This window comes from Pseudorca crassidens, chromosome 17 (assembly GCF_039906515.1).
Source record: "Pseudorca crassidens isolate mPseCra1 chromosome 17, mPseCra1.hap1, whole genome shotgun sequence".
NCBI classification, from domain to species: Eukaryota; Metazoa; Chordata; class Mammalia; order Artiodactyla; family Delphinidae; genus Pseudorca; species Pseudorca crassidens.
This window is the reverse complement of record NC_090312.1, coordinates 67,548,035-67,669,930: the sequence shown is the minus strand read 5'-3', so window position 1 is coordinate 67,669,930 and position 121,896 is coordinate 67,548,035. Positions and strand designations below refer to the sequence as shown.

The 121,896-nt window shown below is 40.7% G+C and overlaps 3 protein-coding genes across 11 annotated transcripts; 2 read left to right on the top strand and 1 right to left on the bottom strand.

Moving 5' to 3' along the window:
* Nucleotides 1-2,416: 2,416 nt before the first annotated feature.
* Nucleotides 2,417-19,794, bottom strand: ELOC (elongin C). Of its 5 annotated transcripts, XM_067712039.1 has the most exons (5): nucleotides 19,727-19,741; nucleotides 19,386-19,448; nucleotides 9,778-9,831; nucleotides 7,715-7,858; nucleotides 2,417-2,840 (listed from the first exon to the last, which is right to left on the bottom strand). In XM_067712039.1, the coding sequence occupies exons 3-5, from the start codon at nucleotides 9,779-9,781 to the stop codon at nucleotides 2,650-2,652; spliced, it is 339 nt and encodes a 112-aa protein (XP_067568140.1). In that variant the 5' UTR covers nucleotides 9,782-9,831; nucleotides 19,386-19,448; nucleotides 19,727-19,741; the 3' UTR covers nucleotides 2,417-2,649. The 5 variants fall into 5 exon arrangements, with proteins under 5 accessions (XP_067568140.1, XP_067568138.1, XP_067568141.1 ...); XM_067712037.1 differs by lacking the exon at nucleotides 19,386-19,448 and having other exon boundaries at nucleotides 19,727-19,794; XM_067712040.1 differs by lacking the exons at nucleotides 19,386-19,448; nucleotides 19,727-19,741 and adding an exon at nucleotides 19,037-19,124.
* Nucleotides 19,795-24,308: 4,514 nt separating this feature from the next.
* Nucleotides 24,309-30,695, top strand: TMEM70 (transmembrane protein 70). Of its 2 annotated transcripts, none has more exons than XM_067712032.1 (3): nucleotides 24,309-24,569; nucleotides 25,834-25,939; nucleotides 30,047-30,695. In XM_067712032.1, the coding sequence occupies exons 1-3, from the start codon at nucleotides 24,372-24,374 to the stop codon at nucleotides 30,502-30,504; spliced, it is 762 nt and encodes a 253-aa protein (XP_067568133.1). In that variant the 5' UTR covers nucleotides 24,309-24,371; the 3' UTR covers nucleotides 30,505-30,695. The 2 variants fall into 2 exon arrangements, with proteins under 2 accessions (XP_067568133.1, XP_067568132.1); XM_067712031.1 differs by having other exon boundaries at nucleotides 24,309-24,581.
* Nucleotides 30,696-33,517: 2,822 nt separating this feature from the next.
* LY96 (lymphocyte antigen 96) lies at nucleotides 33,518-109,329 on the top strand. Of its 4 annotated transcripts, XR_010936458.1 has the most exons (6): nucleotides 33,525-36,830; nucleotides 50,997-51,086; nucleotides 55,941-56,069; nucleotides 91,660-91,809; nucleotides 105,365-105,430; nucleotides 106,675-109,329. XR_010936458.1 is itself a non-coding variant. In XM_067712034.1 (5 exons), exons 1-5 carry the CDS (start codon nucleotides 36,719-36,721, stop codon nucleotides 67,693-67,695), a joined length of 483 nt encoding a protein of 160 aa, XP_067568135.1. In that variant the 5' UTR covers nucleotides 33,527-36,718; the 3' UTR covers nucleotides 67,696-67,727. The 4 variants fall into 4 exon arrangements, 2 of the variants coding, with proteins under 2 accessions (XP_067568134.1, XP_067568135.1); XR_010936459.1 differs by lacking the exon at nucleotides 105,365-105,430; XM_067712034.1 differs by lacking the exons at nucleotides 91,660-91,809; nucleotides 105,365-105,430; nucleotides 106,675-109,329 and adding exons at nucleotides 66,935-66,987; nucleotides 67,597-67,727 and having other exon boundaries at nucleotides 33,527-36,830.
* The last annotated feature ends 12,567 nt before the right edge of the window (nucleotides 109,330-121,896 follow it).

Genomic DNA, 121,896 nt, shown 5'->3' with positions numbered 1-121,896 from the left:
GAAGTGAAATGAAGAACCAGTCACCTGTTCAAGATAACTTGGCTTATTAGCACAAGATTTTATACTTTTTAACTCTTAGTTTGGTGCTGTGATATACCAAAATACTTCTAGACTAATAAATATTTGTTTAAACCAACAAACCATTAGGTGTGATATATAATATTTAAGAGTTTCTTATTATAGCCTAACAGGAATATAAAGACTTAGCACAAATATGACTAGCCTGGAATTAAATGAGATTTATATATTGCAAATAAAACACTATATATAAAATCAACTGCATCTATTGATTTCCAGATCTTATGTGTTTTACCAAACTTAGATATAACTAAGCAGAAGCTCAACTTAGCACTGCTAAGTCTAAATACAACCAAGCTTTGTTAATTTGTATGAATTTTCCTCTACACAGATAGGAATTACTAGCTTTAAACACTCTTCAATCTTTAACAGCAACTTTATATAATTTCTCAGAATACCTGTACCATTTTGAAAGAATAATTGATAAGTTTAGCAAAACGACCCACAGCTAAGATGACAGCTCCATATATAGCAAGATGTCTCTAAATGTATTTCTCTTTTAACATGAGCTGAATTTACTTATAGTAGATTGTATTCCTCAATATTAACAGCTCTTCAAAAGGAGACTTATCTGCCAATAATAATTGCATGAAAGATAAGCAGTCTAAAAAGCATAAAATAATCTAGACAATACAAAAATGAAATAGTAACTGAATAAAACAAAGGATTTTGTGGTACTATTTTCTGTGCAGAAAAAGTATTGGGTAGATTTGCACATAATTCAAAAAGTAAACTAATCACCAAGTGTCAGAAAACTATTTAAGGTCTCAATACTATATAAAATCATCTCTTAAACTGAACCAAATAAAAATTCCTGCTATTCAATCATATGGCAAGATGTCCTGAAGCCAATAGTTTCATACATCCTCAGAAAAAGAGAAAATTAAGGCTAAAAAGATCAAACACCAAGTGTTCATCAAACCTTTCAGTCAATAGTCTTTATTAACATGCAAGTATCATTTGCCGCAAGCTATACAGTTTTTCCTAATCTTTCAGTTCTATTTCAATATTTTGAACTTAAGGTAACTTCTGGACCTAACATATAAAGTAACCTACTAAAATGGGTCAAAGTTAAACTGTATTCTAGCTATCACCTTGACCTTTAAGATCACAACTTAGGTTTATAATTGGCATTATTTGTCACCAAGTAGCAGAATATAATTCTAGTACTTGGTAATTCTATACTAAAATATGTAACAGTATGTCTTAAGATGTTACTGAAATATATGCAACTAACATTTATATTTAATTGCTTTCAATAACAATGTTAGGTCTTCTAAGAGGAAAAATTACTTTTATTGATCTTGTTTATGGTCTTTGCAGGTTCCAGAAAAACTGGTCCATATTGAACCAGTCTTAAAGAAGTAAGCTGAAGACTTAAATTTATAGACCCTATAATAACAGCTTTGTTTTACTACTAAGATAGAGACAATAATAAACCCAACTCTAGTGCTTCTTTTTCCACGACTAAGCAGAGACGCTCTATTATAGTTCTTCAAACTTTTTTTGTCTTAGTGTAAAAGTTGAATGACCTCTTCTATAAGTTTGAGTTCAGTAGAAGACCCAGATTATGGATATCATATCTAGTGGGACATACTTTAATTAACAGAAGATAATTAATATACTATATCAAAGTGCATTATTAGATTTGCACTGCATCTCTCCACGTTTTTCTTATAATATTTCAGTTGAATGGAGGAAGACTGGAATTGTCAGAGAAGCCTTGTTCTTAGGATCTAGATGAAAAAGTTCATAGTGAGTCTTTTAAAACATATTTAAATAATGAGAAGTGTAATCACAACAAGGGACTATGTAAGAATGAATACTGCAAAGGAAACTTTATACAATGGATTGGCCAAAATGCACAATGCACATGAAACTGAAGTCATGTAGTTTACTTGTTGACCATGTGGCTAAAGTTCAAAAAGTCTCTGCTCCAAAAGCTGTACCTAGTAATCTTCCAAAATTGATTTTAAATAAAGTTCTTAAATTGTAGCAATAAACAAAAAGACAAGATACACTTAAACAATACTGCAGTTTATCAAAAGACACATAAGAAATTTCAACTCTCATGTCTTTGACAGTTATAAAAATCAATATTTTGGCTAAGTTATAAACATGTTTATAATGCAATTATATGCAATTGCATAACCCTAGTAATGCTAATGACAGCTATAAGATCAGAATAGGTTTTTAAAAAAACACTAAAAACATAAAAATATGTAGCCCCATTATTTACCTGTAGAACGTGTTGAATTTATGCCTAAATTTCAGCATTTACTATATCATCACTGCTCTAATTTTAAAAATCACATCCAAAGGATAAGGCAAAACCACCTACGAATTGGCATATTTGTTTATTTCTCAATTTGTGAAAATGTCCTTAATTTGTTGATGTAGCAAACAAATTTCAACTCTGATTGCTATGCAAAAGAACAAGATAATCTGCTTTGCAATGAACTTTAAAGTTCAATTGCACACAGGCAACATGCTATATGTGAAAAAATTACTAACTGAACTACAGGTATTAAATACTGAAAAAAGTTAACAGTTTATTATAATTTATTTTATTTAACAATCTAGGAAGTTTGCAGCCATCAGCAGTTCCAGTGCAATTTCAGGTGCAATTGGAAATTCAGGAATCTCCGTGGAGCTGTTAGTGTAGCGAACCTTGTAGGTAAAATACATGCATACTTTTGATAGCACATGTGAAGGGATCTCTCTAAAATTGACTTCATTAGTTTCGTTCTCAGCAAATTGACCTGGAAAAGAAAAGGAATTTGTTCGTGATACATGGGCTGACCTGTGTTCCTCCAAAATTCATATGTTTAAGTCCTAACCCCCAATACTTGAATGTGACTTTGTTTGGAGATAGGTAATTAAGGCCCTAATCCAATATGACTGGCATCCCTATCAGAATAGGAGATGAGGCTGCAGACACACAGAGGTAAGACAACAGTGGGAAGACACAGGAAGAAGACAGTCATCTACAAGGCAAGGAGAGAGACCTCAGAAGAAACCAACTCTGTCAACACCTTGATCTCTAATTTCCACCCTCCAAAACTGTGAGAAAATAAATTTCTGTTTAAACCATCCAGTCAATGGTACTTTGTTATGGCAGCCCTAGCAAAACTAATATAATGCAAAAAGGATAAACCCAACTAGCATCAAATGAAATATGTAGATTTCTGAGTAGAAACATAAAAAAAATCTTTATTAAAACGACTCAGTCTAGGGAATTAAGTACTTATAGACCAGCAAGAGCTCTGTGCTATGTTGTCATGTAAATATAAATGATAAGTGAAAACACTATCCTTAAAGAATCTTTTCAAGAGAGTAAATGCATTGTTTTCCCCTTTAGTTTTTAAAAATACGGTCATGTTAATGAGCTCTCATAAGCTACTTCCTCCCTTTGTTTAATAACAGTTCATACACTGTTTTTAGTGATCTCTCAATTTCTTTAGCTCTATGATTTCTTTACTATTGGGATAAAATATTTTCTTGGCAGTCTAGCACTAGCACTGTGCACTGAATATAAAAGGCAGAAAAATGTACTTTCTGAGAATGTAGTATTTTAAAAGTTTTCTAGTAATTGTCTATTGGTTGGGGGTAGGATGGGATGCGCAGAAAGGAAAGAAGGATTCAGCAGATAATTCATAGCAATGAGGTAAATTTTTGTTTGCCAATAACGAAAACTCTCTTTCTTAAATGTATGTATGAAATATTACCAATAGGCACTTATTAAGCCTTTGACACTAGACAAACATTAGTGTTTTCTTTAGGTGAAATTCGCATAACAGGTGGGAATATAAATTGGTATAGCCACTATGGAGAACAGTATGGAGGTTCCTTAAAAAACTAAAAATAGAGTTAGCATATGATCTAGCAGTCCCACTCCTGGGCGTATATCCAGAAAAGACGAAAACTCTAATTCGAAAACATACATGCACCCTTATGTTCACAGCAGCACTACTTACAATAGCCAAGACATGGAAGCAACCTAAACGTCCACTGACAGATGAATGGATAAAGAAGATGTGGTACATATATATATATTGGACTACTACTCAGCCAAAAGAAAAGAAAATAATGCCATTTGCAGCAACATGGATGGACTGAGACACTGTCATACTGAGTGACATCAGACACATAAAGACAAATATCAGATGATACCGCTTACAAGTGGAATCTAAAAAAAAAGGGTACAAGTGAACTTATTTACAAAACAAGTAGAGTCACGGATGTAGAAAACAAACTTATGGTTACTGGGTGGGAAAGAGGGGGTGGAATGAATTGAGAGATTGGGACTGACATATATACACTGCTATGTATAAAATAGGTAACTAATGAGAACCTACTGTAGAGCACAGGGAACTCTACTCAATGCTCTGTGGTGACCTAAATGGGAAGGAAACTAAAAAAGAGTGGATATATGTATACGTATGACTGACTCACTTTGCTGTACAGCAAGAAACTAACACAACATGGTAAAGCAACTGTGCTCCAATAAAAATTAATAATAATAGAAAAAAGAAATTCATATAAAAGTCACCAACTTAAGATGTGCAATTCAGTGTACATTCACAATGCCGAGCAACCATCCTCTCCATCTGGTTCCAAAACATCTTCGCCACCCCAAATAAAACCCACACCGCAGCCCCTGGAAAACACCAACCTGCTTTCTTTCTCTATGTTTTTGGGGTTTTTTTTGCCACATTGCGCGGCTTGCATGATCTCAGTTCCCTGACCAGGAACTGAACCCAGGTCACAGTGGTGAAAGCACCGAATCCTTAATCACTAGACCACCAGGGAACTCCCCTCTACTTTCTGTCTCTATGGATTTATCTATTCTGGATATTTCATACAAATGGAAGTATACAACAATGTGTGTCTGGCTTCTTTCACTCAGCATAATGTTTTAAGGTGCATCCACCTTGTAGCATGCATCAGTAATTCATTCCTTTTCATGCAAACATTAGTTTGGTGCCGAAAGTTTGAAGCTTCAAAGATAAAACTCTTGTTTTTAAATTAAAGGAGATCAGACTTTGTAAAAGTCCTTTAATCTCAATTTTTAGTTAAAATTTTGTTGGCATCGGGATTTTTCCCCTAAAGTACATCCTAGTTCTGTCCAGTAGAAAAGTCTAAAAGCACTTCAACCCAGGAGCAATGAGTATTGCTAGCACCCACAGTGGGGTATCTAAGTACCATTTTCCATTAAAAAATCAAACCGAACCCCCCCCCCCAAACCCCAGGGCTCTTTAATGAATGGCTGTTTTTAGGATTGAGGAATAATGTACAAAATGAACCTGAGAAATTTTTTTATTACAGAAAGTAGTATAGCTATTCAAGGCTAATAAAACTGTGTCGAAAGGACACAGGAGCCAACCTGATCTGCTCCTTCTGGCATAAAAACGGAGCCGTTTGAGCATCAGTAAGAATGACTGCACCTAACTGAAAAATATCCAATAAAAAGTATATATGCAAAAAAACAAACAAAACAAACACTCTTTACTGTTGGAGGATGCTGGAGAACCAATTCTTTACTCTGAAAAATTGCACGTAAAGGGGAAAAAAAAAATCAAGCATTTATCTTTTCTTTCCCGTACAGACTATATTTCAGCGTAACCAAATAGTTCTTCTTTATAGGAGAGTTCTAACTAATAAATGCAGAAGAAATTACAGAATTAGAAAATCTCTGTTTTATAATTCCAAATGAAGTAAATCTCAGCAATAATCACAGTGAATGCTAAAACTAAATATTATATGAAAGTCTGACTGGGGAATTGCTCATGGACAAATCAGCTTGATAACTCTGGAACCCACTGATCAGTCTTGACATTGCTAAAAGACGTGATACAATAGGACTACAAGAGTTCCACCTATAAAGTATTCTTGCTAGAAAGATAAACTGGATTCTGTTCAAGGCTCTAGAGTTCTAATTATGAATTTACAAGATGAAACATGATTAAGTATAACCTGGATGTGGACATTATACAAATAACTTTGTTTCTAGTAAAATTGATAGTCTGGAAAAAAAAGCAGGGGGGAGGTTGCAGGGGGACTATCATAGATTTTGCAAGTGAAATAACCTAATGTCAGGAATTTGCTTGAAATACTCTTTTAAAAAAAGTTAGGATAATAGACAAAACAAAACTGGCAAAATGTTGACAACTATTGAAGCTAGTTGATGGGTACAGGAAGGTGTGTTATGCTATTCTCTCCAAGTCTGTGTATGTTCTAAAATCTCCATAGTAAAAAATATAGAAAAGGGATTGCAAAGGATCCGAAATAGCCAAAACAATTTTGAAAAAGAAAAACAAAGTTGGGGGCCTCACACTTCCCAATTTCAAAACTTACTACAAAGCTACAGAAATCAAAACAGCGTGATACTGGTATAACCACAGATACATAGATCAATGGAAAATCGAGAGCCCAAAAATAAACCTACATACCTACGGTCAACTGATTATCAACAGGGATGCCAAGACCATTCAGTATGGTCTCTCTGACAAATAGTAATGGGATGTCCACATGCAAAAGAATGAAGCTGATTCACACTATATGCAAAAATTAACTTAAAATCAAGAACCTAAATGTAAGTGCTTAAAACACAACTCCTGTAAGAAAACATAAGGTAAATCTTCATGACATTGAATTTGGCAATGCATTTTTAGACAGGACTCCAAAAATCGGAAACAACAAAAGGGAAAATAAATTGGACTTCATCAAAATAAAAAACTTCTGTGCATCAAAAGATACTATCAAGAAAAAACAGCCTACAGAATGAAGAAAGTATTTGCAAATCATTTATCTCATAAGGTATATAGAATTTATAAAGAACTCTTAATAAAGTTCAGAATTTATAAAGAACTTATAAAGTGTCCAGAATTTATAAAGAACTCTTAAACTCAACAACAAAAAGACAAGTCAATTAAAAAATGGGCAACAAAATTGAATAGATATGCGTCAAAAGAAAATATACAAATGACCAGCAAGCACAAGCAGATATATTTAACTTCATCAGTCATTAGGGAATTGCTAAGCAAAATTACAATGAGATACCACTTCACACCCACTAAGATGGTTACAATCAGAAAAATGGAAAATAACAAATGTCAGGGAGGATGTGGAGAAACTGGAAGCCTCGTACACGGCTGGCAGGAACGTAAAATGGTTCAGCCACTGTGCAGACAGTTCAGCGTTTCCTCCAAGAGTTAAACACAGAATTACCCTATGCTCCGGAAATTCCAACCCTCAAGAAAAATTTTCTTGAGGTAAAATGGGAACAGTAGATATGTGGGAAGCAATAACTTCTATAGGTAAACTTTACATGTAACCAGGAGCAAAAATCACCAGAGTCCTTCTGTGGTGAACTGACCATGGAAACATAGGAAAATGATGCTTCCTATTACAAAAGAATCAATTAGGTTTTATTGAAACTATGGTAAATAACTGAAAACAGGAAATAGCAGAAGCCACTTTTTTCCCAATGCAACATAACCATGCAGTAATTAATGTTAGAACAGTTACTATCTTTCTTTTAATGTTATGAGTCATTTAATTCAACTTGAAAACACATTCATCAAACATTAAAAAAGTGAGGATATATTAAGAGGAAATAAAGAAATGTACCTACCTGGGCCACTCAACATGGCTTTTATTGTTCCTGATGTTAGTGCGTGTTCTCTTTTTACAATAAATTCATGACCATCCGAAGATATCAATTTGACATACATGGCGTCAGGGCCCTCACAGCCACCATAGGTTTTCTCTTCTCCATCTAAAGTATGTAGTAAGATAATTTTTGAATCACAAAATTTATTAAAAATAAACAGGTTTACCAAGGTTAGTATATGAATAACTCAGAGCAGAAACATTTCTGGAGAGTAATAGCCACCAAGATTTTAAACTTTTTAACTCCTTATTTTATTATTCTCTAAATATTTTCCAATATCAGAATAAACTTTACATTCAAGGATGTTTACTTTATTTATTTTTATTTTTAATTTTTGGCCACATGGCTTCTGGGATGTTAATTCCCCAACCAGGGATTGAAAATGGGCCACAGCAGAGAAAGCGCCAATTCCTAACCACTGGACCACCAGGGAACTCCCAAGGATGTTTACTTTAGATGAAAATTTACCAGTATTTTTCATGGAAGTATTAACAATTTGTGAACACAGCAGCACATTTAAATTTGAAGACTAAAAGAAAATATTCAAATAGTAAAACTTTAATTCTATGACCTGAAATACTCATTTTTAAAGTAAGATGCATAGTGTGTTTATGAATAAATGTTCATATGCCATGTGAGCGCAACTTCTGACAAGCCCCGTATTCTAAAATTTAGGGCCTTCGTTACTCAGCATTTTACTCTTGATCCATAAAAAAACGATCAAAAAATTTTACTGCCCAGTTTAAATTATTGCATGAATATTGAAACAATGACTACAGACAAATAATCAATCTTTAAAAATTCAAAGTAGAGGTGAGGTAGCTACCAGCTATCCTCAATGCCACCATGCCGGCTTCAGCCACAGGAACTGGCTCAACGTAACTTTCTGAGGGAGTATGTATTTTTATACAACCCTTTAAGATCTTTTCTCACACGTATAACTTTACAATTTTGTACCGACAGAATTTTAATTTTTATGGTACCAATATCTGAAAGAAAATATCTTAAGGCTTATTCTAAAAACTTAGTAAGACTTAGCAAGAAGTACAGAGGATGAAGCTGAAGTACTGTTCAGTTACAAACATCCATTTACTCATTCATTTGTTATTAATTTAGAAATCCCTAAAACTGAGATTAACAAATATCAAAGTCACTTACGTACTACCACTGCCAAAAACGTTTAACCTGAATCTAATGAGGAGGAAATACTCAGACAAATCTAAATTTAAATGAGTCATGAAAGACCTCACTCCTCACCCAATCCCAAAAGTAGGGAACTGTTTAAAGAACACAAAAGAGATAAATTAATGCAATAAGTAAATCCTTGATTGGACCCTGGATTTAAAAATAATAAACCCACTGTAAAGAACACTATTGAAAAAACTGAAATTCTGAATATGGACTGAATTACGAGATGCATGCTTAAGCATTTAGGTGTGGAGTATTACATGTACAATTAATAAATAGAACAGAAAAAAAAGCTTATGTGTGTTTTTGTGTGTATATGTGGGTACATAAACACATACAAACGTATACACGCAGGAAAAGCAAATATGACAAAACGTTAACTAGTGAAGGCTATAGTGTATTATTCTTGCAATTTTTCATAATAAAAAGCTGGGGGACTCATAAAGATGCATGTAACTTCTAATTATAGACTATTCAAGAGTACAGATTTTTAGCAGTTTTTGCCAACCTCTGAGAACAAAAATAAAAATTATCAATTATTTAAATTTATACTTCCAGTATTTTTTTTTTTTTTTGGCAAGAGAAACCACTTTCTATGTATGTTGGGAGAGTTTCTAATTTCCTAAGGTACAATAACTAGCAATCACAAATTAAATTTGGCATAATAATGTTACTGATCTGCTTTTCAGAAATATATAATAAACATAAGCTGCTGATTTAAACAACTAATTTCAGTCTACTCTACTTTCTTACTTGCATTCACTGACTTCAAAGGCCTATCTTTGAGAAGAAAGCTTCAACTAATTGAACTACAAAATGACTTTTATATAACTTACCCATTATGTTCTTATGAAATTCTACTTTGAGTCCACAGGAACTTTAGTAGTTTCCTGAAATATAACAATACTATATTGAGATTAATGCCAGAATAACATGTTTTCCCATTATTTTTTAATACGTCCTTGGTGTTACAAGTGCAAGGACTCTCTCTGCTATGTAAGTTTCCCAGCCACCACAATATGGAACAGTATCAAGTTTCTGAACATCTGAGAGAAGATGATCACCTCCAGGACAGTAAAGTCTAAATACAGATTTTCCCCCCGCCTTTTTAAGGTAACTATTCTGACAACAGTTTAAACACACATATGTTGTTCCTTAGGAGCTGAACTGAACTTGAAGGAGACACCCTTGGCCTTAATCATCTTTGTATACTATAGCTACTAGATACTGGTAAACATTAAAGCGAGTATCTGCTAAATGAATGACAACATGATAAATCCAAGGATGTGAAGTAGCTTTCCTGTGAATAAAAAAGGTAAGGCTTGCCCTCTTCTTATGTAAGTGTGCACATCTATAATACATTTTACTGTTCCATCCCTTCTGCACAGAGGCTACCAAAGTTCTGAGATGTAACAACGAAGTGTTAAAAAAAAATTTAATTTTTGAGAAATCTTAAATTTCACGAAAGAAATGACTACCAAAGGAAAAGAGCTCATGTTTTCAGTAATTTGTATTTTAACAGCATTTCTTCGAAGGAGGATTTTTTCATCCGAATATTATTTTTTATGTCATTATCAGAAAAACAGTGTATCCTAATTATCTTGTTCTCTAAGAAATTCCTGACCAATAAACCTATGTAATCCCTCACCTTAAAAAACATCATTGATGTATAGAGAAGCTGAATGCTCCAGGTGTTGACAGAGTCAGGGGAAAAATTAAATGTTAGTCTAGAACACTCCCCAAGCATGTAGGGAGGTATTTAAAGTACCATGTCTAATGTGAGAGAAAGGCAGCAGGGGCAATGTAACGTTTTTACCAACCATTTGAGGGCCTAATGAGTGTAAACGTTGCATTAAATGCCTTGCATACATTGTCTTATTTTAAAACAACACTTCCACAGGGGAATTATCATTCCCATTTTAGAGATGAGAAAACATGAGGAGGCTGCTACCTGCTCAAGGCTTCTACAGCTTAAGTGGCAACATGAGAATTTAAACCTGGGTAGGTTTGCTTTAGAGCCCACGCTCCCTTCCATTATTCCATACCACCATGGTAACAAATTCTGGCTCCTGTTAAAACTTCTTTTCCACTACTGCTGAGAGGTGCTGATATAAATCCTTAGATAGTTATCTAATATTTAAAAACAGTACTCTGTCATTTTTTGGTCAAAGTAGTAAGCAATTAAAAAATTTATCAGTCATTATTATTTTCTTCTGTTCATACTGCTTTGTACTCCTTCTAAAACACAAAAAAAGGAAAACATGCTAGAAAAGCTAGAAGAAGAAGAATTTCAAGTGCCAACTTTTCTCTGGAAAATCTCCAGAGCAAAACACCCAGGTTGTTTACTTAACCAGCAGTAGCTAAGCAACCATGAAAAGTCACACCTGAGAAGCCCTTTGGGTAGCAACAGTTTTTCTACAGACTTCTTAACATAGTAAATCAATTCCATCATTTACAAAAGGGTCAAGGTTGCGGGAGGAGGGAGCTCCCCATCACTAACAAAGAAAGAGTAAATCAACACTAACAATTAGGAGTAAACACTGATTCCTATGTGGAAGTTAAAAGTATCTGAAATATGATTAAATTAGGACTTAACCCACAAATAACCTATACAAATCTAAGTTTGGGGCTACAAAATCTCAGTGTGAACATCTGAACATCTACTCCACAACCGAATTAGGTATATATGAATTAGGTAGGTAAGAGGAAGTGGTTGAACAGTGGGTTGAGAATAGTTCCAGGCAGAAGACATGAACAAAGGCTTGATGTCATTGTGCTTTTAGAGTGTTATACAGAAACATTACTTTTTTATAGTTTTCTATTTTTTAGATTTTTATTATCTAACAAATACTTAGAAATTCTAGCCTAGGGCCTACACTGAAATCAGTTTTTATCCTAGTATCTTTGAACACCAAAAAGATCTTTAAACAGCCCATCCCTTTTCTGATTTGAAATGTTACCCTTATCATATACTATATTACTACATGGATTTCTAGACTGTATTCTGTTCCATCAATCTGTTTATACCTGACCAATATCCCCACTGTTTTAATTACAATAGTGTGATAAACATGTTTTTGCTAAGGAGTTGGGCAAGTCCACATTTTGTTATTACACATTTCTCATTAGGTCTACTTTTAGGTACTTTATAGTTCCCATTATGAATGGGATCTGTTTTCTCGATTATACTTTCTGAAAGGTTATTGCTGGTGTTTTAAAGAAAACCTTTTAAATTCGGTAAGTTGAGCTTGTATTCCATGATCTTCACAAACTCTTATTAGTTCTAATAGTTTTTCAGCTGACTTGCTTGGATTAGCTAAGTAGATGAGAGCAACAGCTGCAAATCTATTCTTTGTATCTTTTTGCTTTTTTACATTGGTTATTTACCTGGAAAAAATAAGGTTAGATGTCTAACCGACATCACTCACAAAAACACACTACAGTTTAAAGAACCAAATGTAAAAAAACCCCACTGAACTCTAGAAAAATAGCAGAAGAAAAAATACAAATAGCTCATAGACCTGTATAAAAATGTTTGACCCCAATGGTAATAAGAAAACTAAAACATTAAAACTTGCTAAGAACCAAGTTTTGGAGGGAAGGGGAAATAGGTGATACTAAACAAAAATAGTATATTTATACTTTTGAAATATTATGGGGCAGTGAAAAGGAAAAGTTAAACCTATATATATAATAACATGGAAATACCAAGATAAACTGTTAATTTTTTAAAAAGCAGATTAGAATGATAGGTACAGGTTGATGTCATTTAAGTAAAATGAGGGATTTCTCACCTATTAACCTCATGTTTTCTGCTGGAAAAAAAAAAATATAAAAATAACCCTGAATAGCCAAAACAATTTTGAGAAAGAAGAACAGAGCTGAAGGTACCATGCTCCCTGATTTCAAATCACTACTACAAGCTACAGTAATCAAGACAGTATGTAAAAAACAGTCACATAGATCAATAGAACAGAACAGAGAGCCCAGAAATAAGCCCACACTTATATGATCAATTAATCTATGACAAAAGAGCCAAGAATATTCAGTGGGAAAAAAGACAGCCTCTTCAATAAACGGTGTTGGGAAAACTGGACAGCTACTGCAAAAGAATCAAACTGAACTACTGTCTCATACTATATATAAAAATAAACTCAAATACTTAAATGTAAGACCTGAAATCATAAAACTCCTAGAAGAAAACATAGTGCGTTCTCTGACATTGGTCTTAGCAGTATTTTTTGGGATATGCCTCCTCAGGCAAGGGAAACAAAAGCAAAGATGAACAAATGGGACTACATCAAACTAAGTAAAAAACTTCTGCACAGCAAACAAAACCATCAACATAATTAAAATGCCACCTACTGAATGGGAGAAGATGTTTGCAAACAATCTGTCTGATAAGGGGTTAATACCCAAAATATATAAAGAACTCATGCAACTCAATATCAAAAAAACCCCAAACAACCCCAATTAAAAAATGAGCAGATGGGCTTCCCTGGTGGCACAGTGGTTGAGAGTCCGCCTGCCGATGCAGGGGACACGGGTTCGTGCCCCGGTCCGGGAAGATCCCACATGCCGCGGAGCGGCTGGGTCCGTGAGCCATGGCCGCTGAGCCTGCGCATCCGGTGCCTGTGCTCCGCAATGGGAGAGGCCACAGCAGTGAGAGGCCCGCGTATCGCAAAAAAAAAAAAGTGCAGAGGACCTAAATAGACATTTTTCCAAAGAAGACACACAACACACAGACAGCCAACAAATACATGAAAAGATACTCAACATCATTAATCACCAGGGAAATGCAAATTGAAACCACAACGAGATGCCACCTCAGACCTGTCAGAATGGCTATCATCATTTTTGGCAAGGATATGGAGAAAAGGGAACCCTCACGCAGTGCTGGTGGGACTGTAAATAGGTGCAGTCACTATGGAAAACAGCATGGAAGCACTACCATGGATCCAGCATTCCACTTCTGTGTATTTTTTCTAAAGACAACAAGAACACTAATTCAAAAAGATACACACACCCCTACATTCACTGTAGCATTATTTACAATAGTCAAGATATGGAAGCAACCTAAGTGCCCATCGATAGATGAATGGATAAAGATATGATACATACACACATACATGCTACAAGATTACTCATATAATGGAATATTACTCAGCCATAAAAAAGAATGAAATCTTGCCATTTGTGACAACATGGGTATTATACTAAGTGAAACAAGTCAGACAGTGAAAGACAAAAACTGCATGATTTCACTTATATGTGGAATCTAAAAACCAAAATGAATGAACAGACACAACAAAACAGAACCACAGACTCACAGATACAGGAGAACAAACCAGTGACTGCCACGGGGGAGGGGGTGGGGGAATGAGTGAAGTAGGCAAGGGAGATTAAGAGGTACAAACTGCCAGTTAGGAGTCCTGAGTCATGGGGATGAAATCTACAGCGTGGGGAATATAGTCAATAACATTGTAATATCTCTGTATAGTGACAGATGGCACCAGACTTATTGTGGTGATCATTTTGTAATGTATAGAAATATAGAATCACTATGCTGTGCACCTGGAACTAATGTAGTGCTGTGCGTCAATTATACTTCAATTTTCAAAAAAAAATCATAAAAATACGTGTTTGAAAGTACAAATAACTAGGAAACTATGATTTAAAACTGATTTTTAAAAAGAAACAAGTATGCGGAACTAAGCCACTCATGAAGGAAACAATCGTCAGTCAGCCTGATGACTTATTCTTAACAATATGTAAGAATATGATTAATTTGGAAAACAAAGTAAATTACATTAACCAAAAATTATCTAATGTTTAGGTCTATTTGAAGAGGCAAGAAGAGCGGCTTTGGCCATTAATACAAATTGACAGAAGTTACACAATTCCAGTTTGTAACAAGACATCAGAATATCTTGCCTAGAATGTGCTTATAGTGTCGCTGAATTTATTTATCTCAGGATGAGATAAAATTCTCATTCTGGCTTATTCAACTTATAACAATGCTCCTATAGTACTTAACTCTTGTGCAGGCAGTTTTAATACTTTTGGCAAAGTAACTCAGTGTCGTTAGAAGTCCATATTTGAATTTCTACTCTGCACATTTCTATCTTGAGACCCAGATAGGTTAAATGATAAGACTTCTGTTTCTTCATCTCCCAAATGAGGAAATTGGACTCAACTGTGCCTAAAGTCCCTTCCAGCTCTACCATTTCATGACTGAACCCATGTGAAATTCACCCTCCCTCTACAACAAACTGCCCATAACTCCCAATTTCCCACTTTATTAAGCAAGAGTCACTCCCACACAGCACACAACTCAAGAGCTCTAGAGTGCTGTGTGTTCCCACTGAGGCTGTCTTGTCTGCCTTACCCTGTAACCTACCTAATCTCCCTCTTAGACAATGATCTCTGAACTCCTTTGTTTTGGTCTAAAAAGTATGAACAAGTACTTCACTATATAGTGTGTACCTAATTATAGATTCTACACACAATAAAATAATTAAAAAGAACCTTTAAATGATGGGCTGAAAGTAAACAAATATAAACCCAACCCTGACCTTGCTTCATCCCACTGTGAAGAGTTCACGAAGACTGGCACCATGCGTGCCTCGCAGCCCTTACACCCTTAACTCCCTGCCCTCTCCTCTGACGTAGCTACCCACCCAAATCCCAACCCTGGCCAAACCCGATTCTCCACCGAGCTCAGGCCTCAACCAAAGACTGAATTGGCTGAAGAAAAGTCACAACCATTGTGACTGGTCTCAATTTTAAATTTATGCCCACACACTTTAAACAGATACTTGGTGTCGGACTGATCCTCCTACCTAGTCAACTGGCTTTCCTACTCTGAGAAAATTCACGGCATCCCCTAAACCTCCAACATACCTCTCCTCCCTACCCTGACAACTTCACTTATTTCACCAGCAAAACAGAAACAAGTCACTTCAACTGCCTTATCTTTCCACCTTCATCCTACCTGCATCTATATACCATATACTTCCTGTTTCAAAAGTTGAGTAAAAATGATCCTTCCTATGCAAGGCCAACCTTTCCAGCTAAGCACAGTGATCCAAGGACTTTGTCCTGCCACAATTCAACATATCAAAATGCTGTAACATCATCACTACCATACACTTCTCTATAACCCATACTGATCAGACTTTTTAGACCTCTAGTCCATTCAAAGTGCTCTTGTCAAATTTCAACTACTTGGTCACTGGGTCAATTTTTTAAATTATTTTATTTATTCATTTAAAAATATTTATTTATTTATTTGGCTGCACGGGGGTCTTAGTTGCGGCATGCATGTGGGATCTAGCTCTGGACCAGGGATCGAACCCGGGCCCCCTGCATTGGAAGCGCGGAGTCTTGACCACTGGACTGCCAGGGAAGTCCCCTCTGGGTCAATTTTTCATCATCATCTTACTCTTAGGGTTTTACAGTTGACTCCGCCCTCTTTTCTGAAACATTTTCTTCCCTTAGCATTACAGATTCCACACCCTCCTGGCCTTTCTGCTTCTGTCACTGTTTGCTCTTCCTCTGACCCGAGTGCTCCCAGACATCTGCCCTCTTCTCCATTAATACTCTTTACTTGATGTCCTCTGGTCCATAGTTTTAAATATCAAAAGTAAAATATGACTCCAAGATTACCTCCCTAGCCTGACTTCTCCCCTGAGCAACAGCAGTGGATATCCTACTTGCCTACTGCACATATTCTGAGCGGTATAAAGTCATCCACCTGAGTACACTCTATACAGAACTCCTGCTTTATTGCTCAGAAACCAGTTCACCTGCCCCAGTCTTCCTCATTCCAGTAAACGGTGCTACTGTTCACCCAGATGCTCGGGCAAAACAGGTGACTCCTCCAAATTGTTTTTCGTCCTGGGGCGAAGGTAAGAACCATTTGGCTCCACCTTCAAATTACATTCCAAATCAGACCACTTCTCACTAACTTCCAACTCTACATCTCTAGTTCAAGCTACCACATGGCAACTGAGCTACCAGCCTCCTTAGGAGCTGGTTTTTCCACTTTCCTCCAACTCTCAGTTTGCCACTCAGCAATCAGTCATCAAAAGCATAAGCCAGGTATCACTCCCCTGCACAAAATCCTCTAATGGCTTCTCATTACAGACAGAACAAGGACTGTAAAGTTCCATCTTATTTACTCCTTGCTAACCACTCTGATCTCATCTCCCATCACTCTTCCTTCATTAACGTCCAGCCATACTGGCCTTCTAAGTATTTTAATAGGTCAAGTTCATTCCTCCCTTAAGGTCTATGCATTTACAGTTACTGCTGTCTGAAAAACTCTTCCTTCAGATCTTTATTATTTTAGTCTCCAGGCAAAGCATTAACGCCTCAGAGAGGTAGGTCTTCCTTGATCACTTCCTTTCAAAAGCAGACACCACACCCTAGTCCTCTAACTTAATCTAACTCTAATCTAGATACAGTCTCTTCACGTTTATCACCACCTGAAACTGTATTTGCTTACATAATATATAGCCTCTTTCCTCAAGCTCGGTGAGGGCAGGCCTCATTTAGTACCTAGCATACAAAAGATGCTCAATAAAGAGTTGAGTGAATGGCACTACTGTTTTCTTAATCACCAAGGCTTGAAATTTTGAGCATCACTGGGTGAGCTTTTTCTGATCTTATTTAATAATGGAACAGTAAACATTTAGGACAGGTTAGCTGAAATGCATTAACACATACCAGTGTAAATACAAAGATTTTCCAGATTATTTTCTAGTACTGAAAAAAATCTACCCAAAAAACCCAAACAAGCAATTTATAAGATATAAATATTACTTTGGAACTTGATATATAGAACTGACTATAACTTCTGACTACAAACTACTGACTATATTACAGAATTACCATAATGTAATGAAACTAGTATCTTCCATTTGAAATAAATTTATATCCATATATATTTTTTGGAATGGTAGATAGTTATTAGGTAAATCTCACACTTAAGGAAAAAAAGGACAGTCATTTAAAAATTAAGTATGAAGCCAAAATCATCACTGGCAATAAGCACTTAATACCCACGATGACAGGGACCATAGTTGTCTCCTTGCCACTGTATCTCCAAAATGAATGAATCCACGTGTGAACAGTGATATTTCAACATCATGAATTATACCACAATTATAATGTCAACGAGATCCGAGACGTATCATTTTAGTCCACTAAGCAAAAAAGGAAACTAGTTGGGGATCAGAAAGCAAATCTGGCAGTTTGAAAATGAGGTTTTAAAACTCTAAAGGATTGCGGTTGTTTTCCACACTGAAGGCGATGCAGAGTAGAAATGCTCGCACTAATAATTCAAACTCCATAGCTGTATTAAAGAGGTTCCATAAGAGAAACTTAATGGCCACTGTACTTGACACTAGATACCTCCTTTCAGATGAGACTGGGAGGCAGATGCACGGCAGCCCCAAAACACCAAGTCGGGCAGAGATCACCCAACAAGTTGGTAAACTTCTCGGGGTCCCGCAACTGGGAAGAGCGAAGGCCCTCTTCTATAACTAGGGGCTGACCCCAAGGAAAGAACGAATCTGAGTGCACCCGGGGAAAGCAAAAAGGGAAAGAGACAGGGCTGCCATGCTCCTAACTCCACCCTGCCCGCGTTTAACCCCGAGGAGGCCCAGTCTCGCCGGCCGCCGCCCCTCCTTCCACCCTTTTCCAAGCCCACCGAGCGGCGCCAGGAAAGGTCCCGCCGCCCTCCTCTCCCCTCCCCCAAACCAAGAGCCGAAGAGGCCAGGGAAGGTTAAGAGCTTCCGTTCCTTCCCCGCCCAAATGGGAAGGGGTGGGAAGTGGGATGGCGAGCGCGCCCACTAGGAGCCTCCCCCGTCCCCCACGCAGGCCCGGAGCTCCGTTCCCACCCCAGACCGAGACTCACTCGTCAGCCACGCAGCAACCACAGCCACCGCACCGGGTCCACGCGCACCGCCACAGCCCCTACACCAGGGCCGCCCCCCCACCCCCAGCTGCTTGCCGCCGTGGGTTCCGGGGCAGTTGGAGGAATCACTTCCGCTGGGTCACGGACGCTTTCTACGCGCGGGAGATTAGTACCTAGTGAGGCGGGGACTCCCTGAGTCCGTCGCCCGCCAGCGTCTACAGGAAGTGCGCAGCGTCCCCTCCCTTCTCCCACAGGCCAAGCCTAAAAGGACGGTAGTCCCTGGAAAGTCTCAACCAATCCTATTCTGGGTCTTTTGACTCCCAGCATGCAGCGCCAATCCTGATCTGATTTCCGCGGGGACTGCATCCTCAAAGAGGTGCTGGGGGTCGGGGGGCTGGGGGGTGGGGGCCGAGGCAGCATTGCATCCTGGGATTTGTAGTTTATCTGGCGGGTAGTGTCGTGTTTGGTTGAGGCAGCACTGCAACCTGGGACTTGTAGTTTCTCACGCTGAATGTTAAGAACCTTGTAATTTTGGAGGTTGTTCCTGCCGCTCGTTTGGGGGTACGCGTAGAGGTCGGAGACTATCTGCAGAGGAAAGATTGGATAGTGGGAGTGCGGTTGCTATGCTAACAAGATCGTGCTCTTTATGAAGCAGCTTGTCTTTTGTGAAAAGTTGCAGAGCTTGTTGAAGAGCATCCCAACAGCTCGCGAAATCGCTGGCCTCATTTCCTCTCTTCCCGGTACCTTTCAGTGTTTACTGAAAACTAACCACGCCCCCCACCCCCACTCTGAGGCCTTTCCCCCACCTCCTGCCCCCTCCCAGACACAGGGTTGCTCAGCTTCTGGATTCTGAAATCACTCACCGAAAGTCCTGCCACCAGTAGTCAGTTCTGACACCATCTTTGTCACTCCACGCCCCCTTTGCCCCTCCTTCCTCTCCTCTCTCTCCCGGTCTCTCCCCGGCGCGCTTCCCCCCAACCCCCATCCACCTATCATTTTTACAAATCTTACCTCCACTTAAGATGGGGTTATGTCCTGATAAGCCCAGTGGAATTTGAAAATGTCGTAAGTCGAAAATGCATTTAATAGACCTAACATAATTTAGCCTAGCTTATCTTAGAATGTGCTGAGAATGCTTACATTAGCCTGCAGTTGGGCAGAAATCGTCCAATGGAAAGCTTATTTTATAATAAAGTGTTGATTATCTTAGGTAATTTATTGATTACTTGTACTGAAAGTGAAAGACACAATGGTTGTATAAGTGTATTGGTTGTTTACCCTCCTGTTTGGGTGGCTGATTAGGAGCTTCAACACCGGGGAGAGAGTTTCATACTGCATATTGGTAGCCCAGGAAAAGATTAAAATTTCAAATTGTGTATGGTTTCTACTGAATGCATATAGCTTTGACACCATCGTATAGTCAAGAAATTGTAAGTCGAGCTATTGTAAATCAGAGCCGTCTTTGCTCTCTTTCCCTTGGTGAAATTTAGGCACCCTTCCAGGAAGGGTGAAACAGCTAAATAAAGTTCACCCTCTGTTTACCGGACTGTGGCATGAAAGGAATGTAGGGCCAAGACTCTCACCATTGCAAGTTGCTCAACTCCTACTGTTGTGTAATGATGTCCGCAAAGGGAAAACAGATACAGGCGATCCAAAGTTTGTTGACCTAATTAGTGACTTTTGCCTGCAAGACTTTTTTAGTTCATCTGGCAGATAAAAGGTGTTGCAAAAGCAATACCGGACAGACCGTCCTGGGTAAATTTTTCAAAGCCTTTGCAAAAATTATTAAACAAAGTTTTTTGGTTATAATAGCTCAGAGTAGAATTTGGTGGGGAGGAGAGGCAATGGGGTGAGAAGAGAAGGATGTGGGCCCATTTTCAATTATACTTTTCCTCCTCTACTTCAGAAGTGTTATTTTCTCCAAAACTTTCCCTTTTCCTCATTGCATTATCACATTCTATAAGGGTCACTCTGTTAGTTGCCTAGAGAATGATAGAATTTTCCAGGTGAGGAAACTGAGGCCAGCTAAAGCCAGATTTAGGGCTAATCTAGTCTAGGACTGTTTTTTAAAAAACACAAAATTTTACTTAAAAATTTTATTTATTATGTAATCAATATAATATATGCTTATAAAATGCAGAAATAATCAATATAATATATGCTTATAAAAATGCAGAAATTGCAGATAAATTTGGTTTTTTAATACACTTTTACATAGATTATACAGTGTATATATATGGTTATTTATACTATTTATTTTCCAACTTAACAAACCTCAATAACCCACACTTCTGTAACCAAAATCTCAACAAGCATCATTTTTATTGTCAGTATATACTAACATTGTCTAAATGTACCATGACTCACTTATTTCCTTAAATGTTGGACATTGACCATATTTCCATTTTTAAATCACTTCATGTAATACTGTGTTCAGTATCTGCAGAAATCTTTGACCATGTTTCTATTTCTTTAGAATATGAACATTTTAAAAGATCTTGATAATCTGTTGACAAATTCTTTTCCCCGAAGATTCTCGTAATTTATTTTCGAAACTAGTAATGCATAAAGAAGCATTTAGGGTCCTTATCAAAATACTAGCTTTACCACAATTTTTCTTTTCTTTTTTCCATCACACCATTCTGCCCTTTAGCTCATGTTAAAGGAGGGGAAGGGGGCTGGTGGATGGGGAGGAAAGACAGCCAAAAAACAAACAAAAAATACATACAATAATGGTGGTCATACATTCTACAAGTGATAGCCATTTTCAATTTTTCCATCACCCTCCATCTTTAAAGGGACCCTCTCAGATGATATGAATGGGGAATCAAGGCTTATTTTGTAAACAGCCTTAGTATCATTCTAAAATCCCACTCAAATAGTATATATTCAAAAATTGTCTCTATACTACTAGAATCGGGAAATCTTTCTTTTTTTTTTTTTTAAAGATGTTGGGGGTAGAAGTTTATTAATTTATTTTTGCTGTGTTGGGTCTTCGTTTCTGTGCGAGGGCTTTCTCTAGTTGTGGCAAGCGGGGGCCACTTTTCATCGCGGTGCGGGCCTCTCACTATTGCGTCCTCTCTTGTTGCGGAGCACAGGCTCCAGACGCGCAGGCTCTGTAGTTGTGGCTCACGGAGCTAGTTGCTCCGCGGCATGTGGGATCCTCCCAGACCAGGGCTCGAACCCGTGTCCCCTGCATTAGCAGGCAGATTCTCAACCACTGCGCCACCAGGGAAGCCGAAGAATTGGGAAATCTTTTTAACCATGAATGACACTTTCATATAATTCTATAGCACAGAATTTTCAGAATATCATCTCATTTTAGCTACTTAGAAACCTTGAGTAGACCAAATATTATTATTTCCATTTGCTTACAGTTTCTGTAGGAAGAAACTAAGCTTAACAGAAGATAAAAATTCAGGTTCTCTCAATATATATATATATATATTTTTTAAATTAATTTTTGACTGCATTGAGTCTTTGTTGCTGTGCAGGTTTTCTCTAGTTACTGAGATCGGGGGCTACTGTTCATTGCGGTGCGTGGGCTTCTCACTGCGGTGGCTTCTCTTGTTGTGGAGCAGGGGCTGTAGACGTGCGGGCTCAGTAGCTGTAGCTCGCGGGCTCTACAGCACAGGCTCAGTAGTTGTGCTGCACGGGCTCAGTTACTCCACGGCATGTGGGATCCTCCCGGACCTGGGCTCGAAACCCGTGTCCCCTGCATTGGCAGGCCGATTCTTAACCACTGCGCCACCAGGGAAGTCCCTCAATGTATTGTTGAAGTAATCATACAAAGAGGCCATTAGACTGAGATGGCTCTGCTGCCTTGGTAGTTTAGTGAGCAACCCAAAAGCTAAGCCAGATTCAATTCTTATAAATACCTCAAGGTATTTACAACCAATCACAAACAACCAATCACAAACAGCCAACTAGATTTTCTCAAATAATGCAACAGCATAAGCTATAAGCAGGGACTTCCCTGGCGGTCTAGTGGTTAATACTCCACGCTTCCACTGCAGGGGGCATGGGTTAGATCCCTGGTTGCGGAACTAAGATCCTACATGCCTCACAGTGTGGCATAAGCTATAACCAATCAAATAATTTCCTTGCTTTGCATGTGCATCTTCTCCATAAAAACCTTGCCCCTAGCTCCTGTCAGTGGAATGCTCCTGACCATTTCCAGATTTGGTGCTATCCGATTTGAATAAATTTTTGCTCAAATAAACTCAAAAATTTTAGCATGCCTCAGTTTATCTTTTTAAAGCTATTAAAGAAAAACACTGTATGAACAGAAAAATTTACATACATATCAGTACAATAATGGTTAATTGATATTGTTTGTAATATGAATTACACTAAAACAAGAGTTTTTGAAAGGTAAGTGGAATATAACTTTAAAAAGGGAAGTTACAAAGCAAAGACATGGAAACAATCTAAATGTCCATCGACAGATGAATGGATAAAGATGTGGTATATATATATATGTGTATATATATGTGTGTGTGTGTATATATATGTGTATATATATGTATATATACAGTGAAATATTACTCAGCCATAAAAAAGAATGAAATAATGTCATTTGCAGCAACATGGATGCAACTAGAGATTGTCATACTAAGCGAATGAGTCAGAAAAAGACATATGATATCACTTATATGTGCAATCTAAAATATGGCACAAATGAACCTATCTACAAAACAGAAACAGACTCACAGAGAACAGGTGAGAAGCATTTTGCAGCATTTTGTAAATTGGTATATGTCAATTATATTTAAGCATTATATTTTAGCTTATTTTTAGGTGTTTCCCTCACTATGTAAGCATTGTGGATTTCCAGTTTTCTTCAGTATCTTTGTATCTTCTGCTTCCAACTTAGTCCTGGTAGTTGGCGAGGCGCTCAAGATCTCTTTAACAAATAATGAACGATTGTGTAAACGGATGAGAGTGATTTCCGAAGACAAATTTGACAAGTATCAACATTATATGAACGAGTTCCACTCATTTTCTACCAACCTATTGGTTGGATTAAATTACTATTCATTTTTGTTCAAACGTGCACTGTATTATTTCTCTGTGCCAACAGGTTAGAAACATTTTCCGCAGAGAAAATGGTGTTTTGGGCACAGAAAATGATGCCCACGAGAATGAAAGATTTAACCCTGCTTCCAGGCTTTGTCCTTCGCGCGTGTCTCTCCCCTCTGTCCTTCCACACGGTGGTAAAGAGCGCCAGACTCGGACGAGGGGAAGCAGCGCGCAGGATGGCCGTTTGCTGGTCCTGGCAGCGAGGGTCAGGTCGGATTCAGATCTCAGCCCACAAGGAACGCGTGTGCCTGGGCAGGTTGCCGGCGGGCCGTCCATTCTGCGCACGCGCAGGCGGCCTGTGCGGCCCGCGGACCTGGCGGCGGCGCCGAGTGCGCGGCTCGTTTCTGCCGCGGTCTGGTGAGGAGCTGCGCCTCGGCGTGCTCGGCTGCCGCCGCAGTGCAGTCGCCGTTTCTGGTCACGCGCGGGATGCTGCTTCTGGCGTTGGGCGGCCCGTGGGCGGCCGGACTGCGGCTTGGTGGGAAGAGGACGGCACCGTGGGCAGCCACTGCGCTCCGAGGCCCTAGGGCGGCCGTCTGGCGGGCGGCCTCCTGCAGAGGCTCCTCGGGGCGGGGCGGCGGCGGGAGCGCGGGGCTGTCGGCAGCCGCGACGCTTCTGCCGTGTCGGTTGCGAGCGCAGGTCGGCGGTCAGAGGGCTCGCGGACCCGAGTAAGGGTGGGGGTGGGAGTAGCACCGGGCCTGGGGAGCCCGGCTCTCCCATAGCTTCTCCCCGGCCTGCACGGCGGCTCTGGTGCTGAAGGAGCCCCGTGCTATGGGGCTGGTAGGAGTGGCCGGCCTCGGCCTGGGCAACAGGCCGGTGCTCCCGGGGTTCGCAGCCCCCGCGAGTCCAGCAGTGTCCCTTGGAAAGTGCCTATTTTCTGGGCGGTTCCAGTCACTTTACAGAGATGGTTGCAAATCCATTGGGCTTGTGAGGACTCTTTTTTTTTTTTTTTCTGTCCTTGAGCGCAAGCTCGGAAGGGTTAATTTGCAGCGAAATTTAGATGCTCCACGTGGAGACTGAACTGAAAGAACTCGGGAAACCTGATTTTGAGTTTGTTCTGCTTTTTATTAGGTGGCTCTATTTTTAGGAATTCCTTTGCTCCCTGGAAAAATGGGATGGAGACGTTAATCCTTCTCATTTTAATCTGAATAAATTGTCTCCTAATCCTGCCCTGTAAAATATTAGGATTAGCAAACATGGTTGAAACTTGGGAGGAAAGGCCAACGCGGGAATTGGAATCTCATTAAATTTCAGCATAAAGGGATTAGGCATGCCTTTTACATCTTGAAGAGTGTGTGTTGTGAAAGTCATTTTCAGAGGTTCGGGCAACTCTTTTGTTCCTGTGAAATTTGATGTAGGAGTTCAAGTAAAATATTTTCCTTGCGAGGAGCAAGGGATGGATACGAGACCCTTGGGGAAAGAGTTATTATTATTATTTTTTTAAATACTAGCTATAGTGTAAATATTTAAGAAGTATTAAAAGCAGTCTGGACTTTAAACTTTCTGAATTTGCAGTATTTTACTTACATAATTAAACTTAATTTTTTAAAAAAGCTAATGCATTTAAATCTTTGACAGTTGGCCAAAAGTGATGTGGAGTAGGAGAAACTATTCCACTAACTTTTTACTTGTTTAAGGTCACACTTTAAAATGCTTCTAGCTGGGATGCAAACTTAGGTCTTCAAACTCCCAATTCAGTGTCTACTTGTGAGTGGAATTAAGGAAAGCCATTGTGTTACTCAGTTTGCTTTCTTTAGCTTTGTAGATGATTTGGAAGAATTCCTTACATCACCCCATGTGATAAGTTTTCTTTTTATTATATTTTACAAAATAAACTTAAAAAATTTAAAAGTTTATCATGTACTCACATTATAATGGTCTCTTTCAATAGATACCTGTTTCTTGGGAAAGATGTGTTCGATGTTTACACACACAGCTTGAAAAATCAGAAGATGGAAGGCTGATTTATACTGGGAATCTGGCCCGAACAGTATTTGGTGGGTAATCAGAAGTGAGGATATTTCCTTTTTTCCCCGCCTTTTACTTATAAAAAAAGGTTCTTAGCATATGATAACTTATTATTTTAGCACTTCGTAATTGCAAGACAGAAGGAAAAATTATAATTTTTTTCTTGTGGTGTGTTGATAAAAGATTTAGAGGTTAAGACCTTTGCATTTTTAGGAGATTTTTAAAAGGTTTTTGTAGACTCTTATGATTTTGTGATCTTATGGCTGGGCACTAAAGATTCCATCCTTTGGTCACCTCTTGGGATGTTTAGCAACAAAATAAAACAGAACAAAAAGTGTATGTAATGTTTGAATATGCAAAGGAAAAAAATATGGGCGAATACCTCTTAGGAGTAGTTATTTTGGGTAAGTAGACATTTACAGTATATGTTTCTAGATTTTGCAGTTAAAATGAGCAGTAATACTTTTATAATTCAAAGATATATTAATTTTACATTTTTTAGGTCATCTTAGAATTTTCAGCAAACATATTTACTTAGTGGTTTTCTAGGTAGTAGGGAGTTATCGTGGAGAAGGAAAGGGCAGTGTATTAGATAGCTACAAGTTTAAAGCTCTTTCCTTAGGTCATAATTCAGTATTTAGTATGGAATATTTTAGTAGGGAAAGTTAGAAGAACTTAGGTTTGTGATTTGTTCAAGTTCCTGAGGTTGTATTTCATTTTATTAATCTTAAAAAAAAAAAGTATAACCTGAAATACCTGGAGGATTATTTTATAGCCAAGTTGGCCACAAGATTTCTGTGTGTTTTTGATCATGCTGGTGTTAACCAGTTGTCTGAAATTTAATCTGGAAGTCTGTAAGTTCTCAAGAGTGTGACATTAAAATAAAGTATGTTTAAAATACAATTTTAGCTATTTAAAACTTTCTGGGAATAAGGAGTGATTATAATCACTATTGAGTGGAGTTCTGAAGTTACTGGAATAATCAGTTTTGGATGGTAGAAATTTCTTCAGAAGTCACAACATGAGTGGGCCACTGAGCCTGTGTCTCATCTCTGGATTGAGCCTGGGATCCCTAGACTGATGCCCTTGAGATGTGTTCACCGTGACCCCCGTGGTACCCTTCTTTCTGAATACAGACACCGTTCCTTCAAATGAAGGGAAGCCTTAATCCATTTTTTTCATGTTGCCACTTGACTCAATTCTGAAGAGAAGAGAATATAAATAGGAATTAATTTTAGTGTGGGTACAATATAATATTTGTGGAAGAGCAGAGCTACGCATGATATTCAAAGTTCTAGAACTGTAACCTGTAGAAGAATTTATTGTTTGAGTTCCTTCAATATTATAGTAATAGAAAGTCACTATACTTATCAGGGATTAATATTTTTTCTGTGTAAAACTGAGTGAGAGACATTAACGTAGCGGTACCATTTAAACTACCAAATTGGGTCCTAATTTAAAGATATTTGAAGGGACTTTTAGTTGATGGTTCTTGTTAATTCAGCAACAGAAAATTACGGATGTCATAGTATTCTCTTTTTAAGATGAGTAGAATTTGAACATGAAGATGTTGTGAAAGAAGGGCATCCCAGGCACGGAAGTAGTATGAGCAAAGGCATGAGAATATGTTTAGAAAATAGCAATTGCTTCAATCCAGGCATAATAAAGTATATGTATGTATTAGTTTCCTAGGGCTCTTACAATACATTTCCACAGGCTTGGTGGATTAAAACAACAAAAATTTATTCTCACAGTTCTGAAGGCTAGAAGTCTGAAATCAAGGTGTTGGCATTCCGTGCTGTCTGAAGGCTCTAGGAAAGAGCTTGTCCTTGTCTCTTCCAGCTTCTGGTGGCTCCCAGCAATCCTTCATGTTTCCTTGGCTTGTAGCTGCATAACTCCAGTCTCTGCCTCCTACTTCGCACGGCGCTCTCTGTGTCTCTGCTTGTCTTGTTCTGTCCTTTTAAGGATACTCTCATTGGATGTAGGGACCACCGTAATCCAGTATGATCTCATCTCAACTTTTAATTGTCTGCAAAGACCCTATTTTCAAATAAGGTCATGTTCTGAAGTTCTAAGTGGATGTGAAGTTTGAGGGGACACTGTTCAACCTACTATAGTGTGAAAGAGTAATGGGGAAAACAGGTAGTTGGAAGGGCTGAGGAGGCTTTTATATAGAAGGCAACTTGGTCCCCATTGAGTCCCATGTGTACCAGTGTCATGGCATCTACCTGTGGGGGGAAGGAATTATTTTAAAATTACTAATGCAAGATAATTAAGGCTTCAAGCAAGAGTGATGTATGAGAGTGTCTGCTTTGTTATAGCCTCACCAACAGAGTATGATGTCATATTTTCAGTTTTTGCCAGTTTGGGGGAAAAACGGTATCTCACTGTGTTTTTATTTTTTTATTTTTTTTAACATCTTTATTGGAGTATAATTGCTTTACAATGGTGTGTTAGTTTCTGCTTTATAACAAAGTGAATCAGTTATACATATACATATGTTCCCATATCTCTTCCCTCTTGCGTCTCCCTCCCTCCCAGCCTTCACTGTGGTTTTAATTGAATGTTTCTTATGATTGAGGCTTAGCATCATTTCATCTGTTGAAAGGCCGTGTGCATTTTTGTTTCATTGAACTGTCTGCTTATATTTCTGGCATGTTTGTTTATTGGGTTGTTGATCTTTTCTTCTCATATACTAGAAACCTTTTGTGTATTGGGGATATTAACCCTTTGTCATATAAGCTGCAAATATTTTTCTCATTTGTCTCTTTGTTTACGGTATTTATGTCCATGTACATTTTAAAAAGATGATCAGATTTATCAACTTTCCCCTTGATTGCCTCTGTATTTTCAGTCATAATTAGAAAAGTTTACCTATTCTCAGATTATAAAGGACTTCACGGGTATTTTCTTCTTATACCTCTCTTATTTTATACACTTAAATCTCTGGATTATATGGAGTTTTCCTGGTATATGGTATGAGGGATCGATTGAATTTTCTCTGAATCTGGTTGTCCTAGCACCATTTATTTTAGATTGTATCTTTGTTCTATACTAAATTTCTCTATGCAGTTAGGTTTGTGTCTAGATTTCCCATTTTTTTCCATTGATCTGTTTATGTACTGAGCCACTACCACACTGTTTTAATTATACAATCTTATGTTTTAGTATCTAACCCTCCCCCCTTTTTTTCTTCCTTTGTTTTTCCAAAATAACTTTATAATCAACCCTTCTAGGATCTCAACTTGCCTGTTTTCCAAACAGATGGTATTTGATCATGTTAAAATTGTACATTCAAGCTAAGAAAATTTACATTTTAAGTTATTTATTTATTTACTGTGGTAAAATAGACATAAAGTAAAAGTTACCATTTTGACCATTTTTAAGTATACAGTTCAGAAGTCACTGATTTTTTAATCTTTCTAACGTGATAAGTAAAAATACCTCCCTATTTTAACTTGAATGTTTTTCCGTGGTAAAGAAGTTGATTACCTTTCCCATATGTTTCTTAACCACTGGTGGTGTTTTTTGTTTGCTTGTTTTTCGATTTGCTGTTTTAATGCTGGGCACTTAGCCTGAAAAAGCCCCATATTGGAACGTTTTATGTTAGATCTGTGGAAGTGCTTGTTAATAGAGAGCTTTATTTGATTATCTGCTGACTGAATTAACTTTTATAGTATTCATAAAGATTTTTGAGTAATAGTAAACCTTTTATTGGGAGCTGAGATAGAAGCCAGTTAACCCTAAAGCGGACTTCCCAGCTGGAGAGGCAGCGCACTGTAATGGCCAACAGCCTGGACCCTAGAGTCAGATTGCCTGGGTTTAAATCCCAACACAGCTACTTGGTAGCTATGTGACATTGAGCAAGTACCTCGTATTTTCTCATCTTTTAAATGGGAGTGATGATGATGATAATTATACATCAGTCTCATAGGGTTTTTTTCTAGATTTCATGAATGAAATTTGTAAAGTGCTTAAAATAGAGCCTGGAATATAATAAGCACTATATAGGTGTTTTGGTTTTGTTGTTTTGATGATGATATTGTAGGGAGAAAGGTGGAAGAATTAATTGGATAGGTTGATTCTTTTATAAAAGTTAAAAATGTTAATCTTCTCCCATTTTTTTTCTTATTTAGGTGTGAAATGTTTTTCTTACTCTACAAGTCTGATCAGCCTTGCATTTCTACCGTACATTTTTGCACAAAATAATATTATATTTGGAAGTCTGCCTTTGCAAATCTTATTTTATGGCATCATAGGAAGCTTTACAGTGATCACTCCAACACTGCTTCACTTTCTTACAAAAGGCTATGTCGTTCGGTTGTACCATGAGGCCACAACAGACACTTATAAAGCCATTACTTATAATGTTGTGCTTTTGGAAACGAGTACAGTGTTCCACCAGAATGATGTGATGATTCCAAATAGCACACATGTGTTTACCACATTTTATGCTAAAACAAAATCACTGTTAGTTAATCCAGCACTCTTTCCAAACCCTGAAGACTATAACCATCTAATGGGTTATGACAAACCATTCACTTTTGATGTGGAAGAAGCCAGTGAAAAGAAACAGCTTAAAGAAGAGAAATGAGTCTGTCGTTTTTATGTTTGCTTAAATGTGATTTATGTTCCAGTGTATAATAATTGCCTTTACTTATGATTTTTGTTAGTGACTGATTGTTAAAAAACTAATTTGAAATTGTATCACAGAACTTTTACTTTCCAGAGAATTATGTTCCTTTGTAATAAAAAAAAGTTACATTTGAAAAACAAAACATACAATACTCTATCATTTGTGTTAAAAGGGTGTGAAAATACATGTATATGCTGATATATGCATGGTTACTTTTATATAATAAGTGTGATTGCCTCTCAGCTGGGGATTGGATGTCAGAAGCAAATGGGAAAGTTATTTTTCCTTTGTGTTTGGATTTTTCTAAGGATAAAGATACTACCTTTTCCCACATTGAAAACTCTTTAAAAATTCACAGATTATGGGAGACTGTTAATCTGCTTCCTTTGGCTCAGAGCACAGGTTTTTGCCTATCATCTCTGGCATGGCTGCCCACGTTAAAGATATCCATGTCCAGTAGGGTGTGGTTAGCTCTTGGGGAAGTGGTGACCTAAGTAGTATCGTCTTCAGTGGTTCCATTTGTCCCTCCATGTACACTCTCCTTTGTTACACCCTGACACAGTGGGAAAATTGTATGTACTACACAGATGGATAGTACCTTTTATAAAATAAAAGTCTCCATGCTAATGTTAAGTTGGTTCTTGTGAAGGATTTTCAGCCAGGAACAAAGGGCCTCAAATCATGCTATTTAGACTAGAAGATACTGATTAAGTGCCTAGAGGGTGTCAGGTACTGGGCTAGTTGCCAGCGTCACAGTTGAGAACAAAACACCCAGTCTGTAGAGAGCTGCCTAACATCTATCACCTGCCACGATGATAAATCTAATCTTTCTGGCTTGCCTGTGGTATGAGGGAGGTGGATGGAGAAGCAGCAGGGACATCACTAGTTCTTAGGGGAAAGATCAAGTCCGAAGCTGCTAGAAGGTTATAGGAGACAGCTTAAGGTAGAACAGTGCTCATCTTTCTGAGACTTAGAGCCTGCCCTCTGCTAGGATCAGCCAGCTTGTGGTCTTAGTAGAGGGCGGGCTCTATTCTTAGATGAACAAGCTGCCACCACCTCTGTCCTCAGTTTGGGCCTCTGCCTGTCTGCTTTTCTGTCCTTTGTCACCTAGATGTGGACCTGTTGCTATCTTAGCAGTTAATGTGATTTATATCTTTCTGTAAAAAGATTATTCCAGGGCTTCCCTGGTGGCGCAGTGGTTGAGAGTCCGCCTGTCGATGCAGGGGACACGGGTTCGTGCCCCGGTCCGGGAAGATCCCACATGCCACGGAGCGGCTGGGCCTGTGAGCCATGGCCGCTGAGCCTGCACGTACGGAGCCTGTGCTCCACAACGGGAGAGGCCACAACAGTGAGAGGCCCGCATACCACAAAAAAAAAAAGATTATTCCATAATCAAATACTCATTATCAAATGTTAGATAAATATTAGAAGAAAACAGTGTTGTTAACATTTCAAAGTTTTCTCTCAAGGGTCAGTTTTCTCATAACTTGTTTTTAGTACATCCTGTCTCTTTCTTTAAATGTCCTATATCCATGCAACCATTTTGTCACCTGTGGAGTGGAGTGAAAATCCTATTTTTATGAGTATCAATAATTCCTCAATTGTTTAGAGAAAAGAAAAAAGGCTTAAAGTACTACACGAGAAAGATGACTTCTCAAGGGCATGATTTGGAGTGAGACCAAGATGTAGAAAAGGATCAGCATGCGTAGGATACCATAATGGTTCATCACTGAAATAAGTCCGCAGAAACAGCTCAGGCCAAGGTAAGAAATATACGCACGTCCTTCCATGCCACTTTACCACCCTCTCCCCAGGCAGAGTAATCTTGGAAAGATTAGGAAGGTGGTGAGTCTCCCTCTACCTATGGGAAGGATATTGAGTCAGTTTTATTTGAGTCCCAAAAGGCAGGGTGATCCCCTTGGACCTCTGGGTTACATCAGATACTGTACCCTTTGATTATAAGATATAATCCTTTTCCTCAACGTAGATTACGTCATACTGAAAGACTTCAGCTTTTGGAAGCAAAAGTAACAAAACGGTCATTAGGTATGAATGACAGCCTTAGCTTGGACACATTCGTTAAAATTATACTCTGATTTTTTCAGAAAAAGTGACTCATCATCCAGATTCATTGTTTCATCTAGACCACTTGCCGTCTACTTTTATTTGGAACCAAATCCCAGACATCATAAGATTTCTTTCTTAAACTTTTTTTTAAATTTTTATAAATTTATTTATTTATTTTTGGCTGCATTGGATCTTTGTTGTTGTGCGTGGGCTTTCTCCGGTTGTAGCGAGCGGGGGCCACTCTTCGTTGTGGTGCATGGGCCTCTCACTCTGGTGGCCTCTCTTGTTGTGGAGCATGGGCTCTAGGTGCACAGGCTTCAGCAGTTGTGGCACGTGGGCTCAGTAGTTGTGGCTCACGGGCTCTAGAGCGCAGGCTCAGCAATTGTGGCACACGGGCTTAGTTGCTCTGCGGCATGTGGGATCCTCCCAGACCAGGGCTCGAACCTGTGTCCCGTGCATTGGCAGGCGGACTCCCAACCACTGCGCCACCAGGGAAGCCCAGATTTCTTTCTTAAATATTTAATTTTGTAATTCTACAAGATAAAGACTTAAAAAAATAACAATACCATCATAATACCTAAGCTGCCCTTGACCCCAGTGTTATCAAATACCCAGTCTACTCAAATTTCCAATTGTTTCATAATTTTCACCCCCATTTTGTTTGGATTAGGATCTAATTAAAGTTCCCACCTTATTCACACCTATTTTCTAAGTCTCTTTTAAGACTTCTAATCTATGGGCCCTTCTATATTTTTCACTTTGTTTTTGTTTTTTTAGGCCCTGCCACATGGCATGTGAGATCTTAGTTCCCCAACCAGGGATCAAACCCGGCCCCCGGCCGCAGAAGCACGGAATCCTGACCACTGGATTGCCAGGGAATTCCCTCTTTCACTTTGTTTCCCCCGCCACCCCCTGCCCTTTGCAAATCATCTGTTGAAGAAACTGAGTTTTTTGTTCTATATATGTTTTCATGGTCTAGATTTTCTGATTATATCCCCAAGGTGTAGTTTAACATGTTTGTCTGTCTACTGTATTTGTTATAAATTGAGGCTTTATCAGGTTGAGGTTTGATTATTTTGGACAAGACTGATTCGTAGCTGATGTTGTTTGTATTATTTTTCTATTGTTGCATAACAAACTGCCCCTAAAACTTAGAGGTTTAAAACATCAACAGACATTTATGATATTGCACAGTGTCTGTTGGTCAGGTATTTGGGAATGGCTTAGTTGAGGGGGTGTGGCTCAGGTTCTCTCATGGGGTTGCAGTCAAGATATCAGGCGGTGCTCCTGTCATTTGAAGGCTGGGCTGGGGCAGGAGGAACTGCTTCCAAGGTGGCTCACTCACATGACTGACAAATTGGTGCTGGCCTTTTGGGAGGAGGCCTTGGTTTCTTACCACATGGATCTCTCTTTAGAGCTACTTGTTTCCCCCAGAGCAATTGATCCAGGAGAGCAAGGTAGAGGGCAAAATGTCTTTTATGATCTACTTTGGAAGTTGCACATGATCATTGTGCAATATTTTCTTAGTTACACAGTCACCCTTATACATTGTTGGAGGGGACTACACAAGGATTTGCATACCAAGAAGGTAAGGGTCATTGGGAGCCATCTTGGAGGTTGGCTACCACCATGTTCACCCATCAAGAAGAATACAATGTCTTTCTGTCTCTCTCTCTGTGACGTTAGCAGCTACTAATGCTCAGTGCCTAAGTTTACTAATTCATTAGGTGTTGCAAAATGGTTATATTCTATCATTCCTTTTTCATATATTAGCTGAAATACTTCTAAAAGTAGAGAAAAGAGTATGAGAAGGCAAGGGAAACTTGCCTCTCTGTACTATTTGGTTACCGGTAGTTCAGTTTCTATAGAAAAGTCAGGATAAATGCTTGATTCTTTCCCTTTATCAGGTTTCAAAATAGAGTTGGTTTCCTAGCATCATCTGCTGATTAGACTTTAAAAAAATTATTATGAGCTGATTGATTTGAATATATTTGATGTATTTCAATTCATCGCAGTTACTATCTTATTAATGATCGTAATAGTCTACAGGTAGGCTGAATGTTCATGTCTGGAAGCTGTGAATGTTATGTTAAATGGCAAAAGGGATTTTATAGGTGGATCTTGAGTTGGGGAGATTATCGTGGATTATCCAAATGGTTCTACTGTAATCACAGGGCCCTTATAACAGGGAGGCAGGATATCAGGGGAGAGGCGATGTGACGATGGAAGCAGAGATGACAGTGCTGAACTTTAAGATGGAGGAATGGAAGGATTGCAGCTCTCAAACTGAAAAACGCAAGTAAACAGAGTCTTGCCCTGGAGTCTCCAGAAGAACTAGGTATGCTGACTCCTTGCTTTTAGCCCATTGAAACTGATTTCGGACTTCTGACCTCCAGAACTGTAAGAGAATTCATTTGTATTGTGCATATGTGTGTGTGTTTTCCGCATAGCATGGCTTGTGGGATCTTAGTTCCCCAACCAGGGATCGAACCTGGGCCCTTGGCAGTGAAAATTCAGAGTCCTAACCACCGGACTGCCAGGGAATTCCCCATTTGTATTGTTTTTTTAAGGCACTAAGTTTGTGGTTATTTGTTACAGCATCAATAGGAAACCCATCTTTGGTCAATGGGACTGTCATCAAATTGGGTGTCTAATATGATAAGATGTTTTAGGCTCATCTTGAACCTTTTCTGCCTCAGACCTGGAAACAGTAATTTCTCTAGAGTATTTGTTCCTTTTAGTGGGAAATGGTATTTTGAGACTACTAGAAGCATTCATGGATTTGTCCTCTTTTTTCCCCCACTTAAAAAATATGTAAAATACATATAACATAAAATTTACCATCTTAACAAAATTTTTCTTTTTTTGGCTGCACTGGGCAGCTTGTGGGATCTTAGTTCCCTGACCAGGGATCAAACCCACGTGCCCTGCAGTGGAAGCATGGAGTCCTAACCGCTGGACCTCCAGGGAATTCTCCATCTTAACCAATTTTAAGTGTACAGTTCATTAGTGTTAACTGTATTCACATTGCTGTGCAACAGATCTCTAGAACTTTTTCACCTTGCCAACCTGAAACAATACCCATTGAGCAACTCCCCATTTCCCCAGACTACGCCCCACCCCATGGATATTTACCTTAAAAAAAATGGGAAAGTAGTACAGTTCTTTAGTAAAACCTTTTACGAATATGATTATTTTCCTCTAAACCTGTAGGTTTTTAAGGCCCCAACTCCATGCTATTTTTTGGCTACTAATCCCAGACCATGTCCTTTAAAGAATTTCAGGTAGCAAAGCACCTAAAGGGGTGGCTGTTTTTCTAGAACAAAGTGAGAGTTTTGGAATGAAATACATTCCACACACAAAATAATGACCATTTTAAGGTATTCCCTGGACCTGTAATTTGCTAAAGTGAATGCATTCTCAAGCCTGGTGAGACCCCCCACCCACCATGCAGAACTACAGCTAATGTCCTGTGTCTGGGGTCTCATCCAGCTGGGCTCTACCCTCTGGCTGAACCTGTTGCCGAGCAGAAACACTTTGTGTGAGCCTGTTCAGTTCAGAGCTTTAGGTTCTGCTTTCTGGCCGTGAGAATTGTTGTATAAAGAACTTGTGGGAGGGAATTCCCTGGCAGTCTAGTGGTTAGGACCCCACGCTTCCAAGCCCAGCGGCATGGCCATAAATAAAGAAAGAAGGAATAGGAGAGGGTGCTTAGGGTTTAAAAAAAAAAAAACCTGTGGGAGAGAGAATAGCAATGCAGAGGGATAAAGAGTGCTAGTCTTTTGATCTTTTAAAGAAGACCTACAGGCTGGTTTCTTTACTATTGATTGGGAAATACCTGATTTTGTTTTTAAAGCTCTGTGCTCTCATTTGTATCACGTGTTCGCAAAGAGTACATTCTGAATCATTTTCCTTTCCTCTTGCAGCAAGTGCTCAGATATTAAACACACACACACACACACATTCAAAAGAGGAAACAGTCGGATAGGAACTCAGAAATCATGTGACTGATGACTAAGTTAAATTTTTTCTACTTATTAAAAAGGAAGAGTCTGATGATTAGTTACTGACTGTCCTTGCATTTTTAAAGTTTTGAAGATCCTGAATCATGTTCCCATTTATGCTTTTTTCCGCCCTGTTTTCTTCCACATTTACTGAACCTGGAGAGAAACGCTGGATCTGTAACTCCTCTGACACAAGTGTTTGGTACTCCTACTGTGGTAAGTACGAGGGCAAAAGCAGGTACTCATAATGTGAACTGTTCCAAGGGCAAGTTTTCACAGGAACCTTTTTCTGCTGTCGCCGGGCTGCAGGAAATGACCGTATGTTCCGGCTGCTGGGGAGGCTGCTGGCAGCAAAAGTGATGTCTGGTTCCTGCCCCGGATTTTCTCGATCCGTCACTGGCCTCACAGGTCTCTGAACTGTGTTGCACTTGACCTCCAAGTGCTTCTGTCCTTTCCTGTGGTCAGCTATCTCTACCTTGAACCCAGTTTCAGATTCTTCCCAGTTTGGGCAGAACTATCTGCTTCTGAGATTTTGCCTCAGCCCCAAGACTGACCGGGTCTTCTTGAGAAGGTAGAACAGTCCTAAATACTGCTTGAAATTGATTATAACTCCAGGCCATGATTTTTTTTTTTTTTTTTTTTTGCGGTACGCGGGCCTCTCACTGTTGTGGCCTCTCCCGTTGCGGAGCACAGGCTCCGGACGTGCAGGCTCAGCGGCCATGGCTCACAGGCCCAGCTTCTCCGCGGCATGTGGGATCTTCCCGAACCAGGGTTCAAACCCGCGTCCCCTGCATCAGCAGGCGGACTCTCAACCACTGCGCCACCAGGGAAGCCCAGGCCATGATTTTTTGTTTTCAACGTTATGTTGGGTGTATAACAGGTGCTCTGTGTTTCAGGCTGTGGTTTTTGAAGGCTCTTGGAATTACCTCCCTAATTGGATGTAAGGCTGATTCTGTCCGTTATTGTGTGACCTTGAGCAAAGTCTTAGCCTCTCTGTGCCTCAGCTTTTTTATCTGTAAAGTGAAAGTGATTTTCGAACCCATTTTACAAGGATTGTTTTGAGGTAAAATTTTTAGCACAGAGCCACATAGAAACAATAATATTGATTACTTTAAAAAAAAAATCAGCCACACTCTAATGCTATTTACTGGTTGGATCACTGTTGTTTTGTTTTATCTTGTTTTGTTTAGTTTTCCCTCTTTCTCTACAAATATCTGCTGGTCTGAAAGCACAGCTTCGGGGCTTGACTACTGTTTTGGTTTGGTGCTTTGCATTGTGTTGCTCACTATAGGTTGGTTGACCTTTTCTACCCACTAGTGGTATCAGGAAGGTTTAAGGGGATGCTCCCGAAAATACTTGCTAGCTGAAATCCTCATGGGAAAAAAGGATTTATGGTCTAATCATTTGGGGGAGATTTACAAATGTACTTTGAGTTCTGCAATAAAGAAACCTATTTAATCCCCCAATTTTCAGTTTTATTTTGTTTTATTTTTTGAGTGTGTGTTTACAATCCTGCAAATACACTCTGGCAAATATTAATATAAAGTTACTTCTGGGGGGCTTCCCTGGTGGCGCAGTGGTTGAGAGTCTGCCTGCCGATGCAGGGGACACGGGTTCGTGCCCCGGTCCGGGAGGATCCCACATGCCGCGGAGCGGCTGGGCCCGTGAGCCATGGCCGCTGAGCCTGCGCGTCCGGAGCCTGTGCTCCGCAACGGGAGAGGCCACAACGGTGAGAGGCCCGCGTACCGCAAAAAAAAAAGAAAAAAGAAAAAAGTTACTTCTTGGGAATTATGGTAATTGCCAGATGTGGGAACAAGACCTAAGTGTATGACTAGTCTCAGGCTGGTGGCTTTTTTTTCTGTTTGTGATTATGCTGCATTCCCTGAAAATTCCCCACCCCGCAAGGTCAGTTTACACTGCCCTGTTCCAGGCCCTCTTCAGTGCACTCGGCCCCCTTCTTTCCACTCCTTTGGCGCTTCTGCTCCATGCACTGATTATGCCACCTTCTCTGTGCTGTATTTCCTATGGCCTTTATTTATATAACACTTCATATTATTATTTAGCTTTTAATCTTCCAGTAACACTAACTCAGTTTGTCTTCTGATTTGATTTTTGAGGAGAGATTTTATGTTTCTCTCCAATGCTGAGAAATTCTGTGGTCCTTTCCTGCTGCCCCATGGATATAGGGACCGTGGAGAGCAGGTGGGATATACAGCTAAGCGAGACCCTGCTTGCTGCCATGCCCCTCTCCCCTGCCCCTGCCATGTCAACCTTTCCCTGCCTTAGAGAATCCATCCTGACTGAGATGGAAACGCGTCATTTGTGGGAAGCACTGATCCCTCTGGGTATTATTGTCAGGAAGTTGGTGACGACAATTCAGTCCTTTCTGTGAGGATGATTCCCATTTGGCCAAGCTACTGGGCATACACGGTATACCTGTTTGCTAGGGCTGCCATAAAAAACATCACAGACTGGGTGGCTTAAACAGCAGAAATTTATTTCTCACAGTTCTGGAGCCAGGAAATCCAAGATCAAGGGTCAGTTGGTTTGATTTCCTTCTGAGGCCTCTCTCCTTGGCTTGCAGATGGCTGTCTTCTTGCCATGTCTTCAAATGGCTTTTTCTCTGTATGCACTCATTCCTGGTGACTCCCTGTAGGTCTAAATCTCCTCTTCTTCTAAGACACCAACGGTATTGGATTAGGGCCTACCCATATGACCTCATTTTAACTTAATCACCTCTTAAAGGCCCTGTCTCCAAAGACAGTTACATTCTGACGTACTGGGGGTTAGAACTTCAACATATGAATTTAAGGAGAACACAGTTCAGCGCATAACATACAGAAATGGCAAGAATTGGCTGTTTTATCCTCCACCTTTGGAAAAGGCAGAAAATGTGGCTGTCTGAGTCAGTCCACAGAGCCCTGGACATACACCGTCCTGTAACCTAGAGTTGTGAGACTCAGCTCTAACCTTTTTTTGGGCTATGGATAGTCCTGAAACTCAAGGAATTCATGGATTATTTAATTAAACCAATATTCACTGAGAATCTGGCATGTGCCTGTTCTAGACACTGAGGATATTATCTAGCAGTGAACAACAAGACAAAAGTCACGGGGCTTCCCTTGTGGCGCAGTGGTTGAGAGTCCGCCTGCCAATGCAGGGGATGTGGGTTCGTGCCCTGGTCCGGGAGGATCCCACATGCCGCAGAGCGGCTGGGCCCGTGAGCCACGGCCGCTGAGCCTGCGCGTCCGCGTCCGGAGCCTGTGCTCCGCAGCGGGAGGAGGCCACAACAGTGAGAGGCCTGCATAACGCAAAAAAAAAAAAAAAAAAAAAAAAAGTCACGGCCCTCCTGGAGTTTCAATCAGTGAAATATTCAGCATGTCAAATGGTGGTGATTGCTGTGAGAGAAAAATAAAGCAGGGGAGGGGATAGAGAGTACAGAGATGGGGATGGGGGTTGCATTTTAAATTAGGACAGGCAAGGAAGGCCTTACTGAGAAGGTGACTGTTTAGCAAGGACAGGAATAGTTGAGGGAGTGAGCCACGCCCATATCCAGTGGAAGGGGTGGAGGGAAGAGCAAGCACAATGGCCTTGAGGTGGGAACGTGGCTGGTGATGGAGGGATAGCAAGGAGGCCAGTGTGGCTGCGATGGAATGAGCGTGGGGGAAGTAGCAGAAGATGACATAGAAGGGAATGGGGAGAGGGTGAGGGCCATGTAGGTCAGGGAATGACTTTATCTCTTACTACGAGTAAAACCTGGTCTGGCTCCTGGGTTGATAATAATCTGTAAGGCGGCAAAAGTGGAAGCAGGCAACCTGTTGGGAAGCTGTTGCAATAATCCAGGTGAGCGAGAGAATGGTGACTCGGACCAGAGGGGGAGCATTGGAGGCGATGAGGGGGGGTCTGGTTCTGGAAGTATTCCAGCATGGTCCTCTCAGCTAAGTGAGTGTATCTTGACATTTGGAGTGTCCCCCCCAACTCCAAGCAGGCCAGCCTCTTTACTAGCCTTTATTTATACTTGCATTGATATATATGTGTACTATTCTCTAACCTGAAATATTCGTGTCCATCTTTCTGTTTCATGGAAACCTCTGAGGTCCATCAAAAGTCCTGCCTCCTGTACAGAGCCTAGTCAAGTCAGTTGAATTTAATCCTGTTTACTACGTCTTTAATAGGCATTAGGTTTCCTTATTATGCTGAGGAATACTGAGAATGCAAAGGTTATGTTAAGGTGTAGCTGGTATCTTCAAGGAACTTCTGGCTTTTGTCTTACTTATGTGTAGTAGGAAGGATAACTAAACATATCACCAGGATTCATTTGTTTATTCTACAAATTCAACATGGCCACTGGGAAGTCTAAGGGCCATTTGGAACTAGGACTCTTATACTCCTTTCCAAATCTGTTTCTTCCTAAATCTTCCCTATCTCATCATCCACCTAATTCCTTACCCCCCAACCAGGGGTATCCTTAATTATCTCCCTTATTTTTCACATCGTATTTATCGATGATTCCGTTTTTAATATCCCCAGAATATATTCTAAAGCCAACTACTTTTTTTTTTTTTTTCCTGACCACACTGTGTTGCTTGTGGGATCTTAGTTCCCTCACTAGGGATTGAGCCCAGGCCATCACAGTGAAAGCACCAAGTCTGAACCACTGGACTGCCAGGGAATTCCCCAACTACTTTTTTTTTTTAATTTAATTTTTATTTTATATTGGAGTACAGTTGATTTACAATGTTGTATTAGTTTCAAGTGTACAGCAAAGTGATTCAGTTATACATCTACAAATATCCATTCTTTTTCAGATTCTTTTCCCATATAGGTTATTACAGAATATTAAGTAGAGTCCCCTGTGCTATACAGTAGGTCCAGTTGATTATCTATTTTATATATAGTAGTGTGTATATGTTAATCCCACACTCCTAATTTATCCCTCCTCCCTACCTTTCCCCTTTGGTAACCATAAGTTTGTTTTCTATGTCTGTAAGTCTGTTTCTGTTTTGTAAATAAGTTCCTTTGTATCAGTTTTTTAGATTCCACATATAAGTGATCTATGGTATTTGTCTTTCTCTGTCTGACTTACTTCACTTAGTATGCTAATATCTAGGTCCATCCATGTTGCCACAATGGCATTATTTCATTCTTTTTTTTTTTTTTTTTTGCGGTACGTGGGCCTCTCACTGTTGTGGCTTCTCCTGTTGTGGAGCACAGTCTCCGGACGTGCAGGCTCAGCGGCCATGGCTTACGGGCCCAGCCGCTCCGCGGCATGTGGGATCTTCCTGGACCGTGGCACGAACCCGTGTCCCCTGCATCGGCAGGTGGACTCTCAACCACTGTGCCACCAGGGAAGCCCTATTTCATTCTTTTTTATGGCCGAGTAATATTCCATTGTATATTCCACATCTTCTTTATCCATTCCTCTGTCAATGGACATTTATGTTGCTTCCATGTCTTGGCTGTTGTAAATAGTTAAAGCCAACTACTTTTCACTGTCCTTTGCTCACCACTCATGTCACCTTCGTCTCTTCTCTGGCCTCTGCAACATCCTCTTAAATTGTCCTTTCTCCACTTTAATTCTTGCCTCCATACAATCAGTTCTTAGCATAGAGACCAGAGAGATCTTTTAAAAATGTAAATATGTTATATAATGTTATTTCAGTTGCTTAAAGCCCCCCAGTGGCTTTTCACTACAATTAGAGTGAAATCCCAACTTTGTACCAAGGCGTCCAAGACCCCTCGAGGTGGCCCTTGCCTACCTGTCTGATTCCTATGATTCCCATGATTCCCACCCTCCTTCATTATTTTCCATTTACACTGACCTATATTGTTATTACGGTTATTGTTTGTATTACCAATATAACAAGCATAAAATTTACCCTTTTAATGATTTTTAAGTGTACAATTCAATGATATTAAGTACATTCACATCACTTTGCAACTATCACCATTATCCATTTTCGGAATTTTTCATCATCCCAAACAGAGACTCTGTACCCATTAAACAATAACTCCCCATTTCTCCCTCCCCCCTAGTCCCTGGTAACCTCTACTCTCTGTCTCTGTGACTTTGTCTATTATATGTATCTCATGTAACGGTCTTTGTGTATATATGTGTGTGTGTGTTTGTTTTTGTTGCTTGAACATGTCAAAGTCATTGTCACCTATGAGTCTGTACTCCTGATTACAATGTCCACAGGGTTGGTTGCTTTCTGTCACTCACTTACTGGATACTGTAGTTGAGGTATCGCTACCCATTGCCACCCCCAACTCCTCCGTCCCCACCGTACACTCAGTCTTTCTCTCATGGCCCTGTTTGATTTCTATACTAGAGTGTCCATTTATCAAGAGGTGGGCCCTTGCCTGTCTTGTTCATTGTTTCTCTAGTGCCTAGAGCAATATTTGGTGCTAAGCAGAAGTGAATAAACACACATTTATTATCTACAGTGTGCTGTGCGCAAGAGACATGAAAAATGAATGAGACATGCTTCCTGCCCTCAAGGTTTGTGCTATTTTTATGATGAAGACTGACATGCAAGCAAATAATTGTAGTAAACATTTTTTTTTTTTTTGCGCTATGCAGGCCTCTCACTGTTGTGGCCTCTCCCGTTGCGGAGCACAGGCTCCGGGCGCGCAGGCTCAGCGGCCATGGCTCACGGGCCCAGCCGCTCTGCGGCATGTGGGATCTTCCCGGACCGGGGCACGAACGCGTGTCCCCTGCATCGGCAGGCGGACTCCCAACCACTGTGCCACCAGGGAAGGCCCTGTAGTAAACATTTTAAATGACCATTGAAGGATGATCAAGTACTGTGAATGATAGTGTGTTTGTGGCTGTCGGGCTGGGGAGGTGTGGAGGAGTCAAGGAAGGCTTAACAGCATTGTTGATATTTGAATACATTTTGAAGGCAGACAAGGAGTTTCTAGACCGATGAGGACAGGGCATTCCCGTCAGAAGGAACTGCATATTTATGTAATGGAAATTCTGCTAAAGAGGTAAAATGAAGTGCTGTGATGGCTCAACTCCAGCTAATGCTTCCTCCCTTGATCTCCAATAGTACTTAATACCAACACTCAGGGTGGCACTGGTTTCATTTCCTGTGCCAACTGCAGTTGCCTGGACTGTTGGGTTAAGAAGGATTCTGAGGCAGAGCTCAGTGGGAAAAAGTGCTATGATGGATTCACAATGCTGACATTTGTGGTTGCAGAGGAAACCGGAGGCTCTTGTACTGTGCTTTTGCTGAACCTGGCCACTGCTTTCTTTGGTATTTAATAAACCAAATGTAGAATTTTACCATAAACATGGTGACTTTAAAGTAATAAAGCTATTTTCTGTTAGTTCCCCAACCTTTGCAAATAAATTAAAAGTCACATGCTATGTACTGTTATGTGATCTTTTGATCCTTACATCTAATTTTTTTAATGTATGGTGGTCTCGTCTTCCTAGAAAAATCTTAGGCTTCCTGACATAAAGATTAAGGTTACACTTCTATTCTCCGCCCTCACTCCACCCTACCCCACTCTGCCTTGCTCTGGTGCTGGCTTAACACTGAGCACCCACAGGGGTATTCTGAACATTTGTCTGATTGCATTGACTTGTCGATGGTTTCATCATAATCAGACCAACTTCAGACATGTGGGAAACTTAACTGAAAATAGAGAATTGCCCTTATGACATACAACATGGCCCTGGTGATTCACTGCTTTTAACTTGTTCCCGGCTTTGCTCCAGAGTCTTGGTTGTCTTGCTCTGAGGGTCTTCTACAAGCTTATCACTGAGAAAGAAGAGACACATTGCACTGTGCTCGGTAATGCATATGGAAGTGCCCACATTTCAATACCATGTCAACCTTTCATGGTAAGAAAGTTAATAAGTATATTAATTATGCAAACCTTCAAAAATATAGGTGAATAAAAAAGAAAAGAAGGCACCATAAGCCTATCACAGTTAAGAGTTAACCACTATGAACATTCTGATATTTTGGTAAATATTCTTTTAGATATATAATGATATATGTTGAAAACAGTAGAAGTAGAACCATATTGTATATACTGTTGGGTAACCAGCATTTTTTAAACTTGATAGTATACCATAAACGTCTATAACATTAAATATCATAAAAATTCATGTTAATGACTGTATATTAATTCAGTAAAAAGATGCACAATATTTATTTATTCAGTCACCTCTGAACATTTTTTTACTTGAGATATAATTGATATATAGCATTATATTAGTTTCAGGTATACAACATGATTCGATATTTGTATATATTGTGAAGTGATCACCACGATAAAGCTAGTTAGCATCCATCACCTCACATAGTTACAATTTTTTTCTTCTTTTGGTGAAAACTTTTAAGATCCACTTTCTTAGCAACTTTGAAATATGTAAAACAGGGGGCTTCCCTGGTGGTGCAGTGGTCGAGAGTCCGCCTGCCGATGCAGGGGACGCGGGTTCGTGCCCCGGTCCGGGAAGATCCCACATGCCGTGGAACGGCTGGGCCCGTGAGCCATGGCCGCTGAGCCTGCGCGTCCGGAGCCTGTGCTCTGCAACGTGAGAGGCCACAACAGTGAGAGGCCCGCATACTGCAAATATGTAAAACAATATTATTAACCATAGTCACCATGCTGTACATTACTTCCCCATGACTTATTTATTTTATAACTGGAAGTTTGTACCTTTTGACCCACTTCACTCATTTCTCCAATCTTCCACCCCCTCCCTCTAGCAGCCTGTGTGTCTGTGAGTTTATTTTTTGTCTTTTGAGTGTGTTTGTTTTTTAGATTCCACATATAAGTGAAGTCATACAGTATTTGTATTTATTTATTTATTTTTTGGCTGTGCCACACGGCTGATAGGATTTTAGCTCCCCAACCCGGGCCCTCAGCAGTGAGAGCTCGGAGTTCTAACCACTGGACCGCCAGGTAATTCCCTGTCTTTCTTTGTCTGACTAATTTCACTTAGCACAGTGCCCTCAGGTTTCATCCATGTTATTGCAAATTGGGCAGGTTTTCCTTTGGTCATAATCCACACAGGAATAAACATCTTTGCATCAGATGTTTGTGAACATCCATGATTCGATGAAATGACTGTTAATATAGCTCATTCTGTGAGACTTTTATTGCAGGCAAACTCAATTCATTGAATGAGAGATGTTAACATTAATTTTAAGGGTTGCATTCAGGGGCAAATTAAATAAAACTGGTTTAGTCTCTTTCCCCTCCTCCTCAGTGCTTTTATAAGCTCTTCTACATCCTTCTTGAAACTTCTTATTTAGGAAGATTTGTTTATTAACTCATTCATTCATGTATTCAGTCACTTACCATTTACTAGAATTCTAAGTACTTGATGTGTATTTTCTATTTTTAACCAATGGAACATACAGAGAGGTGAGGAGAGTATAGAAAAGAAGAGCAATGTGGAAAAGAACAGGTTAAAAAGTATGAAAATGGAACAAGTAATTTTATGAAAATATGTTTTGGGGAGTTCACCCCCTTCCCCACAGTTTAAAGTAATTCACTACCTTCAACCTCCACCTTAACAATGTAAGGGCATTAAAATACTAATCTGTTTACATTATAGGGAGTTTTTTTGGTATTCATACAGTATTTTAAATTTTATTTTACTGTGGTAAGAACATTTTACATGGGATCTACCCTCTTAAATTTTTGAGTGTACAGTACATCATTGTTGACCACAGGCATGAAATTGTACAGCAGATCTCTACAGCTTATTCACTTGCTTGACTGAAACTCTATGCCCATTGATTAGTATCTCCCCGTTTCCCTCTCCCCTCAGCCACTGGCAACCACCATCCACTCTTTGATTCTATGAATTTGACTATTTTAGATATGTGGGCTCAGGCAGTATTTGTCCTTATATGACTGGCTTATTTCCTTTAGCATAATGTCCTCAAGGTTCATCCATATTGTAGCATATTGCAAAATTTCCTTTTTTTTTAGGACTAAATAGTATTCCGTTGTATGTATAGACCACATTTTCTTTATGCATGTATCTGTTGATGGACATTTAGGTTGTTCCCACATCTTGGCTATTGTGAATAGTGCTGCAATGAATTTAGGAATGCTAATATCTCTTCGAGATTCTGATTTCAATTGTTTTGGATAAGTACCCAGAAGTGGGATTGCTGGATCATATGGTAGTAATATTTTTAATTTTTTTTAAATTTTTTTTAAAGAGTAGCCAGGGTGGCCCTTTATTTTATTTATTTATTTATTTATTTTTGGCTGTGTTGGGTCTTCATTTCTGTGCGAGGGCTTTCTCTCATTGTGGCAAGCGGGGGCCACTCTTCATTGCGGTGCGTGGGCCTCTCACTGTCGCGGCCTCTCTTGTTGCGGAGCACAGGCTCCAGACGCGCAGGCTCAGTAGTTGTGGTTCGTGGGCCTAGCTGCTCCGCGGCATGTGGGATCTTCCCAGACCAGGGCTCGAACCCGTGTCCCCTACATTAGCAGCCAGATTCTCAACCACTGCGCTACCAGGGAAGCCCATATTTTTAATTTCTTGAGGAATCTCTGTATTGTTTTTTAGAGCAGTTGTACCATTTTGCATTCCTACCAGCAGTGTGCAAGCATTCCAGTTTCTTCACATCCTTGCCAACTCTCGTCCTTCTTTTCTTTTTTTGATAATAGCCAATCTGACTGGTGTGAGGTGATATCTCATTGTGGTTTTGATTTGCATTTTCCTGATGCTTAGTGACGTTGAGCATGTTTTTATATACCTGTTGGCCATTTGCATGTTTTCTTTGGAGAAATGTCTATTCAAGTCCTTAGCTCATTTTATTTAATTAATTAATTAATTTATTTTTTCACACACACTGTATTTTATTTTTACAAGAGATAAATAAACTGACACCAAGCATTGTAAATGGATGACCACAACAAAAGCAACAAGGATTGCAATTACCAAACATGAAACACACTCATACTATGTCATAATATTGACATTCAGTCCAGTAATCCTCCATTGTAACTGCTCCTTTACTTTGCAGTGAAAATTGATTTGTATATTTTTTGCCTCTGAGTCCTTGTGGGATTTTTTATTTTTATTCAAACAGAAAGTCACAAAAATTATAATCATCCTCATCAGTTCACTCAGTCCCATGTAATTAATTTTTTTATCTTGATCTTTTGTTAGCACTTTTATGAATTCATCAGTTTTCCATTAGAGTTCTGAAAATGTTTATTCATTCAGTTCAGCAGTATAGTCAGTTACCAGAAACCTGTACTTGTCAGAGTCTTTTCCATGAATTCCTTGAAGATGAAACCCTTTTTTTTTTTTTGCGGTACGCGGGCCTCTCGCTGTTGTGGTCTCTCCCGTTGCGGAGCACAGGCTCCGGACGCTCAGGCTCAGCGGCCATGGCTCACAGGCCCAGCTGCTCTGTGGCATGTGGGATCTTCCTGGACTGGGGCACGAACCCGTGTCCCCTGAATCGGCAGGCGGACTTTCAACCACTGCGCCACCAGGGAAGCCCAAAACCCTTTTATAGGAACATTTTTGCAAAAGCATCAGAGTACACCCAGAACTGTCTGTAAATGACAAAAGACTTAAAAATGACCACGGTTAAAGATTTGATGAAAGTTCATAATAATGCAATTGACAAGGAAATTTAGTTATTTCTGAGATACACATTTTAAAGTAATAACTAGAATTATGACTTATAACTTTATAGCAGAACATATAAGATTTTTAGAAATTTCATGTAATGTCTGAAACATTTATATTAACATATTTCCATACAAATAACCCAAAGAAAGTTTAGTATTAGTTTTTTGTTTGTTTGTTTGTTTGTTTATACTGCAGGTTCTTATTAGTCATCAATTTTATACACATCAGTGTATACATGTCAATCCCAATCACCCAATTCAGCACACCACCATCCCCACCCCACCGCAGTTTTCCCCCCTTGGTGTCCATATGTTGGTTCTCTACATCTGTGTCTCAACTTCTGCCCTGCAGACTGGTTCATCTGTACCATTTTTCTAGGTTCCACATACATGCGTTAATATACAATATTTGTTTTTCTCTTTCTGACTCTGTATGACAGTCTCTAGATCCATCCACGTCTCAACAAATGCAAGTCCTTAGCTCATTTTAAAATCAGGTTATTAGTTTTATTATAATTGAATTGTTGGAATTCCTTATATATTTTGGAGATTCACACCTTATCAGATATATGGTCTGTAAGTATTTTCTCCCATTCCATAGGCTGCCTTTTCACTCTGTTGATTGTTTCCTTTGCAGTACAGAAGCTTTTTAGTTTGATATAGTCCCACTTATTTATTAATGTTTTTGCTGCCTTTGCTTTCCATGTCATATCCATGAAGTCATTGTCAAGATCAATGTCATGAAGCTTTTCCCCTGTATTTTCTTCTAGGGTTTTTACAGTCTTAAATCTTATGTTTAAGTCTTTAATCCATTTTGGATTGGTTTTCATTTGTGGTATAAGATAAAGGTCCAGTTCTTTCTTTTGCATGTTTTGCCAGCACCATTTGTTGAAGAGACTGTCCTTTCCCCATTGTGCATTCTTGGCATCGTTGTCAAAGATTAGTTGACAAAATACACATGGATTTACTTCTGGGCTCTCTGTTCAGTTCCATTGGTCTATATGGCTGTCTTTTTGCCACTACCATACTGTTTTGATTACTGTAGCTTTGCAGTATAGTTTGAAATCAGGAAATGTGATGCTTCCTCTTTCTCAAGATTTTCTTGCCTATTTGTCATCTTTTGTGGTTCCATATGAATTTTAGAGTTGTTTTTTCTATTTCTGTAAACAATGCCATTGAGATTTTGATAGAAATGTATTGATTCTATAGATTGCTTTGGGTAATATGGACATTTTAATAACATTAATCTTCCAGTCAATGAACATAAGATATTTTTCCATTTGTTTGTGTCTTGTTTAATTTCTTTCATCAATGTTTTGTAGTTTTAAGCATACAAGTCTTTCACCTCCTTAGGTAAGTTTAATCCTAGATATTTTATTCTTTTGGTGCTATTGTAAATGAGATCGTTTTCCTAATTTCCTTTTTGTATAGTTCATTGTTAGTGTACAGAAGTGCAACTGATTTTTTTGTATTTTGATTTTGTATCCTGTAACTTTACTGAATTTTTTGATTAGTTCTGACAATTTTTAATGGAGTTTTTAGGGTTTTCTAGATATAAATTATGTCATCTGCAAGCAGAAAATTTTACTTCTTCTTTTCTGATTTGGATGCCTTTTATTTATTTTTCTTATCTAATTCATCTGGCTAGGACTTCCAGTACTATGTTGAGAGTGGGTATCCTTGCCTTGCTTCTGATCTTAGAGGAAAATCTTTTAGTTTTTCACTATTGGGTATGATGTTAACTATGGACTTTTCATATATGGCCTTAATTATGTTGAGGCCATTTCCTCTAATTCTAGTTTGTTGAGAGTTTTTATCATGAAAGGATGTTGAATTTTGTCATCTATTGAGATGGTCATGTGATTTTTATTCTTCATTCTATTAATGTGGCATATCACTTTAATTGATTTTTGTGTGTTAGACCATCCTTGCATCCCACGGATAAATGCCTCTTAATCAAGGTATATGATCCTCTTAATGTGCTGTTGAATTCAGTTTGCTAATATTTTGTGAGGATTTTTGCATCTAAACTCATCAGGGATATTGGCTTATAGTTTTCATGTAGTGTCTTTGTCTTGCTTTACTATCACGGTAATGCTAGCCTCATAAAATGAGTTTGGAAGTGTGCCCTCCTCTTCATTTTTTTGGAAGAGTTTGAGAATGTTTGGTGTTAATTCTGACTTAAATGTTTACTAGAATTCTCCTGTAAAGCCATCTGGTCCTGGACTTTTCTTTGGGAAATTTTTGATTACTGAATCAATCTCCTTACTAGTTATAACACTGTTCAGACTTTCTTTCTTTAGTCCTCTGGGGATCTCCTTGGAAAAGTTGGGGCTCTGAACGCATGAACCAATCTCTTCGCTCTGAGTGAAATTGAGGGGTAGGTTAGCTCTTCCTAATTATGCTATGCCAGGAGCAGTGTCTCTTGTGAGAGGTGTCCCGAACCTCAGTACTGAATTGGTGAGTCTGTTTTTACATTCTCCTGGGTGCAGGAGACTTTCGGTTGGTTTCTGATTTCTCACAAAGGGAAATTGTCCGTAAATTGTTGCTGAACTGGTGTGTTTGTCAAGAGAAGGAGGACTTTTTACTCTACCATCTGGCTGACTTTACTCCTCTGGGGAGGGAGATATTTTTAACTACCCTTAATTTTTCTCATAAAATTTTAATACTAAAGGTAGTTTTGGGGGGCTGATATTCAGAATACTTATTATAAATGATTTATAGTCATTTTATTGACATTTTCTTTATTCCATTTAGATAACTTGAAATTCCCTATTTCAATAAATGCCGAGCCCTGTATAACATTGAAGGGAGGCCGTGGAAATCTGTATCTTTACTACATTCCAAGTAAGTCCAAAGTTTTGTTTTTGTAGATTACAATTAAAAGGGTTCCAGAAATATCAATGAAAAATGATGGTGTTCTAAATGTATGTGTATTAGTTTTCTCTTGCTATGTAACAAATTACCACAATCTTAATGGCTTAAAACAGGACATATTCTTTATCTCATAGTCTTCGTATGTCAGTAGTCTGGGCATGGCTTACCTGTGTCAGCTTCAGGAGGTCTCCCACAAGGCTGCAATTAAGGTGTTGGCCAGGGTTTCTTCTGAAGGCTCAACTAGGGAAGGACCCGATTCTAAGCTTATGTGGTCGTTGACAGTGTTCAGTTTCTGTCTGACTGTTGGCCAGCCCTCAGTTCTTTGTCATGTGGGCCTTTTCATCATGGCTTCTTGTTTCCCTGAAGTTAGCAAGGGGGACAGTTAACTAACAAGATAGAAGTCACAGTCTTATGTAGCCTAATGATGAAAGTGCCACCCTATCACCTTTGCTGTATTCTGTTTGTTAGAAGCAAGTCACTAGGCTAGCTCATACTCATGAGGAGGGATTACATAATGGCATGGTAAAAATTGAAATAATTTGAAACTTCTAACCATCTACTAGGTATATCCATTGTCAATCATTAGATATTCAGCTGATAAGTAAACTTGGGTTTCCATGAGTCAAAGATTTGTGTATGAGCAAGCAAGGACTTTTTTTCCTAAAGGTGACCTTTCTAGAAAAAAATATGTTGATGATATGAAAAAAGGCAATGATTTTTGTTTTGTTTTGTGTTATTTCTTCTTCTTCCTCTCTATGATTTTACTTGCCATCATCTTATAAAAGTTAATTGGGTGATGGTGATAGCATTGGGCTGGATCTGAGTGTTTGTGAAAACGCACAAAAGTTTCATCCTCTCCTACCGGTCAGCTGTTGCCTGTAAGGATCCCAGGAAATTCAGTTGTAATCATCATCATTATCATCATTGTTTTCATGATCACTATTATCATTTACATCCTAGCTTATATTTGGAGCTTATACTTTAAAATGTGCTTTTCCATAAATAAACTAAAGAAACATATCCCCCTGATTTTAGTCTCCAGCTTACAGGAAAAAGGGTAGTTGAGAATCTAGAAATGATAGACGATAAACTTATGCTTTAATTTTCCTGAAAACCTGTATCTTGATACTTTGTTTCTGCATTCATTTATTCATTAAAAAATACTTAGTAAAGGTATAGTTTATTTCAAGTATTATGCTAGGTGCTGTGAATTCATTGATAAATAAGACATTCTCTTGACCTTCAAGAATCTCTCAGTGTAATAGAAGAGGCAGATGTGTAGATAATATAGTACGATAAGTGAAATGATAGCAATAAGGCTTAGTGGTAGCACAGAGGAAAGAACAATGAGCTACTTGCTCCACTTTCTTGGCCAAGGGGGAAATAAATAATCTACATTTTTTTTTTTTTTACTGAAGTATAGTTGATTTACAATACTATATTGAGTTCAGGTGTACAACATAGTGTTTCAGTACTTTTACAGATTATACTCCATTTAAAGTTATTACAAAATAATGGCTATATTTCCCTGTTCTATATGATATATCCTTGTTGCTTATTTTATACATAGTAGTTTGTATCTCTTAATCCCCTAAAATAATCTAAATTTTTGCCCAACAAAGGCTCTACAATTTCTTCCTCTTTTCTCAGGTTTTGTTTTCCGGTCTATGTGGGGTGCTTAACCTCTAGGTGTTTGCAAAAGTGATTATTTACATAATGAATGACCTCATTTTCAAGTGAGCCCCTTCCCCTTAACACACAGGAAACAGGCCTTCCAGACCCAAGTAATAATAATACAACACAGTTTCACTTAGGGTTCTCTGAAAAGCAGATACCAAGAAGGAACTAGACATACAAAGGATTTTTGGGGGGGAAATGTTTGTGAACAATAAAGGAAAGAGGAAGCTAGAGCAGGCAAGGAGAGGAGGCAGATTGAAGTGTTGGTCCGATACCTTTGAAATGAGAGAGAAGGAAGGAGAATTTGGTAGGATGGTCATCAGACCAAAATGCATCCCTGAGACATCCTCAGCCAGGTCAGTGGGGAGTCTTAGAGCAATGATTGCCTGTCACACGTGTCCCATGATAGGCAGGCGTAGGCTGGCTCTAGTGTCCTTGTTGTGCTCGGTCATTATAGGAGCAGACTGTTCGAGTCTGGCCTCCGGATGAGTGCTAAGATATATCTAAAAGTGCAGTAGCTGGTGGCTGTCTGCCCACGGCCCTCCTCCACACAGATTCTTTGGAAGGGAGTTTTAAGCAGCACACCTCCATGGCCACCACAAATACCCTAATCACTTACTAAATATGACATTTATATAACATGATATTAATTCAGTAATGAAAGAATGATTCAGTCATGTTTGTTTTTTTTGTGTGTGGTTCGCGGGCCTCTCACTGCTGTGGCCTCTCCCGTTGCGGAGCACAGGCTCCGGACGCGCAGGCTCAGCGGCCATGGCTCACGGGCCCAGCCGCTCCGTGGCATGTGGGATCTTCCCGGACCGGGGCACGAACCCATGTCCCCTGCATCAGCAGGCAGACTCCCAACCACTGCGCCACCAGGGAAGCCCCGAGTCATGTTTTTTTATGATGCTTTGTAGTTATGACCTGAGTTTCCCTAAAATATACTAGAACATCTGTATAAAATGTGGGCCACATTTATAGAAATCAACCTTATTTTTGTGGCCCTATCGCTACTTAAATTCAGTAAGAGCTATAAGATCAATCTTGTACCAAAAATAGGTTGGGAATGGAAATGATTTGAGACTTCATAGTCTTGCTAATAAATTATATGTCACTATTAACTAATTGACATATACAGCTGGTTCATAAGCCTTCCTCAACGTTATTTTCAGAAGTTCCCAAAGTTGTGTTAGGTGAGCTCAAAAACAGTCTTCTTCGCTAAACCCCCGAGAGCCACCATGTTTCTTGTCTCTCACTCGAACACCCACATTGATATCTCTGGCCTGCTGAGCCGTGCAAGTGGTACCTCACTTCAACCACTGTTCACGTGCCTAACATGACCACAGTGATATCTAAGGGCAAGAAGCTTCTCAAGATGTAAAGGGTTGAGATGTCAAAGCAGCACTTCCTTTCTTGGAATCATTGAAGACTGGAATCATAGTGTGTTCCACACAGAAATGGAAGAAGATTCTTTGTTCTGCATTATCATTGGATGCCACGCTACCATGTGCTTGTATCTCAAGGCATCCCTTGTGAAAACAGCTCTTCAACTTCTATACACATCCCTGCTTTGAGAAAGGTTCAGGTCCATGCCCGTGGCGTGGGCCACGGGGCCACTGTTTGAAACAGACTGTATAACGTTCTTCTTCTCTACACTTTACCCTGAAAGTAGAGAAGTGGAGACAAGTAAGGAAGTTTGGTGGTACTTTAGGCTCAGAGTAACGAGAGGCTGCATTAAGATAGTGGTAATGGGGATAAAACGGACACCAGTAGGATCGACCGGGATTAGGAATTCTAGTGCTGATTTGGTGATGAAGATAAGGAAATCAATTTTGGATCTTTTGGGTGTGGTAATAAGTGACATTTGAGTAGAGATATTGAATGCACACAGGGGACAGATGCTTAAAAGAAAGGTTGAGACTAAAGATGAAGATTTGGGAGTTATTACCCTATGTGGTATTTAAAGCTGGGGAGAGTGTGCAGTGTGAAAATTGAGAAGCACTGAGATTAGAATCCTAAGAGAGATGAGTCAGTGAGCTAGACTGGGGAGAGGAGTCAGAAGGCAGAACGGTTGGAGGACAACAAGAAGAGAGTGGTAGCGCCAACACCAAAGGAAGGACAGGGTTTTGAGGAAGGAGCTAGCAGTTCTGTTCTGCATAGCCAAGTTCAAGGTAAAGATGGAAAAACTTTTTTTTAATTTTTATTATGGCTACAATGAGTCATGGTGACCTTATTAGGAAAATACTTTCCATGAGGTAGTGGTTACAATAATTGTTTTCATTATAAAAAAGATTGTGCATCTTGTCCAGTTGGGCCAACTGAGTAACTTAGAAGAGTTGAGCAAAATGCATTTCTTCCTGGAATTTTCCATCTTCATTGGTAATAAAGAGATCCTGAGGAAATAATAAATAGCTCATCTATTTAATTTTTAATCAAAAGGTTCAATTTTGTTCTCCAAGAAATCTTTCATCAAAACAACCTTCCTGGTCTTCCCTGGTGGCGCAGTGGTTGAGAATCCGCCTGCCAATGCAGGGGACACGGGTTCGAGCCCTGGTCTGGGAAGATCCCACATACCGTGGAGCAACTAGGCCCGTGAGCCACAACTACTGAGCCTGCGCGTCTGGAGCCTGTGCGCCACAACAAGAGAGGCCACGACAGTGAAAGGCCCGCACATCGCGATGAAGAGAGGCCCCCGCTTGCCGCAAATAGAGAAAGCCCTCCCACAGAAACGAAGACCCAACACAGCCAAAAATAAATAAATAAATATATAGAAAAAAAAAACCTTCCTTTCTCTTCCCTCTCTTTTGAATTTCCTAGTGGAACTATGACTACAACTGGAAATTTTATATTTTCATTTGATAGTTTTCTCAAAAATATAGGTTATTCTATTTTTAGGCATAGCCCACATAATTCTCACTGTGGAACATTCTATTTGATTACAATCAACTAGTGGCCCTCTCAGAGCTTCACTTTTCTCGTCTACAAAACAGGATAATAATATCCACATTATAGGTAGTTGTCATAATTAAATGAAATAATGTAGGAAAAGCACAGGGCATATTTTAAGTATACACTAAATGTTGGTTTTTAAATATTTATCAAAAAATACCTTATTTGAGTGGCTAATGAAATTTTTTTCTTTTTAAGGAAGAGACATAAAAAGCTTATATTTCAATATCTATGTATCTTTTAAGTCCGTGAATTTCCCAGTGCGCAAACAAGTTATTTGCCGAGGATCTGATGATGATTATTCTTTTTGCAGAGCTCTGAAGGGAGGTAAGCATTCAATTCGTATTACCCTCAGAATAGAGTATAATACCTTATGAGAATGCTATGAAAATTAAATACATTAAAAATGTGAAGTTCCTTTTCTGATAATAATTCTTTATTTCCATCCAAAGTTTTTCTTTTAGCAGTTTAAACAATATTTTACAATTATGTTACTGGATTGTTATTAAGATGACACTTATTTGGTGTGTTTGAAGGGATATTAAAATTTTTACCTTGTTCAGATTAATACTGTATATTTACCCTTGGTTATGGTTCTCTGTTTCTAAATATTACATTTATTATTTTTCATAAAAACACAATAGATTTTTCTATGCACTTACATTCGTTCCCTCAGTGTCTTTTCTCCCCTTTTTTCCACCCTGGAATTATTCACAGAATCATAAAATTTCAAACTTTAGGAACTTAGAGGTCACTTATTGCAAACCCATGAATTTTTCCTTAATAATTTTTAAACTAGCATTTTAAATAGTTTAAAAAATTCTATATATCATATTGTCACATTACCAAAAACTAGAAAATGAAAACAATCAAAAAGTCACAGAATCATATTTCTAAGAACATTTTGTTCTCATTTTTTCATTCATGCATATTGTTATGCAGTTGTAAGTATACTGTACTATAATTATTTTCTCTTTTTTTTTTCTTGCGGTACGTGGGCCTCTCACTGTTGTGGCCTCTCCCATTGCGGAGCACAGGCTCCGGACGTGCAGGCTCAGTGGCTATGACTCATGGGCCTAGCCCCTCCGCGGCATGTGGGATCTTCCTGGACCGGGGCACGAACCCGTGTCCCCTGCATCAGGAGGCGGACTCTCAACCACTGCGCCACCAGGGAAGCCCTAATTATTTTCTTTTTAAAAATTGATTTATTTAATTATTTGACCGGATAATCCATGTGGTTTAAAAATCAGAGTATAAATGTTACATAATGAAACATCTCCCTTAGTGGGTGTGCCCTGGTTTACTTAACTATTTTCCTATTAGACACTTAGTCTTCTTCTGATATTTTTACTATTATAAATAATATTATAATGCATATATAAATATTCTCATATTTTAGATTTGAATATTCTCATGTTTGGAAGAAGGAGTTAACACATAACTCCAAGGGAGATTCCTGAGCTTAAATGGTTTGAATCTATGTGGTTTTGTTTACATAAGGCTGAATTACTTTTCTGAAAGATTGTATCAGTTTATACATTGTACCACTGGCAATATATACGTATAGTAGTTTAATCTCTGTCTTGTTAACATTGGGCATTATCATTTTATTTTTTAAAATTTTTATTGGGGTATAATTGCTTTACAGTGGTGTATTAGTTTCTACTTTATAATAAAGTGAATCAGCTATACATATACATATATCCCCATATCCCTCCCTCTGGCATCTCCCTCCCACCCTCCCAATCCCACCCCTGTAGGTGGTCACAAAGCACCGAGCTGATCTCCCTGTGCTATGCGGCTGCTTCCCACTAGCTATCTATTTTACATTTGGTAGTGTATATATGTCCATGCCAGTCTCTCACTTTGTCCCAGCTTACCCTTTCCCCTCCCTGTGTCCGCAAGTCCATTCTCTATGTCTTCAGAACCTTTTTTTTTTTTTTTTTAGATTCCATATATATGTGTTAGCATATGGTATTTGTTTTTCTCTTTCTGACTTACTTCACTCTGTGTGACAGACTCTAGGTCCATCTACCTCACTACGAATAACTCAATTTCGTTTCTTTCTATGGCTGAGTAATAGTCCATTGTATATATGTGCCACATCTTCTTTATCCATTCATCTGTTGATGGACATTTAGGTTGCTTCCATGTCCTGGCTATTGTAATTAGAGCTGCAATGAACATTGTGGTACATGACTCTTTCTGAATTATGGTTTTCTCAGGGTATAGGGCATTATCATTTTAAAAAAGAAGTTTTAAAAAAACTTTATTAGGTTAAAAAACTTAAGCCTAATTGTTTTTTTTTTTGTTTGTTTTTAATAAATTTATTTATTTATTTTTGGGTGTGTTGGGTCTTCGTTTCTGTGCGAGGGCTTTCTCTAGTTGCGGCGAGCGGGGGCCACGGGCCTCTTCATCGCGGTGCACGGGCCTCTCACTATCGCGGCCTCTCTTGTTGTGGAGCACAGGCTCCAGATGTGCGGGCTCAGTAGTTGTGGCTAACAGGCCTAGTTGCTCCGCAGCATGTGGGATCTTCCCAGACCAGGGCTCGAACCCATGTCCCCTGCATTGGCAGGCAGATTCTCAACCACTGCACCACCAGGGAAGCCCCCAAGCCTAATTGTTTTTTATTAACATTTAAAAAATTACTATTGCAGTTGAATGTTTTTCCCTATAATTATTTACAAGTAACCAGTGCCGTCTCTTGTTTAAAAACAGATTTCAGGCAGTTTACATGCATACGTTAATTTGAGCAACATAACATAAATTAGATAGACAAAAATTAGTTGGGACAAAAATGGAAAATAAGGGTAGAGAATTAATGGAACAAGAGTAATATAAAAATTCTTGACAGAAAGGCTTATACTTGCTTTGACAGGGACATCAATTGGATTATACATTTTTTAGCAGTCAATAAAAAAAAAAGTTTCTGGGAGTTCCCTGGCGGTCCAGTGGTTGGAACTCTGCGCTTTCGTTGCCGAGGGCCCACATTCGATCCCTGCTTGGGGAACTAAGATCCCACAAGCTGTGCAGTGTGGCCAAAAGAAAAAGTTTCTAAGTAAACCAATCTGCTTGTTATGCAAATGAAGCTTCAAGATATGTCTCCCAGCCAACCAACTCTCCTCATCTCTAACTTGTCTGCCACCCCCAAGCCACATACACATTGTGGAGCTGGCATTGCTTATGAGTCTGGGCTCAGAGCCATAAACACCTGAGTCTGTGTCCCAGCTTTTCCACCTATCAGCAACGTGACCTTGGGTGTTATTGATAGAGGTTAGCTCTATCAACCTCGTTTTCCTCATCTGGGAAATGGGGACGGTGAAACCTATTTTACATGGTTTTAAGGATTAAATTAGAGAATGTGTGTTAAAAAGCTTAGTACAGTGCTCAGCGTGAGAATTCTAGAATTATGGTGATTAAATATTCATGTGCATAATAGGATCCTTGTTTTGTTCCTGACTTTATTTATAGTCCTGTCATTTTTATAAGTGAGGAAACCGATGTCTGCAGTGGTTCAGTAACGTGCCCTTGGTCATTTGGAGATCTGGTAATGGAGTAGCCTCCTAACTCTTAAGAACTACTCTTCCACTGGCCATGCTTTCTTTCCCTTTGAAAGAAATCCTCGGGACTTCCCTGGCAGTCCAGTGGTTAGGACTCCACACTTCCACTGCAGGGGACATGGGTTCAATCCCGGGTCAGGGACCTAAGATCCTGCAAGCCTGCACTGTGGCCTAAAAAAAAAAAAAAAGAAACCAAAACAACAACAAAAAAAATGAAAGAAATCCTCTTGGTAGATTACTGTTGTTTAAAAAGTGTCCATTTCTCTCATACAACAGCTTTACAATTATTTCACTTAATCTCTGTGGGATTATGTTGACATTTATGTGACTTTTCAAGGTTTCACTTTCTTGAGATCAAAGATGTATCAGACTCAACCCAGCCTGTCTGCTTCTTCCCACCTCCTCTCCCTGCCTTCCACAAACATCTGTTGAACCTAATTTGAGCAAGTCATGATTTAGGTTGTGGTGATCCAAAGTTGAATGATAGGTTCTCCCTCTTCAGAAGGTCACTCTGTTCTGGGAAAAATAGTCATGGGAACAAATGTTACAAGGAAATGTCATAAATGCTAATAGATTATATGCTCTTAGTCTTAACTGCATAGTTACCAACTTACTGTGACAGGAGAACTCAGATAAGGCTTCAGAGAGTCTTTTATTAGAATCTTGAGTCTGAGAACATCAGAGAGTGAGGAAAAAGGACATTCCCTGAGAGGAAACAGCATATGCAAACGTATCTAGCCACGAAGGAATATGTTTTATTTGGGAAGTATCTTTTTTGTAGCTGGAGCAGAATGTGTTTGTGGGGAATTGCTGGAGGTGAGCCTAGAAAAGGGGGAAGGAGCCAACATGTAAGTCATGCATAAAATATTGGCCTACATCTTGTTGTTAGTGGGTGGGGATGACCCACTGAGATTTCCATTTTTGCACATAACTAAGGTCCTTATGGAAGTGTTACCGACCAGAGTTCTTAGCCTTCCCTGATCGATAGAAATTGATAAGAGGGACTTCCCTGGTGATGCACTGGTTAAGAATCTGCCTGCCAATGCAGGGGACACGGGTTCGAGCCCTGGTCGGGGAAGATCCCACATGCCACGGAGCAACTAAGCCCGTGCGCCACAACTACTGAGCCTGTGCTCTAGAGCCCACGTGCCACAGCTGCTGAAGCCTGTGCGCCTAGAGCCTGTGCTCCGCAACAAGGGAAGCCACCGCAGTGAGAAGCCTGCGCACCGCAACAATGAGTAGCCCCTGCTCGTAACAGATTCCCTTGCTCCCTTCCCGAGGTGGGGCGAGCTGGCCAGGGGTCGACCAGAGGCGTGGCTTAGGTGGTCTGCCCACCTCTTAGGTGGTGGCGTGTGCAGGGGGCATGCGCAGTACCCTGCTTTTGCTCCTGACACCCAGTTTTTGCTTCCGGCTCTTCAGAAGTGGCAGTTGGGGTTTTTTTTGGCCTTTTTGTATCTTGTTGTACATAATTTGCCCCAACTGGGCCTGCATGCAGTTATTTTTCCTCCCTTACAGTTTCTCTATGCTTTGTTGCTGGAGGAGACATTAGTCCAGGTGCAAGCACTGCAGCAAAGGGTCCCAGGTCCCAGCCTGTCTCAAAAGGAGGTGGGGTTGGCTGAGGCAAGAAACTTGGATGGAAGGAAACACAGCTGGGAGGCTGTTGAGGGACCGCGAGGGCGGCCCTGGGAGTAAAGAGGAAGAGATGAAAGAGAGCGTATTGAGGAACAGGACAGGCGGGAAGTGCTGACTGATCTCATGTGGCAGGCAAACATTAGATCAATCAACAACTGCTCCAGGGCCGTTGACTGGGTGGACGGAAGTGCCTTTATCAGCAATGATGTGTGCAAAAGGAAGGGGCAGATTTTTAAAGAGAAGGATAGCGAGTTCTGGTTTGGCACGTTGGGCTCAAGGCCATTTGGGAACATTCAAATAAACATGTCCATCTGGCAGCCGAATATATGGGCTTAGAGCTCAGGACATTCTGATTTAAGAAGCATTGATGCTGTCAACCGTCCCTTGAAAATTTGGGAATCAAATGAGTAAGGAACATACTCACCAACTTTTAAAATAACTTTCCTTTTTTGGGTTGTTACAAAGGTCATACATTTTTAGGATATGATATTTAGAAAATATGGGCAAGTGAACATAAAATAAAAATGACACATAATCATTCCACTTCTTTTATTTTTAAAAAATATTTATTTAATTAATTTATTTTGGCTGCGCCGGGTCTTAGTTGCAGTACGTGGGATCTTCATTGCGGCATATGGACTCCTTAGCTGCGGCGTGCATGTGGGATCTAGTTCCCTGACGAGGGATCGAACCTGGGCCGCCTGAATTGGGAGCACAGAGTCTTACCCACTGGACCACGAAGGAAGTCCCTCCACTTCTTATACACACACACACACACACACACACACACACACCCCTTCATTTCTTTCAAAAATACATTTATGAATAAATAAATGGATATTTCAAAAGTGTTTTAAACTTAATAAGTCTGTTAGCCTTATTTTCAGGATTTTGCAAGGGTTGCTGTAACAAGGTACCACAAACTGGGTGGCTTAGAACAACAGAGATTTATCATCTAACAGTTCTGTAAGCTAGAAGTCTGAGATCAAGGTGCTTGTAGGGCTGTGCTCCCTCTGAAGTTTCTCGGGAAGGATCTGCTCCAGGCCTCTCTCCTAGGATCTGATGGCCCCAGGAGACTCTTGCCTTGTAGATCACCTTCTTCTTCCTGTGCCTTCATGTGGTCCCCCCTTTATGCACGTCAGTCTGCATGTCCAAATTTCCCCTTTTCATAAGGACACAGTCATATTCAATTAGGGCCCACCTTAATTACTTCATCTTAATTTGACTGTCCACAAATATCCTATTTTCAAATAAGGCCATATTCACAGGTACTGGGGGTTAGGACTTGAATATATCTTTTGGGGGGACACTGTGCAGCCCCATAACATCATCCCAGGCTTGGGTCCTGCCTCCTGCATAGTTGCCAGGAGACCTGGACTGGACCACTGGTGAGCTGCGTGGATCCCTTTCGGGAAGAGCAGAGAAGGGCCTAAGCTGAGGTTCTGTCTTCCTCTTCTCTGACTCTACCTGGGTTCTCTCTTGGCTCCTTCAAGAGGCTTCAAGCTAACTTCCCATAAGAGGAGAGTGGGAGATATGTCTTTCTCAGAAAGAAAGACAAAACAGTTGAAAAAAGAGGGCTACTCCACAGAAGAGGTTAGAGCTCCTTCCCGCGTGACCTGGTAAACATTTGGGCAGTTCCCCCAGACAGAAATTTGGGAGTTACTTTTTTTTTTTTTTTTTGGCTGCACAGTGTGGCGTGCGGGATCTTAGTTCCCTGACCAGGGATTGAACCCGTGCCCCCTGCCATGGAAGCTCCGAGTCTTAACCACTGGACCACCAGGGAAGTCCCTTGGGAGTTATTCTTGATTTCTTCCTCAAACTCAAGTCCCATCCATCTCCCTCCCTCCCTCCCTCCTACAAAGCTGACAGGGTTTGCTTCACAACCAGGGCCCTATACTTAGAAGGGCTTCACATTTGGGGTGTACTATTCTGGGATCACAGTCTTGAGATGCTTAGTCATTTTATCTTTGAGCGTGTGTTTTGTACACAAAGTGTGATGGGACAGTGGTGTATGTGCCCACCTCCCCTGGACAGGTTTTGGCTCCCTGCTGCTCACTACCTGCTGGTGCCCTGGGCCCTGTCTGGCATCTCCCCTCTCATCCCATCCAGTGACGCCTGCCACCCTGTGCCCCTGGTGGAGGCCTGGAGCAGGGAGGGTCAGGGTCAGGCATGGTATATCCTGCAGTGTCCGGGCTGGGGTATGGCAGTGGCTGCCCCACCTGGGCTGGCAGCACCGCGGCACTGTTTAGTGGGTGACTAGGTGGGGGCCAGACGGTCTCCCCCGCGGCAGGCAGCTCGTGGAGTTATTGCACAGAGGTTGCAAAACCTTTGAGGGTCGCTTGTGGATCTGCAGGCCCGTGGTAAAGAAAGATGCCCGATTTGGCTTCCTTGCCCCGCTCTGGGGTATGAGGCACCTGGCAGCATGTGGGAGGGCGACCCTGTCAGGCCAAGGCTTTGCACAGGTGTACCCCCCCCACACCCCCAGGTCATTGTGGAGCAGCCCCTGGGTGCCTGTGAGCTTCTACACTTACCTTGCGCCCTGTGCCAGGGAACATTCCCTCGGATTCTTTCATACCTGGGGTACCTTCTCTTCCTCCTTCCAAACCTCCTGAGCCTGGCTTAGGTCCCTTTCTCCTCATCAGCTTCAGGCACCTTCTGGGAATGAGCCACGAAATATAAATTGCGAAACTTCAGTGATTCTGCCTCAGAGTTAAATGCTCTGATATTTGTGTATACAGTCGGCATTGTACGATATAAAGGGGAGTGGCAAAATTCATGCTAATGATTAAAATTTTTGTTTTATTTTGAATACATTAACTAGGAAACAAAAAATATGGCAGTGACTGTAGTTAGCGCTGCTGTGTGGTGTATCTGTAAGTTGCTAAGAGAGTAGATCCTAAAAGCTCTTATCACAAGGAAAAAAAACATTTTTTTCTTTCTTTCTTTTTCTTTTTTTGGTTTTATGAGGTGATGGATTACCGTGATAATCATTTGGCAGTGTATGTAGGTCAAGTTAATTATGCTGTACACCTTAAATTTCTGTGCTATATGTCAATTATATCTCAATAAAATTGAAAGAAAAAAAGTTTAAAACTCATGACAAGTCTAGAGAGAGGGGGAGAGAGACTATGGAAGAAAGGAAAAGACTTTATATTTTAGTACCTTTAATGGATGTTCCCCGTGCTTTCTGAATAAGTGCCCTCCCATTTTCATTTTGTGCTTAGCCTTGCAAATTATGTAGCTGATCTCGGAGCCAGGTATGCAGGGACCAGGTAGTACCAAGAGCTGGAAATTCAGAAGTGGCCAAAGCAAAGCCCCTGTCCTCATAGAGCTTGTAGGCCAGTGGAGGAAACAAGATGGTAACTAGGTCACGAAAGAAGATAAAGATGAAAGTGAAATAAGATTCAGTTTACGATAAGTGCTCTCAAGGAAAGCAGCAGGATGACGAGACAGAGCATGATGAGGGAGGTTACCTGAGATGGAGGTCACGGGAGGCATTTACCTCCTTTTCTCTTCACCACTGTCACTGCCTCCTGGGCTCTCACGGATATCCCTGACTTTCTGTGCTCCCCTTAAATCCAGCTACTATACAGTCATATGACTCATCTCTCTAAACAAACTCTGACCATTTCACATCCTTGGATGTTTCCCTATCACCTCCATTCTCTTAGTGTGGAACCTGAGTGCATTCACGCTTACTTCTTCAGGTTTACTTCTTAGCACTCCTGCTGCTTCTATTTTTTTTTTGTGGTACGCGGGCCTCTCACTGTGTGGCCTCTCCCATTGCGGAGCACAGGCTCCTGACGCGCAGGTTCAGCGGCCATGGCTCACGGGCCCAGCCGCTCTGCGGCATGTGGGATCCTCCCGGACTGGGGCACGAACCCGCGTCCCCTGCATCGGCAGGCGGACTCTCAACCACTGCGCCACCAGGGAAGCCCCCTGCTGCTTCTTTGCTTTAACAACATTGAGCCCCTTGCAGGCATACATGTAAGCTATACTGATTTTCACCTTCCTGCCTTTGCTCCTGTTTTTCCAGCCACCTGGAATGTACCCCCTGCCTTCCTTCCCATCTTTTGTGATGGACCTACTGTCACAATAACAATAATATTAACATCAACTATAATATTCATAACATTATCATTATTATTTGCAAGATGTCATGGGAGGGGGGTCTAGAAAGGAGTAACATTTAGTGTTATAATAAATGACATTTGAATGTTAATAACATTTAATGAGTGCTATGTTCCAGGCCTTGTTCTGAGCACTTACATGTATTAACTTATATAGCCCTTGTGGACAGAGAATGTCACCTGCCATATCAGTAAACAAAGAATGTTGTGGCCATCAAGGCTTCAGCCACTGCAGCCGCCCCCTCCCTTCCCTCCCTTTCCCCCTCACCAGGGTAGACTCTGAGGGGTTTCAGGATGGAGAACACAGGATACCGGCCCTAGATAGTTAAGGTGCACATCAAAGGAATGATTCAGTGAGCCCAGACTCTTGCATCTTCCCATACATGGAAAAGTGCTAAATTCATGAACTTGAGAGGTTTGGTTTTTCTTTAATTTACAGTAATCTTTTGATGTTCCGACTGCCTCAGTTTTTTTTGGAAAAACTTCTATATATTCTGGCTCCTCGCTTACCCCTTTGGAGCAGTGCCTCAGAACTATCTGAGAGACTGTCTCCCAGGCTTAAGTCCTCAGTACGTCCACCGAATAAAGCATAATTCTTAACTATAGGCTGTGCATTTTTTTCAGTTGACACTCTCAGAATAATCCTATGAGGTAGGTGTTATTATCCACTGCCTCATTTCACTGAGGCACAGAGAAGTTAAGTGACTTGTCCAAGGTCACACACTGAGTAAGTAGAGGAGCTGGGATTCAAATCCAAGCAGTTCAGGTCCCAGAGCCATCACTCTTAACAAAAATGCTATCCTGCCTTTATCCTTACTGCATCTTTTCATTGCACATTGTATTTGGAATGGTTTCTTTGCATGTCTGTGTCCCCAAAAGACTTTAACTCTTTGAGGGAAAGGATGGTATTGTACTAACCCTTGTATCCCCAGTCCCTGGTACATAGTAGGCTTTCGATAAATATTGGTTGAACTATTAAATTTGAATTGGATTAGCCTTGAATGAAGGATCATAAGATCATGAAGATATGATCACTTTACTAAGTTCAAGAACCAACATCTTAATGTATTAGTACCCCTAATAACAATACTCCCAGAAGCAAATAAATAAATGCTTATTTGTGAGAAATGAAGGTATAGATGTAGACATAATCTATTCATTTGCTGGTAAGGATTGTCTTTAGCCAACTTGGAGAAAAATAATCAATACAGTTTGCACTTGACTATTTATATTACTTTAAGAAAGATTTTTGGTCAATACTGCTTTTGTTAGAGGTTCAGAACATTTCTCTTTCTATCCCTACCCTGTAAGTTCACTCCTTTGTTGTTTCTGACTGGGTCAGTGGAGTGTGGTTTTTCCTGCATTTCTGACCCTGTCCCACAGCTTCCTCAGGGCCAGGCCCATGGCTGTGCATTTCAAGTGACTACATAGCTAGGCTTCTCGGTGGTGGGATTGGAAGGAGATTTGGTATCCTGGCTGCCCTCCCAAATCTCTCCTCCACCTTTAGGAAGATTTTTCTTTATCATTCCCTGCTAAGAGGCAGCAACAATAAATATGTACATACCTAACTTGGGATGAAGCATATTAGCACTAGCTTGTTCATCATTCATTCATTATTGAGACCAGTGGGCCTTACAAGTTTGTATCCGCTGAGGGATGAGATATAGGCTGATACTGAGAGGGGCTCAGTGTGGCAGAGGAAGCCACAGGAGAATCGTAGCCAGGGTATAAGATTCATTATTTCTCTACGATTTTGCTTGGGATTGCTTCTGCCAGTAGTAAAATTGTAAGAGGTGCACTGTGGACTACAAACAAAAAAAATCACCTGACGTTAGCCAATAACTTTTTGTATTTTGTATTTTGGTTGTAGAGACTGTGAATACGACAATATCATTCTCCTTCAAGGAAATACGATTTTCTAAGGTATTGTTCAAGTCATTTTGTACTTCCTTAACCTTTTGCAGTAACAGATGTGTTAAGAATTTGAAACAAGCGATTCACAGCTTCTAAAAATATCGATTCAAGATTAAGATGTTCAAGGCTTTTTTTCACTTCTTTTTGGTTTTCGATATTTTGCTCTTTCTTCTTTCTGTGGAATATGGAAAAAATAGAAAACTTACACCAAAGAAAGCCCTTTTTAAATTTTATTTTTTCCTTCCAACATACCTTGCTAAAAGTAATGCTCATTGTTAATATGTTGAATGATCTTTGGGTGAAAGCACTGTAGGACCATTGTGTATAACTCAGTGACTGCCTCCATGGATAATAATGATGTAATTTTAGATATTTGCATTAGAAGTGCAATGAAATTTTGCACGTTTCACTTCTGGTAACTATTTTAAGATAAACATTAATAATGCATATTCTTTACCTATTTTCTTACAAATTATATCTAATGTTTGAAGATTTCATAGGCTAGGCTAGAAAACTGAGAAAGTAAAAACCAATTCAATTTAAAATTCTTATAAAAGTCTTACAAAATAGAAGCATCTAACATTTTATATTACTTGTATTTCTTACTACTCGTTTTAGGGACGATACGATTGTATTACAGAAGCCATTGCTGGGAACACTGAAGAAAGGCTCCTTTGCTTGAACTTTACCATCATATACCACCCTGATTTCAGTTAGAATAAATCGAGTATATGTTTTTATTTTTCAAAGGTTTCATTCTTCATTTAAAATCTTTTTTTTTAATTTATTTATTTTATTTGTTTATTTTTGGCTGTGTTGGGTCTTCTTTGCTGCGCGCAGGCTTTCTCTAGTTGCGGCGAGCGGGGGCTACTCTTCGTTGCAGTGCACAGGCTTCTCATTGCAGTGGCTTCTCTTGTTGTAGAGTACGGGCTCTAGGCGTGCGGGCTTCAGTAGTTGTAGCACGTGGGCTCAGTAGTTGTGGCTCGTGGGCTCTAGAGCACAGGCTCAGTAGTTGTGGCGCACGGGCTTAGTTGCTCTGTGGCATGTGGAATTCTCCCGGACCAGGGCTCGAACCCGTGTCCCCTGCATTGGCAGGCAGATTCTTAACCACTGCTCCATCAGGGAAGTCTTTTCACTTAAATTTTTTTTTGCACAGTGTATTAGTTTGCTAGGACTGCCATAGCAAATACCACAGACTGGGTGGCCTAAACAACAAATTTATTTTTCACAGTTCTGGAGGCTAGAAATCTGAGATCAAAGTGTCAGCAGATTTGGTTCCTTTTGAGGCCTCTCTCCTTGGCTTGTAGATGGCCTTCTCCTCCCTGTATCCTCACATTATCTTCCCTCTGTGCGTGTGTCCTAGTCTCCTCTTCTTATAAGGACACCAGTCATATTGGATTAGGGCCCCCCTGAGTGACATCATTTTACCTTAATTACCTGTTTAAAGACGCTGTCTCCAAATCCAGTTGCATTCAGAAGTACTGGGGGTTAGGGCTTCAGCATGTGAATTTTGAACGTTCACAATTCAGCCCAGAGCACACATAGACACATAGCCCATAATACAGCCTCTTCAATCGGTCGACTTCTCTCCATTTCCTGCCTCTACTCTGGGACAAGTTGCCAGCATTTCTCCCCTGGACTCCTCTGCTGCCTCCTGACTGATTGTCCTGCACCTGGTCAGGTACCTCAGGTAAGTTATCCTCCACAAAGGTAGTTTCAATAATACTTTCAAAATACAGGTCCTGTCACGTCACTGCAGTGCAAATGGAACAAAACAAAACAAAAACAAACAAGGCCCTTCCTGTGGCTTTTGATGCCTTTCGGGATAAAGCTAGAATCTTTCGGAGAGTATGCCAGGCCCTGCCCACCCTTTCCCTCTCCAGCCCCTTTTCCCACCACCCTCCCCTTGCTCTCTGTGTTCCAGAATGTGCCATACTCCCTCCTACTCCAGGACCTTCACCCACATGGTTCCCTCTACCTCAGCCCCATGCCTCCACATTACCCGACCTTTACCCCTTATCAGTAACAGGTGTGGATCTTCACTGGCTCAGGTGCTACTTTCCCAGGGAATTATCATCAGGTAGCATGAAGCACACCTCTTACACTTTTTTTTTTTTGCGGTACGCGGGCCTCTCACTGCTGTGGCCTCTCCCATTGCGGAGCACAGGCTCCAGACACGCAGGCTCAGCGGCCATGGCTCACGGGCCCAGCTGCTCAGCGGCATGTGGGATCTTCCCGGACCGGGGCACGAACCCTTGTCCCCCGCATCGGCAGGCGGACTCTCAACTGCTGCGCCACCAGGGAAGCCCCTCTTACACTTTTGATCCTGGACAGAGGCAGTCCTGAGTAAAATTCTGCAGAAACTATATAACATGGAGCCAGGCTTCCAGTCTCCTGTGGCTTTCTTGGTCCCCCAGATCCCTTTCCTCCACCCACCTTTACCTCATCCAGGCAGGGCCAGCTTTCTTTGTGATATGCTTTTGTCTACCTGTGTCCCTTCCTTCCAGTTCTTGACACTCCTTTTGTCATTATATCAATCATCTGTCACAAGACTCAACTCCATGATCCCAGGCAGGGTAGTCAGCTCAGTTTTGCTCAGCACTCTTGACCCAGCACCTAGCATAGTACTTAGGCTTGAATTTGCTCTGAATCCATATTTGTTGAATGGATAAACAAACATTTTCTTCTTAGAAAATATTCAAATAATAGGTTAACTATAGAAAGCAATATTCCTGCAATCATTCAACTAGTATTTATTGAGCTCCTGCTATATGTCAGGCCCTGTTCTAGATGCTGGGGATACAGCATTTAACAACCCAGGCAAGACATATCCCTGCCCTCATTGAGTTTATATTTTTGTGGGAAGAGACTGACAACTAAATTACTTTAGAAGTGAGCATGCTTTGTAAGTGCCATGAAGAACAATAAAGCAGGGCAGGGTGTAGGGACCCGGGTGAGGAGGTAGTGATGGTTGTGCTTTCAGATAGAGTGGTCAGGAAAGGCCCCACTGAGAAGATGATATTTGAAAGAGTTGAGGGAGCAGGCCATGTGGCTTTCTGGGAGTAAAGGCATTGTAGCTGAGAGAACAGCTGATGAAAAGACCCAGGGGTCAAGGAAGAACAGGGAGCTGTTCAGATGAAGTGAGTGAGGGGAGATGAGGTCAGAGAGGTGTATGCGTTGGCGGTGGGTAGGCACGTGCGGTAGAGTTTGATAGGCCATTGGTAGGGCTTTGGCCGTTGCTCTGAATGAGATGGAAAGCTCCTGGAGGGGTCTATGTGGGAGAATGATGTCAGCTCACATCTTAAAAAGTCTTATTCTGGCAGCCATCTGCTTAGACATTGGAAAAAACTAGGGAGCTTTTTGTGATCATCTAAGTAGGAAAGGAAGGAGGAAGTTGGGAGACTTTTGAAGTAATCCAGGTAAAAGATGACGGAGGAGGTGGTGAGAAGTGACCTACAGTGGATATATTCTGTAAGTAGAGACAACTCCGAAAATACTTTTGTCGATGGGTTGTATGTAGGATATGAGACAGAGAGTGGAGTCAGGGATGATTCCAACTTTTTTGCTTGAGCAAATGGAAGGATGGAGTTGCCATTACTTGAGATGGTGAAGTCAGGGAGGAGCATGTTTTAAGGGGGGAAACCAAGAACTTCGTTCTGGACATGTTGAGATATCATTAGACATCCAAGTGGAGACTTCCTAAAGGCACTGGATAAATGAGGAGAGGTCTCCTGGGCCGGAGATCGACACTTGGAAGTTGCCAACACGTAGAGAGGGGTGTTGAGAGAGAAAGTACGAAGTCCAAGGATTGAGCCCTGGGGTTCTCCCTCATCGGGGAGTGGGAGGTTTAGGAGGAGCCAGCAAAAGAGAGGGAGTGGCCATGGAGGTAAGAGGAAAACCTGGAACGCTGGCCTATTGGAAGTCAGGTGAAGAAACTCTTTCCACAATTTTGATCTGCTGATCTGTTAAATAAGATGAAGACTGAGTGTTGACTTGGATTTTGTATTGTGGAGGTCTGTGATTTGATAATGTCACCAATGGAGAGTCCCCTGAATTTTCTAAGCATCAGTTCCAACCATGTGCCACCCAAATGTAGGGGTCATTTATTAAGCTCTCTGCAATGCTCTGTGCAATCCCCACTCACTAAGGTTTGAGGTAGGAGGGCAGGTCCTTACCCACCTCCATTTCGTCCTTTAAGAGGAGGGGTTTGGGTTGAGGGTCACAGCACAGCTTTCTCTAAAAACACTTCCATAAATCTTTAAGATCCTCCCTTGCATAAAAGATCCCTTGACCCTTTTTTATACTTGATGGAAATACTTTTATTACTTGATGTAAATATTTTTTATATACTTCATGTATGATAGCTCATTCTGTAACTTTTGAACTCTTGAGGGGGTTCCAGAGCTGGGGAATGGGTTATCAGACATTCCCTATTCCTTGATGTTGTTCTGCTATAGCCACAGCCCTAGCTCCAGGAATGGATCCTGATTTGCTAGATCAGCCAGTGTGGGGTATTCTCCAGGGAATTATTGGTCCAGTTGGGCACATGACTGAAATTGGCTCAGTCAGACGGCAAAAACATACTAAAATTCCTTGGCCGGCTCACTGGATATAAACAAGGAGGATATTGCCTCCATTTCTGCTGACAATCATCTGATGACCAAAGGGGAACCAGACTTTAGATGAAGCCAATGCTGTGGACAGAAGAATAGAGAATTAGAAAGACCCTGCAACTCTGCAGACACTGTTGAGTCATTGAGTTAACTAAGCCAGACCCTACCATACCTCTGGACAGTCCTGTTATTGGTTTAGTGAGTTGGAGTCAGGACTCCATTACTTGTAGCTGAAAGCATTCTTGTTGATTTACAACTACACGGTCTGACTCATCCCAGAAGTCAGGTTAATTTCAGATTCTGTAACTCCCTTTGTTCCCTTCTCACTTTTTCCATTGCTTTTTTTTAAAATTTAATTTTAAAAAATTGAGGTGGCATTGATTTATAACGTTGTATATTTCATGTGTACATCATTATATGTATATGTCTATATGTCTATTAGACATAGTGGGCACAGTGCTTAAGGCCCTCAAAAATGTTTTAAAATTGCCCTTCCCCCTTCAGTGTTGACCCCGAACCCTCTTTTCTTTTTATGTTTTGGGGGAGGAGCCACCACATCAGCAGCCATCATCAACCAACCAGTGGGATCTACTTAGTGGTAAGTGGATTAGCTGTTTAAATGCTAAGGGTCACTGGCCTGACCACACCACAGCAAGGCCACTCAGGTTCCTGCAGAGATGGCCTCAGTTTCCACCTTTGCCCCCAAATGTTTACTTCTTGCCTGATTGAGGAGGAGGGTTTCAAGACCGCAGATTGGAGGCCATTGAGCTCTTACCCTGCCTTGCTGTGTAGATACATGATATGAAGTGGGGATGGGGGGCTAAGGGGCTCTGACTGTCAGTTGGAGATACTTGCCTCACGTAGATCAAGCCTTAATGTTTTTCTCACATCCTAGTGATAGCAGACCCTACACCAAGTGGATATCAGGGTTAATACTGTGAGGAGACAAAATAATGAGAGTAGTTTTACCAAAGATCATAAAATATCACATCATGTCTGCATTTTACCACTGATTTGAGTACATCCTTAGAAAACTGAATGTAGCAAAAACCCAGGACATTTTTAGAGATTGTATGCTCTCTAGCAACTTTGTGTGAATTTTTTTACAAGCACTGTTTTTTGTTATATAAAATATTACAAAAATAGAAGCAAATGTTTAAAAATTTTAATTTCTCTTAAAATCAGAATTTAAAAAACAAATATAATAACAATGAATATATAATAATGAATCTAGTCTGGGTTATATTCATCTTTATGCCAAGTCAATTATAAAATATACTTTATTGTGTTTATTTTGTTTTTTTTTTTTTTTTTTGCGGTACGTGGCCCTCTCGTTGCTGTGGCCTCTCCCGTTGTGGAACACAGGCTCCGGACGTGCAGGCTCAGTGGCCATGGCTCATGGGCCTAGTTGCTCCACAGCATGTGGGATCCTCCCGGACTGGGGCACGAACCCATGTCCCCTGCATCGGCAGGCGGACTCTCAACCACTGCGCCACCAGGGAAGCCCCCTAAAATATACTTTAAAAAAAGTTTTATTTGTTTATTTATTTGGCTGCTCTGAGTCTTAGTTGTGGTACATGGGATCTTCGTTGCCTTGTGTGGGATCTTCAGTTGCGGCATGCTGGATCCTTTTAGTTGTGACATATGGGATCTTTAGTTGTGGCATGCAGCCTCCTTTAGTTGTGGCACGTGGGATCTTTGGTTGTGACATGCAAACTCTTAGTTGCAACACGTGGGATCTAGTTCCCTGACCAGACATTTAACCCGGGCCTCCTGCATTGGGAGCATGGAGTTGTAACCACTGGACCACCAGGAAGTCCCTAAAATATACTTTTTAATATATGTATTTTTGAAGCAGAAAGGGGGCCTATGAAAGCAAAAGCACTAGGACCCAAGAAAGTCGTAACATGGTTCTGATGCTTGGTTACTACACTCTCTGCTTTGGGGACTTTTGCTAATATTAGAAGGTTGCTAGATGAATAGACTTCTTCAGTGTTTATTTAATGCCTATTTTTTTTCCAGGCACTGTGCTAGGCCTTGAAGATGTGGAGGTAAACAAGGCAAACAAGAATAGCTCCTCCCTTCACAGAATTTTTGATCTAGTAAGAAAATCGAACAACAAAACAAGTGATTATTGGAAAATATGATGGGGGGTCATTGTTGGAGGGGAAGAATAGAGTGGTGGGGCAAGAGACAAGAGGAGAATTGAATCTAGTCTAGGGGATGGGAAAAGATCTCCTGGAGGCAGTGACATGGAGGCTGAGAGTTGGAGGATGAGTTTGAAATTAATCCAAGTGCTATATTCCAGGCATAGGAAAGAGCAGGTACCAGGTAGAGAGGTGAGAGAGATACAGCATATTCAAGATGTTGAGAACGCCTAAGAGTTACTGATGCTTATCATGCCAGATGGTGGCCACTTTTCTAGGCATTTTGCAAGTAATAAAGCATTTAATCCTCACAGCAATCTAAGAGATATGTACTAGTATTATCACCATTTTACAGGTGAGGAAGATAGAGAAGAAGCACAGAAAATTAAAGTAACTTATTCAAGGTTATGCACCTAGTAAGTGGCAGAGCTGGGGACGGATCCTGAGTCTGGCTCCAGGCTTAGGTTTCTCCTCTTCTTTTCAGGTATAGCTGGGAGTTAAAAAGTGAGAGAGAGAGAGAGAGAGTTGTCGGAGGTGAGGCAGGGGACAGCGCTGCATTGCTGGGCTGTCCTTTGCCCTCTTTTTTTTTTTTTTTTGTAGTACGCGGGCCTCTCACTGTTGTGGCCTCTTCCGTTGCGGAGCACAGGCTCCGGACGTGCAGGCCCAGCGGCCATGGCTCACGGGCCAAGCCGCTCCGCGGCATGTGGGATCTTTCCGGACCGGGGCACGAACCCGTGTTCCCTGCATCGGCAGGCGGACTCAACCACTGCGCCACCAGGGAAGCCCCTACAATTGACATCTACTCTTCTACTCTTGTCTCTCATTCCCCAGACCCTCCAATGGCCCATCTAATCATCCTTAGAATGAAATCCTACCATTTGGCCCATAAGACCTGGCATCTTCTGGTCCCCAAAGTCCACCCTTCCAACTTCATGGCCTACTTCTGTTGGCATCTTTCATTTGCTTCTGGCCACACTATCTCCTTACTTTTCCTCCAAAATGTTTAACACATTTTTATCTCTGATCTTTGCAATCATCCTTCCCTGAGCATGAAATGTCTTCCAGATATTTACATAATTTATTCATTCTTTCCATTAAATTTTCTGCTCAAATATAACTTCTTCAGAGAGTCCTTCCCTGGTCAGTCTATATAAAATAGAACCCACGGGCTTCCCTGGTGGCGCAGTGGTTGAGAGTCCGCCTGCCGATCCAGGGGACACGGGTTCGTGCCCCGGTCCGGGAAGATCCCACATGCCGCGGAGCGGCTGGGCCCGTGAGCCATGGCTGCTGACCCTGAGCGTCCAGAGCCTGTGCCCTGCAACGGAAGAGGCCACAACAGTGAGAGGCCCGCGTACCACAAAAAAACCCAAAAACAAACAAAGAAAAAAACACTCAAAAGCTGGCTTGAAATGTTCACTGTCCAAAACCAGGTCATTTAGTGCATCAAAATATATAAGAACAGTAATAGATTATTATCTATTAAAATATGAAGAGTCTTTAGAGGTGTACAAGTAAGTAAATAAAAGAATAAAGAAACAGGAGAGAAGGGAGTATTCTTTCTTACAGTAAAATACCAACTAGTAATGAAGTTAGAAGGAATAATGGAGTTACAAAATGACCAGATTTTAACCATCACAGTGAAGTTTTATTCAGGCAAGAATCATTAATGAAAAAAAAAAAAGCATCATCAATGGATGCTACATCTAGGGAGGGAAAGTCTGAAGAGAAAGGAAGTGTTTACCCAAAGTATCCTCCACCGTTACTTATTAATTACAATAGGAAAAGTAATAACTATCGAGTGGAGAAATGAGAAAACACCTTCACAAAGCAGTCACAGTTAATATCACCAATAAAGTGTAAGTGGACATCATGTGTCTCCCGATAGGATTCCTTGAAAAGAACACAATGCCATTCATCTAGCATTGCAGGCAAAATGCACTGAACTTATCATGAGGACACATTAAAGAAACACAAATTGAAGATTATTGTATAAAATAACTGTTTTCTTGCCAAATGCCATGTCATGAAAGACAAAGAAAGGCTGAGACATGGCAACTAAATGAAATAAGTAATCCTTCATTGGATCCTAGCCCAGACAAAAATTGTTTATAAAGGAAATTATTAGGACAATTGAGATGAAATGTGGACTACATACTAAATTCAAATTCCTTATTAAATTTCTTGATTTTAATAATTATACTATGTTTATGTAAGAGAATATCCTTGTTTATAAAGGGTAAAGGGGCATGGTGTATATAATCTACTCTTGAGTGGTTTAGAAGAAAAAATATATATGCACAAACATATTTTATATATGTACACATACACACACATATACAGAGAGAATTATAAAGCAAATTAGTAAAATATTAAAAATTGGTTAATCTAGGTATACAAGAATTTAACCATTCCTGCAAATTTTCTGTAAATTTAAAACTAAATTCTGAAATTAAAAATTTATTTTAAATGATCTGTAAATAAAAATTTTAAAATTAATTTGAAAAAAAGAAATAAACGGGCATTGGCGTTATACTTATTTAGTTAAACTAACAGAAGTTGAGATGTGGACTCACTCAGAATTCTGCTCCTTTACGCAAAAGCCCCAGTGTGTTCCAAAAAGAGTATAGTACTCAGGTAAGATGAGAGAACTTGGAACATGGTAGGTTTACCGTAAATATTATTTGTCTCCCTTAACGTCCCACTTCCATGTTTTCTTTTTTTATATAATATATTATAGTAATCACACTATATTGACAGTTTTTTCTTTTTTTAATAATTTTATATTTATTTATTTATTTGGCTGTGTTGGGTCTTAGTTGCAGCATGTGGGATCTTCATTGTGGTGTGTGGGATGTTTTTGTTGTGGTGCACGGGCTCTCGTTGTGGTGCCCAGGCTCCAGAGAGTGCGGGCCCAGTGGTTGCGGTGGGTGGGCTCTCTAGTTGTGACGTGTGGGGTCCAGAGCGTGCAGGCTCAGTAGTTGCGGCATGTGGGCTTAGTTGCCCCGCAGCATGTGGGATTTTTGTTCCCTGGCCAGGGATCGAACCCATGTGCCTTGCATTGGAAGACGGATTCTTAACCACTGGACGACCAGGGAAGTCCCATGTTTTCTTTTATAAACTACTCAAAGATGGAAATTTCCAGTGCTTTAGAGTGGAAATCAGAGCCTCTAGGCTGCTTTTTTTTTAATCTTCATTTTCATATATATACATATTTTTTTAACTTTTTTTAACTTTTTTAACTTTTTAAATTTAAAATTAAAAAAATTTTTTTTAACTTTGACCCCCTTCACCTATTTCTCTTACCTTCCACACCCGGCCTCTGGTAACTACCAATCTGCTCAATGTATCTATAAGCTTGGTTTTTGTTTTTGTTTAGATTCCACATATAAAAGAGATCATATCCATCATATTTGGCTTTCTCTGTCTGACTTATTTCACTTAGCATAATGCCCTCCAAGTCCATCCATATTTTCACAAATGGCAAGATTTCCTTCTTTGTTATAGAAAAATAATATTCCATTGTTTACATATATGTGTGTGTGTGTGTGTGTACAAATATATATCTTACATCTTCTTTATCCATTCGTTCATTGACAGACACTTAGACTGTTTCCATGTCGTGAGTATTTATTGTAAATAGTGCTGCCATGAACATTGGGGATCATATATCTTTTCAAGTTAGCATTTTTGTTTTCTTCAGATAAATACCCAGAAGTGAAATTGCTGGATCATACAGTAGTTCTATTTTTAATTTTTTGAGGACCCTCCATACTGTTTTCTATAGAAGCTGCACCAATTTACATTCCCATCAACAGGGCACAAGATTTCCCTTTTTTCTACATTCTCTCCAACATACTTGCTATTTTTTGTCATTGTGGTAATAGCCCTTCTAACAGATCTGAGGTGACATCTCATTGTGGGTTTGATTTGCTTTTCCCTTTGATTGGTGGTGTTGAGCATCTTTTCATGTACCTGTTGGCAATCTGTATGTCTTCTATAGAAAAATGTCTATTCAGATCTTCTGCCCATTTTTCAATCGGATTGTTTGTTTTTCAGGCCTCTTTTTTATGTCAGTGGCCTTTGTCTGTCACCAGTCACTACTGCTTGTACTGCTGTGCCAGCTCCAGGGTCTGGCCAGTGCCTGTCAGCCACTGGGTGGGCTTCAGATCATGACTGGGTCATGACCAGGTGGGCAGAGTTCTCTGTCACTGGTCTAGTCCAGGTGCACAGAGCCCTGGCTCTAGTTGGTTTGCTGATGGAAGCCAGGAAACATTGATCCCAGACCTGGATCTATCACGCATCTGACCTCAGGCTTTATCATCCTCACCTGTCAAGTGACAGGTTTGGACTGGATCATCTCTAAAGGCCATGGCTTGAGGAAACAGGAAAACCTAAAACATGATTCACCCTCTTAAAGAATTCTATTACTTTCTAATTTTATCTTGGGTGTTTTATGTTCTTAGAGCATAGAGAGTTTAAATAATGTGAGTCAAAAATTAGACATGAACCCAAACCCTCACTTTCCATTTTAAATTAAATTTTTGTTCACAGAGAATAGTGGGATATTAGGAATGTAAAAGAAATCCTTCAAGTTGACAACCCACTGGGGACAAGACGGCTGAAATGTATGAGACAGAAGCCATTTCTTCTCCTTTTTGTTAAAAGTAAGTTAATGTGGTTAACTCATGACTGTTTAAGAGGGATAATTTGCTCAGAGGGAAGAAAACGTGGTCATCTTTGAATTTTTAAAGGGAAATTGTAAGGCAATGTAAGTCTGTGAGCATCTCAGCTTCTGACTGTCCCTGATCAAGCTCTTACATGCTTTGCCTTCTACCCAGACACACCTCTTCATCTCTCTGAGAAGAGTACTGTCTGATGATCTTTGTTCCCTAATAACTGTGCGCAAGAATAGATATGATTCTCCTTTCATTCAAAATATCTGCCCTGAGTTCTATTCTGTGCCAGGTGCTGTGCATGGAGGATACAAATAGAAAACACTTCCCTGGCTGCAGGGCCTTCACAGGCTTGTCAGTCCAGAAATTAGAGGCTAAAAAGTGAATCAAGCAAAGATCAAATGGGAAAGAGTGGCTTCATGCCCTAATACTACCTAACAATAAAAATCTCTCAAAGAACGACAGGTGAAAATGAAAACAAAAACACAAAGGGTACAAAAAAAATGCCAGTGACAAGAATAAAGAGATTGTTCATTTCCACTTGCAGCATGGTGACTCAAAATCAAACATGGACATTTGCATGGTGTCCATGGTCTATTGTTTTTTTTAAAAAAAACAACTTCAGAAAGAGTAAACCAAGTACAAATAAATTAATGAGAAACTTTAAAAGCTCTTACCTGTAAGTTATTATTACTGTCAGTCAGGGTCCCAGCAGAAAACATGGCACATTTAAATTAGGATAATTTAAGGAGCCTTTAGTAAAGAAAGAGTTTACCGAGGCCCGGGTGTGGGGAAACCATGAAGATTAGTGCAGGACCCCAGGGCTAGGAGCAGAGGAACTCCATTATTGCTTTAGGTCAAGGGTAGGGGACCATGTACAGGAACTGGGAGGTAGAGGGTCTGTCTGACGGAAGCGGACATCCCCTACATCCTTTATGCAGCTAGACTAGCCAGGAGTAACCCCACAGGGAGGGACTTCACTCTGCTTCCTCCCTCAGATCTCCTGCTGGGGTCCCCGCTGGCTGAACCCAGTGGAACCAGAAGGCGTGGAAGCAAGCTTTATCCTTACAGGTCAGCCCCCAGGGCACAGAGCAGGGCAGAGAAGGGAGGGGTGAGTTCCATCAAAAATTTTGCCATGTATTAGGGACACCTTTTCCAAATTAGTAAGGCAGTGTAATCTAAACAAAAAGGGTGTTCTGCATGTGAGAAAAACCACTTCCTTACTAACCATAAGCAGGAAGCTGTCCTGAATATTTTTTGGTATTGTGTGATCAATAACAAAGACCAGGAAAGCCTTACTAAGAAAGTCAGCCTGTTCTTGGAGCAGGCTCTGCTAAATCGTGAAGGGCAAATGATGAATTTGCCTTTGTCATCCTTCTCCCTTTCTTTCAGCAATCCCCCATCTCCTTTCCTACATGGCTGTTTGTGTGTTTGTTGTTTATCAGAACTTTTTATCTTCATGGCCTTTTGCGGAAGGTGAGCATGTTTCCTGATCCACTCATCCTTTGGGGATTTTCTACAGGAAAAGATTTTGTTCTAATTTAATGGAAGAACCAGTTTCCTGAACCAGTTCCCATCCTTAATAAGCCCCCAGGAACAACAGCACAGAATCAGAGGGTTCAAACAACATCATTTGACTTCTTTTTTTTTTTTTTTGAGATAAGCACTGTTATTTTTCCCATTTTAAGGAGTATCCACTGTCTATAACCATGCATTCTATTTTTATTTTACTTTTAAAATTTTATCAAAGTATAGTTGATTTACAATGTTGTATTAATTTCTTCTGCAGAACAAAGTGACTCAGTTATACATATATATATTCTTTTTCGTATTCTTTTCCATTATGGTTTGTCACAGGATATTGAATATAGTTCCCTGTGCTATATATACAGTAGGACACCTCGTTGTTAATCTGTCCTACATATATAGTTTGCCTCTGCTAATTTCAAACTCCAATCCTCCCCTCCTCTCTGCCTCCCTCCCCCTTAGCAACCACAAGTCTGTTCTCTATATACGTGAATCTGTTTTTGCTTTGTAGATATGTTGATTTGTGTTGTATCTTAGGTTCCACATAAAAGTGATATATGGTCTTTGTCTTTCTCTTTCTGACTTACTTCGCGTAGTATGCTCATCTCTAGGTCCATCCTTGTTGATGCAAATGGCATTATTTCATTCTTTTTGATGGCTGAGTAATATTCCATTGTATATATGTACCACATCTTTATCCATTCATCTGTTGATGGACATTTAGGTTGTTTCCATGTCTTGGCTATTGTAAACAGTGCTGCTATGAACACAGGAGTGCATGTATTTTGAATTATAATTTTGTCTGGGTATATGCCCAGGAGTGGGATTGCTGGATCATATGGTAGTTCTATTTGTAGTTTTCTGAGGAACCTCCATGCTGTTTTTCATAGTGGCTGCACCGATATACATTCCCATCAACAGTGTAGGAGGGTTCCCTTTCCTCCATACCCTCTCCAGCATTTGTTATTTGTAGACTTTTTAATGATGGCCATTCTGACTGGTGTGGTGTGGTACCTCACTGTAGTTTTGATTTTGACCACGCATTCTAAAACACCCACTATTGCTTATATATCATGGCTTAAACTAAATCTCAATTAGTTGTAATTTACCATTTGACCTCTTTACACAGCCAAAGAGGCATGGTGGACCCTGCCCCTCACACTGTGCTTTTGGCCCCATGACTTATGGGTGAGCCCAGAGGCCGACCCAGGAGTCTTTCTCCACTGGAAACAGTAGAAAGACTCAGCACGGAGTGACTGAAGGATGGAAGAAGATCTCAGTGGATCAAGTTGCCTCATTTTGAAAGTTGGGTAAAGCATGGTGCCCAGTAACACAATCTTTGTGCACAAGACACAAGAGAAAAGCTATTCTGCTACCTGAGTCCAGTGACAGGCAACTGGTAAATAAGTGCCGGGTGTACTGGTCAGGCCTGGCTTTGCATCCTGGCTCAGCCACGAACTGTGTGATTTATGCCTCCATTTTCCACTCTAAAATACGGCTGATAATAACATTTACCAGCTCAGGTGATGGTGAGGATTACCAGCCAATGCATGTAAGGTGCCAGTGCCTGAGGTGCAGTCATCTCTCCACAAATGATGGCTATGAGGATGATAATCAAGATAATTCAATCAACCAAAGTATCGAGTCAGATCCAAGTCCAGGTTATTTTAAATCTCAGGCATGTTTCCCATTTGCTCTCTTGCTTCTATTCTCAGGCTGCTACCCAGGCCAGGCTTAGATCTCTCTGCTTAACTGGTCTTCCTGCTTCTAGGCTTGTCCCCTCTTACCTTTCCGTCACTCTGCAGCCTCAGATTCTTTGTCCTCACCCCTTCCCACCTATCACGTCTCTCCGTTTAGTTCTACTTCTCCATCTTTCAAACCACTCTTCTAGGTCTTTTGCTTGTTTGCTTGCTTGTGAGGTACAGCAGGCATGCAAAAACAAATGTACAAACTCTGTACACAGTTTAAGGAATGATCATAAACTGCTCAACAACACTGTTGCTCTCCAGAACCCTCTCCACTCCTGTGTGCCCTTCCTTGGTTACAAAACCAGCCCTCTCTCCAAGAAGTAACCACTATCCTGATTTCTGTGATAACGGTTTTGCTTTTCTTTTTAGTTGTACCACCTATGTATGATGAATCACTAGACGATATATCTCACTTTAGTGAATCCAAGAAGTTCTCTTTTTTTATATTTGAGCACGTCTGAAGTGGAGACATGCTTCTGATGATGGCTTGTCAAGGTTTCATTGGCAGCACGTTTTTTCTTTCCTAGAAGAAGTATAAAATATAAATACAATAATATAAAATAATGGTGTGTTTTACAATTAGTGGCACCTTAGAGCTGATGTAGACTAGTTGTGCTTGCTTTTGAACCATATGAATGAAATTATACTGCACGTGTTCTTTGACCTCTGTTGTTTTTCTTTTTTGGATCAGCAGGGTGCTTGTGAGACTCTTTCACTGTTATTGCAAGCAGTTGTAGCTTGTTCATGTTGTCTACTACAAACAACAACGCTGCCATGAACAGTCTTGTGCCAGTGCCCTGGGCTCACAGGGGTTGCAACACTAGGAAAAGGCACCATAATTTCTCTCTCAACCACTGCATTTTTTTTTGTTTCTTTTTTTGGCTGCCCCGCACTGCTTGAGGGGATCTTAGTTCCCTGACCAGGGACTGAACTCAGGCCATGGCAGTGAAAGTGCAGAGTCCTAACCACTGGACCGCCAGGGAATTCCCTCAACTACTGCAGTATTATCCAGACATGAGCTTAACATTGATCCCAGCTAGAGCAGTGTGTTTGAAACATAAATCTGATCATCTTATTCTCCTGCTTAGAACGTTTTAATGGTTTCCCACTGTTCTCAGACTAAAGATTGACATCTCTGATACAGCTTTCAAGCCCTCCAAACCCAGTGCCAGCTCCCACCATCATTCTTATACATTTTTCCTCTATGCTCTACAGCTACAGCGGTCTTCTTTCAGTTTTTTAAACAAGCCTCCCCCAGGCCACTCCTACCCACCCCACCCCCCAGCTGGTTAAGTTCACCCATCCATCAATCTAAGCTCTCACCTCAACTCTTCAAATAAGCATAGGTCATGACCCTTTACTGTGTCTCCTCGGAGAACTCTCTTCCTTTTAGGATATGTATTAGATAGGACATGGATCTGCTGGTGAAACAGAGACTCTGGTGACATTAATGTGATAGAAGTTTATTTTTCGCTCAAAATACACCGTTTGCCTAAGGAGCTGAGGACTTGTCTGGAGGCTCTGTTCTGTCGGGAGCCCAGGATCCTTCTGCCTTGTTGCGTTGACATCTCTAGATTGTTGCTTACCAGCCTGCTCTAAGATGATTCACCACCATCTCACATTCCAGCCGGTGGAAGGGAGAAGGAGGGCAGGGAGGGCACAATCACTCCTTTTAAGTGTATGACTCAGGAGTTCCAATGATTACTTTTACTCACCTCTTACTGATCAGAAGTTGGTCACGTGGCCACACCTGCTGTAAGGGAAGCTGGGAAAAGTAGCCTTTATTTTGGTTGCCATATGCCTGGCAGTGAACCTGGAGATCTGTTCCTATAGATGGAGTGAATGGATATGGGGACACCTAGTGGTCCCTGTGGCATAACACCCAACCCTGACTGCATTAATTAGTCAGGGTTAATGTATGCACTACATTAATTAGTGTAATTACTTGATTGATGTCCATCTATCCCACCAGACTGTAATCTCTACAAGAGCAGGGACCATATCTATTTTTGCTGACCATTGTGTCCTCATCATCCATCCCTATGCCTGACACAGAGTACGACCTTAATAAATATTTGTTGAATGCATGCATGAATGAAGAGATTGGGTCTCTGACTACCTCTTGTTATTTCTGGTGTCACACTTGACACTCCAGCCAGACCAAACCACTTGTGGTTGCCTTAATTCATTCTCTATTAAAAAAAAAAAATTTTTTTTTTTTTTGCTAATCTGAAAAGCAAACATAGTCACCTCACTGTTTAACGTTCTTTGAATTTTGAGATTACACACATTTTTCACATATTTCCATTAATACTTCTTGTTCTGAGATTTGATATGACCAATTCTAACAACATCCTTTGAAGTACACTAAGAGCTTAACACAGTTGATTTTAGTCAAAGTTAGGCAGCATACTCAGGCACCTGCTTAATGAGGAGTAAAATATAATAATGCTTGGATTAGGGCTTTCGTGCAATTCTACCTGAATGCTCTTTCTTAAACCTGAGCTTTCCACAAGAGTTGAGAAGCAAAGAGTCAAAGGTTACATTCCCTGGTTAGAACCTGGAAGGTTGGCGTGATGTTGTGATTTATAATAAGAAATCTGTATTTGGTCTTCCTCTCCTTTCTGCCACAGAGCTCCTAAAATCCTCGGCATTTCCTAAGTGTTAAGAGCAATTAAGGTGCCTTGATAGATACGCATAACAAACCCCTTTCAACCACACCTGAGTTTATGTTAATGAGGTGACTTTTGGAAAGGATCTAAGGTTAGGGGCTTGTTGCCAGGGGAATGTGATTGGAGGGTTGGACATTTCAGTCCCACCCCCTGACCTCCAGGGATGGGAGAGGGGAGAGGGGCTGGAGGTTGGCCAATGGCCAATGATTTAATCAATCACGCCTGCATAAAGTAGCCACCATAAAAACGCCGAAGGAAGGGGTTCAGAGAGCTCCCAGGTTGGTGAATGTAGCTACATTCCGGGCCTTACACTCCACGGGGACAGAAGCTCTTGCACTGGGGACCTCACCCTATGTATCTCTTCATCTGGCTGGTCATTCGTATCCTTTAATATCCTTTGTTATAAGCTGTTAATCTAGTAAGTAGACTGGTTTCCTGAGTTCCGTGGGCCATTCTAGCAAATCAGTCAAACCTGAGGTGGAGCTTGTGGGAATTTCCAATTTACAGCCAGTTGATCAGAAGCACAGATAACAAGCTGGACGTACGACTGGCATCTGAAGCGGGTGAGTCTGGTGGGACTTGGCTACTAACCTGTGGCATCTGAGGTTATCTCCAGGTAGATAGTGTCAGAATTGAGTTAAATCGGTGGGACACCTGGTAAGTGTCCTCTGAGAATTAAGTTAATTTCCTGATGGTGTGGAAAAAAAACACCCATTGGAGATGGTGTTTTAAATTGCTCTTTAAGGTCATATCCATGAGTTTCAGCAGTCAGTAAAGATTAACGTTGTATTGATAACTGAGTAAGTCTGATTAAGGCACGGTGGGAAGGATGGCCAGCTCGCCCGCAATTACCCAACCACACCACCGACTACCAGATATTTTCCTTTTTTAAGAGACAATAGGAGTATAGACACACAGGGATTGGAAAGGGTGGGATTAGAGCACCAGAGGGAAACTGTCCTTGAAAACGAGAGAAGCGCGAAAGGGCTGCAGATCCAGCCACTGGTCGAGTTCGCACTTGGCATGAGGACCTATTCAGGTCACAGCAGCAGTGATTACCAAAGGAGACAGACAAAAGACAAGTACAAGAAAGAGCTGAAACCCCTAGCTCTGTGCTGACTGCCTTCGCGTCTGCATGTCTCCGGCAGTCCGTATGCGGGCGGCCGCCATGATGCTGTGTCAGTTCCAGGCCACAGCCACCAGCCGCTGCAGTGCAAAAATAAACAGGAGAAGGCCGGCTTGGAGCTGGAATGGGGAGGTCGGCTCTTCCGGTGGTCAGCAGGCTTTTTGCCTGACGCTGATTCTCCCAGCTCTCTGGGTGATCTCACCACTCAGGGGGAGGCGGGAGTTCATGTCAGCAGAGTGGAACGGACTCCTTGTCCCTTCAAAGTTGAGAATGCTACTTTCTAGACCCTTCCATATCTCCATATAAATAAACCAAGCCTGGAGAGTCTCCAAGTCACCTCTGTTAAACGAGACAGAATTTAAGCTTCTCCTGAGAGCTTTCTGGTAACCTGATTTCCATTCCGGTGAAGAAGTAAAGGTACGCCCACCAGTGTGGTGGTGACAAAGCAGAAAAAATATGAGAAGCTGCCTGTGGACACGTGTTCCAGTGGTTACATCACGCACATGGATTTCCTGTTTCTTAGTAAAATAGATACGAATACTGTCACATTGAAAATTCACAAAGTTCCACGTGTTTGGTTTCATCCTCACCTTCTTTGCTTTTTTTCTTTTTTTATAAATTTATTTATTTATTTTTGGCTGTGTTGGGTCTTCGTTGCTGCGTGTGGGCTTTCTCTAGTTGCGGTGAGCAGGGGCTACCCTTCGTTGCGGTGCGCGGACGTCTCACTGCGGCGGCTTCTCTTGTTTTGGAGCACCGGCTCTACGCGTGCAGGCTTCAGTAGTTGTGGCACACGGGCTCAGTAGTTGTGCCTCACGGGCTCTAGAGAGCAGGCTCAGTAGTTGTGGCACACGGGCTTAGTAGCTACGCGGCATGTGGGATCTTCCAGGACCAGGGCTCGAACCCGTGTCCCCTGCATTGGCAGGCTGATTCTTAACCACTGTGCCACCAGGGAAGTCCCCTCACCTTCTTTGTTGATGAAGTAAAGTAAGAATTTTCTATCCAAAAAAAAAAAAAAGATAGTAAGAGTATAAAAAATATGAAAGACTTTAATATGGACACACTGAATGAAGCTATAGGAAAAAAATGGAAATATGTGACGGTGGTGGGATTTAGGTTTTATTATCGTTATTTTAACATTTTTTAAAATATTGTTGCTAATGAAGCTAAATCACAGCACCATCACCATCTCCAAAACATAATCACCACCACCAGTTCTGTTAGAAATGTCCTTTTAAGAATACACAAGACCTGCGAATTCCCTGGCAGTCCAGTGGTTGGGACTTGGGCGTTTTCACCGCTGGGGTCTGGGTTCAATCCCTGGCTGGGGAACTAAGATCCCGCAGGCCACGTGGTGCGGCCAAAAAAGAAAAAATACACAAGCTCTATAAGATATTATGGGTAATAGAGAAAAGGAGAGGGTCTGTTCTAAATATAAGCATGAATGTGGCCAGTGTGCGGAAGACACATTTTCCTGTATAAGATTCAATTATAATTCTGAAAGCCAAGAGAGGAAGCAATAATTCCAGGGAAAGGAAGTAAAGGGCTTCTATTTCCTTAGTGTTCATGAGCAGGCATGGACATTACTGCTAATGAGAACAGCATGCTTTCAGACATAAAGTACGTGCATGCGTGCCAAGCTTCTGTGTGCAGGTACCCAGCACAACTCCAGCAGTCGGGAACTCAGCAGTTTTGCTCCTGAGCCCCACTGAGAGTGACCTCTTAAAAAATTCTTCAGTGACTGCTCAGAAACGCATTTGACTATAGATGCCCCAGTGCACACATATTTCCCGCTCGTCATGTCGTTTAGGAAGCTTCTCCCTCGTAATGCCAGAATCTTCAGCAGGGTTCAATTTTACTCACTTCTCAATTCAAATGCCTGAGTTTTTCAAGTTCAACTACTGTCTGAGTAAAATTTACTCATACAGCTGTTTAGAGAGGCTGAATGTGCAGAAAAAGAAAAAGGAAATGACTTGGTAATATAGTTGGGGAGAGAAGATTATTTCAGAGCAGGGAAGGAGATTTGGGTAGAAGGACAATTTTGACCAGTTGGAGGATACCACGTGAACATGTACATGTGAGTGTGTGTGTCGGGGGGGCAGATAAGAGGGGCTAAGAAAAGAAAGTAGACTTGTGACATAACTGCCTCTATTACAATTTTATAAAAGCACTGGTGGCAGCCCTGCATAAGCAGATGTATCTGGAAGGCGGTAACTAGCTTCCTCCAATTTAGCCTAGTTTGCCCTGACTAGGCTGATGGATTTCTGACCCTTCCTTTCCTGGTCTGATGGAGGCCTACCCCTCTGGTATTGGAAGGGACAAGGGCAAAAAAGACAAAGGAAGGGGCAAATGCTCAGAACTTACAGGCAGTGGCACCTGGAAACCAGGCACCCCTTTGGGGACATAGTTGAAGCTTCAAGCCCAGCTACAGAAGGAAAGAGTGGTTGGTCGTAGCAGGGGCTCCAGATGCTACTAGAAACGCACCTAGAAAGTGAGGCACCCGGGAATGATGGGAACTTCATTCATAGGATACTTACTTCTCTGACATCAATTGCATCGATAAGAGGGGTTGCAAATTCAGATCCCAGATCAGACCAGATAGAGCCTGCTGCGTGTAAGATAACGGGGAGGGGTGTGATTATGGCGAATAGAAGCACTTGAGGACATTGTGAATTTACTGTAGAGAGATGTAGAGAACAAACGTATGGACACCAAGGGGGTGAGTGAGGGGATGCTGGTGGGATGAACTGGGAGATTGGGATTGATATGTATACGCTAATAGGTATAAAATAGATAACTAATAAGAACCTGCTGTATTAAAAAAAAATTCACTGTAGGGGAACAAAATTTGCCACCCCAAAATGTCTCTTTGATATGCAGATTGTTTCAGGCTGAAAACAATCAAATTCCAAAGAACTCAAGAAGAAACTTTGACCTTCCCCCTAACTGCCTGAAAAATGTGGATAGAGGACCTGTTCCAGGAAGGGAACCATCACCGTAGATAACTATACAGATGACCTAGGTGTGTAGACGGGGAGGAATCTAGCAAAGTCTGTTTGTTAAAATTCCTCTCTGTGTCCCACTGTCCCTGCATATTCCGGAAAACATTTGTTTACCAAGCATTTGCTTTTTCATCTCCATGTCAGTTGCCTTTCTCCCCTTCAAGTTCCCAAACCACTATCCCTAACATCCTCTTTTGTCTTTAGCTGAAAACAGTATTTAAAGTGAGGTTTCAGCCATTTTGGTGAGTTACTCAGTTTTCCTGGGTCTCTCACATGTATACATGTTGTTAAACTTTTGTGTGATTTTTCTCTTGTTAATCTGTCTCATGTCAATGTAACTCTCAGACCAGCCAGAAAAACCTAGAAGAGTAGAGGAAAATTTCTTCCTCCCCGACATCATCATATGAGAATCCCGGCCCAAATTATTCAGATCTTCTGATATTTCAGGAGAAAGTATAAATTTGAATTTTTATGCAAAAAATTTAATCACAGAATGTTGGCAATTGATTTTAAAAGTTTAAAAGTACCATGTGGGACAGATTTTGGTGTACCTGCCAAACCACATGTGCACATCCCACAGCCCCTGAAACTCAATATGCCAAAAATGGAACTCATTAGTCTCTGTTCCCCATTTCAGTGAATGCTTTCACTGACTGCCAGTAGCTCAAGCTAGAAAGATGGGCATCAGCCCTGATTCCTCCCTCACCCTCACTCCTTACATCCAACTGGTGACCTAGCTATGTGGATTCAACTTCTGAAATCTCACTTATATTTGTCCCCTAACCTACTCTCACTGGCTTTGTTTAGGTTTTCACAATTTCTTTCCTGGCCTAATCCATTTCTCAGCCTTTAGTCTCATCCATTTCTTTTTTTAAATGAAGATTAAAAAAAAATTTTATTTTGGCTGCACCGGGTCTTAGTTGTGGCACGCAGGATCTTTGTTGCAGCACGCGGACTTCTTAGTTGCAGCATGCGTGCGGGCTCTAGTTCCCTGACCAGGGATTGAACCTGGGCCCCTGGCATAAGGAACGTGGAGTCTTACCCACTGGACACACCAGGGAAGTCCCTAGTCTCATCCGGGAAGTCCCTAGTCTCAACCATTTCTAATCCTCTAGTGACCTATCTAAAATAAAAAAATTGAAGCAAGTTATTGCTTTGTGCAAAAAATTCCATCTTCCCTACTACCTGTTGGGTAGTCAGTGTCCCCTGCATCGGCAGGCGGACTCTCAACCACTGCGCCACCAGGGAAGCCCTCAAGTTAATGATTTTAGTGCTTTTCCATGTATGGAAAGATGTAAGAGTTGGGCTCCTTGAAATTATTCCTTTGATATGCATCTTAACTATCTAGGGCCAGCGTCCTGTTCTCTGGCCTGAATTTCCCTCAGGACATGCAGCTGTGGGAGACTGTAGTGGCTGATGGCTTGATGTTGGGCAAATTTCATTGTTTACACCTTCCTCCTCCTGTTTCATGCTCAGATGCTGACCTGCCTGCAGTTCCTCTAAGGGTCGAGCTGTTTCATTCCTCTCTACCTTTGCTCTCACTGCTCCTATTATCTAGGATGAATGCCCTTGCCTTTCTGTGTCAGGATGTGTTCAGTTCTAAGTAACACAAAACCCAATTCAAACTGGCTTAAATAATAAAGTAGGTTTATTGACCTATGCAAATAGTAGGGTAAGCTTCAGGGTTGGTCTGATCTAGTGGCTCAGTGATGTCACCAAGGACCCAGATTCCTGTTTTTCCAGCTTCTGTTGTCATGTCTTCCTCTTAAGGCTAGCCATTACAAGACAGCCGCTGACGACGCCAGGGCTACCTGCCTCTTTGGCCACATCCTAAATACGGGTAGTGGTAGAGGAGAGAAGAAAATGAGGTAAACATATTTTAAAATCTTAGATCTGTACAATTAAGATATGTGCCTTTTATAATATCTAAGTTATAGCAATAAAGCATTTTTTAAAATTCTACATTACTCATCGATACATTCTTTTTTTGTGTGTGTGTGGTACCCGGGCCTCTCACTGCTGCGGCCTCTCCCGCTGCAGAGCACAGGCTCCGGATGCGCAGGCTCAGCGGCCATGGCTCACGGTCCCAGCCGCTCCGCGGCATGCGGGACCCTCCCGGACCGGGGCACGAACCCGTGTCCCCTGCAGCGGCAGGCGGACTCTCAACCACTGTGCCACCAGGGAAGCCCATCGATACATTCTTAATTGGATCTGTGTCTGTGTTTTTGATTAGACACTTCTGAGACTGAGCAGATGTAGCCTAATAAGACACAGTTACATGTGAATATTATATATAAGTAATCATAATAAAATTACCTTTGCAGGCTTATCTCTAGTACTTCCCAGCATATACATTCCATTCCAGCCAAATTGGATTACTCATTCTTCCTTGAACATCCTGCCCTCACTTCTTTATCTTTGCTCATATTCTCTTTACATTAATTTTTCATAAGTTAAATCACATTTTAAATGAACCCAAAAAGCTTCCTTTTGAAAGGAATCAACTTGTTAGACCTTTTGCAAAATGAAAAATCTCAAATTCTCACTATACCATTTATTTTTTTGAAAAACCCAGATTTTCATATATTGAGCTTGTACAAAATGAAAATCTGGTTATCCAGAAATGTTCACAAATAATAGCTAGTAAAAGTTAATAGCAATAATAAAACCAGCTAAAAGCAATAATTCCAAGAGGCAGTGTAATGTCGAGGAACAAGCATAGACTTTGATGTCAGACGAATATGATTTTGATTAGTTTTTGCCACTTACCAGATGTGAATTCACCTAAGTCAATTAGATTCTTTTGGATAAATAGCAGTAGCTTCCAAAAATCACTGATAGTAATGGGTCTATGTCTCCTTTCAGCTTTTCTGTCAGTTTATAATGATAGCAAATTTTAGACCAATTTCAGTTACACAGAGATATTTATTAATAAGTGGACCCGGGGCTTCCCTGGTGGTGCAGTGGTTGAGAGTCTGCCTGCCGATGCAGGGGACATGGGTTCGTGCCCCGGTCCAAGAAGATCCCACATGCCACGGAGCGGCTGAGCCTGCGTGTCCGGAGCCTGTGCTTTGCAACGGGAGAGGCCACAACAGTGAGAGGCCCGCGAGCAGCAAAAATAGTGGGCCCAAAAGAGTCATTTATACATTCTGTGCTCTGTGCCCCTGTTCTTTTAGGTCTTCCAACAGCATCTTGCGGTAAATGCGACAACCGTCTAGGGACAGGATCCAGCTCATTGGCTAACTGAAGTCAGATGACCAAAAATCTTCTTAATTGGTGGCTAAATTTGGGACTATTCATTCAGGAATCATGCACCATTTCTAAGGGTATGAATACCAGGGCTTGCTGGATTTCTATGCCCTGGTCACACATGGATGGAAAAGCCTGTGAACTAGTTCTTGAACCACTAGTTTCACCACTGAAAAACCATTTATAACCCCACTTTGCTAGTAAGTCACATTCTGTAATTGATCGAGAAAACGATTGCAGAAGCTCTGATAGTCTCTATATTGGAGCGTATCCTTTTGCTGCCATGTTAGCTTACCACCCTGAGTTCATATGCCTAATAAGACAATCCATTGCTTCTTGGGTATAGTGAAAACGAATACTCGTACTTTACCCCATTTATGCTGAAGCATTTGAAAGTAAATTATAGACAAAACAACAGTGTTGGTAAATTATTTTTCCTCTCAGAACTTGAGACCCTGAGATGGGTATCGTATTTTATTTTATTTTTTTTTAAATTAATTAATTTATTTAGGTTGCGCTGGGTCTTAGTTGCGGCACATGGGATCTTCCTTGTGGCATGTTTAGTTGCGGCATACGGGATATTTAGGTGCGGCATGAGGGCTTCTTAGTTGCGGCATGAGGGCTTCTTAGTTGCAGCATGCATGTGGGATCTAGTTCCCCAACCAGGCATCGAACCTGGGCCTCCTGCATTAGGAACACAGAGTCTTACCCACTGGACCAGCAGGGAAGTTCCTCGTATTTTCTTTCTCATCACTTCTACCATCCCAAATATCTGATGAGCTCTGATAGTTTGCACAGCTCTGGATAGGTGCTACACATGATATTAAGATTAGCAATAGAGGAACTTGGACTTTTGTAACCTCTTGGCCAGGGTAATGTCCTCATTTTACATTGTTCTGTGTAATGCTGTGTTGAGAGTGTTCCAGTCTCTGCCCCACCACACCTAATTTTGACAGGAAGAACAGTATAGATACATGAATCATAATACTAAAGTATAATTTTCAAAAGGTTAAGAGACATGGATTTTATGCAAATGTAAAATAAATATGTCAGAGGTTTTATTCAGCTCATTCATTAATGGGAGAACAAGTAAGATGTTGTAACCAGTTTAAAGGGAATTTGAAGAACCGACATGCATAGGTAATGAGGAATGCTGAAATGAATTTACTACTGGATCCAAATCTGGCTAATATTCTATAGGGCAATAAAGTGAAATATTTGGGGCTCATCCTTTTTGTAGGATGGAAATCAATTTTATCTCTATTGGCAAAATTCGTTTGCATTGCTGCAGACAAGAACGTATGCCTCATTACATCTTAACTTTTAATTCTACAGAATTGAAAGAAAGCCTAGTCAATAGATAGACACCCATATAGAATCAATAATTGGGGAGGCTCTATACAGTGTTTAAAAATATGCCCACAAATTCTTTGATACTCTGTGCTTCAAGAGGTGGAGCTTAACTCCTCTCCGTTGAGTGTGGGCTGGATCTGATGACTCACTTCTAACCAACAAGATGGTAGAAATGAGACTGTGTGATTTCTGAAGTTAGGACATAAAATACATTGTAGCTTCCTTCTTCCTCTTGTTTATTTATTTTTTTTCGGTACGCGGGCCTCTCACTGTTGTGGCCTCTCCCGTTGCGGAGCACAGGCTCCGGACGCGCAGGCTCAGCGGCCATGGCTCACGGGCCCAGCCGCTCCGCGGCATGTGGGATCTTCCCGGACCGGGGCACGAACCCACGTCCCCGGCATCGGCAGGCGGACTCTCAACCACTGCACCACCAGCGAAGACCAGTAGTCCTAACTTTTGACGAGCTTGTGGCTGGATGGTGAGGCATAGAGGCAAGGGTAAACTGATATCTATACTACGTTCAGAGATGAGAGAGTGGCATAAATCATGTGATGGAGTGATGCATGTCACGTGCTGTCACATTTAGAGAAGAGAAACTCTTCATGGTTGAGGCTGTCAGCACATTCATGGATGTACAAGAGGAATATGCTCTTGGCTTCTGCTTGCCACCTCTACTTCTTTTTCCTCTCTCTCTCCTGTTTTTGTTTATTCCTGGGTTCAATATTGTCATCGTATCATCACAGAATTCTGAAGTCTTAAAGGAACTTAGAGATTATCTACTTACAGATGAAGAAACAAAACCAGAGAAGTTAAGTGTGTCATCACAGCTAACTTCAGTAGATGCACAGTGAAAAGGATTGATCATTTGGTGGCCATTAGTATAATAAGATTACGTGAATAATAATATTGATTAATAATTATAAAAATTAATTTTATGGGTAATTGGTAATTTCAGTCCAAAAAATCACTAATTTCTTAAATATTTTCCATCCCGAAAGATGGGGGAGCATGGGTGCTTATGTGTCATGCACTCATAGGTTTGCTTAGTAGATGCCAATAAAATTCTTCATTATGACTATTTCAAAACTTTCTGTTCTCCTCCAGCCCGACCCATACCCCATTCTGTGATTTGAAATCACTGGGGTCCCAGCAAAAACAGATAATACTCTCAAAGCAAATTTGAGAGTTTAATAAGAGGATTTTTATAAAGATATGTGCAAGATTTAAGAAAACCAGTGGGGGATTGTGCAGTATCTCAAGAGGTAGCGACAGCAGGGGAGCTATTACCACCGTAGTCCTGAAGGTACAACAGGGGGGAATGGTTATCAGAACATTGGGAGGGCAGTTACATGGAGAAGCAGCCTGGCAACATTTGTGGCCTCGGGTGCAGGTACATGGCCAACTCATGGTAACTGGCAGGGAGGGAGCTGGGGGAAATACAACCAACGTCAATCTACTCCATCCCTTCAACTCCTGTCAAGGTCTCCCATTGGCTGATCACATCCTGATGTGGAGGCAAGGGTGTCGTTGACAGAGCTCATACAGTTCAGCCTCCCAGGCTCAGAGTAGGGTAGAGAAGGTTGAAGGTCAGGCAAGATATCCAGTACACCTTCTCTTGACCCAAATAAAGATGTCTTTTATTTTCCTGAAAAGATTAAGGCTTCCTAAGTTTAGATGTTTCCAATTCTTTCAAGTCTTTGGATATTTATCCATCCTTTTTCTTTTTCACTCCTATCCCACAGGAAGTGCTCCTTTTTTCAAGGTTAAAATCATTCTCTTCATCTCCCCTCCATGCCCGCTTCCATTTATCCTCCCCAGATGGGAGGATAAATAGTTGCTTCAGAAATTCTCAGGGCTCTTCCAGTAACTCCTAACACTCAGAATGTAAAACAAATACCATCATTGGGACAAATTTGGATATATTCTAATTTATGTTAAATAGCAAATCAGCAGCATACTTTAATATTCCCCCTCTTAGCTTAACAAATTATCTGTTGCCCTCATCACAAATGATCATGACATAAGACTGGGATTGATGAACTCCAGCAATGAGTTAAAGGAGAGTGGTAACCTGTATTTTAGAGCAGTCATTGGCCATGTTAGAATGGATGAAAGACCATTGAGATTAGAGGTCGGGTGTTTGAGTCTACTGTGGTAACCCAAATGAAGGCTACAGCAGCGGGGATGAAGTGAGGGGCAGAACATGGAGATTTCAAGGAGGCATCAGGACAAACATAAGGGAAGTGGGGATGAAGGACAGGAATGAGTGCAGGATGACTCCTGGGTTTTTATGTTGGGTGGCTAAGTGGATAATGCTTGGAATTAGTCATTAGTCAGATAGTAGGATGCTTTGAGCTGCAAGGAACAAAAGCCCAACTAACAGTGGCTTAAGCCAGTGTTTGCCAACCAGTGTGCCTAGCACCATTGTGCGCAGCAGGTGTGTTCCAGGTGCTCTGAGATATTGACCCACTTAGTCCTTGGGGCAACCAGGTGAGAGCCTGAGGTGGCCGGGAGCCCCTGGGGACAGTTACCTCTAGCCATGAGCATCCTCATCTGCTTACCCAAGTGTATCATATGAACATCACTTTTTAGTATGTGGTATGAAATAAAAAAAGCTTGGGACTGGCTCAACCATAAACCACATAAGTTCTGGCTGAAGTTAGATCCAGGATTGGTTAATTAGAAGCAAAACACCGTTGTCAGGAACCCAGATGATTTCCATCATTCCATTCCACCTTCCTCAGCATGTTAGTTTTCATCTTCATGCTTGTTCCCAGATGATCCCTGGATATAGGTCAGTTGTTCCCATAATGTCCCTTGATTTGGGCTTTTGCAATGTTCTTCATGATGGAATTCCGGCAGGAACATATCTTTGTCCCCACCCCCCCTCCCACAAGAGGAAGGAAATACTTCTCAGAAGCTCCTCATGAGACTTGGCCTTATGTCTCCTTGGCAGAACTTGGTCACACATCCACTGCAGGCCAGTCCTGAAAAAGGGGAATGAAATCACTGTGACCTGCTTGCCAAAGCCAGATGTGCAGCCACATCTTCCCCTGGTGCTAAGCTCTCAGAGTCATCTCCACATTATGAATCAGATTCTCGTGCTCCTACCTTCAAGCCCTGCAATGCTTTTCCGTTCACCTAAGCCATTAATTTTGATCTGACATTTGCTGTTCCTGTAATCTCTTCCACCACTACTCTTCGTTCTCAGTGTTTAGTCATAATGAGCCTTTGAATGGTCTTCTGAAGAACCATCTCTCTCTACCTTCTGGTTCATACATGGTATTCCTATTGTCTATTGTCCTACTTGGACAATTCCTATTCCTATTGTCTGAAACATTTTTACCTCCTCTTTGCTTCTCTTTGTCTTTTCTCAGCCTTCAGGTCTTGGCTTAAAATTCACTACCCCTGGACATCCTGACCCTCAATTTGGTTGTTATATCACAACACTTTTCACTGTTAAACCATTTTTGCTGTTGAACACCTAGGGAGTAAGCTCTTTGAGAGGAGGAAACAGTGTTTCTTTTTGTTTTTATTTTGTTTGTTTGTTTTTTCTTCCCACTTTTGAATCACTGTTTCTTGCACTGAGGTGCTCCAAATAGTTGTTGCAAGACTGACCAAACTGGGGCTTTCCTGGTGGCGCAGTGGTTGAGAATCTGCCTGCTAATGCAGGGGACACGGGTTCGAGCCCTGGTCTGGGAGGATCCCATATGCCGTGGAGCAACTAGGCCAGGGAGCCACAACTACTGAGCCTGCGCGTCTGGAGCCTGTGTTCCGCAACAAGAGAGGCCGTGACAGTGAGAGGCCCGCGCACCGCAATGAAGAGTGGCCCCCGCTTGCTACAACTAGAGAAAGCCCTCACACAGAAACGAAGACCCAACACAGCAAAAATAAATAAATAAATTACTAAAACTCCTACCCCCAGCATCTTCTTTAAAAAAATAAAAGACCAAACTGAATGAATAAATCCGAATCCCTTGAGCACCTTCCAGGCTCACATCTGCCTTTACTTTGTGAACTTAGGGGTGGATGTTGGAACTTACAGCCAACTTTACTTCAGGTGACTCAAACAGATACTTGTACACCAATGTCGACGGCAGCATTATTCATGATAGCCAAAAGGTGGAAACAACTCAAGTGTTCATCAATAGATTAGTGGATAAACAAAATGTGGTATACACATACAATGAAATATTATTCACCCATAAAGAGGGATGAAGTTCTGAGTGTGCCTTTGAATACATGGATGAACCTTAAAAATAAAGTGCTAAATGAAATAAGCTGGACCTAGAAAGACGAATATTGTATGATTCTACTTATATGAGGTACTTAGAGTAATTAAATTCATAGAAACAGAAAGTAGAACAGAGGTTACTAGAGGGGAGTAAGGAGGAAGAGTTATTATTTAATGGTTATTGTTTTAGAGTTTCTGTTTGGAGTGATGAAAAATTTTGGAAATAGTAGTGACGGTTGCACAGCATTGCGAGTATACTTAATGCCACTGAACTGTATACTTAAAAAATGGTTAGAATGGCAAATTTTGTATTATATATGTTTTACCACAATAAAAGAAATTTTTTTAAGTACTGGATTACTTGTAAGACAATCCCCTCTCCCACTCTCTTTCCTACTCCTAATACAACTCATTCTTAATTCCTTTTCAGGTTTTGAGTCCTTCTGCTTTTTAAAAAAAAAAACCCTGATTACCGTTTATCTAGGAATTCTCCTTTTCAGAGGCACATAACAGAGTGCTCAGCATGCCAGGCATGTTTTACATGCTGTCCCTGAGGCTGGAAGCAGAGTGATCATTTCTCTCTGTTACGTTAGACTTCTTAAGAATATAAATGGGTCCAGGGTCACAGAATTTTATGACTGGGTTGAATGCTTCCCTTCTCCCCCACTTCGACATCTTAACAGGAACGAAAGTTTAAAGAAGATACAAAAAAATGGATAGTGAAAGTCTGTGTCCTATTACTCAGGTAAAACCTTACTTGTGAATTTTCAACTTTTCTAGTATTGCCAAATTGCTCTCTAAAATAGCTGTACCAATTTATACTCTCACCAGCAAGGTATGAGAGTTTTGTGTTCCACATCTTTGCCGATATTTGATATTAACAGAGCATTTTCTGGGGGTAAGGGTAGAGTGAGGGTGAGGATTGGCTTTTTGTGTGTATTGTGTTATTTATTTAAATTTTTGAATTGAAGTATAACATGTTTGCAAAAAATGTCTCATATCAGAGACAGACATGTTGGTAAATTATCATGCAGTGAGGATGCCCATTTTAGCATCACTCAAGCTAAGGGTTTATGCTTTTTGCTGATTTTATGGGGAACAAATAAGTCTCATTGTGGTTTTATTTTGTTTCACTAATTTCTGGTGAGGTTGATCATCCAATTTACGTTCAGATTTACTCTTTTGTAAATTGATACCAGCAGCTAACACTTCCCGAATGCTTCCTGTGTGCCAGATATTCTTCTAAGTGCTTTACTGTATCAACTCACTTAATCCTCACAGTGGTCCTATGTGGAATGCTGTTACTATCTCCACTTTACAGATGAGTAAACTGAGGTCGTTACATGGCTAGTCACTTCCCATAGTCACATAGTTAGTTAATGGTGAAGCCAGAATTGGAATCTAGACAGTCAGACTTGGCATTTGGGTTTGTAGTCACTATGCTATTACTGTATAACTTCATGTACTAGTTATCTATTATTGCATAATTACTAGTTATCTATTATTGCATAATAATAGATAATTCCTAGACACAGCAGCTTAAAACAGGAAGCATTTATTAACTCATAATCTCTGAGTGTCAGAAATCTGGGAGTGGCTTAGCTAGGTTGTTCTGTCAGGATCTCTCATGAAGTTGCAGTCAGGAAGTCAGCTGGGACTTTGGTCGTCTGAAGATTTGACTGGGGCTGGAGAATTTGCTTCCAAGATGGGTCATCCATATGGCTATTGGATGGAGACCTCCATTCCTTGCCACAAGGACCATTCCCTAGGGCTGCTTGAGTGTCCTCATAACATGGTGGTTAGCATCTTCCAGATCAAGTAATCCAAGAAAGAGCAAAGAGAAAGTCATGATGCCTTTTAGGACGTAAAAGTCACACATAGTCATAGAAATCACACACACGCTTCCCATCATTCCCATCTTATTCTATTTGTTGGAAGTGAGTTACCAAACTCAACTCACACTCGAGGAGAAGGAAATTAGCTCTATCTTTTGAAGGGAGTATGGACAGAATTTGTGGACTTTTTTTTTTTTTTTGGCTGCTTTGGGTCTTCATTGCTGCGCACGGGCTCTCTCTTGTTGCAGAGAGTGGGAGTTACTCTTCCTTGCAGTGTGCGGGCTTCTCACTGAGGTGGCTTCTCTTGTTGTGGAGCACGGGCTCTAGGCACGTGGGCTTCAGTAGTTGTGGCATGTGGGCTTCAGTAGTTGTGGCTCGTGGGTTCTAGAGCGCAGGCTCAGTAGTTGTGGCGCTTGGGCTTAGTTGCTCCACGGCATGTGGGATGTTCCCGGACCAGGGCTCGAACCCGTGTCCCCTGCATTGGCAGGCAGATTCTTAACCACTGTGCCACCAGAGAAGTGTGGACATATTTTTAAACCACCAAATATATTGCCTATATTCTTACGGTTTTATTTGTTTTTTTTTTACTTTGTCTTTTGTGATTCTTTTTTTAATTAAAATTTCCCCCAATTTTATTGAGATATAATTGACATATAGCACTTTATAATACGTTCAGCATAATGATTTGACTCACATACATCATGAAATGATGACCACAAGAAGTTTAGTGAACATCCATCATTTCAAATAGATACAAATATTTCTTTGCTTGTGATGAGAACTCTACTCTCTTAACAACTTTCATATATAATATACAGCAGTGTTATATTTATCATGTTGTACATTACATCCCTAGCACTTATTTACCTTATACCTGGAAGTTTGTACCTTTTGATTGCCTTCATTCACTTCCCTCTCTTCCTGTCCCCTCACCTCTGATAACCACAAATCTGATCTCTTTTTCCTAGTTTATTTGATTTTAAAGTATAATTTACCTACAACACTATGTCCATCTTATATGATCCTTTATATATTCCAGATACACATTCTTTGTCGGATAAATGCATTGCAAATATTTTCTCCGAGATCTGTTGGGATTATGATTGGAATTGCAATGAATGTACACATTACTTTGAGGGAAACTAACATCCTTATATTACTGAGTCTTTCCATTCATGAATATAGTATATCTCTTTATTTGGGTCTATAATGCATCATATAATTTTTTATGATTTTCTTCACTAAAGGCCCTACACATCTTTTGTAAAATTTATTCCAAATTATTTTTAAAATTTATATTTCTAATTATTTTTGTCTATAGTATAAGAATATAACAGACTTGAAAACACTGAGTTAATATCTAGCCACTTTTGTTGAACTCTCTTATTACATTTTGGATTTTCTCCATAGTCAACTAGATTGACTGTAAATACTGGCAGTTTAGTTTCTTCCTTTCTAACTCTTGTGCCTTTTCTTTTTCTTGTTTCACTCTGTTAGCTAGACTTCCAATATAATAATGCACATACTCACTCTTAAGAGAAATCCCTTTCTTAAGTTCTTACTGAAGAGAAATTCTTGCCTGAGGAGCCATCTATAACAAGTAGCTTTTGCTTCTAGCCAATAAAAATCAAAGCAAACAGAACCAACCAAACAAAAATAAATAAATAAATAAAAATAAAACATAAAATGAAAGCCAAAACAAGAGAAAAAATCCAGAATTGTCAACAATATCCATTAACAAGGAAATGAAGGAATAAGCTGTGACATAGTCATTCAATGAAGAGTTATACAGCAGTGAAAATGAATAAATAAGACTACATGTATCAACATAGATAAGTCTCAAAAATACAATAGGAGGGGAAAATGCAAATTGTTGATGAATACATACCATGTGATAATATGTTAAAATATGGAATAATATTATACCTTGTATGCCACATATACACAAATTGGAAGGATTGGGACCAACTAAACATGGTGTTTACTAGGTGAAGGGAATGCTACTGGGGGTTTCAGCTTTATTTGTTTTGTATTTCTTGTGGATGGTGGTACATGAGTCTTGGTCATATTATCTTTTTCTAAGACATCACATGAGGGAAAGAAAAGAGAATTGCAAAGTACTATGCAGACAGAAGTAGCTGTGAAAACGCAAAGCTTAATCATGTGGGCTCTGCTGTGAGACTATTTAGCTTCAAATTCTGGTGCTCTCCCACTTATTATATTACCTTGGCCAAATTCTGTAACTTCTCTGTGCCTTAGTTTCCTTGTCTATAAAAATGAAATTTAATAACATTACCTAATTTTTTTCTTCTCTATTTTTAAAAAATTGAAGTATAGTTGATTTACAATGTTGTGCCCATCTCTGCTGTATGGCAAAGTGACTCAGTTATACACATACATACATTTTTTAAAAATTCTTTTCCATTATGGTTTATCCCAGGAGATTGGGTATAGTTCCCTGTGCTATACAGTAGGACCTTGTTGTTTATCCATTCTATATGTAGTAGTTAGCCCCAAACTCCCAATCCATCCCTCCCCCACCCCCCTCCCCCTTGGCAACCACAAATCTGTTCTCTACATCTGTGAGTCTGTTTCTGTTTTGTAAGTAGGTTCATTTATGTCATATTTTAGATTCCACATATAAGTGATATCACATGGTATTTGTCTTTCTCTTTCTGACTTGCTTCACTTAGAATGACAATCTCTATTTGCATTCATGTTGCTGCAAATGGCATTATTTCATTCCTTTTTATGGCTGAGTAATATTCCATTGTATATATGTACAACATCTTCTTTATCCACTCATCTGTCAGTGGACATTTAGGTCATTTCCATGTTTTGGCTATTGTCAACAGTGCTGCTATGAACATAGAGGTGCATGTATCTTTTTGAGTTATAGTTTTGTCCGGGTATATGCCCAGGAGTAGAATTGCCTGATCATACGGTAGTTCTATTTTTAGTTTTCTGAGTAACCTCCATACTATTTTCCATAGTGGCTGCACCAACTTACATTCCCACCAACAGTGTAGGAGGGTTGTCTTTTCTCCACACCCTCTCTAGCGTTTATTATTTGTAGACTTTTTTTTTTTAATTTATCTATTTATTTTTGGCTGCGTTGGGTCTTTGTTGCTGCATGTGGGCTTTCTCTAGTTGTAGCGAGCCGGGGCCACTCTTTGTTGTGGTGTGCAGGCTTCTCATTGCGGTGACCTCTCTTGTTGCGGAGCATGGGCTCTAGGCGTGCGGGCTTCAGCAGTTGTGGAGCACGGGCCTAGCTGCTCTGCGGCACGTGGAATCTTCCCTGATCAGGGCTTGGACCCATGTCCCCTGCATTGGCAGGCGGATTCTTAACCACTGTGCCACCAGGGACATCCCTGTAGGCTTTTTAATGATGGCCATTCTGACCGGTGTGAGGTGGATAACATTACCTGTCTTATAGGAGAATTGAGATGATAAACAAGGCCATACGAACCACTTATGAAGCATTGAATAACAGTAGCTATTAAAACAATCTTCATAGCTGAGAGTGCATTTCTGCATTTCTTTGACATGCATTTCTGTGATGTTTAAAGCAAGAGGCCACATTCTGTGCTCTGGTGATGGAGAGATGCTCTTGAAGTTGAATGCCAGCCCTGAATTTTATTTGTGAGTACCAAGGTGAAATTGTTAACATGGTATACTTAGACATATAGGACAATTCAAATCTATCCGGGCCGCCTATGTTTTTATTTGGTAAATCTGGCAAACCTGGATGTGAGGGAAGGGCCCTTGAGGCATGAAAGAGAAAGGTGACTATGGGAAGTATCACAGAGTTCAGTATGGCCTTGGCATAATATGGGCATGGGGAAAGTAGATGTGCATTTGTATTTCGTGTGCGGGTGCAGTGCGGAGAAAAGAAGCATGAAGCAAAGCTGAAAAATAGGTAGAATCCAGGGTTTTTTAAGCCTCATACCTTTTTTCAAAAATTAATTAATTTATTTTGGCTGCGCCGGATCTTACCTGCAGCACGCAGGATCTTCGTTGTGGCATGCATGTGGGATCTAGTTCCCCGAGCAGGGATCTAACCTGGGCCCCCTGCACTGGGAGCACGGAGCCCCACCCACTGGACCACGAGGGAAGTCCCAAAGCCTCATATCTTATACTATGGAATTCATACTTTAACCTGTTACCATTGGAGAAGCATTGAGAGATTCAAGGAAAGCAGGGAAGTAACATGAACAGATTATTGTGTTAAAAGATCCCCCTGGAGTCAGAATGGGGTGAAGGTGAGAAACTGGGGGCGAGTGGGCCAGCAGCTACAGTTTAGGCAAGCTGTCTAGGTAACAGTCTGGGTAGGAGGTTGGAGGCTTAATGGAAACTGTGGGAGGTGAGGAGTGCCCAGATTTAGCTGATGCTCAGGGGCAGACTTGGCAGAATTTGACACCATTTGGATCTAGTGGTGGTGAGGGAGGTGGAGGCACTGGGTGGATTCTGAGGCCGGTGCCTTGGCACGCAGGTGAGCGATGATGACTTTTTTAACAAATAAATTTATTTATTTATTTTTGGCTGCGTTGGGTCTTCGTTGCTGCGTGCAGGCTTTCTCTGGTTACAGCGAGCCGGGGGCCACTCTTCCTTGCGGTACATGGCTTCTTATTGCGGTGACTTCTCTTGTTCGGAGCACGGGCTCTGGCATGCGGGCTTCAGTAGTTGTGGCGCACGGACTTAGTTGCTCCGCGGCATGTGGAATCTTCCCGGACCAGGGCTCAAACCCGTGTCCCCTGCACTGGCAGGCGGATTCCTAACCACTGCGCCACGAGGGAAGTTCCGAGCTATGATATTAACAATGGCGAGGCACAGGCTGAGGAAGGCGTTTGGTGAGAGAGGGACAGTACCTTCAGTTCTGGGCACGCTCAGGTGGCATTTCCTGGAGCAGAAGCAGGAGAAAGGTGGGGTTTGCGGGGGGGGGGGGGCGGGGGGAGCTATCATTGTCTAATGTGGCTGCAGCCATGGGGTCCCTGAGATCTCCTCTGGGAGAGAGGAGCCTGAGACGGGTATTTGAAGAAGCAGAGGGAGACCTGGGAAGATAAGTATCCCTAAGTGAGGTGAGGGGTAACAAAAGGGGTGTCAGCTATGAAATCAGCCAGAGGTTAAGCTGAAAAGAGGCCACGGGCTAGCTAGGGTGTCGCTGGTGACCTTACAGAGAGCAGTTTCCCCCAAGCGCTTCAGGACAGAAGTCAGAAGGAAAGATGAATGCAAAATGCTTGGGGCCCAGTGTTCTTCTTTTTTTTAATTTAGATTTTATTTTATTTATTTACTTTTTAACTTTTTTTTAAAAACATCTTTATTGGAGTATAATTACGTTACAATGGTGTGTTAGTTTCTGCTTTGTAACAAAGTGAATCAACAGAGAAGAGACTCAAAGCACAGAGAAGCTGAGTGATTAACAATGTGATTATTCACAATGCAGGGCAGCTGAAAATTTCCTTTAACTTGTTTTAGGTTGTGCTCTGGCATGAGAGGCTGACTCATGTTTAGCCCGTCTCCCCCCATTTTGTTGCAAAATCAACTTTGTTTCCCCCTTCCCAATATTTTTCTGAGAAAACAATTTTATGTGTCTTTATTAATAATGTATTTTATACCCTAAATCAGAAATTTTGCCCAGCCCTTAATGAACTGCTGAATTTTTCATGACACTGTGCACTGGGGAAAACCTATTCAATAATACAATTCTTGAATGATAAACATAAAATGTAGAGAATAAAAAATAATTAAGGAGACAATTTTACCTCTCCTGTATGACAAATTAAATCCCTAGACATGATTTCATTAAAAAAAAGTCTCCTAACTCTCTTGTTCATTGTTGTATCTCAGATCCAATCTTGTGCCTTGCACTCAATAAATATTTGTCAATGAATTAAAGATATCACCCATTTGGTATTAATCATATGTTGCTTTGCATTTAAAATGAATATGTTTAATAAGTCATGGGGATGTAATTGTGCAGCACAGGGAATATAGTCAATAATGTAATAACTGTGTGGTGACAGATGGTAACTAGACTTATCGTGGTGTCATTTTTAATGTATAAAAATATCAAATCACTATGTTGTACAATTAAACATATAATATTGTAAGTCAATATTACTTCAATTAAAAAAATCAAATGAATATGTTTAAATCTCACTCCAAATGAGGCTGTTTCTTCAATGACTATGTTTAAAACTTTATCACCAGATTTTTTGTATCCCTGAAGTCAGGATCTATAAATTATATCTCCTTGCATCCCAGATCTGGAACTTGGTAGGTTGAACAATGCTTCTTGAATTGTAGAGCAAATCACATTAGCTATAAAATGGTAGCACCTATATGTATATTTATAGCTAATACTAACTAAAAACTTCCTGCTGGCTTTTGTGGATTCCCTTTTGTCCTAGAGCACCAAACTTAAAAAAATTATGAATGATTGTTGGGAATTCCTTGGCATCCCAGTGGTTAGGACTCAGCGCTTTTACTGCCGGAGCCTGGGTTTGATCCCTGGTGGGGAAACCAAGATCCCGGAAGCTGTGCAGCGTGGCCAAAAAGAAAAAGAAATTATGAATGATTGTTGAATTTTACCAAATGACCAATCTCTAGATAATCATATATTTTTCTCTTTTAATTTGTTAATATGGTAAATGACATTAATTGTTCAACTAATGCTAAACTGATTTTTATTCACATACGACAACTAACTTGGCCATGAGAGTCTTTTTGTTTTGTTTTCAATGAGTTTTTGTTTTTTGCAGCGCTGGATTCAGTTTGCTAATATTTTCAATATTTTTAAACCAACTTTATTGAAAAATAATTTACATAAAATACACCCATTTTAAGTATATAGTCTGAGGAGTTTTAATTAAATATATATATTTGTGCAACCAATACTGCAATCAAGATATAAAATATTTCCATTACCCCCCCAGAAGTTTCCTTGTTTTCCTTCTGGTCAGTGTCCTGCAGCCTTGGGTCTGGCAATCCAGTGGTCTGTTTTCTGTCATTATAAATGAGATTTTCCTTTTCTAGATCTCATATAAATGGAATTATGTAGACTGTGCTCTTTTACTCAGTATAATTCTTTTAAGAGTCATCCATGTTGAGTGTATCAAGAGTTTGTTTCTTTTTTTGATGAGTAGTATTCCATCGTAAAGCTATACAGGCATACCTCGTTCTATTGTACTTCACTTTATTGCACTTTGCAGATATTGCATTTTTCACAAATTGAAGCTTTGTAGCAACCCTGCATAGGGCAAGTCTATTTTCCCAACAGCATTTGCTCACTTTGTGTCTCTGTGACACATTTTGGTAATTCTTGCAGTATTTCTATCTTTTTTATTATGATTTATATTTGTTATGGTGATCTGTGATCAGTGGTCTTTGATGTTACCCTTGAATTGCTTGGAATGCCATGAACTGTGTGATATAAGACAGTGAACTTAACTGATAAATGTTGTATGTGTTCTGACTGCTCCACTGACCAGCTGTTCCCTCATCTCTCTCCCTATCCTCAGGCCTCCCTATTCTTTGTGACGTGGCAACATTGAAATGAGGCCAATTAATAACCCTACAGTGGCCTCTAAGTGTTCAAGTGAAAGGAATCATTGCACGTCTCTCACTTTAAATCAAAAGCTAGAAGTGATTAAGCTTTAGTGAGGAAGGCATATTGCAAACCAAGATAGGCCCAAAGCTATGTTTCTTGCACCAAACAGTCAAGTTGTGAATGCAAAGGGAAAGTTCTTGAAGGAAATTAAAAGCGCTACTCCAGTGAACACATGAATGATAAGAAAGTGAAACAGCCTTATTGCTGATATGGAGAAAGTGTTAGTGGTCTGGAAAGAAGGCCAAGTCAGCTACAACATTCCTCTAAGCCAAAGCCTAATCCAGAGCAAGACCCTAACTCTCTTCATTTCTATGAAGGCTGAGAGAAGAGAGCAGGCTTCAGAAGAAGTTTGAAACTAGCAGAAGTTGGTTCATGAAGTTTAAGGAAGGAAGTCATCTCCATAACCTAAAAGGGCAAGGTGAAGCAGCAAGTTATCCAGAAGATCTAGCTAAGATAACTAATGAAGGTGGCTAAATTAAACAACAGATTTTCAGTGTAGATGAAACAGCCTTATATTGGAAGAAGAGGTCACGTGGGACTTTCATAGCTGGAGAGGAGAAGTCAGTGCCTGCCTTCAAAGCTTCAAAGGACAGGCTGACTCTCTTGTTAGGGGCTAACGCAGCTGGTGACTTTAAGGTGAAACCAATGCTCATTATCATTACGAAAATCCATAATCCTTAAGAATTATGCTCAATCTACTCTGCCTCTCTATATAAATGGAATAACAAAGCCTGGATGACAGCACACCTGTTTACAACATGGTTTACTTGAATATTTTAAGCTCAGAAAAGAAGATTCCTTTTAAAATATTACTGCTCATTGACAACGTACCTGGTCACCCAAGAGCTCTAATAGAAGAGTACAAGGTTCATGTTGTTTTCATGCCTGCTAACACAACATCCATTCTGCAGCCCATGAATCAAGGAGTAATTTTGACTTTCAACTCTTATTTAAGAAATCCATTTTGTAAATCTACAGCTGCTGTACATAGTGACTCCTCTGGTGGATCTGGGCAAAGTAAATTGAAAACCTTCTGGAAAGAATTTGCCATTTTAGATACCATTAAGAATATTAGTGATTCATGGGAGGAGGCCAAAATATCAACACCAACAGGAGTTTGGAAGGAACTGGTTCTCACCTTCATGGATGACTTTGAGGGGCTCAAGACTTCAGCGGAGGAAGTAATTGCAGCTATCATAGAAATAGCAAGAGAACTAGAATTAGAGATGGAGTCTGAAGATGTGACTGAGTGGCTGCCATCTCATGATAAAAGTTTAACAGATGAGGAGTTGCTTCTTGTGGATGAGAAAGAAAATGGTTTCTTGATATGGAATCTACTCCTGGTAAAGACGCTGTGACAATTGTTGAAATGAAAACAAACGGTTTAGAATATGACATAAACTTAGTTGATAAAGCAGTGGCAGGGTTTAAGAGAATTGAGTGCAATTTTTAAAGAAGTTCTACTGTGGGTTAAATGCTTATCAAACAGCATTGCATGCTACAGAAAAGTTGTTAGTGAAAGGAACAGTCAATCTGTGAGATGCCAAGATGTGGCAAACTTCATTGTTGTCTTATTTTAAGAGATTGCCCCCACTACCCTGCCAACCTTTAGCGACCACCATTCTGATCAGTCAGTAGCTGTCAACATTGAGGCCAGACACTTCCCCCACCAAAAGATTATGCCTTGCTAAAGACTCAGAGGATGGTTAGCACTTTTTAGCAATAAATCATTTTTAAATTAAGATGTACATTTCTTTTTTAGACATAATGCTATTGAATACTTACTAGACTACTTCTACTATAGTGTAAACATAACTTTTATATAAGCTAGGAAACCAAAGAATTTGTGTGACTTGTTTTGTTGTGGTGGTCTGGAACTGAACCCATGATATCTCTGAGGCATGCCTGTACTACAGTTTTTTATTCATTGAAGGGGATCAGATTATGCCGCTTCAGAATATGCCACTTTGGCATAAGGATTATTTTGATCTGAAGGCAATTGAGAAACAGCAGATGTGGAAAGAGTTTTCTGCCCTCCTATCTGCCTAAAAGCAGGGCATAAATTTCCCTTTGTGAAGGTGTCTTCCCTGCTCTCTCCTGTATCAGGAAGGGAAAAACAACACTTATTACTGGAGACAGAAAGTTGACATCAAGATGGGTCTTCACAATAAATATTACTAAAATAACTTTTCTGTTAGTTTCCCGTATGTTTACCTTCTCATAATTTACCTCCCCTAGAAGCCCAAAGCCCCTTTCCTATGTCTTGCCATTTCTTCACAATTTATCACTGTTTCTTAAGATGGTATATATAAACCTCAAATTCTAACCACCCCTTTGAGTTAGTCATCACTGAATTCTCCTGCATGTATATGCATTACACACATAAATAAACTGTTTTTTTTTCCCTCCTGCTAATCTGTTGTTTGTTAGTTTAATTTGCATGTCCCAGCCACCGAATCTAAGAAGATAGAGGAAAAGTGTGCTTCCTCCCCAATACCATTTACCTTTTGACAGACACTTGCATTGTTTTAGGCTTATGCTATTATGAATAAAGTTGCTATGAATATTCATGTACATGTCTTTATGTGAACAAATCATTTCTCTTGAGTAAATGTCCAGGAGTAGAGTTACTGGGTCATATGATTAGTATACGTTTAACTTAAAAAAAGAAAAAACTGTCAAAATGTTTTCTGAATTAGTTGTGCCTTACATTCTCACCAGCAGTGTGTAAGAAGTCCAGTTACTTCACATCCTCTCTTTAACACTTGATATTGCCAGGCTTTGGTTTTAGCCATTACTGGGTGTGCAGTGGTTTCTCATTGTGGTTTTTTTGTTTTGTTTTTTTGCGGGACGTGGGCCTCTCACTGTTGTGGCCTCTCCCGTTGCGGAGCACAGGCTCCGGACGCGCAGGCTCAGCGGCCATGGCTCATGGGCCCAGCCGCTCTGCGGCATGTGGGATCTTCCCAGACCGGGGCACGAACCCGTGTCCCTTGCATCGGCAGGTGGACTCTCAACCCCTGCGCCACCAGGGAAGCCCTCTCATTGTGGTTTTAATTTGCAATGATGTTGAGCATCTTTTCATGTGCTCCTTGGTCATTCATATATCTTCTTTAATGCACAGTCTGTTCAAATCTTTTGCCTGTTTAAAAAATTGGGTGGTTTATTTTCTTGTTACTGATTTTTAAGAATTCTTTAGATATTCTGGATAGAAGTTCTTTGTCACCGAAGTATATTGTGAATATTTTTGCTATGTGATTTCTCTTTTCTTTCTTTTAATGATCCCCTCTGAAGAGCATAAAGTTTTAATTTTCATGAAGTCCAATTTATTATTTTAAAAAATAGTTTGTGGCTTTTGTCTTTCCCAAGGTCATGAAAATATTCTCCACTGTTTTCTTCTAGAAGTCTTATCATTTTAGGTTTTGGACTGGGATTTATCTCAGACTAAAGGTATGAAGTGGACATTTTTTGGCTCGCATGTGTCAGAAGTGTTGTTGTGAACTGCGTATCCATATCATCAGGGATTTGGCTGTTGGGGGGACAGCAACCTGATCAGCAGGGAGCATTGACATTCCTTGCTTGTGACCAAGAAGAGTCTATGTGGTGTTCCTTTAGCATCATATGAAGGTCCATTTCCTTATCAACCATTCTCCTAATGCTTTTAACGTCTGTCAGTCAACAGTCAATTCATTCATTTATTGAAAAACAAATCAATAATTTCATTAGGGGCTGTGAAATGAAAATTTTTAATTAATCCTGTTATTCCTTCTATATTTACTAGCTGGCATTCTTCTGTAAAATAGAGCCATTTGGCTCTCCTAAAATACATTTTATACTAGAAAGCCAAGGTAAATGCTTAATTTCTTCCCTTTACCAATTTTCTCAGTAAGAATTTGGTTTAACAGCTTCCTTAGAGAGCGACAAATGAGTTCCTCCTCCCCCACAGCTTTATTTTTTTCAATACAATGGAATTTTTGGTTTTAATATAGTCAATGTGTGTCATTCAACTATAATCATTCTTTTTGATGCTTATAAGCCCTTAAGATCCTCTTCAACTTACTCCTGTGTCTTTTTTTTTTAAAAAAAGAATTGGCTTTTTATTATTTTTTATTTTATTTATTTACTTTTGGCTGTGTTGGGTCTTCGTTGCTGCACATGGGCTTTCTCTAGCTGTGGTGAGCAGCGGCTACTCTTCATTGTGGGGCGTGTGCTTCTGATTGTGGTGGCTTCTCTTGTTGCAGACCACGGGCTGTAGGCGCAAGGGCTTCAGTAGTTGCGGCACATGGGTTTAGTTGCTCCGCAGCATGTGGGATCTTCCTGGACCAGGGCTCGAACCTGTGTCCCCTGCATTGGCAGGCGGATTCTTAACCACTGTGCCACCAGGGAAGTTCCACTCCTGTGTCTTTTTGTTATGATCCCATTAATCTTTGCAAGTTTCCCTGGTTTCAAGAACTACAAAAATGTCACAGGCTCCCTTTGTATCCTTCCCGTCCTCCCTCTGAATCAATTCTTTCTCTAAGGAGTCCTCATTTCTCTTCATGGGAAATGGTACTAGAGACCAAAATCAGGATACAAGTTGTTTTTATTTTCTTGCCAGTTTATGGATGCATTTTAAAAAGTAAAAAATATTTTATATACAATATTGTATATTGTTTTTGAGTTTGTTTCTGGCAGGAGTGTTGTTCTGGGTACTAGTGTACCATATTGCCAGAAATGAACATTTTCTTACTGAATATCCAGTGTCAAGCGTTTTACTACACAAACTATTCTCACATCAGTGAAATGTGGTGGAACTCTTATTATCATGCTCATTTTAAAGATGACAAAATGAGACTGAGAGACTAAGTGGCTTACCTCAGGTTAAGTGGCAGGGTGGTCTTTGGAGCCAGGCAGTTGGACTTGGGAACATGGGCTTGTTACCACCATGCTATGATGCTGTCCAGCTGCTCAGAAGTATTACTCACAGGAGGCTTGGCAGGAAGTAATTTACATGGCATCCATTGACTTGCAAGAATTTTTTTTTTTGAGAAGCAAAGCTTACGAAATATGCAGAAACAGGTTTAGAACAAACAGATAAAGATGTTTCTGTAGAATCGGAAAATCGTCCTAAATAATCCTCCTTCTTTCAGTATTTTATACTGCCAACAGAGTTAACCCTTCTGTTGTGACACTCCAACCAATCCTCCTCTGGTCACTCTCAAAACTGAACACACCTGACTCCAGAATGTCATTATTTTTTAAAAATGGATATATACAGAAGATTACATGTAATTTGATGTTAGTTCTTAAGCATAACAATACAATGAATACTGTGTACCCACCACCCAATCCAAGAACTAGGATATTACCAGACACTTATATCAATGTTTCTCTATCCTAATCCCCTACCTCTCATCCCCAGGCCCACTTTTTTTTTTTTTTACTGTTATTTATTTATTTTTTATTGAAGTATAGTTGATTTACAATGTTGTGCCTATCTCTGCTGTACAGCAAAGCAACTCAGTTATACACATATAGACATTCTTTTTTATATTTTCCATTATGGTTTTTCACAGGGTATTGAATCTAGTTCCCTGTGCTATACAGTAGGGTCTTCTTGTTTATCCATTCTATATATAATAGTTTGCATCTGCTAACCTCAACCTGCTACTCCATCCCCACCCCCACCCCCTCTGCCTTGGCAACCACAAGTCTGTTCTCCAGGTCTGTGAGACTGTGTTTCACAGATAGGTTGATTGGTGTCATATTTTAGATTCCACATATAAGTGATATCATATGGTATTTGTCTTTCTCTTTCTGAGTTACTTCGCTTAGTATGATAATCTCTAGCTGCATCCATGTTGCTGCAAATGCCCAGGCCCACCTTTGAAAGTAAAATATGGTCTTAGCTGTCATGTATGTCTGTTTAAGAACCCTATTGCTCACCTTTGCTTGTTTGGTGCACTGTATAAATGATACATAGTCTTCTGTCACTTGTCTTTCCCCCCTCAGCATTGTGTTTCTAATATTTATCCATATTGTGTAGCAGTGGTTCATTTTCTCTGCTATATCTATCGTGTTGTATCGTGTGGATATACAATTTATTGATCTATTTTTCTGTTGGTGACCGGTTGGGTTGTTGCCAGTTTTTTTGCTATTGCAGACACTGCTCTGATCTTATATACGTCTCTGGTACACAAGTGCCGAGTGCAAGCATTTCTTTGGGATGTACAGCCGGGAATGCAATTACTGGGTTGGAAGGTATGTGAGTGTTCAGCTTGGCAAGATAATGCCAAACAATTTTGTGAATTGATTGCACCAGTTTATACCTTACCACCCATTGATCCACAATATCTCTAATAGGTGATCTTGTCAAACTTCTAAATTTTGCTAAACTCATAGGTATAAAATTGCATCTGATTGAAATCCTGGTTTGCTTTTCCATAAATCCTAATGAAATGAGCATTTTTCCATATTTTTATAGGCCATATATGTTTCCTCTTCTGTGAAAAGCCTGCTTCTTGCAATTTTTTTTGACTATTTTTAATGGATACGTTATAATCCACCACATGGTTAAAATATAATTCAATCAGTCCTCTGATTGGTATTTTCCCAATATTTTGCCATTATAAATTAAACTGACATGATGATCCTTTGTGTACATCCAAGATTATGTCTTTCAAATAAATCTTAAAAGTGGAGCAGGCTGTGGTGGCAGATATGCTCATTTTGAAGAGGTTTTGGTATACACTGACAAATTACCTTCTGAAATGGTGGCCCTCTACGTGGAGAGATTTGTCTTTTAAACCTGTGATAGAATTCACCTGTGAAGCCATCTGGTCCTGGACTTTTGTTTGCTGGAAGATTTTTAATCACAGTTTCAATTTCATTACTTGTGATGGGTCTGTTCATATTTTCTATTTCTTCCTGGTTCAGTCTTGGAAGGTTGTACCTTTCTAAGAATTTGTCCATTTCTTCCAGGTTGTCCATTTTATTGGCATAGAGTTGCTTGTAGTAATCTCTCATGGTCCTTTGTATTTCTGTGGTGTCAGTTGTAACTTCTTTTTCATTTCTAATTTTATAGATTTGAGTCCTCTCGCTTTTTTTCTTGATGAGTCTGGCTAAACGTTTATCAATTTTGTTTATCTTCTCAAGGAACAAGCTTTTAGTTTTATTGATCTTTGCTATTGTTTTTCTCTTTTCTATTTCATTTATTTCTGCTCTGATCTTTATGATTTCTTTCCTTCTACTGACTTTGGGTTTTGTTTGTTCTTCTTCCTCTAGTAGCTTTAGGTGTGAGGTTAGGTTGTTTATTTGAGTTTTTTCTTGTTTCTTGAGGTAGGATTGAAAAATCTAAGCAGTTTTATGGCTTTTGACAAAGTTGCTGTCAGCTTAAAGATATAGGGAGGTCCTGGGAGAAGCTGAAAGGGAGTGAGGCCATTCTCTCAATGGCTCTTCTGAGGAAGGTGGGGAGTGAGCATGAGTTTGGAGTTGAGTGTGTGGGTGCATCAGACCCGATCCAGCCGGAGAAGAAGAACCAGTGGCAGACGTAGACAAAGAGACTTGGCCTTATGCAATCATGGGAGCTGATTACACGGTCTCTGTAAGGCTGTTGTCACTTGTCTGTCTGATGTAGGAGCTTGCAGTCCATGGGGCAGATGGTCAGGAATTGAAGATGGATGGAAAGATGGGGAGAGTGAGGGAAGTGTGGGCCCCACAAGCATGTGTGAGAACTGAACCCACGTTAGTTCTTGTTGCCGCTCACCTCGATGGTGTGGGCCTCCCTTGGAAGCCCAGGATCTTTGTCAAGGACCTAAACACGCACACCTGGCTCAGGCGTCAGAGACCCTGAAGGTGGGAACGGGAAGGTGGAGTATTTGCAGGTCCAGCTGCTGTTCCCAACAACAAGGTGAGTCAGCAGATTAGCAACGTGTGTGCATCTGTGCGTGTATGTGTGCGTGTGCAGGCAAGGATTTACAGCTGCGGGCTTGTAACAGCATAAAAGACACTGTCTCATTCCTTACCCCATTCAGCCCTCACAACAGTCCTGTGAAGTTGGAAGTGTAATTGTTTCCAATTTATAGGTGAGTCAAATGAGATTCTGGAAGGAAGGTGGCTTGCTCATTTATCCAGGGAGAGGTGGAGTTGAGGCTGCTTTAGGTCAGCCAGTTTTCATTCATATGAACCCTGCAGTGGACGTGCTGAGTCTTAACCGCAGGACTGCCAGGGAAGTCCCTAGGACAGGTTTTGAATTCTAATTCCTGCAGTTTCCCTACAATCTGTGGTTGCTCAAGTTGGCTCTTGCTCTATTAGGGATAAGAAAGAGATCGATGAACATATAATTTACACATGACAATAGTTTTTAATAGAAATCTTGGCCTTTTCTTCTTTGTGGCTTATTTTGGTAACATCAGCAGTTCAGTAGACATGTATAGGAAATAGGTTAGCTTTTTAAGAAAATGGAGTGGAAGTGTTAGGGTATATTGTATTTATCTTTGATTTCTTTTTTTAGTTGATCAGAAATTTCTTTTAGTGAAAATGAGAATCTTTGGCTTATCTCAACTCTTGAAAAATGAATGTGGGGATGCTGAAAAGAGTATTTTATTGACTTATGTAATTGACATATAACATTAGTTTCAGGTGTACAACATACTGTTTCAATATTTGTATATGTTGCAAAATGATCACCACAGTAAGTCTAGTGAACAGTATTTTTTTTCTTTTCTTTTTTTTTTTTTTTAGTGAACAGTACTTTTAAATATAAGGTCAGTCCTAGTTTCTTCCAACTAGTCAGTGATATGGAAAAGGAAAAGAGCTATGCAAACTGCATTCTCTAGAAGCAGGTACTGGGACACAGTTTGAGTGCAAGGTGATTAATAAGGGTCGACACCTGTAAAGGAAGGGGCTGGGACGCAGGGGGCAGAGAGAGGGGGCCCACGTAGCAGGCCTAGCAAAGCCTTGGTCAATCCAATGGGTCTCTCTGGAGCAAATGTTGTCTGTCCTGTGTCAGGCCAGGAAGTTGGGCCTTTCTACCCTGCCTTGACTGTGGGCTACTTGGGGAAGGTGTTTACCATGGGTGAAGAGGCTTTTGGAATCAACCTCATGCTCTGCAGCTGGGCTGCAGGTTCTCCTTGAGGGGATCTGGGTGGTGCACCTCCATGGCTGCTGCAAGACATGTTACAGATTAAAAAAGACTTAAGGGGGCTTCCCTGGTGGTGCAGTGGTTGAGAGTGCGCCTGCCGATGCAGGGGACGTGGGTTCATGCCCCAGTCCGGGAAGATCCCGCATGCCGTGGAGTGTCTGGGCCCGTGAGCCATGGCCGCTGTGCCTGCGCGTCTGGAGCCTGTGCTCCGCAACGGGAGAGGCCACAACAGTGAGAGACCCGCGTACCGCAAAAAAAAAAAAAAAAAAAAAAAAAAGACTTAAGGAACATTAACCAAAGGCAGGGGATTCCTGATTCCAAGAAACAACCATAAGAAGACATTTTTGAGACAATGGGGGAATATCGACTGGGTATCAAATGACAGTTAAGATCTATTATTAATTTTATTGGTTGTGATAATGATATTGTGGTTATGATAGAAAATGTCCTTATCTGTTAATGACATATCTTGAAGTATTAATGGTGGTATAATAAGATGTCTAGAAAAACAGCAACACAAGTGGAAGGGTTACTGGTGAAACAAGAATGCTAAATTGTTGATAACCATTAAAGCTAGAGATGGGTTCACAGGGGTATTTTATAGCATTCTATGTATATATTTGAAATTTTAAGCATAATAAACTTCTTTTTCTCTTGGTAAAAGAATTATAATAAATAGAGTGGGCATATGTTATTGGGTGTCTCATATTCTAGAGCTAGACATGAATCCAGAAAGAAGTCAAATTGAGTACCATGTTCATCTGCCCTGTTCAGGAAACAAAGCATCCTGCAATGTCAGCGCATAGCTTTCAGTGGAATTTGAGGATTTCCCTGAGTGAGGCCGAATGAATAACTGGGAAAGGAAAGATTGAAATAATAGGATGGCAGTAAGGCAGGGAGAAAGAAAACTACTTAATTCTGAGAGCATCCAGCCACAGTACTAGGGGCGTTCCACACTTCATCTTATTTAATTCTCACAGTAATCACCCCATGCTATTGTTCAAGATTTCCCAGGATATGATTCTCATTTTGCAAATTAGAATATTAAGACTCAGAAATGTGGGAGCTCATCCAAGGGCTGGAGTTGGGATTCCTAGTCGGGTGGTGTCTGGTTTCTAGGCCCTTGCACTGGGCCACTGGGGCTCGGAATGGGTGACTTCTCAGGCTCCTGAGGCGTCTGGCAGATGCCGCAGGAGTGCAAGCTAGAGAACCGTCACGTCTCAGGTCTCGCGTGAGCTCCCGTGATGGGCTGCCAGGTGAGGGGCCTTGGCTTTGCGCAGGAAAGAATTCAAGAGCCATAATGAAGTGGAAGCGAATTTATTTAGAGAGCTACACTGGCCTGGGGTATGGGGGGGGGTTAGTGTTCACGGGCGGGGTAATTTCATAGGCTAACGAGTGGGAAGATTATTACGACAATTTGAGGGAAGGGGCAGGGGTTTCCAGGAATTGGACCATCACCCACTTTTTGGCCTCGGAACTGTTTTGGCGCTGGTGGGCGTGTAACTTAGCATATGCTAATATATTACAATGCGCATATAATGAGGCTCAAGGTCTACAGGAAGTCGAATCTTCTGCCATCTTGGGCCGAGTTGGTTCTAACTAGGTTTTGTTGTATCCTCAACAGCTGCGTCATTTGTTTAATGCTTGTGCCCTGCCCCCTTCCTTCCTGTCTCAGCAGGAGCCCTGGGGCAGCAGATTCTCCCTTCTGGAAAATGCAGGAAGTACACATCCTCCCTTGGCTTCCAGGCACTTGCCCAGACCTTCCAAAGGCCGGGCATCACCCTCTCTGCTCATGACATTCCTCCTGCCTTATTTCCCGAAACTAGAAAAATTAGATGAGAAGAGAGATACTACTCTGAATCCTAATCAGAAGTTGTGAGGTTTCCCTCTTCCCTCGGAGCTTTTTCTGTTTCTTGTTCTCTCATCTGCCCACCTTCAGGTAACGCCCTTTGTGATTCGTTGTCTGCCTGAAACCAATATCCTTTGGTCTTCCATGAAGATTGTCTAACAACTCTGCGAGAGGGTCATGGGAGAGTTATTTTAGAGCTGGCAGCGGATTCTTAGGACAGAGCCTGGAAACTGTGTGTTACAGGTCAGGAGGAGGAGACGATCCTTCCCTACATCCAGGTGTGGGATATGCAGTAGGGCCGAGGAGAAAGAAAAATCAAGGAGGGCAAAATCCTTCAAGTCTACGCCAACGCCATTTGCAATGAGAAGGGAGAAGGGATGGAGGCTGTGCAACTGAAATGAGGGGGAAAGTGCATTTCTCCAGATGACAGCGGAACTGTGCAAACTCCCCGGGGTCTGTGTAAAAACAGGCTCTTCCCGAGTGGGCGAGGGGGCGGGGCGGGGCGCCGGCTCTAGGTCGACCTCGGGCGCCAGGACTCTGAAGCAAGTTGCGAGGTCTGTGCCTAAGTGGCTCCGTGTTTAACCTGATCAAATCAACACGGTTTATTACCAAGGCCTCAGTGTCGCATCAGAAGTTTTTTTTTTTTTGCTTATGGCCTTGGTTGGAGAAAGCATCAAGGAATCCAGGGAGGAGACCTTCAGTAATAAACTGACACTTAAAAGTGCTTTCAGATGATTTTGCTGAGTCACTGTGGTGCTGGGCATTAGGCTTTGAAATGCTGTTACATGGTCATGGGCATGCGCTGAGAGGGAACCTGCAGAACGATTTGCAACTGAGGTTTCGCTAAGGGTCAGTTTTCAGGATGTTTATATGAAAAACTTTCTACGCGATACTCTACCTGATCTGCTCTCACTTTGTCACAGCAATGTTTATCCCTCCCACACTGCTACCGATTTCCTGCTTCCCAACATTCCTCCAAAAAAGCTCCTTTTTCTTGCCCAGTGAGAGAGGTAGGCACTGATGCCAAAGCTGAAAGTTCCCAGCAGGAAGTGCTGACGCCCCACCTTGCTGATGCGGTTTCCGCTTCTCTTAAGACATTAGCTCTTTGCTGCCCCCTGTGGGTGGAGGTTTCTTTCCCCTCCAGGCCCTTTAGTTCCCAGTCTCACCTGGGGATGCCGGACTCAACGGAGCAGAAGAGAGACCGAACCAGTTTAAACTCACAAACCACGTCCTCTGGTTACTGACTTTCGTCCGTTTTTGGTCTGTGGTTTTCTTCAGGTAGATTGAGTAGAGTCTTGTCCCTTCGCTGTTCCCTGGGGCAAGTCCAAGCCGACTGGCCTCAGCTTCTTTCTCCCAGCTTTAGATGTCAGAATCCCTCTCTTACTCTGTTTCCACGTTTTCCTTTCCTCCTCATTTAGTGACGCTGCACGGGCCAGGCTTGGTAAGTGGACCCGGCAAGAGGAAGATGAATAAAACGTGGTTCCCTGGTTTCAGCAGCTCACAGTGTGCTGGGGGAGACAGAAATGCAACTCATGGTGAGTGACTCTTCTTTCTGTCGTTTGTTTGTTTGTTTTCAGGGCGATGGCATCAGTTTTCTGGCTGAGTATGTTCCTGGACTGGGTCTAGTCAAATTGTATAGGTTATCAAGAAATGTTAGTGGTCATTATTATTATCGTGCCACATGTCAAAAGCTTTTAAATGCCTCTAACTCGCAGAGTCCTTGGTTACCAGTAAAATGTGTGTAGGGAACGGGAACCTTAAGGAAAATTGTAAAGTTATTTTTAGATATTTCTGATTTTATTTTAGTTTTTGTTATTTTTGTGTTATTAAAAAACAACCCCCCTCCTGGATTAATTTGAAGCAAATCTCAGATATTATATATATTTCACATGAAAATATTTATAAATATTTATAAATGTAGATATATTTAAATATATATAAATATTTCAGTATGTATTTCTAAAAGCTAAGGACTTTTTTTTTTTACATCTTTATTGGGGTATAATTGCTTTACAATGGTGTGTTAGTTTCTGCTTTATAACAAAGTGAATCAGTTATACATATACATATGTTTCCATATCTCTTCCCTCTGGCGTCTCCCTCCCTCCCACCCTCCCTATCCCACCCATCTAGGTGGTCCCAAAGCGCCGAACTGATCTCCCTGATCTCCCTGTGCTATGCGGCTGTTTCCCACTAGCTATCTATTTTACGTTTGGTAGTGTATATATGTCCATGCCACTCTCTCGCTTAGTCACAAGCTAAGGACTCTTTAAAAAGTAACCACAATACCATTATTACACCGAAAAACGTAGCAGCAATTCCTTAATGTTGTCAAATATCCAGTCAGGTTTCACTGATTTTATCATCAGCTTTTAATTTCATGGTTGGTGTGTTTGACTCGGGATCTTTTGATAAGTCCATATGTTGAGGTTCCTCTTAAATCTTTTTTTATCTACAGGTTTCCCCTCATGTTATTTTTCCCTGCAATTTACTTGTTGAAGAAACTGAGTAATTTATCCCAAGAGGGTTTTTCATAGCCTGGATTTTGCCAGTTGCTTCCCCTTGATTTTTAATATGTTCCTCTGTTATGTGTAGTTACATAAAACCGATAGTTAGAGCTAAAGGTTTAGGCTTGAGTTTAGAGTAGAAATGCCTCATAAGTGGTGGTGTGTACGCTTCTATCTGGAGACACAGAATGCTCGCTTCTTTCTGTTTGTGATGTGAGTGGCCCTTCATGGTTATTACCTTGACCCAATTTGGCTTGTTAGAGGTTGCTAAATGGTAATATTTTAATTCTATCATCGTTTCTTATGGCTTAGCTGGAATACTTTTCATAAAGAGAAGCTTCTGTCATTTGGTTACCCTGAAATGCACTTTGTATGGGAAAGGAAAGTAAAGGCTTGATTCTTTTCCTTTATTAATAGGTTTTAATGAATTTAACTACTGTGAAGATTTCAGAGGCTATAGTCTTCCTCACCCCTCTCGTTTTTCCTTTCCTTTGGTTACTCTGAAATCTAGAATTTCTCTCATTCATATTCTCTCTCTCTCTTTCACCCAACTTTGTGGAGCTTTGGAGAAAGAATTGCAGACTCATTCACCCTAAAGTACAAATGACTAATAACAACTTATAGTATGACTATTTCAGAGAGATTTTCTGTTGAACTTGCATCAATGTCTTAAATTAGAGAAATGAAAAGAAACTTCCTGGATAAGAATAGCATTTGTATGCACTTACTGTTTTGTGTCAGCTGCTCTAGTAAATGACTTACATATGTTGTAAGGTGTTCATGTTACCCCCATTTTACAGCTGTGAAGAACAAGGCTCAGGTTGTTTAGGCTCAGCTAAAAAGTGGCAGAGGTGAAACTAAAACCTGGGTTGTCTGGCTACAGAGCCGGAGTATTGAATCTGCCTTTTCAATACAATTTCAGGCATCTTGAACAGGAGGAGAAGGGCTTCCCAAGCTTGAAATCATCAACCTGACAGACCCAAGTTATTTGTTGTGTCAATGTGTAAGGCAGAGCCTGGCAATCACCCACAAAACCAAAGATTTGCCCCCAGGAGCGTTAACTGTGGAATGGTTCTCTGCCTCTGCAGCAGTAGTGATGATACCTCTGCCCCGTCAGGATCCTGTCTACTTTTCCAGCTTCTCCTCCATCTTGTTCACTTGGGCCAGCCCCAGTGGCCTTTCTCCTGTTCCTCAAACACGCCAACCTCCTTTCAGTCTCAGGGATTTGCATCTACTGTTCTTTCCCTGGATCTTTACATGCCCAGCTTCTCCTTGACATTTAGGTCTCAGCTTAAATGTCAGTCTTGCAGAGACACTTTCCCTGACCATCCTCTCTAAAGAAGCCACTCCCTACCCCCCAATCACCCTCTCTTTCCCAGTTCTCAGTGTCTTTTCTAGCTCTTATTACCACTTGAAAGTATCTTCCATCTTTGGCTACCAGAATGTAGGGGGAACATGGCCAGTTTTGTCCACGGCTGGGACTCTGGAGCCTGGCACGTGGTAAGCACTCAGAAAGCCTTTGTTTAATACATGAATCGGTTCAGGCATCCTTTGCTCGTTGCCTTCTACATGGAGGCCTCACCAGCCCAAATCCATCACCACTGGTTCCAATTAATCACCAGAACTGCCACAGCTGTTACGATCTACGCTTCCATCTAG

Bases quoted from the DNA above. Each gene is read 5' to 3' on its own strand.
- ELOC (XM_067712037.1), bottom strand. The intron at 2,841-7,714 runs GTAGGTACATTT...TTTCTTTTCCAG, and splicing joins AGCCATGTTGAGTGGCCCAG to GTCAATTTGCTGAGAACGAA.
- TMEM70 (XM_067712031.1), top strand. From the start codon at position 24,372: ATGCTGCTTCTGGCGTTGGGCGGCCCGTGGGCGGCCGGACTGCGGCTT. The intron at 24,582-25,833 runs GTCGGCGGTCAG...CTCTTTCAATAG, and splicing joins CGTGTCGGTTGCGAGCGCAG to ATACCTGTTTCTTGGGAAAG. The intron at 25,940-30,046 runs GTGGGTAATCAG...TTTCTTATTTAG, and splicing joins TCTGGCCCGAACAGTATTTG to GTGTGAAATGTTTTTCTTAC.
- LY96 (XM_067712033.1), top strand. From the start codon at position 36,719: ATGTTCCCATTTATGCTTTTTTCCGCCCTGTTTTCTTCCACATTTACT. The intron at 36,831-50,996 runs GTAAGTACGAGG...TATTCCATTTAG, and splicing joins TGTTTGGTACTCCTACTGTG to ATAACTTGAAATTCCCTATT. The intron at 56,070-56,779 runs GTAAGCATTCAA...TGCGGAGCACAG, and splicing joins TTGCAGAGCTCTGAAGGGAG to GCTCCGGACGTGCAGGCTCA.